The sequence below is a fragment of the Narcine bancroftii genome, chromosome 3 (assembly GCF_036971445.1).
Source record: "Narcine bancroftii isolate sNarBan1 chromosome 3, sNarBan1.hap1, whole genome shotgun sequence".
In the NCBI taxonomy this organism is placed as follows: Eukaryota; Metazoa; Chordata; class Chondrichthyes; order Torpediniformes; family Narcinidae; genus Narcine; species Narcine bancroftii.
Window position 1 is genome coordinate 100,106,977 of NC_091471.1, and position 144,179 is coordinate 100,251,155.

Genomic DNA, 144,179 nt, shown 5'->3' on the forward strand with positions numbered 1-144,179 from the left:
AACACACTTCTGAATTTCTAAATCCATATTTTTTCAATTTCTCAGGGGTCAAATATAACTGATGCAAAAAATTACAATTAACCATACTATATCTTACATTAAACAATTTAATCACTCCATCAAGACACATAATCTCCCAATCAACCTGTTCAATATCACAAATTAAATCACTTTCCCATTTAATCCTAGATTTATCTAAATTTATTTTATCCATAGTATCTTGCAACAATGTATACATCTCAGAAATAAAACCTTTATTTAGAGAATGAGAAATAAAAAAATCAAATTTTGTTAACCTAGGGATTTTCATTTCTCTTTTAAAATTATCTTTCACTAGTGCTCTAAGCTGATAATACACAAATAAAGAATTCACTAAAATTCCAAATTTCTCTCTAAGTTAATTAAAAGACAGAAAGTTGCCTTCTTCAAAACAATCCTGCAACAATTTTATTCCTTTAATCTGCCATTCCTTTAAAAATCTATTATTCACCAAAAAAAGCTATCAATTTATTTTGATATATTGGAGCCTGAACTGATATTTTACCTTTTGTACCTATCAAGGTGTTCCTTTTAATCGAAATCTCTAGCAAATGTTTTAAAATCGGTACATTATATCTTTGTAATAAAATAGAGTTCCACTTAAATATAAATTGATGCAGATAAGATTCTGAAATACTAGCCAATTCTACCTTAGCCCAAGTAGGAGGATATGAAACATTCAACATACAATTAATGAATCTTAATTGAGCTGCTTCATAATAATTTTGAAAATGATGCAACTGTAAACCTCCCAAAGCATATATCCAAGTCAATTTATATAATGCTACTTCAGCTAATTTCCTCTTCCATAAAAATTCTCGTACTGCTTTGTTTAAATCCTGAAAAAAAGATTTCGGAAGTAATCAAGGAATCGACCGAAAAAGGTACTGAATTTGCGGAAAAAACATTAATCTTAATATAATTTACTCAACCTATTAATGACAAAGGTAAATCTTCAATTTAATCAGATCAGCTTTAATCTTTCTCATTAATGGTAGGTAATTTAATTTATACAATGATTGAATATTTACATCAATCATTATACCCAAGTACTTAACTTTATCAGTCCAACAAAAATTAGTAATTTGTCTACACTGATCATAATTTGAATCAGTAATTGGTAATATTTTGCTTTTATCCAAATTCACCTTATATCCTGACAATACACCATATTGTTCTAAATATTCTTGGAAATAAATTAAAGATGGTTCCGGATTAATTAAATACATCAGGACATCATCTGCAAATAAATTAATCTCATATTCATCATCTGCTGTTCTTATACCTCTGATATTCTCATTCTGCCTTATGGCTTGAGCTAATAGTTCGATGAACAACGCAAATAGAGCTGGCGACAAAGTGCAACCTTGACAAGTTGAATGTGATCATTTAATTAACGAAGAGGTTTGACCATTTGTTGCCACCCTAGCAACTGGATTATTATACAGTGCCTTAACCCAACCAATATAAAAGGGTCCAAATTTAAAACTCTCCAACACTTTAAATAAAAAAATTCCATTCGACCCGATCAAATGCTTTTTCTGCATCAAGAGCAACTACCATTGACAGGTTGGGTTGCTGGCACGATGCATTGATCCACAAAATTACTCTAAGAATATTGTCAGGAGCAAACCTATTTTTTAATAAAACCAGTCTGATCTACATATACTAATTGAGGCAAATATTTAGCAAGTTTTTTGCCAATAATTTCGCTATTATTTTGTAATCTACATTCAATAAAGAAATTGGCCGATATGAAGCTACATTAAGAGGGTCTCTGTCTTTTTTTGGTATTACTGTTATTATTGCACTCAAACACCACTCTGGTAAAGCTTCTTCCTGGGTCACTTGCTGAAGAACATAAAGGAGACAAATCATCATTAAAAAAAAACTTTATAAAATTCAACAGTAAATCCATAATCTCCTGGAGACTTCCTATTAGGCATTTGTTGAATAACATCCTTAATCTCTAAATCAGTAAAAGGAGAGTCCAATTTCCTCACATCATCTTCCCCTAATATTGGCAAATTTAAATTGGATAAAAAAGACTCAAGAGAACTGTTATCTCAAACTCCTCAGAAGTAAATAATTTCTGACAAAATGATAAAAATTTATCATTTATTTCCTGAGTTTATAAGTAACTGAATGATCTTTTCTGACAGCATTAATAGTTCTTGAAGCTTGTTCTGTTTTCAATTGCCAGGCTAAAACTGTATGAACTCTGTCCCCTAGCTCATAATAATGTTGTTTAGATCTTTGAATCAAACATTTATATTGGTATGTTTGTAATATATTATATTGTAACTTTAATTTTGTTAAATCTAGTTTATTATCCTCCGTACAATACCTTTGAAATTCTTTTTCCAAATCAGCTATCTGTTCCTCCAACATCTGACTCTCTGCCAAAAATTTCTTCTTTTCTTTCGATGGATAACTAATAATTTGACCACATAAAAAAGCCTTTAAAGCATCCCATAAAGTAAAATTTCTCTGTACTGAGTTCCTATCAAGTTTAAGAAAGAAACAATTTGGTCCTTAATAAATTTTACAAATTCCGGCTTTTTCAATAACATTGCATTAAAACTCCAATGAATGAACACCTTCCGGCCCAACACAAGAAATAAGTAACAATGAATGATCAGAAACTTTTCTGCTCTTATATTCAGCTTGAGTAAAACGTGAATGAAAATGTACTGATGCCAAAAATAAATCTATCCTTGAAAATGAATCATGATGTGAAGAATAAAATGAAACTTCTTTCTCAGTAGGATTTAACCTTCTCCAAACCTCTATCAAATTCAAATCTTTCATCAGTGAAACCAATTGGACCGCAGTCTTTGATTTTTTCAAAGTTTTCGTAAATTTATCCAATAATGGGTCTAATACACAATTGAAATCTCCCCCAATCAAAATGTTCTCCTTAGCTTGACTCAGTGTTAAAAAAGCTTCAGACATAAATTGCTCATCATCAACATTAGGCACATACACATTTAACAAAGACCATGACTGCAAACAATTTGCAATTAATCATTAAAATTCAACCAGCTGTTTCCACCGAAAATTTAAAGTCAAACGGAATTTTCTTATGATTCAAAATCACCACTCCACGTGCTTTTGAATTGAAAGAAGATGAAATTACGTGACCAACCCAGTATCTCTTCAATTTTAAATGTTATTTTTCAGTTAAATGAGTTTCCTGCAAAAAAGCAACATCCACTTTCATCTTTTTTATATAAGCCAAAACATGTTTATGCTTGATTGCATTATTTAAACCTTGAATATTAAATGTTGCAAAATTCAAGCTTGACATTATTTTATCAATAAAAAACCCCTATTTCACTCAAACAATAAAAAAACCCTCAATAAAACAAAAATAAAGCTCCCCTTGCAAAAAAAATAGCCCCTAAATTAATCAAGTAATAAACAAAGTAAAAGTTATACAAATACAAAAAAATTGTATAACTAAAAACTACAAAAAAAGTAGTAACTCCCCAATTAACTGGGTGTGGAAAGAAACAAAAACCCCACAGGTAGCGGATGACTTCCAAAAGCTTCAGCGTAATCCACTGCCTGCCCCCCCCCCCCAATTGGACTTACAAAATTATAAATCTAAATCAATTCATATTCCCAGTGAATTCAATCCCAAAGCTTGTTATGGGTCATCAACTCTTTGACATTTCTGCCTTTCCATTCTTCTTATCAGATGTCTTCCTCTTAGGTGAAGAGTGCCTTTCAGTAGCCCTGTCTGGCAAAGAATTGGCAAAACTTAAAGCATCATGATCCCTCTCAAAAAACTGTGATTGGAAATTACCATAAAAGATCTTCAAAACTGCAGGATATCGAAAAGAAAATTTATAACCCTTCCTTCAAAGCTCATTTTTCACAGAATTAAATTCTTTATGCCTTTTAAAAATTTCCTGACTTAAATCTGGGAAAAAAAAACACCTTATTACCCTGCACCATCAACGGAGACTGATATCTACGTGCATTTTGCACTGCAACTCACAAAATAATTTCCCTGTCTTGATACCATAAACAAGGAATCAAAACTGCTTGTGGAGGTTGACCTGGATGTGGTTTACTTCTCAAAGCTCTATGTGCTCTATCTAATTCCAAACCATCCGGAAAAAAAAATTCAACTCCTAATGCTTCAGGGATCCATTTTAATTTTTTTACTGGATCTGATCCCTCAATTCTTTCTGGAATTCCCATTATTTTAACATTATTCCGACAACTTTTATTTTCCAAAGAGTCTATCTTCTTCAATAGGTCCTTCTTCTGAATTTCCCATCCAACAAAGGAGTCTCACTTTTTCTATTTTTTCTTTATTATGTTGCAATCTACAATCTTGAAAGGCACCTTCCATTTCCTTAAAATTATCTTGAACTGTATCCAGCATGTTCAAACATCTATTGACATCAGCTTTATCCACAGAAATATCTTTCTTGACAGAAGAAACATCCTCACAAATATTATTCATTTTTTCAGTCATGTTCATAAATCCATGATCAATCTGTGTAGACGTTTGTGTTGACATGTTACCCATTCGATGAGCTATAGATTCAAGAATGGTAAAAACAGTATCAAAAGTAGGTTCAATTTTGTCTCCTTGATGTCTACCTTCTTTTAATTCCACAGTAGTCAATGTTTCTTCTTCCATACTTTCATTTTGTAAAAGAGCTTTCCCGTCATGTTCTTTCTGTCTAGTCACCGATTTGCCAACTAGAGAAGGTCCCGGACCCTTGATGTACCGCGCATGCCCGGCAGCATCACGGCCCATGCATACTCATCTTCTGACGCGCTGCCTCGGGCCTCTGCGCCGCCGGGCACTGCAGGAGTATCGTGCATTGGGCCCGATGTCATGCACTTCAGTGGTTCTACAGCGTGCTCGATATCGCAGGCGCGCTGATCAAGGTAAGAAGAAAAGTCGGAAGCCCAGCGCCATCTTGCGAGGGCGCCGGGATAATACTCAAGCGATGCTTGGATGTCTGACCAGTTGACTCCATGGACTCCACTTGGTAAGTAGGCATCAATTCTTCAGTACTCTTGAACAAAAGTTTCTTTGGAATCTGAGCTTTTGACTTCTTTGTATTAGTAGCCATTATAGTCTTATAATATTCCGATAGCTTCAGAATAAATTTTAAAAACTTTTCTGAAATCTTAAATTTGGGTATTTATTCATCCAACTGTGGAGAGGTGGAATTACACTTCTTCTTTCTATGCCATCACGCACGCCCCCGAACAACTTCTGTTTTGATTCCTCACATTTGTTTTACAGATCAAAAGTGCAGCCAAAGTGCATTGGCCCCAGCTGCAGTATATCTGTCCTTTTTTGTTGGATATCAGAATCAGAATCAGAATTAGAATCAGAATTTATCATCATGAAATTTGGTGTTTTGCAGGAGAAGCATAGTGCAACCAGTGCAAACATACATATTATAACCATCTTCTGACATTACTGTAAAATTAAATAAGAGCAATAATAATGCACGAAAAGACAGGCAGTGTCTTTGGTTCATTGATTCAGGAATCAATGGCAACAGGGAAGAAGCTGTCCTTATGCCGTTGAATGCTCATCTTTAGGCTCCTGTGCCTTTCCTGGTGGTAGCAGAGTGAAGAGGGCATGATCTCGGTGGTGGTGGGTCTTTGAAGATCAAGGCTGCTTTTTTAAGACACCACCTCACATAGATGTCCTCGATGGAGTGGAGTCTGGTGCCTGTGATGTCGCAGGCCAAGTTAACAACCCTCTGGAATTTATTCTTGTCCTGAGAGTTGGTGCCTCCATAACAGGCAGTGATGCAACCAGCCTGAATGCTCTCTCCGGTGCACCTGTAGAGGTTTACAAGAGTTTTCGGTGACATAATGAACCGCCTTAAACACCTCACAAAGTATAGCCACTGGTGAGTGTACTTTGTGATTGCATCAATGTGGAGGCTCCAGAACAGATCCTTAGAGAGGTTGTCACCCAGAAATTTGAAGTTCTTGACCCTCTCTATTTCTGAGTCCTAGATGAGGACTGGATTATGTTCCTCTGACTTCCTCCTGAAGTCCACAATCATCTCTTTGGTTTTGCTGACATTGAGCACAAGGTTGTTGTTGTTACACCATTCCACAAACTAATCTATTTCCCTCCTATTCACTTCCTGATTGCTGTTTGTGATTTTTCCAACAACTGTGGTGTCATAAGCAAATTTGTAGATAGTATTAGAATTGTGCCTGGCCACACAGTCATGGGTGTATAACGAGTAGAGCAGTGTGCTAAGCACCCATCCTTGGGGTACACTTGAGTTGATGATCAGTGAGGAGGAGACATTGTTTCCAATTTGTACCTACTGTGGTCTTCCAATGAGAAAGTCAAGGATCCAGTTGCAGAGTTGAGTACAGAGGGTTAGAGTTTGTAACTTATTGACCAGCATTGTGGGAATAATTGTATTGAAAGCCAAGTTGTAGTCTATGAAGAGCAGCCGTATGTATGAATTGTTGTTTTTGAGGTGATTCAGAGCTGATTGGAGAGCCAGCGATATTGCATCTGCTGTGGATCAAATATGATGATAGGTGAATTGTAGTGGATCCAGATTTTTACTTAGATATGTGTTAATTCTGGCAATGACCAGCCTCTTGAAGCATTTCATCACTGTAGAGGTTAGTGCTACTAGGCAGTAGTAATTGAGGCAGCCCACACTACTCTTCTTGGGTACCAGGATGATTGATGGCATTTTGAAGCTGCCACAATGAGATGTTGAAAATCTCCATGAACAATCTAACTTGTTGGTTGGTGCAGATATTCAATACCCTGCCAGGTACGCTGTAGGAGCCTGATGCCTTGTGAGGGTTCATCCTCTTGAATGATGTTCTGACATCGTCCTCAGATACAGATATCACAGGGTCCTCGGCCTTTTCAGGGATACTAGTAGACACTGTTTGGTTCTTCTTCTCAAAGTGAGCATAGAAGATGTTCAGCACTTCGGGTAATGAATCATCACAGCCATCTAGAATATTCATCCTCACTTTGTAGGCTGTAATGGCCTGCGCTCCCTGCCATAGCTGGCGTGTATCTGTCTCTGTCTCTGGTTTCCTCTGGAATTGCCACCTTGCTTTGGAGATGGCCTTCCGCAGGTCATACCTGGAGTTCTTGTAAATATCACAATCCCTGGCCTTAAACACCCTTGTTCTCACCCTCAGCAGGTTGTGAATTCTCTGATTCATCCAAAGCTTCTGATTGGGGAACACCCGGTATTTATGCGTGAGCACACACTTGTCCAAGCAGGTCTTGATGAAGTCAGTGACACCTGTTGCATATTTGTTCAGGTTCTTGAATGTGTTCTAGTCCCCTGATTCAAAGCAGTCTTACAGATGCTCCTCGACCTCCCTCACCACACCTTCACCATCTTCACCACTGGTGCTATGGTCTTCAGTTTCTGCTTGTACACTGGGAGTAGGAGTACAGCCAAATGATCAGACTGGCTGAACTGCAGTCATGGTATGGCTCAGTGTGCATTTTACATGGTGGTGTAGCAATGGTCGAGTGTGTTGGTTTCCCTGTGATGTGTTGGTGGTAGTTTAATGTGTTCCAAATTAGTCCTTGTTCCAAACCTTCTCTGGTATTCCTCTCCAACACTTTCTGTGTTACATCAATGACTGCATTGCTGCTTTCTGCGCTGGTCTGAAACACATTAATTTTATCACCTTTGCTGCCAACTTCCAACCCATTATCAAATTCATTTGGACTATTTCTGACATTTTACTCACTTTTCTGGATCCCACAATCTCTACCTCAAGAGAAAGACTTGACACTGACATCTTCTATGAGCCCACTGACTCCCACCACCACCTAATATTCAATTGTACAAGCAGAACCCAATGAAACAGCATTCTCTGGTCCTTGGTGCAAAATACTGCAAACGCAAAGGCAGACATGTCACACATACAGACAAATGATACATATGGACAGTACATATATACAATTATTTTTTAAAAAGTTATAATTGTTAAATAAATATTCAAGTCTTGGAGGGTTTGAATGAGGAGTTCATCAGTTCAGTAAGCTCACTGCCCATGGGAAAAAGCAATTTCTAAGCCTGGTACTTCTGGGTCTGATACTTCTGTATCTCTTTCCCGACGGGAGTAGCTGGAAGATAAATGCAAAATCACAATTTAACAGGTCAACAGTATAGTTTATATAGCAAATATAAAGATAGAAAACCAATTTTTTGGGCTTGAGCCCTTCATCAGGGTATGTCAAAATATGGGCAGGTGCCCAAAACAAAATAGTGGGGGAGGAGTGGCAGGGAGGAGCAGAGTCATAAAGGCAGAAGTTAATAGATGGAAAGGGGTGGTGGGGATCCTTATTGATTTTTGTGAGCCCTCTTTAGAAAAAATATCCTAGTAAAGCACGACATTGTGGGTAGGGAGATCCCAGTGATCTTCTCTGCTACTCATGGTCCTATGGATTGACCTTCGATCTGATGCTCTACAGCAACTGTACCAACTGTGATTCAACCAGCAAGAACTTTTTCAATAGAGCTCCTGTAGAAAGTTTACAGGATGGTGGCTGGAAGCCTTGCCCACTTCAGTCATTGTTGCAACTTCCTGACAAGTGAGGAGATGAGTGTCAAGGATAGATCATTTTTTAAGTTGTCTCTCAGGAATTTGGTGCTCTCTACTCTCTCCACTACTGAGCAATTCATGAGTTAATGAAGGGTTGCCATCACTGGTCTTCAATCATCTCCTTAATCTTTTCTGCACTGAGACTCAAGTTGATATTCTCATACAATTTCACAAGATTTTCTACCCCTTCTCTGTAGTATGACTCATCATTGTTGCTGATGAGGCCAACTATTGTCATGTCGTCTGCAAACTTGATGAGTTGGTTGGAACTGGATCTGATGTTGCAGTCATGGGTCATTAACGTGAATAGGAACAGGCTGAGTACACAGCCCTGTGATGGCCAGTGCACAGCATGATGGTGCTCGATGCTCTGCTGCAAACCCAGACAGAATGTGGTCTTTCCATTAGGAAGTCCAGAATCCAATTACAGAGAGGGGTATTGAATCCCAATGAGGACAGCTTCTCCACAATCCTCGGGTATGATCTTATTAAATGCTGAGCTGAAGTCAATGAACAGCAGCCTGGTGTATGAGGTGTAATTCTCTAGGTGGGAGAGAGTGGAGTGGAGAAACAAGGCTATAATATCATCAGTGAAACAGTCCCACCTGTAGGCGAATTGAAATGTGTAAGTGCATTTTGATGTGTTTCATCACAAGATGCCCAAAGTATTTCATAATGGTGGAGGTCAGTGCCATGAGGTAGTAATCATTGAGGCTTGTTACTGTTGCCCTTTTTAGTACTGGGATAGTGGTGGCTGTTTGGAAACCCATGGGAATGATGAATTGCTACAGTGATGTGCACAGTCCTTCAGTATCTGACCAGGTATGTGTCCAGTCTCATTGCCTTGTGAGAGTTCTTCTTGGATAGAATTCTCACCTCAGCTGTGGCTATGCAAGGGGCCCATTCAAGGGGCCCACTTCTTTGGCATCTCTTCCCACCCTCACTTGTAAATATATCATGTCTTTTTCCCAGTTTCTCCATCTCTGCCACTCTGTTCTCAAGAAACCTTCCATTCAAGGATATCTGAAATCTCCTTTTTCAGAAAACATGGCTTTTCTTCTACAATGGTTCTCTTGCTTTTTCTCCATTCCTTGGACCTGTATCTACATTTCCACCCCCCCTTCACATCAACATTCCCCCCTCCAATATTTAACTCATCATTTTTTATCACTTCTACGAACTACAACAGGATCTCATCAACAGCCACATGTTCTCCCCATTCTTTCTGCCTTCAGCAGGGACCACTCTCTCTCTATGACTCCCTCGTTTGCTCATTCCTCTCCACCCAACCCTCCCTGACACCTGGCACTTCCCCCTATAACCATAGAAGGTGGATCAGTTGCTTTTATACTTCTTTCCTCACCAGGATCCAGGGACCTAAACAGCCCTTCCAGGTGAGGCAAAGAATCATATGTACCTCCTCCAACCTTTATGCATTTGGTGCTCCTGATGTGGCCTTCTTTACATTGGTGAGACCAGAAGCTAGCTATGTGATCAGTTTGCTGAGCACCAGTGCTCTGACTGCAATGGCTATTCTGAGCTCCTGGTTGCATGCAATATCAAATCCCCATCCCATTCCCACTGAACTGTTCATTATTGACTTCCTTCACAGATTGAAGTCCAATGCAAATTTTTAAAAAAATCTCATACCTCAAATTCTGTCAAGGTACTCTACAACCCAATGGCATGAACATTGACATTTCCAATTTCAGTCCACCCTCACTTCTCCTTCCAATCTACCTCCAGTCCTCTCATTTTTGTTCCTTTCCCATATCCTTCCTTCAGCCCCTGCATCAATCATTTTGATCATGCTCTTCCTGGTCCATCCACCCATTGCTCACACACTTTATCCAATGTTTTCTTGCCTCCATCTGGTTCCATCTGGCCTTCATCTCTTCCCACCTAGTTCCCACCTTTTAATTTTAAAGTTAAATTTTAGACATACAGCACGGAAATAGGCCACTTCGGCTCAGGAGTCTGTGCTACCCAATTTACACCCAATTAATCTACACCTCTGCTACATTTCAAACAGTCGGAGAAAACCAGAGCCCCTGTGGAAAACCCACCCACATTTGGGAAGAACGTACAAACTCCTTACAGACAGCACAGGAATTGAGCCCTTGTCCTGATCGGTGGCGCTAACCGCTACGCCGCTATGCCAGCTGTGCTTTATTAACTTCCTCACCTTGGGTGGGGTGGGGGGTTCCAGCATTGGTATTCTTTGTGTCCCTGTTTATCACCCTCCAGCAGCACTTCACCTACTATTTTCCACTCACTACCAGGTTCCATCACCCTCTTTTTGATTCCTGACTGCTTCTATCTGTTACTCACCTGTGTCTGTTATCTAAACTCACCCCAACTCTCACCATCTGGCTCCATCTGATCATCTTCCTCCACTCCTCCTTGGTTCAACTATCATATTCCAGCCCCTGCCTCATCCTGCCCCCTCTCTTTTTTTGTGTTATCTTCTTTCTCCACTCTCAGACCTGATGCACGATCTCTAACTGAAATGTTGACAATTCTTTTCCCCTCACAGATGTTCCTTGGTCCATTGAGTTCCCCCAACAGCTTACTTTTTGCTCCAGATTCAAGCATCTACAGACTGTTGCATCTCTGTTCCTTGCCCATATATCCGATGCCCAGATCAATGAAGTATCCTGTACACTTTCTACTGTGGCGGCCTGCAATTGCGGAGATCGGGCCGGCACATCGCACAGCAGACGCGGACAGAGATCATTAAAGCAAAGCCCAGGACAATGAACCGGCGGAGGTAGAAGCTTGGGCAGCATCAGACCAACAGCCCTAAAATGGTGTTGGTCAAGTTGCCCTCCTAAATCAGCAAGAACAGGCTGGGGAAGAAGGGAATTCATATGTATGGGTGTTTCCGCCCGCTATTGTTATTCATATGGTGACTCCGTTAATCAGCAAAAACGGCAGAAACTTGAACAGTATAAAAGGCCTAATAAAGGAGTGAGCTTAACCTGCCACACTGTGTGTGTGTGTGTGTGTGTGTGTGTGTGTGTGTGTGTGTGTGTGTGTGTGTGTGTGTGTGTGTGTGTGTGTGTGTGTGTGTGTGTGTGTGTGTGTGTGTGTGTGTGTGTTTCTTTGTAGTAGTGAGCTACAATTGGTGACCCTGATGGTTTAGAAGGAATCTAAACCTATCGATGGAGAATGAAGCAGCAGTCAGCAGTCGGCCTGAAACTCCCAACCTTCTGGACAGTTCGACCAGTGTGTGGTTCGACCAGGCGGAGCCTCGGTTCCAGATTTGGGGCACCACAGCAGTGACCACCCGGTACTACCATGTGGTCAGACTGCAGATAGAGTGGTCAACTTTATCCACAGGCCACCATTGGAATGCACTTACACTGCCTTTAAAGAGCTATTAACCGAGGTGTTCGGACTCGCACGGCGAGAGTGAGGAGCACCTTTGCTCCACCTAGATGGGCTTGGAGACAAATCCCCATTGGCACTCATCAATGAGATGCTGGCCCTCCTGGGAGATGAGCAGTCCAACATTATATTCGAGCAGGCATTCCAGGATCATATGCCTGAAGACATCCAACTGCTCCTGGTGGATGCACATTTCACTGACCCCTGGAAAGTTGCAGCACGGGCAGATATTCCGTGGAAACAGAAACAGAAGTGCTCGGCTACCATGGGGCTCATAAATAAGTCCTGCTATCAGACCAGAGCAGTCCCAAGCAAGGAACAGCAGACGAGAGGCAGGAGCGAGTCCAGCGACAGATGGTGCTTCTACCACCAGAAAAGGGGTACTGAGGGCCACCGATTCCAATCCCTCTGCAAATTCCAGGGAAATGACAAAGCCAGCTGTTGTTGATGGCCATGATAACTGGCCACCAATAGAGACTCCTGTGCGTCTGGGAATGTCTGTCCAGCAGACGCTTCCTGCTGGATATAGGAGCAGAGATCAATGTGATACCCCCAACAGAGTTGGACACTAGGTGCAGGCTAGCGGGATTCACGTTGAGGGCTGCCAACAACAGCAGTATGCAGGCCTATAGCACTTGTAAGGCCATGCTGCAGTTCGAGGGCAGTCACTTCTCATGGGAGTTCACGCTGGCCGCAGTGGAACAAACACTCCTCAGAGTGGGTTTCCTGTGAGCCCACAGGCTTCTAGTGGACCTTAAGGGTAAGCAACTCGACCACACCGAGGCCAACCAGACCATCGCACTGAGGGGTGTTAGGTTTCCGGCAATGCACCTGGACTCTGTCCACAGCTCGGAGGATGAGTTCTCTAAGGTGCTAGTGGGATTCCTGGCAATCCTTTCCCCTCAGTTCACAGCGGAGATGCCTCAACATGGCATCAGATATCACATCCTGACCAAGGGCCCACCTCTCCATGCAAGGGCAAGACGACTTTCCCCCGGAGAGCTCCGACTGGCCAAGGAGGAGTTTTGCAAGCTCAATTAGTTGGGTGTTATTCAATGGTTAGACAGCCCTTGGGCCTTGCTCCTACACTCAACTGGGGGCTGAAGACCATGTGGTGACTATCGCCAGCTCTATGAGACCACCTCCCCAGATCGTTAACCCATGTCACACATCCAGGATTTTGTGGCAAACCTGCACGGGGCAACAATATTCTCAAAAGTGGACCTCGTGCGAGGATATCACCAGATCACGGTACATCTTAATGACATCCCTAAGATGGCCATCATCACTCTATTTTGGCTGTTCGAGTTCCTGTGGATGCCATTTGGGCTTAAAAATGTGGCACAGACATTCCAGCGACTGATGGACGGAGTTGGCTGAGATCTGGAAGGCACTTTCATCTACCTCGATGATATCCTAGTGACAAGTAGAACCTGACAGGAACACCTTCAGCACCTCTGAAATCTCTGTAGTTGTCTGCAGGAGTTCGGCCTCACCATCAACCTGGCCACATGCCAGTTTGGCCTGAACATCATCGACTTTCTGGGCAACAAGATTATAAAGGACGGGGCCATAACACTGCCCAACAAGGTTGACCCCATCCACAACTTCCCAAAGCCCAGTACAACCAAAGGTCTGCAGGAGTTCGTTGGGATGATAAACTTTTACTGCAGGTTTATCCCAGCGGCTGCCTGAGTACTTGTAAATATGTCATGCATTTTTCCCAGCCATTTCCCTGCCATTTCCAGTATTTTCTTGAGAAAGGGCTTTCACGGACCACAAACCACTGACTTTCACCTTGGCTGAAATCTCCGATATCTGGTCAGCCCGCCAACAGAGACACTTGTCTTACATCTTGGAGTACACCATCAAAGTCCAGCACATCTCGGGCAAAGACAACGTGGTCAACGGACTGGACTTTCCAGCACTGGCAGAGGCACAGCAGCAGGATGACGAGCTCCCGCAGTTCAGGACCACTGTCACAGGCCTTTGGCTTCAGGACATTCCAGTCAGCGCAGGTACTACCACCCTCCTGTGCGACGAGGCCACCGGGCAGGTTCAACCTATTGTCCCAACAGCATGGAGGAAATGAGTTTTTGACTCCATCCATGGGCTGGAGCACCTATCCATTAGGACTATGGTCCGGCTGGTGGCAAGCAAGTACATGTAGCATGGATTGCAGAAACAAGTCTGGGGGGTGGGTCAAGGCGTGTACGCAGTGCCAAACAGCCAAAGTGCAGCGACACACCAAGGTCCTCCCACAGCCTTACAAGCCAATGGAACGCAGGTCTGACCACATTCACATGGACATAGTGGGACGCTTGCCAGTCTCTTAGGGTTTATGCTACCTGTTCACAGTGGTCGACCGCTTCACCCGATGGCCACAAGCAATCCCCCTGGCCGACACATCCACCAGGTCCTGTGCCAAAGCACTCCTCTCGTCCGCCTTGGTCAGAAGTGATGTGCTGTGGCAGTCTGGATTGCAAGATTTGGACTGCCACAGCACATCACTTCTGACCAAGGTGCACAGTTCACCTCCAGTTTGTGGACCAACATTGCCAACCTGTGGGGCGCTCAGCTATACCATACCACGGCATACCACCTGCAAGCCAACGGCCCCAACTGGATGGACGAGCTACCATGGGCACTACTGGGCATCCGAACAGCGCCGAAAGAGACCTCCATGCATCCTCCACTGAACTTGTCTACGGAGTCCCACTCATGGTTCCCGGGAATTTCATTCCACAGCCCAGAGGACAGCAGGAGGAGACAACCACCTTCCTGGACAGGCTGCGCGAAAAGGTCGGTAACCTGGCTTCGATCCCACCCTACAGACACAGACAAGCCAAGACCAACATCCCCAAAGAACTCAAGGACTGTGAGTACATGTTTGTACGCAGAGGACCCCACCATTCACCACTGCAGAAGTCATACGAAGGTCCCTTTAAAGTCAACCGGAACAATGGAGCCACCTTCAAGCTGGACATTGGTGATAAACCAAAGGCCTTCACTACAGATAGACTCAAGCCTGCCCACACAGACCGAACAGAACCCATGGAGACACCAACACTTCGACGCAGAGGCAGACCACAAAATAATTTGAGGACTATATCTACGGACACTATAGACTGTAACGGCGGTCCTTGTGGGATCATGTGGCAGCCCACAGTTGCGAAGATCAAGCCGGCACTTTGCGCGGCAGCAGACGTGGACAGAGATCGCTAAAGCAACTCCAGGTCAACGAACCAGCGGAGGTAGAAGTTGGCGCAGGATCAGACTAACAGCCCTAAAATGGTCAAGCTGCCCAGCTAACTCAGCAGAAACAGGCTGGGGAAGAAGGCCATTCATATGCATGGGTGTTCTTGCCCACTATTGTTATTCATATGGCTGACTGTCAATCAGCAAAAACAGCGGGAATTTCAACAGTATAAATGCAGCCTTTCTAGCCCTAATAAAGGAGTGAGCTTAACCTGCCACACGGTAGGGTTTTTCAGGTGCATTCTACGCTAAGAATGCGCCTGAAGAAGCAGAAGCAACCCTTTAAATTACCGTTCAGGTGGGAGCATATAAAGCGCAACACTAGCCACCTGGAGGACACAGCTGCACAGGATGCGGCCCTGAGCACACTCCGGTTCATGCCCAGTGTCAGCTGTGATCCCACCCACTGACGTGATGTCATTTTGAGCACGACAAGAAGGAACACAGGACAATGGCAGACCCTGTGCAGGAAGGAGACATAATGATGATGATTTCAGCATTTCTGAGTCTTCAGAATGAGATACGGCAGATCCTTGGAAAGGCTATTTGTGCTGTTGAAACTCTTCAATCGTCCTTGAGATCTGACAATTGCATGGGTCCAATCAGGAGAAGGTTCCTGCAAAGGTTGAGGGCAAGAAGACAGCAGTTAGTGGTTAAAAGGCACGTGGAGCGTAAGCATCACAGACGAAGGTGAATGCTGCTGGTCAGTCAATTAGCTATGGTGACACATCAGTCTCTCTGGAGGTTGAACCGACCGCAGGGTGCTGAGTTCTGGAGTAATGTCCTCACCAAATTTGATGATGCTGAGTGGAAGAGACACTTTTGATTGTCTCGTGGCACCTTTCACTTCATGCTGGAACTCATAGAATCTCATCTGAAGGCGCATAGACCAGACTTGCAGCGACCATTGGAGCCTGGACTTCGATTAGCTGTGGCCTTGTGGTGGTATGGCACCCCTTGTGAGTATCGATCCATCAGTACCATCTTTGGAATAGGCATCAGCACCGTGTGCATGGTGGTGCAGAAGATGACTGCTGCCTTGAGGAAGTTCCTTGGTAAACATTTCATCTCCCTGCCAAGTGGAACACGTCTCCAGGAGACCATTGATGGCTTCACCCAAAGGGGATTCCCAATGTGTGCTGGTGCCATTGATGGGTCACGCATTCCCATTATCACACCTAGCGTGGATGCTGCAGCCTACTACAGTCACAAAGGGTGGCACTCGGTGGTTCTGCAAGCGGTGGTTGACCACAGATTCTGGTGAGTTAAGTGTCTATTGATGTACATCATATCACATTTCCAATGATTATAACTTCACTGTGTGATTTCCACTGTGATTCCCAATCATGTTACAGCTTCTTAGGTGTGTTTGTGGGGTGGCTGGGCTGCACACACGATGCCCGAGTGCTTGCCAACTCTCTTCTGTACAGAAAAGCTGAGGACAAGGACCTCTTCCCACGTGACATGAGTGTTCACCCTTCAAAGCTCCATGTTTCAATATGTTACACTCGCTTGCTGTATCAACGTTCAGGTGCATGAATTAACTACATGTCTGCATCGTTGTGCCTGCAGGTGTCCAAGGATGTTGAGGGAGTGGAGGTTCCAGCGCATCTTGTGGGTGATGCGGCATATCCCCTATGAAGCTGGCTGATGAAGGGGTTCACACAGCACCGAGTAGTGGATCAGGATCAGCGAAGATTTAACAAGGCCCTTAATTCAGCAAAGATAGTAGTGGAACATGCATTTGGGCATCTAAAAGGCCGCTGGTGGTGCCTGTCCAAGCGTTTAGATATCTTTACCACCTTAGTCCCAGATGTTGTGTTTGCCTGCTGTGAACTGCACAATATATGTGAGATTAACAAGGAAGACTTCCCTTCAGAGTGGACATTGGTTGAAGCAGATGGTCCTCCACCCAATAGCACAGATTGTGCTGATCAGCTGGGCCATGGACACCAGGCCATCCATTCTGCCATCACGTCCATCCTGTAAGGGTATGTCCCTGCTATCCAGCTCCCCATTTTCCATGACTTGTACCCCCCTCCACCCTCCCCACCCAATGTGGTGACATGAGCCTGCTGCCTGGCATGTTATGTGCTCTTGCAAATGAGCAGGTGAATAAAAATGAAACTTGTGACTTGTGTGCTTGTCAAAAATTTAATAAAATTTTATAAAAAATGTTCTTTGAGAAATCACAAAGCTGCATAAATATCTGAGGTAGATATCGCAACGTTAACATTTCACATCATTCTTAAACTTGAAGTAAAGAATGGAAAGGACAAATAACAGTGCAAATCCACTCCACACGAACACAGCAGATCAAACACTAAAACAGTCAACACAACCACCCGGCATCATAGCATCTCATTGCTGAATGTTTCCATCCTTAAAGTGTCGCACTTAACATTGCACTTATGAGGGGCTTCATGAACAACAAAAGTGAACAGTGAGTTAGCAGCATTAAGGATGTTTATTCTGACACAAACCTCATTCCAGCAATGAAAGTGTTGGAGGGGGAAGATGAGGAACCTGTCCCGGACCCCAGCATCTCAGTCATGCCAAAGTGTCCACTACTGTGATGCACTGGTGTGGAATGAAATGGCATGCGCGATGGAGGGGCCAGGTACATGGGTTGAGGCTGACCATATGATTGTGGGAATAGGGATGGGGAGGTCTCCAATCGTGTGACCAATCTGTTGAAGATGACTGACTGCCTGTCCATTGCGGGACTCAGACCCCACAGGGAAGCTACAAATTCAGACATCGACTGGGCATGCTTCTCCACTTCGGAGTGGCGCGTTGCTTCCTCATCCTCCCTCTGGTCGGCGAGCATGACTCTCTCATGGTCCAGCGCCTCCTCTGCACACTGGCAGTCTCTCTTACTGTCCTCCCTGTCAAGTGCCAACATCATCACCTGCAGCTCCTTCGCGAGAACCTGCCCCTTCATCAGTCGCTGGCGCTTGCATCTGGGACCAGAGGCTGTGGGTGGAAACAGGAAAAGTGCATCAGCATTGGACTTAAATGCTTCTCCATAAACACAACCTCAATGCTACTGTACCTGTATTCTCTGTTGAGAGTGCCGCCTCGCCACTTCCAGGGACAGTGACCTCTGCACTTCCTCTCTCAGTGGCATCCAAATCCATGTCTACTGGGTCCTCCATTGCCACTGTGTGAACCCTGAGATCCCTCAGGGATGAGCTCTGGGGATTCAGGGGTCTCCAGAGCGCTGGCTACATTCGAGGTAGTAGCGGAGCAGCTAGGCCCCCAGAGAGTGTGGCACTGGTCAAAGTACTGCCATTCCTTGCGCCCATTGCTGCTCCTCCTGTCGTGGTCCAGGACTACGTGGAATTTATTCCTCATGCACTTCAGCTTCGTGATCACCTGGTTTTTACTACGCTTGTGCCCTTGTGCTGCGAGCACTCCAGACAGCCGCTCAAAAGTGGGACCATCCCTAACTGTCCCAGTTAGCTCCTTTTCCTGGGATTCCTGAGTCAGATGGTCTAGAAGCAGTCTTACCTCTTCTTCAGACCAGTTACTAGCCTTTCTTGGAGCCATTGTTCAAATGCATAATTTTCCTTCACTGCTAAACAAAACCACTGAATCTGCACTAGCCTGCCTGCACAGTGTGCTTCAAGATTCGTGCCAGGCGTCTCAGGCTGATGACATTACTGCCACGTCAGCAGCCTGACCCTTTAACATTCACTTTCAGCCAGCTGCATTCAGGTGACTGGGGGAGCCACTGAGCTGAGCTGATTATCCCTCTCGGAGGAGGGTTGCGTAGCTCCCATCAAGAGCGCCTCCTGCACATTCAGGTGACCTCAAAACAGCCGCATATTGCCTAAACATCGGCTTTACATGCGGGGCAATTGGCCACCTGAAAATGCCTTGTGTGTGTGTGTGTTTCTTTGTAGCGGTTGACTACACTACAGACATTAACATCTTGAGGTTATGCACTGATGTCCCTCTGTTCTTCAATGCTTCCCAAGGCCCACAATTCTTTGGGCATGTCTTACTGCTGTTAGTCCACCCAAAGTGGATATCCTTGCAATTATCAGGAGTATATTCCATCTGTCTTTGCTCTGCTCATTTTTTACCATCTTATCAATATCTTTAAATGTTTTAAAATTTTAGAACCAGCTTTTACTGTCTACAACCCCATGCTGCTCAAATGCACCAATTAACTGACAAACCCTGAACCATTTTTTTTGAGGTTGGGAAGAAACAGGAGCACCCAGGGGAAACCCATGCAAACATGGGGAGAACGTACAAACTCCTTACAGAAAACAGTGCCGGATATGAACATGGGTTGCTGGTGCTCTAGTAGTGTTGCGCGAATGGCTACATCGTGTCGCTCTTCTTGCAAACTAAGGAAAGCACACGGGTAGATTTTTGATGAGGCTAGTGGGAAAGTAAGAGTTGTTTGGTTACACAGTCTGTAGCCTGTGAGACAAAAAAAGAATACGAGATTAATGCAAAAGGAGTAGCATGAGGAAATTGACACTTTTGGCAGCCTGTCACCAATGGCATTACTAGGGTTTCTGTCACCCAGTGTGACATCTCATAGTGTCAACCCCTCCTCCACCATGGTCCTCTTCCCATGCCAGCCCATACAGAATCCTTAGTAATGTTTTTTGAACTAGTGTTACTTGTAAATTGTAATTCCTTTATATCACTGAATGCAATGGCAATAGTAGTAAGATAAACAACTAGCAAAATTAAAATTACACCTTTAAATTACAATATCATATGCCCAGCCTAAATGTATTTACATTTACATAGTTTCATGTGGTTAAAGTGAAAATTCAGTAAGAAAACAACAGAATGCTTGTGACTCCCGGGACCTTTATGATGCTTATGTGGGCTTGCCCTGCACCCAGAGCTCTCACAGTCAGATCTGCCACGGACTTGCCCGCAACTCCGTAAGCTGATTTGCCGTTGCATGAGCGAGCCACCACAATAGACAGTCATTTTGTTGTCTCCCAATGCGGTCCATACCCCCTAGTGACACCAGTGCCTGTCACTGTCCTTGGTTATTGATACTTTAACAGCCAGTCCAATGATTCCAAGCATTCTATTATCCAAGGATTAATCTTAAGTAGCTCTACTTGTTCCCAGATGTTAACTGCTACTGGTATTGGTCATGTGCTGATTTATCCTCCAAAGAAATGGAAGTTATTAGAGAATGTCGCACAATCTGCTTGGGGGCAAGCAGTGACACGTGGGCAATGTGGGCAAGCTATGACACATGGATGTGGAGTTGTGTTAAGTATTTGTGATTATGGTAGGGCACAAAATGAATGAAGATGTGAGGTCCCTCAACCAATGGGTAACACTTTTAATGCAGTTAGTAGAATATGATATTTGAAGATGTGTTCATTGGCCTTGACCATTGATATGATGTGGCTTAACTTGGGGCATGGCAACCAAATTTTGAGGTTTCTTGGTTCCTGAATATAACCTTTGTTGGACGCTATCGGTAGCCCCAATAATGACGCAGACAGAAGACTGAGGAGAACGATAGACTATATTGAGCTAGAGACTGCTGGCCTGGGTCCAGGCTAGGAAAATGAGCGAGAAGGAGAGGGGACTCGACCTTTATGGCCCGGGGTCACATGGGTAGGATCAAGGGAGGAGTTGTGGCAGGGAGACACCCAGAGGGCAGGCCAGCCTTATCATCACATTCACCCCTCCTTTTTAAAAAATAACCCACAGGTAACAGCAAAACCCGGAGGAATACAGTAACTTTTAACAATTATCAAACAAATTGGCGGATGCCCCCCACCGGTTAGAGGTTGAGCCATACAGGCAGCCTCCTCTGTCTGCTAGACCACCGGGGAAATGGCGTGTCAGTACCGCGCTCCTCAGGAGAGGGGGTCGATGGGGGAGTGTCCGCTGCAAGAACTGTGGGGGTTGGGGCACTGGCGGTGGACTCCTGGAGTACTGGGGGGTCATCCACATCTTCAGGAGGGTTAGGAGCCTGGATGTCAGACTCCAGGGCTGTGCTTGGATGTGGCACCATTGGGTCCGTGGCGTGGTCAGCAGCCTGCAAGGCAGTCTCGGAGTCACCGGCCCTTGTTAGGTCTTGTATGGCCTCATGGCCATCTGGGTACCTCACAAATGCGTACTGGGGGTTAGCATATATGAGGTGTACCCCTTCAACCAGTGGATCTGTCTTATGGTCTCTGATGTGCCTCCAAAGGAGAACCAGCCCTGGGGATGTCAGCCAGGGAGGGATGGAAGAAACATTCACCGACCTCCAAGGGAAAGCCAAAAGGTGTTCATGTGGTGCAGAGTAACGACCAGATAGCGTGGAGGGCTTCAGGCAAAACGTCCTGCCAGTGGGACACTGGCAAATCTTTGGACTTAAGGGCCAGGAGCACCGCCTTCCAGATGGTGCTGTTCTCCCTTTCCAACTGGCCATTACCTTTGGGATTATAGCTGGTGGTCCTGCTGGTGGCTATGCCTCTGGTCAGGAAGTACTGATGCAGCTCTTCAATTATGAACAAGGTCCCTCGGTCACTATAAATGTAGTCGGGGTACCCAAACAGAGCAAAGATACTGCTCAGGTCCTAATGACCATGATGAGTTCATATCCTGCCAGGGAATTGCAAAGGGGAACCTGGAAAATTCATCCACCACCATCAGGAAGTAGGTGTTCCTATTTGTGGTCGGGAGGGGGCCCTTGAAATCAACACTGAGCCGTTCGAAAGGGCGAGTGGCCTTGATGAGGTGTGCCTTTTCTGGCCAGTAGAACTGAGGCTTACACTCAGTGCAGATTTGGCAGCATTTGGTTGTGGACTGGACATCCTCGATGGAGAAGGGGAGGTTCCTTGACCTGATAAAGTGATACAACCTCATTACTCCAGGGTGGCACAAACTGTTATGCAGGACCTGGAGACGGATGAGATGTGCACTGGTGCACGTTCCTCGGGATAGGGCGTATGGGGGATCATTGAGCTTACCCATAGTTGTATGTGGATAACTCAATCCTCCTCCTCAGAATCTTGTTATTTTTGATTTTACGCTGTTGTTTGGCACTGAATATATAACATAACATAACAATTACAGCACGGAAACAGGCCATTAGGCCCTTCTAGTCCGCACCGAACCAAACACCCCTCTCTAGTCCCACCTCCCTGCACAATGCCCATAACCCTCCATCTTCTTCTCATCCATATACCTGTCCAACCTTTTCTTAAATAGTACAATTGACTCCGCCGCCACTATTTCTCCCGGAAGCTCATTCCACACGGCTACCACTCTCTGAGTAAAGAAGTTCCCCCTCATGTTACCTCTAAACCTCTTCCCCTTAATTCTTAACTCATGTCCTCTTGTTTTAATCTTTCCTCCTCTTAACGGAAATAGTCTATCCACATCCACTCTGTCTATCCCTTTCATAATCTTAAATACTTCCATCAAATCCCCTCTCAACCTTCTACGCTCCAAAGAATAAAGACCTAATCTGTCCAATCTCTCCCTATACTCTAGATGCTTAAACCCAGGTAACATTCTGGTAAACCTTCTCTGCACTCTCTCCACTCTGTTTATATCCTTCCTATAATTAGGCGACCAGAACTGCACACAGAACTCCAAATTAGGCCGCACAAACGTCTTATACAATCTCAACATCACCTCCCAACTCCTATATTTTGGAGCGCAGCAATTTCTCCATAACTGGAGAGTTCCAAAATCTTGCTCAATAAATTGTTGGGCGCTATCGGTAGCCCAATAATGATGCAGACAGAAGACTGAGGGGAACAATAGGCTTTATTGAGCAAGAGACTGCTGGCCCGGGTCCAGGGTCGGAAAATGAGCCGGGAAGGAGAGGGGACTCGACCTCTATGGCCAGGGGTCACATGGGTAGAATCAAGAGAGGAGCTAAGGCAGGGAGACCCCTGGAGAGCAAGCCAGCCAGTGGATACAGCCCTATCACCGCAACCTCCAGAAGTGTATCCAAGTGTTGGCAGTCAATCACTTCCATCATTGATGTTGCCATAATGCACCCCACCATTAAATAATAGAGACTAGTAAAAACTAATATAACTGGAAAAATCCATAAATGAAAATATAAGCATTGATGTAGTAAGGAAAGCTACATATTGGATAGCATTGGTTTAATATTAAAATGATTACCTCAAGTGGAGAGAACTAATTTATGTTAACCAGGCCAAACAGGCTTGGCTAAATCTCATATTGTGATTTCTGTATTAGTTTTGAAACACATTCCAAATTAACTCCCATTATAAAATTTTCAGTTAAAGCATCAGCTGCATATACTGTTCACTGCATTATCACATTTACTACATACAGTAAACAGTAAAGAATGATAGCATTTGCTCATTTCTTTATCTGTGAGGGAACATAAATTTCTCACCAACCTGGTCAAATTGCCAACACTGCCAACTTTACACTCTTTGAATCTGCTTCTTTCTTACCAGTACATTGTACTGAACTATATTGGCTTAATTTTACATAGTATGAGCTTTGCAAATTTGGAGAAAAATATTTGTAAATACCAACTCATTGCTATGATACTATCCAATCTGCTGCGAGATCATCACATTCTGATCTCATGTAAAAGGAAAACACAATACTGGTTTGACAATACTAGAAATAATTCCAAGAATCTGTCAGAAGGATAAAAAAAAAGAATAGCTCTTTCAAAACAACAGACATAGTCATGGTGAACATTGCCTCCTCCTCAATTGTAGGATGTTATCTACTGTTGGCTGACTTTTGGTCGATTATTATTCAGAGGGATCGTTTCATCATTAACAGTGGAAACAACACAAAACATTATTGCCGTCACTGAATGTATAAATTCAGACTTGGATTGTCATGTTTTCAAAGTTCTATGGTTGAACTATTGTTTTATTGTGATGTATCTTATTTATTTACAGTTGTTAGCCAGTTACCTGGCAACATTACTATTGATGATAAGGATTCAGTGGCTCTCCTGAAATCATTTCAAGTCTGATTTTTCTTCTGATTTTGGATTTCTTTAAAGAGTATTTCTGATTATAGCTGAAAGAAATATCAGTCATCAAGGTCCTACTTAATTTTTCACTGTGCATGAATCTTTCAGGAGGAAAGAAAAGAAGAAACCATGCAGGTAACAAAATGTTTTAGATTTACTAAAATCTAGTCAGAAGCATTGAAAAAGAACACTTTTCTTTGGTCTATCAACCTGGGCTTGAATTTCACTGAGGCTAGTATGCATTCTAAATTGAATGAATTTGGTTCCTCTGCCAGAGAGCAGGATGAGTGTAACATTGAATTGCTAAATAATTGAGAAATTTCAGATGTGTCATTACCAAGATTGCACAGAGCCCAAACTCTGTAAGTTCTCAGATGACACTACTGTTGCTCTAACAGCAACAAGACTGAATACAGAAAGGATATAGGAAGTCTAGTGGGTTAGTGTCAAGACAACAACTTCTTCCTCAATGTGAGCAAGACTAAGGAGCTAGTCATAAACTTCAGGAAGAGGAAAAGAGCTTGCTCTCCTGTCTGTGCTGCAGATAGTAAGCAGTTTTAAGTTCTTAGGATTAAATATCCCCAGTGTCCTATCCTGGACCAATCACATTGATCCAATAGCCAAGAAGATGAACCAAACCCTCTGCTTTCTCAGGCATATCCTTGGCATCCCTCAACAACTATTACAGATGCACTATCGAGAGTATTCTGTTGAGATGTATCACTGCGTGGAACAGGAGCTGCTGCATCCAAAACTATAAGGAATATCACACAAACTTATCTTCCCTCCATTGACTCCATCTACACCTCCGATGCCTGAGAAAAGCAGCCAATGGACCAATGGACTTATCCCTTCTGCCCGCACTCCCCTAGGTTTGAAGTCATGTGTCACCAGATTCAAAATGAGTTTATTTTCCATTTCTATCAGATTACTGAACAAACCTCACACTCACAACCTTACTCTATTCAAACTGATCTTTCACTATAACTATGCTCTATTTATTTATTCTGCTGTTCTTGTGTATGGATTAACTTGCTGAATAGCAAGCACAACCATCCTTTTCACTGTTCCCTGGTACACAAAACAATAAATGTAAATTGACTGGAGTTGCTTTTGTGGAGCAGGAAGAGGTCATTTTAACCTCCATTTATAACAAAATGGGACGGGGTAGAGTGAGCTGTTACAGTTGCCTGCTGCTCCTACCAAAGGTGCCACCATCTTCTGAGCAGACAAAGTAGTATCCAGTAGGGATTTTGAAGTATGCAGATCAGCATCTAATGACAGGCTCCTGATTAAAACGTGTTGGGCTGTGATGTGGCTTTTCTAGTTCGTCCATCCAGCATGAAGAGGTTGAGAAGAAAAAAGGGCAAAAAAAAACCCTCCAGATGGCATAAATCTGCAAGACAAACAGTAATTTTCAGCATTTTCTGATTTGAAGTATGTTTTTATGTGAAGTAGTTGGGAACAAAAATAGATGTTTATTCTTTAACTACTTTCCTCATGAACTCATGAGTAAGAGATCTGGTCTCAAAAATTAACTACGAGATTCTAGCTTTCCTCTTACCTGGACAATGAGGTTTTCCACTATGCTTTCCAAATGATCTTTATAAGTACTGAGACTCAACCAACTGTGCACGCCGTTGGTCTCCTCCCGCCCAACATTAAGCTTCTGCCCCTCAACATGCTGCTGCTTCTAACAGGGACTGATCGATTCTCTGTCATTGGCATTTCATTTTACCTGTATTTTAAGAACCCTTCAAAGCAGAGTAGAAATAGTTCATTTTAATCTCAATCGTTGATGGTATTGGGAATGTGTATTGAACTTTGATCTGCACCTAACCTGAGAAAGGTCACTTGAGCCAATATTATTTGATGTTGAGTGTGCTTGGTATGAAAAAATGGAATATATTTTTAAAACACATCAACATTTCAAATACTTGATCAGAAGTAGTCATTGAAAAGCCATTCTCTGGATAAATTATATTTCAGCAAGCAGTAAAGAAAATGCATAAATATATATCTTCTTACTTAGAATATCTTTTTTTCTCAATGCTTATGGATAACATTCAACATGTATACATATCTGCAATAATTTGTTAGTTCAGAAATGTTGGATAATTCTAAATTAAATATGAAGTTTGCATCCCTTTTCACAATTAATCAAAATCCTCTTAGGACATGATCTAGGATCTCCTCGAGCCAGGAGTATTTGCCAATGTGCAAAGAAATGTTTTGAAATAGACCTGTGTATTCAAAAATTCTAAACAGAATCATTCAGGATCAGTTTATAGAAGATGTATAGTCAAAACTTAAAAATTAACTCTGATCTGCATTAAAATTTACTAATTTCTTTATACTGTATTTATTCTGTGAGGATACATAAATTTCTCAAAAACATGGTCAAATTGCTAACATGGCCAACTTAACTCACTTGTACTGATTGTGTAAGCTTCTTTCTTTAGCAATGTACTGTACTGATCTCTATTGGCTTTGTTTTACATAATTTGAGGCAAATGTTTATAACTGCCAATGCATTGTCAAAATAGTTATATTAAATCTTTTGTTTCTTTGATTAAAGCTGATACTGTCCAATCTACTATGTGATCTCACAAAGAAAAGAAACCAACTTGTTTTGAAATGCCACTTATAAAATTGAAACAATCCCTAGGAAGTCAGAATGCAGTGAGAGAAAATTTCCCATGAAGAATTGGTAGATGATGACAATCATTTTGAGCTGTACAGGGTTGAATCAGTCTCTACATTAAAGCTGTAAGATAATAATTTCCAACGTGGGAATGATCTGTGGATTGGGGTGCTGGCTGAGTTCCTATCAGATTTAATGCTCTAGTTCTTCTCCCACCAGGCTGCCACATAAATTGTTAGAATAACAGGACATCAGGTATTGAGATATATTTGAGGATTGGTCTATTTATGAGGTAGTCCCACTTCGAGGATGAATTGCTTCAGCTTTTGGGGTCCTGAGGTGGCTCAAAGGGCCCATGTGGGGTCCATCAATTTTGTCATACAAGACGTCCTTGATGGGAGGGAAGCTGGGTAGTCTGGGTGGAGAAACACGATAATTGGAGTCTTCACGGAAGTGAGTTGGGTTGACGGTTCATTGGACATGCCGAGGGGCATGGTCTGGAAAGTCTCAGCATGTCTGCCCTCAAGGTCCAGTAGTAGGGAATGTGCCCGCTGAGGTTTGTCCACTGAACCCATTGTGAAGGACCAAATGAAGGTGGTGTCACCGAAATGTACAGGAATTCACCTCTTGCTAAAGGTTCTCATGGCGGTTTTGTTGGCAGCGCGCAGGCATGGGCCATGGTGCCTCATGTGCATAGTGGGTGTGACACTTAACTTGGTCCCCGTGTCAACGAGGAACCTGCGGCCTGAGATCCTGTCCCAGACAATGGAGAAGGCTATTTGGTGGACGGGAATTTGGCTTTGTCCTTGGCGGCAGCCACGTAACGTGGTTGACAAAGTCTATGGCTTCATGCTTGGAACAGTAGAGAACATCCACTCGCGCCGCAGCCTTGTGCGGGTTGCTGAAATCCACAACGGCCAACAGGAGTTTGATGTCTTTGGGCGTCTGCTTGAAGAGCACCTGCTCGAACATGAGGCATGGCTTGTGCCTTTCTACCAGTGTAAGCAGGGGTGTCCTGTCACCTAGGCCATCCAAGTGAAGGAGCCTGACGGCTATCTCATGTCATGAGAGGCCTTATGTGCTAATGAGGAGGTTTTTAAGAGCCACGTACTTACCATCCTCTGGCTGTGCCTGGATGAGGTCATCAACTCATGAGGCGGCTTCCTGTTCGAGCGAGCTAATGATGTAGAAGTATCTCGTTGAATCTGAGGTTATCTGTTTGATCTGGAACTGGGCCTCTGCTTTGCCAAACCAAGTGCAGGACCTGTTTGTCCAGAATGTTGGCAGCTTCAATGTGACGGCACCTATGGCTGCGGGTTCCATTATGTCGAGTCTTCAGGATGTGTAAACTCGTCAGGGTCACCACTGTAGCAGGTTGTGAGTGAGGGCAGCGAAAAGACTGAGGCAACACGCTGAGAACTCAAATATCACAACTGCTTTGATTTGAATTCCGCGCTGCAGTCTTTAAGCCCATCTCCAGTCTCGCCCCCTGGGTTCTGGCACTTGTGTCACGATGACGCGAGAGTGAATGTGCCCTTCTTGTCTGGACCAGAAGAGGTTGTCCCATGACACCATTTTTGCTGCGGTTGCCCCGCTGACTGTGCGTGACAGATGGGGTCAGTTCGCTGCTACAAAGATGTACGTTGCCATGAGCTAATGGTTTAGGAAGTAACATATTGGTGTGGATAGAAGATTAACTGACAAACAGGGAAGCGACAGAGCGCAGTGTGCCATAGGTTTAGTTCTAGGTAGGAGACAACACTTTACAATTTATATAAATGGTTTGGATCAATGCCACGAGGCTGTGCTTGCTAAGCTTCCTGATGAAATCAAAGTAGATGGGAAGTAAGTAGGAAGTGGACATATGGAGGCTGCAAAGAGATTTAGATAGGGGTAAGTGATTGGGAAAAGATCTGTCACATGGAATATAACCATATAACCATATAACCATTTACGGAGCGGAAACAGGCCATGTCGACCTTTCAAGTCTGCACCGGTTCACTAGAACAACTCCACTAGCTCAACCAAACTGCTTCCCTGCAGTTCTTCGGGGTCCGTATCCTGCCTGGTCTGTTTATGATGCTCGACCTTAGCAAATGCCCTCTGGCCTAGTATAGAATGGGACTATGTGAAATCATCTATTTTGCCATGATAAATTTAAAAAAATGTTATTTAAATGGTGAATGACTCAAAGATCTTCAACACAGAAGTATCAGGATGTCCTAATGTACAAGTTGTAAATGGCCAGTATGGAATAAAAATTCTTAGGAAAGCCAACAGAATGTCAGAATGTATTGCTCGGGAAAATGAATTTACAAGTCAGGAGATGGTTCATCAGCTACAGTAAAATTCTGATAATCTGGCACACTTTGCCCTTTGGTAATGTTGGACTAAAAGATTTTCCAGATTATTGGATGTTACTCCAATTAATATCCAAACACACATTTATTTCAGTTTTTATTTATTGACTGCTCAGCAATATAGTAAAATTTAACTATGAACCCAGTGAATTTAAAGTGAATGGGAAATATAAACTTACTCTGTATCCTCTGCCAAATCACAAACTGACCCACATTCCTGACCGAAGTTGCTAAACCTGGTTCTGGCCACTCATCAAGCTGTACTCCTGCTGCATAGTCTGAAGCCCTCTCTCAGTTGCCCTCCTGATCTCTGGCTGCACACTAGTATTCTATAGCTCAGAAAAGTCTAGTCATACTCTGGAACAATGGGTGAGCCACATGGCAAACCATCAGGATTTTTGATCAATCAAATGCTTGATTATTGGAGATTTGCCATATTAATAAAAGTAGTATCCAAAAATCTGGAAAATCTGCCAGCCACCAAAGTTTCAGAAGTGTTAGATTATTGGTGTCTAACTGAATTGGAGGCTGATGATAGACGAGAAAGTCTGCAGATTCTGGAGTCTAGTGCAGCACATAAAAGTGCTAGAGAAACTGCAGGTCAAGCAGCATTCATAGGAAGTAAAAGACAATCAATGTATTGGGCCTGAGCCCTTCATAGAGAATGCCATTCCTGAGGAAGGGCTCAGGCCTGATCTGTTGATTGCCCTTTACTCCCTATGGATGGTGTGTGACCTGATGAATTTCTCCAGCACTTTTGTGTAGGCACAAGTGATATCATCTCCAAGTACTATGTTCAGTATCAGGCTCCTCCTTTCAGGATGATAAGAAGTTGAAAGCATTTCAGAGAAGATTTACGAGACTGATACCTGGAATGAGAGGTAGTCTTCTGGGAAAAGTTTGAATAGATTTGGCTTGTTTCTACTGGAATTTGGAAATGAGAGAAGAGATGTGAGAGTAGAAAGGATATTTTCTTTGGTGGGAGAACATAGAACTAATTAAATAAATAATTGCATGTTTAAGTTAGAGAGGAGATTTTTTTTTCTCTCTATCAGAGGACTGTGAGTCTTTGGAACATTATTCCTTGAAGGACAAAGGAAGTAATGTCCTTGCATATTGTAAGACAGGCATAGAAATTATTTTGTTAAGCAAGGGGTGAAACATTACTGCCGTTAGGCGGGTCTGTGGAGCATATTCAATGGCTGAACAGGCTTGAGAGGTTGAGTGGCCTACTTCTGCTCATAATTCACATATTTGTTCTTGGCATTTATAAATGTTCTTTCTATATTGTCTTTTTGCAAAGATATTAAAAAAAATTCCAAGAACTTGTTGCTAAATTGAAGTACAAATCAGGATTTTCCTTTCCTCGAGGATCCCAATGAAGATACTGAATGGAATGATGTATTGCGAAGTTTTGGCATTATTCCTCCAAAGGAGCAACCAAGGGATGAAGTTGAAGAAATGGTTTTACGTTTGCAAGAGGAAGCGAAAGGTGATAATTTAATGATGCCTAACTGAGTATTTAAAGACACAACATTATTAGAATTGACAAGAACTATACTGTATACTGTAAATCTACTGCTAAAACAATGTAATTTATTTTCTTTAAACAAAATGCAGCATTAGTTACATCTCCAATAAAGCTATCAAGGAAAATGTATTTATGAAAAGTAAATGATAGTCTACTAAGAACATCATCATGGTGGTGAACTAAGTCCTTGGTTGTGATAGAATTCCATTCCCGAGAGATGTTTGTAACTCATCCTGCTTGTAAGCCAGAAATGAACAAAGCAGTGTATTGGAGAGGATGGGAGGAACAGCTGGAATGGGAGAGCGAGCAGGCCTCATCTATAGTGGTGAGACCAAATGCTTTGCTGTTCGCCTGTACTCTGTCATCAAAGGCCAGGTGGATCTCCTGGTTGATAGCCATTTTAATTCCACTCACCATACTGCCACAGGCTGGTATGTCCTCAACCTCATCCATTGCCAAATGTAAACTTGTATCTGCATATCTTGTATTTCTTTAATAAAATACTTGTGTTCAACAGAATTAAATAAATAAAATATTAACTATTCCACTGAAGCACTTAAAAACACATGAGCAAAGAGAAAATTGATCTGCTTTTAATTGTTATGGAATAACCAAACTCAGAGGAAAACGTTATGAAAATATATCCATGAATGCAGAATTCAATTCGGTCATAATTATACAACCTGTCTGCATCACCTGTCAATGGAAATCTTCCTGGATACTATGCCCTTAGTCTTTCCCAATTCAATTTCAATCAGAGCTTTTTGCACACTGATTTAAAGAGTCCTAAACCTAGACTGTCAACAAAATAATTAAAACCTTCTGTGAGCTGACCAGGACCGTTTTATATTAATATTTTCTCTATTTGTGATTCAAGTTCATCAGTAGTGAGCCATGGACAATCTGCAATGTACAGTATGTGATTAAGATCTTTAATTTCATAGCATTGTGAATGTTCAGAGCAATTGTTATAATAAGAATTACTTATTCATATCCAAATGGTTTTTTACATAACAGTGCAATACTTCCATGGCTGGTATGTTTCTTCCACATTCTATTCTTCAGGAAGCTTTTCTGGATCTGAATGACTTCCCAAAATCTGCATCTCATTTCCATCTATTGAAAACCAGAGAGGAAGCATTTTTTAAGATAATTGTTAGTGAGTCTTCAGAATAATTGATTATTGTTCATTATATCATAGGATTTTAACGAACTAAAATTTCAGTCTTTTTTTAAAAATGCATGAATGAATATAGTATGCTTCAAATCACAATGTTTTAAAGGGACTGTTGTTATATAGTCAATATAATGTGAACTATTTTGTAACTGCATAAGAATACACCCTCCTCCCAGTAGTAACTCTAGTGCACCACTGTGGGGTGCATGTATATGTATAGAGTTTGTGTGAACAGTTTCCTGAGATGGTGGAAGACATCAGTAAGTGAAGTATTTTTTGTTATTTGAATCTAAGGTATTTAAGAAGCCTTCCAAGTAACACAGAGACATAACATTATGGCAGTGGTATAAGAGAACCACTGCCATAATGCAGAGCAGGCGGCTCGGACTCCAGAGCTGTGCTTGGATGTGGCACCATTGAGTCTGTGGCATGGTCGGCAGCCGGCAAGGCAGTCATGGGGTCTCCGGCCCTTGCTAGGTCTCATATTGGCACAGTGTCCTCGTGACCGACTAGGTACCTCACAAATGCGTACTGGGGGTTGGCATATATGAGGTGTACCACTTCAACCAGTGGATCCATCTTATGGCCTCTGACGTGCCTCCAAAGAAGAACCGGCCCTGGGGATATCAGCCAGGGAGTGATGGAAGAAACATTTGCCGACCTCCTAGGGAAAGCAAAGAGGCATTCATGCAGGGTTGTGTCAGTAGCAGTGCAGAGTAACGACTGGATGGCAAGGAGGGCTTCAGGCAGAATGACCTGCCAGCGGTACACTGGTAAATGTTTGGACCTAAGGGCCAGAAACACCGCCTTCCAGAAGGTGCCATTCTCCCTTTCCACCTGGCCATTACCTCTAGGGTTATAGCTGGTGGTCCTGCTGATGGCTATGCCTCTGGTCAGGAAGTACTGATGCAGCTCCTCACTTATGAACGAGGTGCCTCGGTCACTATGAATATAGTCGGCGTACACGAACAAAGTGAAGATCCAGCTCAGGGCCTTGATGACTGTGGCTGAGGTCATATCCGGGCAGAGAATTGCAAAGGAGAACCTGGAAAATTCATCCACCACCATCAGGAAGTAGGCGTTCCTATTTGTGGTCAGGAGAGGGCCCTTGAAATCAACACTAAGTCATTCGAAAGGGCGGGTGGCCTTTTCTGGCAGGTAGAACTGAGGCTTACACTCGGCGCAGATTTGGAAGCATCTGGTTGTGGACCAGACATCCTCGACGGAGTAGGGGAGGTTCCTTGACCTGATAAAGTGATAGAAACTCGTGACTCTGGGGTGGCACAGACTGTTGTGCAGGATCTGGAGATGGTCAAGATGCGCTCCAGCGCACGTCCCTCGGGATAGGGCATCTGGATTGAGCTTACCCTGTCAATACAATATGTCATAATTGTAGGTGGATAACTCAATCCTCCACCTCAGAATCTTGTCATTTTTGATGTTACCCCGTTGTTTGGCACTGAACATGAAGGACACTGTCCTCTGATCAGTCAACAAGGTAAATCTTTTACCAGCTAGATAGTGTTGCCAGTGGCGCACCGCCTCAACGATCGCTTGCGCCTCCTTCTCGATGGAGGAGAGCCAGAGTTCAGGACTGTGAAGGGTGCAGGAAAAAAAATGCTACCGGCCTGCCTGCCTGGTTTAATGTAGCGGCCAGTGCGAAGTTTGGGGCTTCGCTTTCTACCTGGAAGGGAACGGACTCATCCACGGCATGCATCGTGGCCTTAGCGATGTCTCCTCAAATCTGATTGAAAGCAGCTTGGGTCCCTGGCGATAGTGGAAAAATGGTTCCCTGAATTAGGGGTAGGACCTGATCGGCGTAGTTGGGCACCAACTGTGCATAGTATGAGAACAGCCCTAGGCATCTTTTCAGCATTTTCAGGGTGTACTGGACAGTGTCCCAGAAGTGGTCACATGTGGTCAGGGTCGGGAGCAATGACACCATGTGCCTCGATGCATCCAAGAAGGGCCAGTGTTGAACACACACTTGTCCTTGTTGTACATCAAGTTAAATAACTTGGCCGTATGCAAGAACTTTGCAAGGTTTGCATCGTGGCCCTGCTGATTATGGCCACAGATGGAGACATTGTCGAGGTAGTGGAATGTTGCCATCAACCCGTGTTCCTCCACCATCCGGTCCATCACTCTCTGGAAGGCAGAAACACTGTTAGTAACACCAAAGGGCACCCTCAAGAAGTGGAAGAGTTTCATGTCAGCTTCGAATCAGGCATAGATTCGATCACTAGGATGGAGGGGGAGTTAGTGGTGAGCCGACTTGAGGTCAACAGACAAAGAAATCCTGTATTTGGTGACCTTATTGACCAAGTCGGCTAGATGGGGGAGCAGGTACGCATCCAGCTGGGTGAAGCGGTTGATGGTTTGACTATAGTCAATTACCATCCAGGGCTTGCCCACCCCTCTGTCCATGAGGACCTGTGCTCTCCAGGGATTGGTGCTCAGGGCTATGATCTCCTCCGCCAGGAGTCGCTGAACCTCAGCCCTGATAAATTGCATATCCTCCGAGCTATAGTGCCGAATTTTGGTGGCGATGGGTTTGCAATCTGGGGTGAGGTTCACGAACAGCAACAGAGGGGGCACCCTCAAGGTGGTGAGGCCACAGGGTGGTGAGGCCACAGGTTGTAGCTGGGGACCGAGTGCCAGGCTCACTGGACATCGCTGAGGATTGAGTGCCAATGCCGGTGGACGGTGACGGAGATTGGGAACTGGGGCCACAGGATGGTAACGGGGGCCGACTATCCAGTTGGGGATGATCACCCAAATGCTGAGGGCTGTGAATGGTCAATGGTGGTTGGGGGCTTCCAAACGCCATCGTCATGCTCCTAAACTGACTCTGAAAGTCAAGGCCTAGGAGGATCGACGCGCAGAGGTAGGGCATGATTAATAACACAAAGTCATTATAACATTAACCCCCCCACCATCAGCGATACTACACAATACCCCCAGATACTCATCTGTTGGTCCCTAGCCGCCATTAAAACCATCCTGGTCGTGGGTCAGACCAGGAGTGAGAATCTCTGGATCACATCGGGGTGTACGAAGCTTTCCGTACTGCCGCTATCAAAAAGACAGTTAATTTTATGTTCATTTACCTCAATCTGCATCATTGAGTTTGAGATCGGGTGAGGACCGGCTTGATTCAGTGTCACTGAAGCGAGGAGTGGCATTCCTTCATCATCGTTGTCGGTGGGGAGGCCTGCCCAAGATGGTGACCTCCATGTTGACCATGTAGCATCGGATGAAGAAAAAGTCAGAAGTGGAGTCAAGGCCATCAGAAGTGATGTCACTGGCGCGGTAGGCAGAGGGGCTGAGGTTGGGAGTGGTGGCCAGTAATATGGCACTCCCCTCACCGCACATGCGGTCAGCACCGGAAGTTCTTCAGGAACGCACGCTGCATTGCTTGCTGGCTGCGATCGGGACCTGCAGACCCTTTGGTAGTGGCCCCTCTTTCCTCAGCCCAAGCACATCGCTCCTTTCGCAGGGCAGAGGCACCTTGTGTGCTTGGCCTGCCCACAGAAGTTGCATCTCGACGATGCAGTCAGCGTGATTGCAGCCGTGGTCGGGTCGCTGATGCCTGACTCTGAGTCCCAGGCTGATGGCTCTCGTGGTGGAACATACATAGTTGGCCCACTTCTGCCTACGATAGACACTGCTTGGCGCTGGGCCAAGTCCAGAGTTCTGACCAGTTTGATAGCCTTTTTGAGAGGGAGCGGCCCTTCCTCAAGGAGTCTTTGCTGGATGTAGTCCGACCTCAAACCCGAAACACAGGCGTCTCTGATCAACTCTTCCAAGCACTGGTTCAGTGATATCATGCCCGGGCCCGTGAGATCCCCCAAACAGTCTTTTCCCAGTGTGACCAAGGACTGGACGAATTCTTTGGCAGACTCACCAGGCTGCTGTTTCCAGGATGCCAGCAGGTAACGGGAGTAAACTGAGTTCACCTTTGGTTTATAGAGTGCCCGCAGCTCAGCCATCGCCTCGGTGTAGGTCGCACAACCTAGGATGGTCAAATAGGCCTTCTGGCCAACTCATGCTTGAAGCATCTTGAGCTTCTTCTCATCCGAGTCGACCATCTCCGCAGTGACATCGAGGAAATTATTAAAACAGTTCACCCACTGCTCGAAGAGTACTGATGCACCCAGGACTTGGGGGTCTACTTCCAGCCATTCGGGGCGCTGCAATTTCTCCATAACCAAAGAGTTCAAAAATCAAGCTCAATAAATTGTTGGACACTATTAGTAGCCCCAATAATGGCGCAGACCGAAGACTGAGGGGAACGATAGGTTTTATTGAGCAAGAGACTGCTGGCCCGGGTCTAGGTTAAGAAAATGCGCAGGAAGGAGAGGGGACTGACCTTTATGGCCCGGGGTCACATGGAAAGGATTAAGGGAGGATCTAAGGCAGGGAGACACCCGAAGGGCGGGCCAGCCAGTGAATACAGCCATATCACCACAGTTTGTTTATCACCTTGAACCAGGTCTAATCATAGAATTAAACGGTTGTGGAGGTACACTCTCTCATGGTGAGCCAGCCCCGCGTGTAATGCCAAGTAACGGGGCAGCCATGGGAAGATGGTGCTGTCAGAGATTTCTCCCTGCCTCAAGTCTCCTGCCCAACGCGCGCCTGGAGCAGCGAATATGATGTCACAATGCACGAGGTGACTGAGTTCATGCTGCCCTTAAAAGGACGCGCACTGAATTTGAATAAAAACAGTCATTAACGACTTTCAATATGGTGGCTGAGTCTTTCTTGGCTGTGTCCAGCACTACACGCTATGAATTTCAAGGCTTAATGCAAGAGACTGATTCTTTCTCTTTTCTTTCTTTGGCTTGGCTTCGCGGATGAAGATTTATAGAGGGGGTAAATGTCCACGTCAGCTGCAGGCTCGATTGTGGCTGACAAGTCCAATGCGGGACAGGCAGACACTGTTGCAGCGGTTGCAGGGGAAAATTGGTTGGTTGGGGTTGGGTGTTGGGTTTTTCTTCCTTTGTCTTTTGTCAGTGAGGTGGGCTCTGCGGTCTTCTTCAAAGGAGGTTGCTGCCCGCCGAACTGTGAGGCGCCAAGATGCATGGTTTGAGGCGATATCAGCCCACTGGCGGTGGTCAATGTGGCAGGCACCAAGAGATTTCTTTAGGTAGTCCTTGTACCTCTTCTTTGGTGCACCTCTGTCACGGTGGCCAGTGGAGAGCTCGCCATATAACACGATCTTGGGAAGGCGATGGTCCTCCATTCTGGAGACGTGACCCACCCAGCGCAGCTGGATCTTCAGCAGCGTGGACTCGATGCTGTCGGCCTCTGCCATCTCGAGTACTTTGATGTTAGGGATGAAGGCGCTCCAATGAATGTTGAGGATGAAGCGGAGACAACGCTGGTGGAAGCGTTCTAGGAGCCGTAGGTGATGCCGGTAGAGGACCCATGATTCGGAGCCGAACAGGAGTGTGGGTATGACAACGGCTCTGTATACGTTTATCTTTGTGAGGTTTTTCAGTTGGTTGTTTTTCCAGACTCTTTTGTGTAGTCTTCCAAAGGCGCTATTTGCCTTGGCGAGTCTGTTGTCTATCTCGTTGTCGATCCTTGCATCTGATGAAATGGTGCAGTCGAGATAGGTAAACTGGTTGACTGTATTGAGTTTTGTGTGCCCGATGGAGATGTAGGGGGGCTGGTAGTCATGGTGGGGAGCTGGCTGATGGAGGGCCTCAGTTTTCTTCAGGCTGACTTCCAGGCCAAACATTTTGGCAGTTTGCGCAAATCAGGACGTCAAGCGCTGAAGAGCTGGCTCTGAATGGGCAACTAAAGCGGCATCGTCTGCAAAGAGTAGTTCACGGACAAGTTGCTCTTGTGTCTTGGTGTGAGCTTGCAGGCGTCTCAGATTGAAGAGACTGCCATCTGTGCGGTACCGGATGTAAACAGCGTCTTCATTGTTGAGGTCTTTCATGGCTTGGTTCGGCATCATGTTGAAGAAGATTGAAAAGTGGGTTGGTGCGAGAACACAGCCTTGCTTCACGCCATTGTTAATGGAGAAGGGTTCAGAGAGCTCATTGCTGTATCTGACCCGACCTTGTTGGTTTTCGTGCAGTTGGATAACCATGTTGAGGAACTTTGGGGGGCATCCGATGCGCTCTAGTATTTGCCAAAGCCCTTTCCTGCTCACAGTGTCGAAGGCTTTGGTGAGGTCAACAAAGGAGATGTAAAGTCCTTTGTTTTGTTCTCTGCACTTTTCTTGGAGCTGTCTGAGGGCAAAGACCATGTCAGTAGTTCCTCTGTTTGCGTGAAAGCCGCACTGTGATTCTGGGAGAATATTCTCGGCGACACTAGGTATTATTCTATTTAGGAGAATCCTAGCAAAGAAGCGAGCTGCCCACCAGGCTCACCTTACAAAGCCGTCCTGTCCAGACAAGAAACAAGCCTTCCGTCGTGCATGCAGCCATCTTCAGCGCAAACTCCGGGAGATCCAAAATGAGTGGTGGACTAGCCTCGCCAAGCAAACCCAGCTCAGCGCGGACATTGGCGACTTCAGGGGTTTCTACGAGGCTCTAAAGGCTGTGTTCGGCCCCTTACCCCAAGTCCAAAGCCCGCAGCGCAGCTCAGACGGCAAAGTCCTCCTCAGCGACAAGATCTCTATCCTCAACCGATGGTCAGAACACTTCCAATCTCTTTTCAGTGCCAACCGCTCAGTCCAAGATTCCGCCCTGCTCCTGCTCCCTCAACAGCCCCTAAGGCTAGAGCTGGATGAGGTCCTCACCCGGGAAGAGACATATAAGGCAATTGAACAACTGAAAAGTGGCAAAGCAGCAGGTATGGATGGAATCCCCCAAGAGGTCTGGAAGGCTGGCGGCAAAACTCTGCATGTCAAACTGCATGAGTTTTTCAAGCTTTGTTGGAACCAAGGAAAACTGCCTCAGGACCTTTGTGATGCCATCATCATCACCCTGTACAAAAACAAAGGCGAGAAATCAGACTGCTCAAACTACAGGAGAATCACGCTGCTCTCCATTGCAGAGACTGATTAAACTGTTGATAACTTCCTCATTAGACTAAAAATTGTTGCTGCAATATGCAGATTTAAGGATATAGAAGAAAGATGAATTGATCAACATGTTAAAGAGTGTCTATCCTCTTGAAGGATAGCTTGAAGCTGGCTGAGGCTATAGACACAGCTAGAGTCTTTGAAGCCACGAGGTCACAAATGCAATCCCTATCTCTGCAGACCTACCACAGCAAAGGGAAGGAAGGGTTGATGCAATAAAGAACACAATCAGATAAGTTCAAACCCCTAGGTCCTGCAGGACGTGTGGCAGACAACACCCTTTTGATGACCAAATCAAATGCCCCACATATGGTTCTGAATGTAGAGCCTGTGGTAAAGCAAACCTCTGGGGGAAGATGTGCAGGTCTGCTATGAAGAAAACAGTAATACCAGTGAAGAAAAAAGACAAGAAGAAGATCCACCACATTAAAGGAAACAACAGTGAAGACTCCGACAGCCAGATACTGGACATGGAATCCATACACCTTCACAAGATGTCGGGTGAGATGAAAGAAGGAAGCGAGTTACACACAAAGATCCAAATATAGAGAACAATCCAGAACAAGCCTACAATATTTAACCTAAAGGTGAAGTTGGATTCTGGATCACAAAGCAATGTCCTTTCACTCAGAGAACATAATAAAAGGGTATCCAAAAGACAGTGCATTGGAAACAGCAAATGTCACATTAATGACCTATGGTGGACCCATGATCAAGCAGCTAGGGAGAGCTAAGATCAATGGCTGCCATAAGGGAAAGGACATCCTCTGTACGTTCTATGTGGTAGGTGCAGACAAACCAGCAATTCTAGGTCTGGATAGCTGCCAGGAGTTGCATTTGATCTCTGTCAATTATGAGATCCAGATGGAGAAGATATCCAAAAGCATCAACAGACACACACAAAAAAAAAGAAGAAATGATTTCCACAGAAGTACCTGCCAGGCCATGTCACACAGTGGGAGCAAACTCGTTCACCGAGAATCAAGTGGTATTTAATAGTAGCCTGTTACTATTCTTAGTTTCCATTCTTCAAAAGGGTGAAAGACCTGAGAGCCACTATCACCTCAGAAATGAGAGCGCTCTTTGCTGAACAAGGAATACTGAACAAGTAATATGTGACAATGGAACACAGTTCAAATCACAAGAATTCAGAAAGCTGGCTGCAGAGTATGGGTTTGTTATCACTACATCATCCCCATAGGTCATGGGTTCATTGAAAGACAAGTGCAAACTGTGAAATGCATGCTAATTAAGTGTTGCAGAACAAAAGACCCATATCTTGCTCTTCTATCATTACGAGCAACACCTTTAAGGGCTGACATGAAGTACCTAGCAGAACTTCTAAATGGCAGGAGATAAAAAAAAACAACTCTGCCAAGCAAAATACACTCTCCAGAAGACCAGAAGGAAACCAGAAGAAAACTGGCTGACATGCAAGAAGAAGGACGCCAGCATTATAACAAACATGCAGAAACATTGGCAGGACTCTTCAGAGGGCAGCATATGCATATTTAAGAGCTGATGTTGAAAACATGGACCCCAGCAAAGGTCATTGGATAAGTCGAGACACCAAGATCAATCATTGTTGAACCAGACTCTGGAAATCAGTTGAGGATGAACAGAATTCACATCCAGCCTACACATGATGTGTTGAAGTAGAAAGCTTTAATACCAGCAAAGCCTGCAACACCAATATCAAGTGAGGTATCAAGTGAAGAGACCACAACCACTAATAATGAAACATCAACACAGCAGTTGTCAGCTGAAGCTCAACAAGCTACATCACCTACACATGTACCAGCAACACAGAGCCCAAAGGTTGCAGCCAAATCCACAAGATGGTGAAGGAACATACTGCTGCCAGTGTGATATCGATAAGGACTATTTAAAAATAGTTGTGTAAATAAACTAGTGTAAAAGTTCATTTACTTAATTTGCACTGGAAAGAAAGTGATTAAAAAAAACTATTTTTTTCTTTATCTTGAGAAGGAGGGATGTTATATAATCAGGATAATGTGAACTATTTTGTAACCACATAAGAATACACCCTTCTCACTGTAGTGCACCACTGTGGGGTGCATGTATATGTATAGAGTGTGTGTGAACAGTTTCCTGAGATGGTGGAAAACATCAGTAAGTAGACTCTCTTTTGTTATTTGAATCTTGGATTTAAGAAGTTGCCCACGGTAACAAAGACATAACAACCATTATTTAGGTTATTTTACTAAAAACAGCTCAAAAATTGTGCTCCACTATATGACAACCAACTTTGGCACAATATTTGATAATTTCCTGAATACTCTTAATTCATTGTACCAAATTGCAGTGGGAGGAAATGGTCAGAATTATTCTTCACATCATATTTCTCTTATTATAAAGACAAAAATTAACATCCTTACCATCTGATCATCTTTTGGATAATTTGATGCCCTTCACTCATACAGAAATACTATACAGTGTTATTAATAAATTAAATTCATCTTTGTGCAACAAATACACTAATTTGTATTATTTTTTTATGACAGACATTAAATCATTTAGAATGTGTTCAACAATAGTAATGGAAAATACACAAAATGATATATTCTGAAAGATAAAAAATAAGAAAACCTGAGAACATGACAGTAAAATTATCAATACACAATGTTTCTAAATCTTTATCAGAAATTTAAACAAAAACAGAATTGGCTGGAAATACTCAACAGGTGAGGTCGAATCTATGGAAAGAGAAATAGATTTAATATTTCGGAACAAAGACACTTTGTCAGTACAACCTTCAGTTTTTGGTTTAAATTTCGAGCATCTGCAATTTTGCTTGCCAATGAATTATTTTTTTGGAACACCATAATGCTGAAAACAAAAAAAAAGTGAGCACATCTGGTCATCAATTTTTTTTTTTAATGGCAGGTGAGGCTCTCCATTGGAAACATGGTTGGAACTGCTTTCACTCTGTTTCAGTAAATTTGTCAAAAGTATAATGGAACCACCACCCACACCACCAATGGTTTGTCATCTTATTCTGGCAACAGGAAGGAATCAGGACAATGTTCATGTTGTGGACCCATATGTTAGCAATGTACTGCTGACACTTAATGACAAAACAAAATAATTCAGTTATTATTCACTCTCATGTATTATTTCCAAACATTTGCATCTCATAGTTAAGCCTTATGAACGGATGAATCTTGCAGAGCTAAAGGAAGCAGAGGATGAGTTTGATGAGGAAGATGAACGTGCTATTGAAATGTACAGGTGAGCATGATGAATTCTAAACAGCTTTCGTACTAAAGGGATATCTTTTGCTTTACACATTCAGTATGGTCTATCTGTAGCTCAAGCCCTATTAACATACCCCACTTTTTCACACTTATCTTTCCTTCTGCAGTCTATGCATGTTTCAAAAGGATCTAATAGAATTTTGAAGGAATAGGGATAAGAATGCCAATATAAAATATGTAAGCATATATTCTCCATCTCCTTTAAATGTTTAGAAGAAACTTTACCAACTGGGAATCCATTATTAAAAATTCACACACCAATCATTATCCATCATTAGGCATCTGCCCAAATACACTGAGCCTTGCCCCATCGCCATTCCACTCACTGATCTTCCATTGTCTAAGCTCATAATCCAACAAACCCATGATGGAGACTATGATTTCCAGCCAATCCCTCTCCATCTACCTAAGCCCTGATCTGACCTGATTCTCCAAAGCTGGCACCACTACTTCAATTTCTAACTCCAGGCCCTATCTAAGCCAAATTGCCTCACCCTCCACCTGCTCGCCCTCCAGGATCCACAATTGGTCTCGAGTGACTTTAATTAACAAGCACATGCAATGCATTACACAAGTTTGTAGTGATGGGCTCAGAGCCAAACTGGCATCGCAGTAAAGACCATCTAACATAGTGATGTGTGCACAAGAATTGCTAGGCAAGCATGCTCAGAGAATTGTACATTGTGAACCTAGGGGTCACCTTAGTGGCATTTGTATGTGAAAGACCACCTACTGTGAAAATTGCTCGTGATTTACATGATTCCCTCAATTTTATGGCTCTAACTGGGGGTAAATATTTGCATTCCCTATCTGTACCACATATGAGGCACAGTTCAATTCTGGCAATGCATTAATAATAGGATGGGAAACATTTTAGAAGGTATTAAGGACTAATATATAAAACCTATTCACATGAATGTGTAAAAACAATCCAACAGGAAATAATTCCTACTGCTAGTAAAATATGGAAAATATACATGAAGAATTACAGAGATGATTATGCTGATATTGGAAATAGATTCCATGGGCTTAGGATTCTTGGGATTCCATCTGACGTTGGCTTCTACTTGACTCACGCAGAAGCGGTCCACACAATGAGCCTTGATGATACCCTTTGACTGCTGTTTCTTGCATGGACACATTACAGTGGGAACGTGTGATAGTACAGATCTATCACCAATGTATATAGTGTATATAGTTACAGTATCTAGACTGTGCTTACAGCGATTGGCTGAGAGCTTAGCCACGCCTACTGTCTGGGCCTTAAAGGGTTGTGTCCCTAGCCAGGTCCGATCATTCCGGACTGGTCGGCCACCTGTGAAGAGCTCCTGTCTTTTGCTAATAAAGGCCTTGGTTTGGATCAACAAGTCTGGTTCTTTCGACGAGCTCTACAGTACGTGCACTTAAAAGTACCAGCAACTTTCCCCTTTTGTGGGAATAACTACCTCACTCAAAGATGGGAGATCAGAAAGATATGGGAACTATACTTATTGCAATTCATAGACATGCAGTTGTGAGATCTGTCCTGAAATCAGCTCACATTTGTTTCTTAGATGCCAGAGAGTGGCAGAATGGCAAGCTGTACAGAGAAAAAGGAGATTTGGTGAGCTGGCTGAACTCCAAGGAAATGAGTATGTGAAACAAATTACTTATGCTGGAGAAGATATATGGGTCATACTTCACCTTTATAGACCTGGGTATGTCGTCATTTTATCTCCCATATATTTCAGTAATTTAAGAAGTATGACAAACTTATAAAGTTTCAACAAACAATAACGCTATAACTAATTCTACAAACCATAATGCCCCACATCATATATATTACTATTAAATGGTTTAGGAATATTTTTGTTCACTCAAGTAAGATCAAGAATAATGTTTTGGTGGCAAATATTTCAGAAGTCATGTTGAAGTTGCTGAATTTCAGATGCTGAAATTAGAACATAGAACATGACAGCTTCTGCCTACCAAAAAAAATCCCACTATTTTTAATAACCCTCTATTTTTCTTTCATTCATGTGCCTCTTAAATGCCCCTATTGATCCAGCATCCACCGTCATAGCTGGCAATGCATTCCAGGCACCCACAACTCTCTGTGTAAAAAACCTAACCCTGTTGTCTCCCCTAAACTTTCCTCCTTTTACTTTGTACAGTTGTGTTTGCTACTCCTGCCCTGCGAAAATGTTGGAACATGTTGCAAATATTTTGTTCTTTGGGCAGGGTCTACAGAGAAAGAAACAGAGTTAATATTTTAGGTCATTTACCTTTCATTAGTGCTTGGGAAAATTAGAGATTTTAATATGGAATGAAGTTGAGGGAAAAATAGATTTGCGTGGTAAGGAAAATAAGAGGTATTATAATGCAAGCTGAAAGAAAGTAGTGCTGGGAAACATAAAAAATGCATACACATTGACATGAGGACCTGTGAATAGTAGAAACAGAATTAATATCTGAAATAACCAAAAGTAAATTAGTGCTTGAAATTTGAAATAAAAATGCTGATCATCTCAATTGTTGAATTCAGTGTTGACTCCAGGGGGCATTTTCAGCCTAATTGGAAGGTGTGGTCATGTTCTTTGAGCTTATATAGGTGCTCTTCTACCTACAATGGAGTCATGTTCTGATGAACCCATCGTAAGTGGAAAAACTGTATACCACACCTACCGAACATCATAGTGTAGCTTACCTTAAATGAGCTCAGACCACTTACCATAGCCCACAGCTGGGCAAATTTATCCAAAACATATTAAATACATTACATATAATTAATATTACATATAATTAAATGTTGAATACATTTTATTCTACACTGAAATAAACAATTTTGACTTGTAAAATATGGCACCAGTGTACCTTCATAACTTTAAAATATTTTGTTGAGCCACCTGTAAGTGGAGGAGCATCTGTCCAATGTTTTCAGTTTCATTGAGATACAGCACTTTAGCAGGCCCTTCCAGCCCTGAGCCTATTTCCCCCCCCCAATAACACCCATGTAACTAATTAACCGACTAGCCTATATGTTTTTGGAACATGGGAGGAAACCAGAGCACCCAGAGGAAAACAACGCAGACAAAGGGAGAATGTCCTTACAGACATTACTTGATTTGAACCCGCATCTCTAGAGCTGTGATGGCATTGTGTTAACTGTTATGTTAACTGTGCTGCCAATTTGTATTTTATTGGAATCAATTAAAAGGCATGGGAGTGGGACAAGTAGAAAATGATACTTGGGGGTCTCCGTTGCAGAAATTCCATAAAGCAGACTTCCAGTTTGTTTTTTTTATCAGTAATGTACAGGATGCTACATCATGAAATGGAAAGATTTTTCATCCCCTGGGCCTCACTGGCAAGGCCAGCATTTATTGTCCATTCCAAATTGGCCATGAGAATTGGCCTTGAACTGCCACCATGAGGGCACTCCCACCATGCTTTTGGGAGAAAGTTCCATAATTTAGACTCAGTACCAATGAAAGACCTGTAATGCACTTGCAAATAAGGATTATTGCACATATGAGATAGGCATTGCCAAGTCAGTAGTCTAATTGTGAATTATACACTAGTCATCAGCCCATATCTTAAAATTGAGATACACACGTCAAGAAAAGACAAGGAAGAATCAGAGATAGATTCCATGAAGTAAAGCACAAAGGTCTGTGGACACGGTGGTTGAAGTAAAATTACATTTCTGGTTTGATCGCTTCATCAAGCCTTGATAAAAAGCTCAAAACCCAAAACACCGGTCATGTATCTTTATCTGTGCTATATAAAGTACACTCTGTGACCTGCTCAGTTTTGCCAGGATTGTGATTTTACTAGATTCCATGAACATGAGATGGGAACTATCTAATTCCAAAGAGTAGAGCTGAAGGAAGAAATAAATGAAATGTACACCATTCATTGGTGGAAAAAGAATTATCAAAGGAATATTTCTGAAGATTTAATTTTGATTCAAAAATATAAAATGAATGTGTGTATTGATTTTGTTCAATGTATTTTAAGTGGAATATGTGGTGAGATAATCAATGATTAACCTATTAGAATTAAATTTGTTGGATGCCAAAAATGACTATTGATTGGAACAGTGTGACCTCAGAAGTGGAACATGTTTTGAAATAGTATGTTAGAGATATTTATCCTTCAAAACAGTAATAGTTTTGCCAAAAGGTTATCCTGCCCTTAATTATTAAATACTTCAAAGTACAACAAACATTTTAACTGTCAATAAATACAGAAATATGCTTATTTTACTATTTTTCATACAAAATTTTGATTTGTTGATGTCAATCACGTAATTAATTTTGATATTTGCTATTTTTCTTACTCCATTTCCTATTTTTCGTCTGTTAATTATTCTATATTGTCCTACTTTAATGAAACTAACTACACAGTTCAAACATAGGAAATTAATTTTACTTTAACATATTATTTTAACATTTTATTTCACGGCTACTTGTTGAAAGCATAGAATCTATGCAAACCCCGTATGGTGAAATATCCAACTTGCTGACAGGAATCGTAACTGATACATCTCACACATCTTTCAGAGGACAAAATATTGCAGTCCATCAATGCTTATGTCCCACTATGAAGACTCAATCTTTAATGCAAGTAAATTAAAAATAATAAATTTAATTACAAGAAGAACAAGCTGCATGTTTTTCAAGATGGCGTCAGAGAGAAAATAGGTAATGAGCAGAGCTCATCAGAAGAAAGAAGGAAAAAGAGAGAAAAAAGAACTCCTTGAAAAAACATAAAGAAAACATTGAAGAAATAATTTTTTAAAAACCAAGAGAGAATGGGAAGAAAGAATAAAGCAAAGAATCAAGCTAGAGGAGAAAATTGGAACAGATCACCTCGTGTTGGAAGGGAAAAGGAGTTCGACCTCTGGCCCACGCAGACATTGGCAGCAACAGTGGTGGGAATGGAGGCTTTGACCATCCTGCAGGTCAAAAACTAACCAGGTAGGTTGAATGAGGTCAGCATGACAGAAACAGGAGTACAAGGGGGTCTGGAGAAGAACTCGAGTGTGGAGGAAGGAACACCATCGGGAACATCGTCGAGTGACCACAGAGTGGTGAGGGCCATGAGAGAGGAGGTGGGAGTGCTAACAGGTGACCACAAAGTATGGAAGGCTGCAACCGAGGAGACAGGAGCTCCATCGGACGACCACAGAGGGTGGAGGGTTGTGAGCGAGGAGGTGGGAGCACTGTCGGGTAATCACAGATGTAGGAGGGCCACGAGCGAGGAGGTGGGAGCATTGTTGGGTGACCATGGAGTGTGGAGGGCTGCGACCGAGGAGGTGGAAATGCTGATGGGTGACCACGAAGATGTGGCAGAGGCCAGTGGGCATCTCAACTGACTTGGGCCCGGAGGGGCAGTGAAGGTGGCAAGAACAACAAGGAAGAGGAATAAAAGGCACTCACCTGGTAGGGCAAATCCATGCAGGGGCCAGGAGGTGGAGGTGGTGATGGGCACGCGAGGCATCAGGGATGACAGACTGCAGGACCAGGGAGGAGTTGGGATGCCAAGGACAGCAGGGAAGGCAAGGGCAACATTAGTCCAAAGACTTCGGAGGAAAGAAGAGGAACAAAAGATAAAGGCAGGGAGGAAGAAAGTCAAAGGAAAAGGGAGGAAGAGGGCTCAGCGGCCTCTGCCAGAGACATTATGGATGAACGTTGGTTTTAAAAGACTGGTGGCAAGCCAGAATGCCATCAAAGAGAAACTAGATAATCTAACCAACAGGGTGGAAGTAACAGAAGAAAGAAAAGAAAGAATAGAAGAAAGTCTGGAAAAAAGGGAAGGAGAGATGGACATATGGGAGAATGAAAAAGAAAGAATATGGGAGAAAATTTCAACAGGAGAAATAATATTAAAATCGTGGGGGTGAAGGAGGGCACGGAGGAAAGAGACCTGGTGGGGTTCTTCAAAACGTGGATTCCTGAGGTGTTGGGCAGGGATAAAATTGGAAATGATCTGGAGATAGCGTGGGCCCATCAGTCTTTTGCCCCCCCAAATAGATTCAAATCAGCGACCCCAATCTGTCCTGGTTAGGTTCCTTTGCTACCAGGACAAAGAGAGTTTAAAGGGCTGTGGCAAGGGAAGCAAAGGAGAGAGGGGCTCTGGTGGAATATGGAGGAGTGAGAGCCTCTTTTACCTGGATGTAAGTGCAGCACTTGTAAGGTGCAGGAGGGAATTCAACCAGGTGAAAAAATATCTTAGGATAAAATAGGACTGAGTTTATCCTCCTTCACCTTGCAACACTGAAAATATTTTGGGCAGGAAGGTAGAAAAAGTTTTTTTACAGGCCCTCAGAAGACATTGCTTTATGTGGAAAACCTATTGCCCTTCCAGGGGTAAATTTAAATAAGGGGAACAGGAAAAGGGGGAATTGGGGGAAATATTGATTGTATATATTGTAAATGGTATGATTATGATGGGTATATTTCATTATGGTCAACTGTGTTATTGCCTAAAGGAGAATAGCTAAGTTAAAAGAAGAATTATTATGGGGAGCTCAAAGGGGAGAGACTAGGGTAAGTGTGAGATGCATGCATTGGGCATGCCCCAAAATGGCAGGGGAGTTGGCACCAATATTTCGGGCATTGGCGCCAAGAAAGGTAGGGGTTGATTGGGGGGAGAAGGGCAAGGGAAAGGATTAGTTGGGGTACTTTTTGTATTACTTTGAATTGTTTGTTCCAGTCTTTTTAGATCATTTAGGTTTTGTTTGGAGCAACATTGTCACGCCATAACTTTGGTGGGCAGTCAACTGCGTTAAAATGAAGGTGATGCCAAGGCTACAATATCTATTTCAGTTGTTACCCATTCCATTGCCCCAGGGTTTAAGAGGCTCAGTGGGTGTGTCAGAAAGTTCCTGTGGAATGGTAAAGTGGGCAGAATCTCCACAGAAACATTGACAGGATTACAAATTGGGGGGGGGGGGGGGGGCGGTTTAGAATTGTTAGATTTCAAAAAAAATTATTGGGCGGCCCAGGTGAGATTTATTGCCTCACTCTTTGAGGAAGGGGACCCTCCTTCCAGGGCACAAATTGGACTGCATGCAATAGGTGAAAAGATAACAGGACAGTTTATATATAAATTGGACACTAAATTAATTTCAAAGCTTGTACTTCTGACATGGCAAAGAATAAATCAATATATTGGATTGAAGATAGGGATATCTCTCAAAATGCCCTTGACCCAGAACAACCTAATACCCATGACTGTGGAAGATAAGATCCTGGACACCTGGTACCAGAAAGGGGTCAGGTGTATCGAGATTGTTGCAAGTGAGGGGCAGCTCATGTCATTTAAACAATTAAGGAATAAATATGATTTGTCTAATAGAACATTCTTCTGCTATCTGTAACTAAGATCTTCTTTGAGGGACAAATTGGGACCATCCATGACTCTGCTTATGTGCAGTGACATGGAAATTCTAATTCGAAGGGGGAATGTGAGTAAATTTATAACCATTTTATATTCCAAAGTGAGAGCCTGAAGCTGGGTTTTACAAAGGTTGAGGGAGAGGAGCTTGGGCACAAAATCCACGAGCGGTGCTGGTCAGATCTGTGTCTGGACAGTATGGCTGCTGTTATTTATGGCAGGTACAGGTTGGTGCAATACAACTTCCCACATCAACTGTACCTCACACCACAAAAATTACATAAATCTAAAATTGAAATCTCAGAAATGTTCTTTAGGTATGGTGTGGAGATTGGAACTTTTATCCACTCAACCTGGCTGTGCACAAAGGAGAGATCCTTCTGAGAGGACCTGGGGGACATTCTGAAAAAAATTACAAAGGTGAATTTTCCACAAGATCTGGAATTGTACCTTTTGGGAAACATTATGGACGTGTTTTAGACTGTCCAAATACCAAATTCATTTTGTGAAGGTCACCTTGTCCATAGCCAGGAAATGTTTAGTGGTCATGTGGAAGTCCAATTCCCTGCTAAGTATTACACAATGGACTAAGGAAATGCCGAGTTGCATTCCCATGGAGAAAATCACATATAATTTAAGGAGGAAATATGACACCATCATTACAGTATGGCAATCTTATCTGCAGTATATGGGTCTGTAGATATGATTATCCCCCTTCGGAACAAGGTTACTGAAACAATCCGCCCCAACATAGAAATAATTGGGATCAATGATATGTGATGTGGAGCAGGCAATGTGCTCTGTTAGTAATTTTTTCTTCTTATTCCTTACCTTTGATTATCCAGTAATCTTGGAGGTTTTTCTTCTCTCTCCTAGGTTTTACTAGGTCATTGACTCCAATGGTAGTTAGGTTTTTATCTTATCTGTATAACTTATATGACTATTCTTAGTTGTACTGGGGCAAGGGGGTGGGAAAGGAGTGGGGCATGGGATAAAAATGGACTCTGGATGTTATACTGGTGTTGGAAGAGATTGCATTGTATGTTTGAATTTACATGAGTCTGTGAAATCAACAATATTCAAACAAAAAAAGAACCAGCTGCTTAGAGCAGGAAAAGGATACTCTTATACTGAGAACAGATGTACTAAAACGTACTTCTTATACATATAACCTCATGCATTTTAAGCAGGAGGATGAGAGTTTATTGAAACACACATTAGTACAATGAACAGATACACTGCGATTCTTGCTTGCTGCAGACACATAGGTTTGTAAGTTACACCAACAACAAGAGTATAAATTCATTTACCAGAATATGCCAGGACAGGAAAAGAGATAATAAATATATAAGGATAGGAACAGCTGTTATTGGGCAAGCCTGCAACTGACATTTGGGAATCATTTAAGGACCAACAAATTGAGGTGCAGGGCTGGCATGTACCAGTAAGGATGAAGGACAGGAATGGGAAAGAAAACAGGACCTTGAATGAACAGGTCATGAATTTAGTCATAAAGTAAAAGGAAGCACATGTAAGGCTCAGGAAGCTACAATCAGAGAGAACCCTTGAGGAATATAAAGGTTGCATGAAGGAGGTCAAGCAAGGCATTAGGAAGGCTAAAAGGAATCGTGAAATGCCTTTAATGAGCAGAGAGAATATTTAACATCACATGTGAGTGGGGAAAAAAAATTGAGAACCACTGCTCTTGTAAGTTACAGAGCTTTACCACTTGAACATGTAAAGGGAAAGCCATGTTTGACGAAATTTGTTGAGTTTTTAGAGGAGGTGACAAAAAAAGTGGATGAAGGTAGGATGGTTGATGTGATCTATTTGGATTTTAGTAAGACTTCTGATAAGGTTCTGCATGGAAGGTTAATAAGGAAGGTTCAGTCACTAGAGATTAATAGAGAGATAGTGACATGGATTCAGAGATGGCTGGAAGATAGACAGCAGAAAGTCATGGTAGACAACTGTCTGTCAGGTTGGAAGCCTGTGACAAGTGGGGTGCCTCAGGGATTAGTGCTGGGTCCTTTGTTGTTTATCATTTATATTAATGATTTGGAAGAGGGTATGGTTAACTGGGTAAGCAAATATGCAGATGATATGAAAATAGGGGGAGCAGTGAATAGTGAGGAAGGTTTTCTTGGATTACAGAAGGATTTGGTTTGTTTGGAAGAGTGGGCTGAAAGATGGCAGATGGAATTTAATGTCGACAAGTACAAGGTGCTGCATTTCTGAAAAAAATAACCAAAATAGGACTAATGCAGTTAAGGGGAGGGGATTGAGGTACAAAGTGGAACAGAGGGACCTGGGGTTATGGTACACAGTTCATTGAAGGTGGATTCCCATGTAGAAAGGGAGGTTAAGAAGGCATATGGTTCAATACATATCCATTTACTGTTACCTTCGCCAATGGTCCATTGGATTAAATGTTTTAATCCAATTAATATATTTTTCTGGTAGATTAAATCTCTGTAGTACTTTGAACAAATAATTTCATTCTACCTTATCAAAGGCTTTTTCTGCATATAAAGCTACAGCCACTGTTGGCTTCTTATTTCCTTGAACTGCATGAATTAGATTAATACATTTACAGACATTATCCGCTGTTCGTCTTTTCTTAATAAATCCAGTTTGATCTTGTTTTACGATTTTTGGTACACAGTCGGCCAATCTGTTTGCTAATAATTTTGCTATTATCTTATAATTTGAATTAAGTAGAGATATTGGTCTATATGATGCTGGTGTTAGTGGATCCGTCCCCATCTTTGGTATTACTGTAATTATTGCTGTCTTACATGAATCTGCCAAGTTTTGTGTTTCTTCTATCTGGTTCATTACTTCCAGGAGAGGAGGAATTGAAAACTCTTTAAATGTTTTATAGAATTCTATTGGGAATCCATCCTCTCCAGGTGTTTTATTGTTCAGCAGCTTTTTAAATATATCCTGTACTCCCTCTATTTCAAATGGATTTATCAGTTTGTTTTGTTCCTCATCTTGCAATTTCGGCAGTTCAATTTTAACTAAAAACTCTTCTATTTTATCATCTTTCCCCTCATTCTCAGTTTGGTATAATTGTTCATAAAATTCCTTAAAGTTCTCATTGGAATATAATCCATTGGATTATTTGTAATTTGTTTGTCCTTTTTCCTTGATGCCAATAGAGTTCTTTTAGCTTGTTCTGTTTTAAGTTTCCAGGCTAATATTTTGTGTGTTTTTTCTCCTAGCTCATAATACTTTTGCTTTATTTTCATTATGTTCTTCTCCACCTTAATCATTTGTAATGTTTCATATTTAATTTTTTTGACCACCAACTCTCTTCTTTTTGTTATATTGTCCCTTGTTGCTAGTTCTTTTTCTGTACTTGCTATCTCCCTTTCCAACTGTTCTATTTCCTGATTGTAGTCCTTTTTCATCTTAGTTACATAATTTATTATCTGCCCTCTAATGAAAGCTTTCATTGCATCCCATAATATAAATTTGTCTTACACTGATTCGGTATTTATTTCAAAAGACATTTTAATTTGGCATTCAATAAATTCTCTAAATTCCTGCCTTTTAAGTAGCATGGAGTTTAACCTCCATAAAGCTCACCAGTATTGCATCATTTACTCAATGTATGGAAGAAGATTCACTTATAAAGGAAAAAAAAACAAATTACCAAATACCAAAATTGTTATTGATGCAAAATCAGCTAATCCCCTTTACAATAGTTAATCTTTCATTTAGAGAATGGGAAAGAAAAGGAATTAAAAGAATAGAAAATTGTTTTTTGGGAAATAATTTATTAACATTTGAACAAATGAAGTACAAATATGGAAAAACTCATGTACAATGTTTGCATACTGAAAGCCTACTTAAAGGATAAATTGGGAAACAGACTGAGATTACCGGAAGGAAGCAGCTTTGAATATGTGATAATAAAAATATTTATAATGAACATGTACATCAAGCTGCAAGAGATGGAAAATGATGAAATAAGCTATAAATCCAAACAAAAGTGGGAAAAAGATTTAAACATAAAGATAAAAAAAGAAACATGGGAAAAGTTTGGAACTATGAAGAATATAATAAACACAAGGTTACGCATGAAACAGTATAATTGGTTACACAGGTTATATATCACGCCCCAAAAGTTTTAAAAAATGCGATCCAAGATTATCAAATAGATGTTTTTGCTGTAAGAAGGAAATGGGAACAACAGTACATGCTATTTGGGCATGTGAGAAAATGAAAAAGTTTTGGGAAGATCTAAATCAGGTATTAAATAAAATCACAAAAACAACATACCAAAAATCCAGAGATCTTTCTTCTAAATAATATAAGTAAGGAATTAGGCCTCAAACTGGATGAAGTGCAAAAAAGATTTATTATGATAATCTCAGCTGTAGCAAAAAAATGTATAATGTCAACTTGGAAATCAGAAGAGAGCCTGAGAGTACAGCAATGGCACATGGAAATGAATAAATGTATTCCATTGGAAAAAATAACATATAATTTAAAAAATAAAGTCACATTATTTGAACAAATTTGGAACCGTACATGGCACATAACAGAGAGGGCTTGCCTTGGACCTCCACCCCCTAAAATGATAAGAAGACAAAATGACTTGATCCAGTGTGTAAAAGTAGATGACACATTTTTCTTGTTCATTTTCATTGTGTGATGACATTGTTTAATGGTTTTATTATACTGTATATGTTGAACATTTAATGGGTTTGGAGGGGGGTGGGAAGGGGGAGGGAAGGTAGGGGGGAATAAAGGGGAGAAAATGCCACTGTGTATATTTAAGAGGGAAATGTTTGTATGTTTTTTGATTGATATGGTTCACAGTGTGAAAACAAATTACGAAGGCATATGGTATGGTTGCCTTCATAAATCATAGTATTGAGTATAGGAGCTGGGAGGTGATGCTGCGGCTGTTTAAGGCATTGGTGATGCCAAGTTTGGAGTATTGTGTCCATTTCTGGTCTCCAAATTATAGAAAGGATATAGATAAGGTGGAGAGGGTGCAGAGAAGATTTACAAGGATGTTGCCTGGCTTACAGCATCTGGATTACGGAGAAAGAATAAGGACACTGGGACTTTATTCATTGGTACATAGATGGCTGAGAGGGGATTTGATAGAGATATTTAAAATTATGCAGGGAATAGATAGACTGGATGTAAATAGACTCTTTTCCCTGAGGGCATGGGAGGTTAGAACAAGAGGGCATATGTTAAGGGTAAGGGGGCAAAACTTTAGGAGAAATATTAGAGGATGCTTTTTCAATCAGAGAGTGGTGGCAGAATGGAATGATTTCCAAAAGAGATAGTTGCGGCAGGGTCCCTTCTGTCATTTAAGAGTAGGTTGAATGTGTACATGGATGTGAGGGGGTTGGTGGGTTATGGGCAGAGAGTGGGAGGGGGGAGCTGGTGGAGTTGTTCAAGTGAACTGGCGTGGACTCGAAGGGCCGACATGGACTTTTTCCACATTGTAAATGGTTATATGGTTATATGTCACCCACTGAGCTCCTGATGACGTGTAGTCTAGGCACCACACTCCTCTTCTTTGCAGACCCAAACAAGAACAAATGGAAACAAAAGCATCTGCAAAGGAGACAAATGTTAGGAGCCCACAGGATCCCAAAACCCAGCAGCAATAGAAATTCATCAAGACAAATGGTTACTTAAACAAAAGTTGCTTTTAATTATCTTTAAACATGAAAAAGGGATTAAACTTTAAATAATTACTATAAACAACCTAACTTAATCCCCTTCTAATTCTAAGTGCACGTATATGTAATGTGTGTATAAGTTCAGAAAAGTTCTTTAATTCACAGTGCAATCTCACTTCTCACTCCTTCAAGTTCACTGGTATCAGGCAATTCTTTTACTGTGCACAGAATTGAACATTTATGAATTTCACTAGGCTTTGGTGCATGGTACCCCTCAGGAAGGTTCTTGTCGGTTTTCAGAGAGAGATTTGTTGCTCATTGGACACTTCAGTTTATCCCTTCCAATCATTCACTTCAGTGTCTTGCTGAAGAAATTTGCCCCATCAGGGTTTCCAGATGATAACCTCCTTCTTTCAGGTTACACAGAGTTCCTTTTGTTTCCTTTATTTCAAGTGAAACATTATGCAGCCAGCCATCTCCTCTTGTTTGGTTCACAAGGCTGTTGACCAGACTGAACTAAAAACTCACAACCCATCTTCAAAATGGGTTTATTCTACAAGCCTGCCAGCGTGTTATGTTCCAGTCCCAACTGTTGCTGCTGAACTGTAGAACTGAATTCTCTCTCTCTCTCTCTCTCTCTCTCTCTCTCTCACTAAGAGAAAACCATGTGATCCTCTTAGAACAGCCAACTGCATTCAGATAGACTGGGACTCCGGACCTAATCTTCAGAATTTGTTCATCTGTTGCTTTCCAAAGAATCCATTACCCCACAGCATATCCAATTAACACCTACTTGTGAAGTCCTTATAGGCACTCTTCATAGTTTTTCAAAGGTACCTGGAGCTTGAACTGTCTGGTTGAACAGAGCTCTGGCATTTTAAATGAGATCTGTTTTGAAGTGTTTGTATGTGACCTAAACTAAAAATCGTGCCACAATTTATCTCCTTTAAAACAATATAAAATACAACATAATCTGTCACACTTCCCCCCTACAAAGGGGGAAACCAACTTTAAAATCACTAAAATGATAACATGTTATCGCAATGTAACCCAATGTTGAGAGTATATCAATTTTAACATCTTGACAAACAATCTGCTATCACATTATTTGTACCTCTGATATGATTAATTTGCAGATTATATTCTAGTAATATTAAACTCCAGTTTAACAATCTTCTGTTTTTTTCTTTATTTTATTCAAAAACACCAGAGGATTATGGTCAGTAAGTATCACAATTGGTTCATGAGCAGAACCAAGATATACATCAAAATTCTGCAAAGCAAATATTATAGACAACAGTTCTTTTTCAATAGTGGAATAGTTCCTTTGATTAACTTGATTTTTTTTTTGGAAAGTAGGCAACTGATGGCAAATTTCATTATGTTTTGTAATAAAATTGCACCTGCTTCCCCCTCACTGGCATCTACTGCTAAAAAAAATTGTCTGTCAAAATCAGGAGATTTTAAAAGAGGGTAATGGCATAGCATCTCCATTAAATTTTCTAAAAATCTGACAAAATTTAGTCCACACAAATTTCTCTCCTTCAAAAGATTTGTTAAAGGAAGTGAAACTTCAGCAAAATTTCTGGAGAAAACAAATCAAAGATCCTACACTGTCAGAATAGAGGATGGTCAAATACTGAGAAGGAATTGAAAGAGCCTGCTGAAAATGCAAGAGACACCATGTTACACTCCTGAAAATGGGGAGAAATAATCATAAAAGTGATCGGGTGATGTTTTCTCAGTGGGAGCGTTCACTTGAATCCAATGATCAAATATATACACAATTTCCAAACAGCATACCAGTTCAGTTACAGTAAAATATATACCCTCTGTAAATTGCAAGGATATACAGTATTTCCCTAAGACATTATTCTCATTTTCTCTACTGATTCTGTGAAATAATATGTAACTATGGCTCAGTAAACTCTCACAAAAATTGTAGAAGTTCTTAAATACACAACATAACAAAAACTTTCAAATACATTTACTTATGTGTACATTTGACGTAGCCACATGGCGGAATCACTCGACACAGCTATGGATGGCACTCTTCTAACACGCCGGGGCTTTGCTCACACACACACACACACACACACACACACACACACACACACACACACACACACACACACACACACACACACACACACACACCTGGTCATACTCGGCAAAACTGTACTTTAACTAACTCAAAATGTTAAATCAACATTCCCTTGACACTCAAAACATCTTAATGCATTATCGCAACCACTCTACCAGTGTGGAATACCTGCAACATTCCTGAAAATGGGGAGAAATAATCACAAGAGTGATCGGGTGATGTTTCCTCAGTGGGAGTGTTTACTCGAATGAAGGACATACCGCAATTCCACCTGGGTAATGTGGGCGGAGGCACTATAATACTATTATGGTTCCATTCTTACGAATAGAGAATTTAATAAAGAATGAATGAATTAAAATATTTTGGCATTTTAATGAGTTTCTATTATTTTAGGCACCTTTTGAACACATCTTATAAACATCTTTCAAGTACATTCCTTTTAAGCACATTTTTACCCTTATCACAGCATTTTCACCTTATGACAGATCATGAATTTACTATCTTTTAAACGTCACACAAAGCTAGGACAAAAGTTTCCCCTGGACTGTTAACAGAGATACAAGAGCTGAAGGCAAGTGTATCTTCCTTAAAAGGACTCAGTTCAGAGATAGCCCAAATTAAAAGGACCCTACGGTAGACTAAGTCTCAGCCACAGTGCTATGCCCCATTTGCAGGTAGGCCAGATAGAGACCTCCAGCCATGTTTCACCACAGCAGTACTACAACAGGTACAGTCAGCCTCAAATACCTACTCCAATGCAGTCCCAGTATGAACCTAATCAGTATTCCAGCACGCTGTCCATGCTCCACGAAGATGTTTTGTCTGCCACAGACAGGAGTGAATGAACGCTGCATGCAGTGCTGCTGATGTGGAAGTGGAGAACATTTGCAAGTTGGTTGCAAAATCAGAGTAATTAGACCATCTAGGGAAGCTCCTTTAAAAGGGAAATGGTTATCACCATGCCTTGACTAGCAAAGACCAGAAATGAACAAATTGTGACAGTATAGGCTCACCTGATGAACTGAAACCATGCTCATCCTGTAAAGAGATACTTTATTATTCCGAAACATGTCAAAACCAAAACTGGGCTGAACAGAAAAGAAAATGCACTCATTTGTTGAATGCCAGTGAAAAGTTGTTCTGTACAGAGAAAAATGCTCACACGCCACCCCTTCTAGCTCGAGTGGACCATCCCCACAAATTCACCTTGCTAATTGACAGGCACTGTTTTGTTGAACTTTGCCTGAATTGGCCACTAACTGCAAGCTCTAAGGGACACAGGTCCTAAGGTGGTGATAATCGATGAAAGATGGAAAGAGGAACACCTGCCAACCACAAGGCTGAGGGATGTTTCAGAGATCATTTACTCACCTGATGGTTTAACATTGACTGCCGCCAACGGAACTGAAATGGATTGAAATGACTTTGCGGCTATCTGCTGGAACTGACCAAGCAGAAGAATTGATCATTCCAGTGCTTGTAATGAAAGGATGGCACCTGTCTCATCCCATGATAGGTTTCAATGTTATTGAACACATCCTGACAATGACTGAAAAGACTAAACAGTATAGCACTGTGAAGGAAGCCTTCTCAGATCTCAAAAGGAATAAGGTGAGAGCTTTTATACAGGCTGTGAGAGCTGAGCAGGTAGATGAGTATACAGTGGAAACAATGAAAAAGGAGATCGTAGTTCCAAAGCACAGTGGCATTCAAATTAACTGTCAGGTAGCTGCACAGCCCTTTAAGGAGCTGTCATTATTACCCAACAACAATGATGCTTCGAATTACTTGGATCATCTGCTTGCTCTATGAACCCGTGCGTTTGTTTTTGATGCTGGTGGTGTTTTTATAGTCGCTGCTTTTTTCAAATTTTCTGGCGTTTTAGCTACAATGTTGTGGTAATTAGTATTTGAGAACCTATATTGATAATATTTTTGAAAATGAGGTAGTAATTAAAAGAAACTAAGTCAGTGAAATATATTTAGGCTGTGCGTATGACATTGTAATTTAAAGGTGTAATTTCTCTCACGACTATTGCCATTAGATTCAGCAATATACAGGAATTACGATTTACGAGTAACATTAGAACCAATTCTGTATGGACTGATATGGGAGGAGGTCCATGGGTGGGGGAGGGGTGAGGGGCGGGTTTACCACACTGGATGACACCAACACTACTTAGTGATTCCACTGAATCAGTGCACACAAGTTGAGCAGTGTATTTGCAACCCTTTGTGAGACCAAAGATAAAACAAAAATACACTGTCTCTGTCAAATCCAATAATTAAGTTAGAAGTTCAGCAGCTCTTGCCTTCCATCATGACTTCCGTCATAGACCACAAACATTACTCCATCCTTCTTGAAAACCTGCAATGATTTGAATAATAGTAGAGAAATGCTATATTTTTATTAATGTCTTTTCACACATCTAGACTTCTTACATAAACAATGCTTGGTTTTAGACCCAGATATCACTCAAAATAACAGTATGAAAATAATATGTATCATGTAAAAAAAAACAGAAATATGGGAGGAAAATGACCCTCCAAATTGTTACTCTGGACAAGAGGTGTTTTCTGCTCTTCTTCCACTAACTTCATGAAAATGCATTTCCTCCCCACAATTTCTGTGAGTTTACTGGATGTGTAGATTAAATATTCAATGTACTCATTACACTAAGATAATTAGCAGTGCATGTATGCTTTGTCTAATTGTTATTGACTGCAAATGAACATATTTCCAAGAAAAGATTAGATAGAAGTTTGTATTCTCACATCTTCAAGATGTGGACTGCCACTAAAATGCCTTTCATTCCTTTTTTTACTTTTCTATTTCTCCCTCAATTTAATCTTTAATTCCATCCCTTCACATGTTTACTGACCTCATGAGTTTATGGAGTTAATTTCTGTTTAGTTCATAATTCTTAAACCTCTTTGATTCAGAGATAAACAAAGATTCTGTTGTTCTGTTGTCGATATCAAACTTATTGTGGAACTTCATGAGCATACTTTTTTGAACGAAAAGTTGCAGGAATGTAATGTTACAAGTAATGTTGATCCAGCAAATTGCTATAAGATATTTGTCTTCTACTGTTCACAGAAAATAGATATGTAGTTATGGTAACTCAGCTTCCAATTCCAGCAAAAAAAATTTGAACTTCAAAAATGAAATTTGCTTTACCTTGTAATTCTAAACACAATACTGTAGATCAGTAGTTCTCAACCTGTGATTAGTAAGGGATTACTTAAGGTGTTATGTGGGTGGAAAGAAAAAGTTTGAAAACCACTGTTTTAATCATACCAAATTGACTCATTATGTGCACGGTTTCGTAACTCCAAAGGAAACAGGTCAATGACAATTTTTATCAAGCAAAATAATTCAGTTACAATTGGGCTAAGAGCAGTGATTCTCAACCTTCCCTTCCCACTCACATGCCACCTTAAGCCATCCCACAGAGCATCCACCGCTGGCATAGGGATTAATTAAAGTGGTGTGTGAGTGGAAAGGTAGAGAACCACTGCTGTAGATGGAAATGTAGAATTTGAATTTGAAAATACTGATAGGTTCCAGGACCTTTTATGATAAGAAAATTATAATTTATTACTGGTAACTTCAATTTTGCTGCCTGAGGTGTATTTACACGTTAGCTCATTGCAGAACTCTTGTCATTTTTGGTTTTCTGAATTATATTATAGTAATCCAATGTTTTCAATTGTAGACATGTTTAAGATTGGCTTATTTCTTTATACTTGGTTAATCTTTTATAAAATGCAATAACATTTAATTTGTTATGCAAATATTAAGGCAAACAGAGCTGGATAACATTTATTTGTCACTATTATTACTGCAGCATACCAATGTGCATTTTACTCAATCATCTTTTGGATCAGCTGGCTAAGAAATATCCAGATGTAAAATTCATGAAGGCTATTGCAAACATCTGTATTCCTAACTACCCAGACAAATGTTTGCCAACAATATTTGTGTATTTTGAGGGTCAAATGAAGGCAAAGTTCATTGGATTGGAATGTGGAACTCAAGATATGAAGTCAGAAGGTAAAGAGAGCTAATCTTGAGCAGTAGTTTAAACATTTCTGTACCTTCTACTTAATTAAAGAATGTAAGGTAAGATCAATCTACTGGAGGAGTTCAGCAAATCAAGCAGTATCAGTGGAAGAGAAAGAATGGAAAAATGTTCCAGGCCAGAACCCTTCATCATAAATCAGAAATCTCTCCTTTACACTCTCAGTCCTGATGAATGGTTCCAGCCCACAACTCTGACCAATCTTTTTACCTTGCTAATGATACTTATCTGCTGAGTTCCTCCAGCAGATTATGTTTTACAGATTCCAGCATCTGCAGTCTCCTATGTGTCTCCTTTTACCTTCAACAGCATTTCTTTTCCTCGTCCTTTGTTTGTCTCCCTACTTCTCCTGAAACAATAATTCCTTGTTAAGAATATTGTTTCACTGATAGTAATAATTTTCTAGTTGATTTTTTAATGCAGAAACATCCATTGTAAGTGTTGATAAAACTGTTTAATCCTCTATATTATGCATGCACACATGTAAACGCTTATGCATTCAACTACACATTCCCACCTGTACCTTATTCAAGTGCATACTTTTTATGTAAAACAATGAAGAGCTTTGCCCATACCTTGCTGTCAAATAGGACCATAATTTTTCACAAGTGAAGAATCATAGAAACTTTGAGAATGTAATTGTGACTGGGTTAGCTCTTTGAACAAGCAGTCATCTCACTTTCTCAGTCTTCGTTTTAATGTCAGAAATATCCCATCAACATCTGTCCAACTTTTTAAGATTATATACGGAGTCAATTTCAAAATCTTTTCAGGGATTTTCGATCTCAACTTTTCTCTGAGTAAAAATAAAGTTTTCCTTATCTTTCCTCTAGATCTTTTGCCACTCATTTTAAATCAATGATTTCTTCTGACTGAAACACTCATTCACCAGGGAAGTGCTATTCGCTTTATAATGACCAACTCATGTTCTTTCATTCTTTATTTGGTTACCTCTAAATCTTTGTTTCAAGAAGATCCACCTTATTTTTCCTAACCACTCCTAACTGGAATTTTCAATTCTTGATAATACTTGTAAAAGCCCTCTCTCTAGCCCTTTTAAGGCCTTTCTTAAATCTTTTAAAATCATGTCATTTCCAATATATTTCTTTCAAAGTACATTACTTTACAGTGTAACACTTTCTGATGGACTTCTGTTACTCTCTCTAAATGGCTAATGTGATTCTGGAGGCCTTATCACAAATTGTATCTTCCATTCTTTAATCATCTGAAAACTTTGCATTGCTTTTTCCTTCACATGTATCTTTTACCACTAAAATAAGCAATGAAATTAAAATTAACCCTAAGGAAACACCAGTGTATATTCATTTGAAAATTCCTGAAGTACTGAAATTTGTTGATTTATGGATGTGTTATTACACTACGATGGTGGGAAATGAATTAAAGTTGTAAATTTTACATTTTGAATAAGAGTGTAGTGAATTGTAGATTTTCCAAACAAATATTAGTATTTCTGTTCTTAAAGAAATAAGTCTTAAGTCAACTAACCCCTAGAGATATTTCCCTTATCCTATCAAACAACACTGGCAGTTGGGTGCTATTTCTCATGTGTGGATCTTTATGGTGCTTGTAGTCAGAAACCTAAAGGAGGCCAATCCCATGAGAACTCACCGCATGCCACAGTACCTTACTATTGCCTTCTGAGGCATATGACTTGAAGGAATTTTGAGGGGTAGCAAAGAAGCAGAAAAGCTCACATCCTGAAAGAAGACAACATGTGCCATTCCCCTTGCAGCACAGAAACTTGATGAGCTAGGATTTATCTGCAAGAAGACAGATGACAGAAAATGAGAGATGGCTTGACAGCCTCTATTTGTTCCATCAAGGTAGACATCTGCTTCTCCAATGTTGATATGATTCACTTTGACTTGAAACACAAGCTAAAGTGGAAACAGCCATTTTTTGAATGTCTAGCAAAACTGTAGACTGTGAAAACAGACTGCTTTTTCACATGAAGCCTGCAGAATTCCTGAAATGGCTCCGCTCTCCAAAATAAACTACTGATAGATTGGAAATTGATTCTTCCACAAAGTCTACCATGGAAGGGAAATTACACAATACATCACTGTTTACTCGTGTAAGAACTTTGCCTTTCCTTGCAGCACCCCTGAGGTTTACACCACTGGCTATTCAACAAATGAGTTTGAAAAGGACTTTTGGATTCCTCAAAATGCCTCCTAGACTGTCCTTAATACCAGTACCTGCTTCCTCTCACAAATCCTATAGTGTATGTACTGTTTCATGCAGATACCTCTATATCCCAAGGGCAGTCACGGCACCAGTCTCTCAGCTGCTCAAGAGGAACAATGAAGTGTGCAGCTGTGGTTGTAAAAGAGTCGATGAGCAATAAAGAGGCAGAAATAATCAATAATGTGAGGAATGAGATGCTGCATATATTAAAATGTGAATGAGACTATTATTTTGTGAAGACTTGAATTTGTTGGTGCTCCTAGATTCTGGAATCTACAGTATGTTGCTTGTATTATCCACACCCACTCTCTGCTATTGCAGTTTGCTCTGCCAAATATTATTGCTGTATCAGCTCATAACTTTGTAACTATATCTGTTGTAACCTTGCTTGAAAAAAACCTAGCTGCACAATTCACTTGAAAAAGCCTGCATCTCAGTTTTAGGTAATGTGCTTTATCTTTAAACACTGGTGGGGCCTACTGTAAGTTTTGTGCCTCAATGAGAAGGTCGTCTCTTGAGCTGACACTGCTCGGTGAGCAGTGAAAAGAAGGCACGACCAGCAAATATACCTGATAATCCAATTCACCTCTTGCCACCTCATCAGGAAAGCTTGTGGGATGAATAGGTGTTAAGATAAGCTCCTGTAATCCACATAATGATGTTCAGGATTGTAGGTGAGTGTGGTGGTGTGGTGTAATCAATGACCATTCCCAGACATGAAGCAGGTAGTCAAAGGCTTTATTGATCAGAAGATCCAGACATGCCTCTACATGCTGCTGGCTCACGTCCAAGGCAGGTATGAGGGAGGAGATTAGAGATCTCGGCCTTTATTAGGAGATCTTATCTTTGGCTTGGCTTCGCGGACGAAGATTTATGGAGGGGGTAAAAGTCCACGTCAGCTGCAGGCTCGTTTGTGGCTGACAAGTCCGATGCGGGACAGGCAGACACGGTTGCAGCGGTTGCAGGGGAAAATTGGTTGGTTGGGGTTGGGTGTTGGGTTTTTCCTCCTTTGCCTTTTGTCAGTGAGGTGGGCTCTGCGGTCTTCTTCAAAGGAGGTTGCTGCCCGCCAAACTGTGAGGCGCCAAGATGCACGGTTTGAGGTGATATCAGACCACTGGCGGTGGTCAATGTGGCAGGCACCAAGAGATTTCTTTAGGCAGTCCTTGTACCTTTTCTTTGGTGCACCTCTGTCACGGTGGCCAGTGGAGAGCTCGCCATATAACACGATCTTGGGAAGGCGATGGTCCTCCATTCTGGAGACATGACCCACCCAGCGCAGCTGGATCTTCAGCAGCGTGGACTCGATGCTGTCGACCTCTGCCATCTCGAGTACTTCGACGTTAGGGATGAAAGCGCTCCAATGGATGTTGAGGATGGAGCGGAGACAACGCTGGTGGAAGCGTTCTAGGAGCCGTAGGTGATGCCGGTAGAGGACCCATGATTCGGAGCCGAACAGGAGTGTGGGTATGACAATGGCTCTGTATACGCTTATCTTTGTGAGGTTTTTCAGTTGGTTGTTTTTCTAGACTCTTTTGTGTAGTCTTCCAAAGGCGCTATTTGCCTTGGTGAGTCTGTTGTCTATCTCATTGTCGATCCTTGCATCTGATGAAATTGTGCAGCCGAGATAGGTAAACTGGTTGACTGTTTTGAGTTTTGTGTGCCCGATGGAGATGTGGGGGGGCTGGTAGTCCCCTTATGGGGAAGGGCTAATGGTACAGGTCAGGCTAGCCTGCCGAGCCCAGTGAGGACATGCCCAGACATGCCCGCAGTATCGTGTTCCACCACATTCACTCCTCCTTTTTTTGAATGAAGCCTGGCAGGGTGATGCAGTGCAATGTCCATCGGCACAGTTCTTGTAGTCCATACAGTTCAAAAGGTACAGCCACTCCAGCCATTTTATTCAGCGCTGAGATCTCTGATGTACTGCTGGCTGTATCGTTGGTTCCAGCAGAATGGTGGCTTGTTTGACCGGTTGGGTGTTGAAAGGCTGAACAGTATCTATGTGTACTGGGTCAGTAGGGAGTGGGGAAATTTTTTGTAACAGTGTGGGGGGGGGGGGTGGGGGGAGAAGGAAACACTCCAGTTGGAAGGGGAAAACACTCGGGGGACTGTGTCGGAAGTGGGATCACTACTTAATTGGTCAGGGTGATTCCTGTGGCCAAATCGTCACTGCCTGGGGGTATCAGGTGCACCTCCTATGCCGGGCCCCCCACTTGCACCTGGTCCCAGATACTGGGGATTCGTCTGCAGGAGGAGCACTTCCTCAACCAGTGGGTCTGCCTTATGCATTCTCTTCCGGAGAAGCACTGGCCCTGGGGTCGTCAGGTAGACTGGCAGCGTGGTTCTCGAAGCCGACGTCCAAGGGAAGGAGAACAATTTTTTATGGGATGTTCCATTAGTTGGTGTGCAAAGTAGGGACCTGGTGGCATGCAGTGCTTCTGGAAGGATCTCTTGCCACTGGAATACGGGCATTCCTTTCAACTTGAGGGCCAAAAGGACTGCCTTCCAGATTGTACCATTCTCCCTCTCCACCTGCTTGTTCCCGTGAGAGTTGTACCTGGTGGTTCTGCTTGTAACTATGCCCCTGGAAATTAAGTATTGCCGCAACTCCTCACTCATGAAGGTGGATCCCTGATTGCGATGAACATAACTGGGGTATCCGAACAGAATGAATACTGTGCTGAGTACGTTAATGACCGTGGATGTGGTCATGTCAGGGCAGATGATGGCAAATGGGAAACGTGAGTACTCATCCATGATGCTCAGGAAGTAGATGTTCCAATTCGTGGACGGGAGCGCCCCCTTGAAGTGCATGCTGAGACGTTCGAAGGGGTGAGTGGCCTTGATGAGTTAGGCTCTCTCTGGTCTGTAAAATTGCGGCTCGCATTCCACACAGAATGGGCAATTGCGAGTGAGCTCCCTGACTTCCTCCACTGAGTAGGGGAGGTTACAGGCTCTCACAAAATGGTAGAGCCTTGTGAATCCAGATGGTGGATGCTATCAAGGAGGGCATGGAGGTGTTCAACTTGCATCCTGGCGCAGGTTCCCCTGGACAGGGCATCGGGTGGCTCATTGAGCTTGCCCGGCTGATACAAGATCTCATAATTATAGGTAGACAGCTCAAATCTCCACCTCATTATCTTGTAATTTTTGATTTTACTCTGCTGTTTATTGTTAAACATAAAAGCAACGGTACTCTGGACAATCAGCAGGGTGAATGGTCTGCGGCCAATGGCGCAAGTCCTCCACTATAGCTTGTGCCTTTTTCTCAATGGTGGAGTGACTGCATTTGGGGCCTTGGAGGGTGTAATGTGACAGAGAGCACTCAAGACCAGAGAGAGTACAACACACTTTTATTCAATAAGAATGGCACACATGGTCTGTGGACTGAACTGGGGTTTTGGTGGGGATCCACAATTTACGTCGAGATATGCAGAAGGCAGAGTCAGGAGCCAGTCCTTAGAGCATTGCTCCAGTCGTGAGTTCCCAGTTCACTACATTCACCCCTTCATTTTGAATGAAGCCTGCGGGTGAAAACAGAGAACATTGGATAGTCAAATTTTTTTTTACAATATTTACAAGTTCAACCTGTGAGGAGGTCTGGAAATGTGGGCAGAGCGCCGCAGTGTCAGATGGCCTTGGACTTCCTGACCCTCCTGTGGTTCCAGGACCTTGGGGTGTGGGTGATCTGGCTCTGATTGAGGGGGTGGCTGGAGCCACTTCCTGCGACAGCTCATCTGAGCCCCTTGGCTTTTCTCCGGAAACCATGCCTAGGTCAGAATCCTGGCCCCCTTGAGATGATGAACTCTCAGTTCTGGCAGGTTCCAGGTCCCTGATCGAGACAGTGTCCTCCCTTCAATCTGGATATGCCACGTAGGCATAAGTGGGGTTGGCATGGAGTAGGTGCACCTTCTCAACCAGGAGATCGGATTTGTTCCTCATCACATGCTTTCAGAGCAGCACTGGACCTGGTGCTGTAAGCCATGCAGGGAGGGTTGTCCCTGACATTGACTTTCTTTCGAAAGAAAACGTTAGCACGTGAGGAGTCACATTGCTCGCAGTGCCAAGTAGTGAACTAATGGAGTGGAGCGCCAAGGGTAGGACTTCCTGTCAGCATGGGTCTGGAAGTCCTTTGGACCAGAGGACAAATTTTATGGCCTTCCAAGCTGTAGTGTTCTCTTTCTCAACCTGTCCATTCCCCCGGGGGTTGTAACTAATCATCCTGCTGGATACAATGCCTTTCAACAGCAGAAACTGTTGTAGCTCTTCGTTCATAAATGATGAGCCCCAGTTGCTATGGATATAGCCAGGATATCCGAACAGGGCAAAAATAGGGTCTAGGGCCTTAGTGACGGACGGCACGGATTTGTCTGGGCAGGGAATAGCGAACAGGAAATGAGAGTACATGTCAATGACAGTGAGAAAGTACACATTCCCATTCGAGGAGGGGAGGGGTCTCTTGAAATTAATACTGAGACATTCAAAGGGCCTGGATAGACAGCAAATGGCAACAGAATTTTAACACCTTTCATTCTGAACTGTAATATGTGGAAGAGGATCAGAATACTCTAGGGTCACTTTTTAAAGTGACACAAGAAGTCAAAACCCAGCAAAACTGGAGCACATAAATTCTTAAGTACATTGTAGTGCAAATATAAGCTCTCATCACTGGAAGGAGAACAAACGCTTTTATTAGCTTATAATTATGGGTAGGGTTTCACAGTAGTCTTTGGAAGGGTTCTGGGTTTAGGCAGGAAACCAGAGTTATATGTGAGCAGATGGTAGTGGAGCCAGCCACCAGCACAGCACACTACCAGTTCACTGCATTCACCCTTTCCTGCAGAATTTAGGGTCTGTGAATGATGACTGAGAATGTGGGTTCAGAAAAAGGAAGTTGAAAAATTTACAGTTATTTACAAATTTACAGATTTAAGCGGTCTGGGGGTCTGGAGATCCTGGTGGAACGCCTTAGCACTGGAGGGCCTTGGACTGCTTGGGTCTCCTGGTCCCCTCGTGAGGGAGGAGAGGCAGGCTGGGTCTCTGGGTTATCAGTGGAGGAGGATGCACTTTCCTCCTGAACCGAATCCCCTGAGGCCCTGACTGGGGGTGGCGAGAATGAGCTCCGTGGCTCGCAGGGCAACATGAGGCAATGGTTCCCTCTGTTCCAGTGGGTGCCAGGTCCCTGATGGAGACAGTGTCCTCTCTGCCATATGGGTACTCCACATATATGTATGTGGGATTGGCATGGAGCAGTTTCGTCCTTTCCACCAGGGGGTCGGTCTTGCTTCTCCTCACGTGCTTTCTGAGGACTGGGCTAGGAGTGGTGTGCCAGTTTGGGAGTGTAGTTCCAGAAGCCAACCTTCTTTTAAAATTCAATAAGACCTCGTGAGGAGTAGCATTGGCCATGGTACATAGTAACGACCAGATGGAATGGAACACCGTAGGGAGAACTTCTGGCCAGTGTGAGCCTGGAGGGCCTTTTGACTTCAGGGCCAGTTTTACAGCCTTCCAGACCATGGTGTTCGCCTTTACAACCTGCCCATTCCCCCAGGGGTTGTAGCTAGTAGTCCTGCTGGATGCGATGCCCCTCGGCAGTAGGTACTGACGTAGCTCGTCACTCATAAAGGTTGAGCCCTGGTGACTACCAAGGATTAACATTCACCATGAATGTCCTTACAATTTCCTGTACTATTTCCCTCACATTTTCCTCCACAACATAACTGTCAGGAAACTGAAAATCTGTGCCAACCAACTAGCCGGAGTGTTCACAGATATTTTCAACATCTCATTGCTGCAGTCAGAGGTTCCCACCTGCTTCAAAAGGGCATCAATCATCCCAGTGCCCAAGAAGAGTAGTGGGAGCTGCCTCAATGACTATTGCCCAGCAGCACTAACATCTAATGTGATGAAATGCTTTAAGAGGTTATTCATGGCTAGAATTAGCATGTATCTAAGCAAAGGACTGGACCCATTGCAATTCACCTAACATCACAATTGTTCTACAGCAGACACACTATCACTAGCTCTCCACTCAGCTCTGGATCACCTCGAAAACTGCAACTCGTACTTAAGCTTCTCTTCATAGATTACAGCTCAGCCTTCATCTCCATTATTCCCTCAGTGCTGGTTAACCCTGGGCTTCTGCACCCATCTCCACATCTGGATCCTTAACTTCCTCATTAGAAAACCACAGTCAGTATAAATTGGAAATGCCTACTCCCCACGATCAACACAGACACCTCAAGAATGTATGATTAGCCCATTGCTCTACTCACTATACACCCATGACTGGGTGGCCAGGCCCAATTCCAATACTATATTCAGATTTGCCAACGACACCACAGTTGTCGGCAGAATCACAAACAGCAATGAGGAAGTGTACAGGAGGGAGATAGATCAACTTGTTGAGTGGTGTCACACTAACAATCTTGCACTCAACATTAGCAAAACCAAGGAGATGATTGTGGACTTCAGGAGAAAGTGAAGAGAACGCAAACCAGTCCTCATCGAGAGCTCAATAATGGAGAAGGTCAAGAACTTAAAATTCCTGGGTGTCAACATCTGAGGATCTGTCCTGGAGTCACCATGTTGATGCAATCATGAAGAAGGCTTGCAAGCAGATATACCTTGTGAGATGTTTGAGGAGATTTGGTACATCACCGAAGACTCTCGAAAATTTCTACATGTGTACCATGGAGAACATTTTGGCTTGTTGTATCATTGTCTGGTATAGAGTGCCAATGCTTAAGACAAGAAAAACTCCAGAGGGTTGTTAACTCGGCCTGCAACATCATGGACACCAGACTTCACTCCATTGAGGACATCTACTGTATAAGAGGCAGTATCTTATGAAAGCAGCCTCTATCCGCAATGACCTCCACCACCCAGACCATGCCTTCTTCACTCTGCTACCATCGTAAAAATTATATACGAGTCTGAAGGTGAGCACTCAAATAGACTTCTTCTTCCCCACTCCCATCAGATTCCTGAATGATCAATGAATCAAAGACGGTGTGTTACTTTGGCTTCTCGTGCACTATTTTCATTTATTTATTTTATGGTGGTTTATGTGAGTGTTTGCTCTATGATTCTGCTGCAAAACAAATTTTGTGACTTGTTCATGACAATAAATTCAGATTCTGAATTCTCCATTCCCTTCTCAAAAAGGTTACTGGTACCTCATCTTTCAGTTCTCCAGCTTTCACTTTCAGCAGATTCTCCATTTCCAATCCATTATTCTCCATTGTTTGTTTCACCTCCAGACGAGATTGGATTATTTTTTCCTCATTGTCATTTTAGAATCTCAATGGGATCATTTTTATTTCCATCATCCTCAATGTTAATAGCATCAACAACATTGCACTCAGTCACTGAGATAGTACGGATTCTATCACCGATGTATATATTGTACTATAGGATGGCTGTGATTGGCTGAGAGCGTAGCCACGCCTACTGGCAGGTCTTAAAGGGTTGCTCCTAGCCAGACCCAGATTATTCTGGACTAGTCAACCTACATGTGATATGCTCCAATCTTTTAGTTAATAAAAGCCTTGGTTTGGATCAATAAGTCTTTGATTCTTTTGACGTGCACTACAATTTTATTAACCAAAACGTTTTCTAGGGATGGAGCGTATGCTATGACCGGAATGCCTCAACATTGACCCGCAGTCAGCTACTGCCCCAAATTACTTCAAGCACTGGGTGAGGTGTTTCAAAGCTTACCGTGGAGGAAGACGGCCATCGACTGCTAGTATTGATGTCTATGGTGTCCCCGAGGGTCTATGAGAACATCCAGGACGCAGCCACCTACACAGTAGCCATGAAGGTGCTGAAAGGACTCTACGAGCGACCTGTGAACAGGGTTTATGCCTGGTACAAGCAGGTGACCAGGAGGCAACTGTCCGGTGAGTCCTGTAGAGCTTACCTCCAAGCACTAAGGGTACTGGGCAGAGCCTGTGCCTGCACAGACAGAACTGCTGCTGAGATCACTGACGATCTCATTCAGGATGCTTATGTGGCCGGGGTCCGATCGAATGAGGTGAAGCAGTGCCTGCTAGAGCAAGGGGGACAAAACCTAGAGGACGCAACCCGGATCGCAGAGACGATGGAGGCTGCAGTCTTAAGTATGGATGCTAACTCTCAAGTCTGGACCCCACGCTATGAAGTGAGTAGGATGCCTCTCCTTAACTCTACTAACCCACAGCCCACTGATGGCCTGTCTGCCACCGCTACCCTGCCTGATTCGACCTGAAGTGCTACTTCTGTGGGAGGGATAAGCACAGCAGGATCCAGTGTCCTGTAAGGAAAGCCAGGTGCCAGAAGTGCCTTAAAAATGCCACTTTGCTGTAGTCTGTGGCTCCAAAATGGCCACCATCAAACATAGTTCCTCGTGTGAGGCCCAACCACCATCCCCTCATTCAAACCTCTCTTCATCAGAGCTCTCGTCCAATGAGAGCGAGGGCTCGATCGCGCGGCAGCACCTGAAGTCATGGGCAGGCACTGAGCGCAGAAGGGACACTCCACCCTCACCGCGATGACGTTGGCCTGCTTGGACCACCAACAAAGAGCAACGGCTGCCCAGGCCCCGGCCTCGACTCAAGTGACCTCAGTGACGGTCGCCTCAGCCATGATTCTGGCCCAGACTTCAGCGACCACTGCCGCTGACCTGGTAACTGCTGCCAGCGCCACAGACCAGGTAACCGCCATGGCTACCACTGCTGCCACTGATGCTGCTGACCAGGTACCCGCCGCCGCTACTGCTGATGACTGGCCGACCGACCTTCCCACCGCTGACTGCAAGCAGCGACCCCCAGCACTTACCGTTGGCAGCCCAATGGCCCCAGCCGGCTGCAAACAGCAGCCCAAGCCACTCGCCACCAACAGCCCCAGCCCGACTGCTCCAGTGACGTCACCACGCACACATAGTGCACTTCAGGCCCAATGCTGAGTGATGTCATCACGCAAGACTCCACTATCCCCAGCACAGGTCGCTGCATCAGTGACCCTGGACCAAGACTGCCCCATCCCCTCACAAAAGCGGTGGAACAGATTAAAGTGCACGGACACCATACTAACTGCTTATTTGACTCGGGGTCAACTGAGAGTTTTATCCATCCAGACCTAGCCAACTGTTGTGGACTGGTCATTCTCCCCACTGACCAAAAGACTTCATTGGTGACTAGATCACACTTGACTGGAGTAAAGGGGTATTGCGTGGTGACCCTAAAGTCCAGAGCATCACATTTATCGATTTTAAAATGTTGGTCCTCCCTCAACTGTGCCACCCATATTGCTGGGACTGGATTTTCAGTGCCAGTTCCGAACTGTTTCCCTGCTGGGGAAACTGGGGCCCCACGCACCACTCTCTGTCTGTAACCACACCACCCCGGAGGCTTCCTGCCAGCGACAGCCTACACCACCCGCCCCCATGCCCCACATGTAGCCTCTCCACTCTCCGGGTTACTCCTCCAGTACTCTTCGCAAACCTCACCTGTGGCTGGAAACCAGTGGACACCAAAACCCAGCAGTATAGTTACGAGGACAGGAAATTTATCACAAGCGAGGTGCACAGACTGCTGGACAAGGGCATTATCGAACCTAGCTCAAGTCCCTGGAGGCCCCAGGTGGTGGCTGTTAAAAATGGGGAGAAGCTGCAGATGGTGGTTGACTACAGCCAGACAATCAATCGCTTTTCGCTTCTGGATGAGTACCCCCTCCCACGGATCATGGATGTGGTGAATCAGATTGCCCAATACCGTATGTTCTCCACCATTGACCACCATTCGGCCTATCACCAGCTCCCGATCCGCCAAGAAGACCAGCCTTTCATGGCCTTCTAAGCAAATTCCTCAGGGTACACTTTGGGGTCATGAATGGCTTCGCGGTTTTCCAGCGGGAAATGGACCAAATGGTCGAAGAGAACGGGTCAACAGCTACTTCCCATATCTGGACAACGTCACCATCTTTGGCCATGACACGGAGGATCATGATGACAACCTTGAGAAATATTTTCCAGACTGTGATTCGGCTGAACTTAACCTACAATTTCGACAAATGCGTCTTCTGGACCACTCGGCTAGTGTGGTGGAGAACAGGGTGGTAATGCCAGACCCTGACCGCATGTGTCCCCTCATGGACCTGCCACACCCCGCCCCCCACACCCAAATGGCACTCAGCTGCTGCCTGGGCTTCTTTTCGTACTACGGCCAATGGGTTCCACACTACGCCGACAAGGCACAACCACTTATCAAGACCAGCTCCTTCCCGCTGTCAACCAAAGCCAGAGCTGCCTTTGATTGCATCAAATCAGACATCATCGCTGCAACGCTGCATGCCATCGACGAGTCCATTCTGTTCCAAGTAGAGAGCAATGCATCTGATTTTGCATTGGCGGCCCCTTTGAACCAGGCCGGCTGGCTGGTAGCCTTCTTCTCCAGGACCCTCCAGGGCCCTGAGAGCCAACACTCTTCTGTCGAGAAGGAGGCCCAGGCCATAGTTGAAGCAGTACGTCATTGGAGGCACTACCTCACTGACAGGCGCTTTACACACCTGACCGACCAACGTGCAAACTCCTTCATGTTTAGCAATACCCAGCGAGGTACGATCAAGAATTACAAGATCTCTAGGTGGAAAAATCAAACTCTCCACCTTCAATTATGACATACTGGTAAGCTCAACGACCCGCCAGATGCACTCTCCAGGGGGATGCACCAACATACAACTGGACAGGTTTCAGAGACTCCACGAGGAGCTCTGTCATCTGGGGGTCACTAGGTTTGTGCACTTTGTTAAGGCCCTCAACAGTTGAGGAGATTCGCTCCATGACCCGAGCCTGCCCGGTGTGCACTGAGTGCAAGCCCCACTTCTTCCACCTGGAGAACACCCACGTCATCAAAGCCACCCAGCCATTTGAATATCTAAGTGTGGACTTCAAGGGGCCCCTACTGACGACCAACCATAACACCTACATTCTTACAGTGATCGCCGAGTACTCTAGCTTCCCATTTGCTCTGCCCTGCTCAGACATGACTGCCTCCTCAGTCATAGAGGACTTGCATAGCATCTTTGCCATCTTTGGGTACCCCAGTTACATCCACAGTGACCGGGGATCCTAGTTTATGAGTGCAGAGCTACGGCAGTACCCCCTGGAGCACGGTATTGCTTCGAGCAGGACCACCAGCTATAACCCACATGGTAATGGGCAGGTCGAAAGAGAGAATACCTCCGTCTGGAAAGCGGTCACGTTTGCCCTCCAGTCTAAAGGCCTCCCCACCACTCTCTGGCAGGACGTACTCACTAGTGCCCTACACTCCATCTATTCCCTCTTATCCACTGTGACACATGACTCTTTCATGAGGAAATATGAATTGGGAACAACCAACACCAGTGTGGCTCACTGTTCCCGGACCTGTCCTCCTGCGACACCATGTCCGCTACACAAAGAACGACCCTTTGGTTGACCGAGTGACGCTGCTCCATGCGAACCCGCATTACACATACATTGAGTACCCGGATGGGAGGGAGGACACGGTTTTGGTAAGAGACCTAGCCCAAGCCGGATGGGACCCGGCATTGCTCCCAACCCAACCTCCTCCAAATCCTTCTCCCCAGGTCACGTGCTTGAACAGAGGGATCAGCACCACCCCACCAGTGGCAGTGGCAACAACTCAGGCCAGCCTGTCGACAATCCCATTGGGGAATTCAGCGAGACAGGGCACGCACCCAAGGAGCCCACCAGCGACACGACTCCAGCGGCCCCAATCCCAGCACCACAGCGGTCACGCCGGGGTCACGCCGGACAATCAGGCCCCCCAACCTTTACAGCTCCTAACCTCCCACCAGTCTCTCTCTCTGCTCCCCCTTTTTTTATTTTTACAGCCCGCCATTCACCCCGGGGTCAGTTCTCAAAGAAGGGGTGAATGTGATAGTACAGATTCTATCACCGATGTATATATGTGTATATTGAAGTATAGGATGGCTGTAATTGGCTGAGAGCATAGCCACGCCTACTGGCAGGTCTTAAAGGGTTGCTCCTAGCCAGACCCAGATCATTCTGGACTGGTCGACCTACATGTGATACGCTCCAGTGTTTTGGTTAATAAAAGCCTTGGTTTGGATCAACAAGTCTTTGATTCTTTCAGTGTGCACTACTGTCCCAAAACTAAGGAGCTGATTGCAGACTTCAGGAAGGGAAAACCAGAGGTATTTAATCCAGTGATCATTGGGGGAATCACAGGTGGAGAGGGTGAGCAAACTTAAGTTTTTGGGAGTCACTATTTAGGAGGATCTTTCCTGGACCCAACACACCAATTGCATCATGAAGGACGCACATCATTTCCTCTACTTCCCCAGGAGTTTGCGGAGGTTAGATAAGACATCAGAAACCATGGCAAATTTCTACAGATGTGTGGTAAAAAGTATGCTGATCAGCTGCATCATGGTCTGGTATGGGGACACCAATATGCCTGAACATAAAGCCCTTCAAAATGTAGTGGGCACAGCCCAGGACAGCTTAGGCAAAACCTTCCACACTATCAGGGAACACTGCTGTCGGAGGGCAGCAGCAATCATCAATGATCCACACAATCCACACAACCTTGGTACATTGAAAACACATCCTGATAATTAGAATTAAATCCATTTAATTTATGTAGAGTATAATTGATGAAGAAAATTATATTGAACCATTTGATATTTAGCATTTTAAATGTATTTGTAACACTCTCTTGATACAATTTGGACCATATTTCCTCCTGAATTTGTATATTCAAATCTTTCTCCCATCATAATTTTGATTTATATAAATCTTTCTTCCTTTTAGTTCTGTGCAATTTTATATACATATTAATAAATTTCTTAATAATCAATATATCTGTTATATATCTGTCTTCAAATTCATTTTGTTCCAGGAGACTCAAATCTGTTCCTAATTTCATTTTTAAATATGATTTTAATTGATAATATGCAAAAATTGTATTATTTTGTATATTATAGAATTATCTTTTAATTGCTCAAAAGTTTTTAAAAATCCCAAAAAACAATCTTTTATCCTCTGTATACCTTTACTTACCACTTTTACTTTTGCTGATCATGCAACACTTTTATTTAATTTACGAAAGTATGTGGAATCCCAAAAGCATTGTGTTTTAAACAAAAAATCCCATTCCAATCTATCAAATGCTTTCTCTGCATCTAACTCAACTGCTACTGCTGGTATCTTTCTATTTTGTGTGACATTTATCAAACTTAAAATTTTAACTATTTTATCTGCTGCTCTTCTATTTTTAATAAAACCAGTTTGATCCATGTTTATTAATTTTGGTAAAAATTTAACTAACCAATTAGCCAATAATTTTGGTACAATTTTATAATCCATATTCAATAATGATAGAGGTCTGTATGGAAAAGGTTTTAAATAATCTTTCCCTTTCTTTGGAATGACTTATTAATGCTGTTTTAAAAGATTCTGGTAGTTCATGCACTTCTTCCATTTGGTTTAATACCTCCATTAATACAGGTACTAATAACCCCTTAAATTCTTTATAAAATTCTGGTGGAAAACCATCTTTATTATTCTCTAATGACATCAAAGTCTCATAGATTTCTACTTCAGAAAAAGTATTAGATAATTCTAATTTTTCATCTTCATCTAACACAGGTAATTTTACTTGTTGCAAATATCTCTTCTATTTTATTATCATCTTTCAAAGAATCTGATTAATAAAGTTTGGCATAAAATTCCTTAAAATTATCATTTATTTTCTGCATTTTATAGAAAATTTGATCAGTACTTTTATTAGTGGCAATTATTGCCCTAGAAACTTGCTCTGCCTTTAATTGCCATGCTAGTACTTTATGAGCCCTTTAACCTAATTTGTAATATTTTGTCACAATCTCATTATATTGCTCTCCATTCTGTAAGTTTGTATTGTATTAAATCATAATTTTGTTCATTCTAACAATATTCATTTCTCTTCATTTTTTTGCACTTGTATTTTTCCAACTGATCTACCTCTTTCATGTATTCCTTCTTTACCTTTGATCTCTTAAATATGCCTTAATAAAATCCCATATCGTAAACTTACTCATTGCTGAGTAACTTCAAAAAGAAAAAAAATTATCTGTGGTCTCATAAAGTCACAAAGTTCTTTTTTCTTCAGTAAATGTTGTATTTAACCTCCACCTATAACCTATCTTTTGTTCTTCTTCCAACAAAATTGACAGAATTAAAGGTGAATGATCCAATAGAACTCTCGCTTGATACTCAGCCTTTTGTATTCTATATTGAAATTGTGCAGAAATTAAAAACATATCCATTTATGTCAAAAAGAGTTAAAAATATTTCATCTTAACCCCATGACTTTCATTAAATCTATTGCTATTTTAGCTACTTTATTTTTCATCATTTTATCTCCAAATCTATCTAATTTAGGGTCTAAAGTAAAATTAAAATCTCCCCCTAATATGATTTTTCCCTTAGTATTTGATAATTGCATAAAAACATCTTGTACAAATTTACCACCATTTACATTAGGTGCATATACATTCATTAAGGTCCAATATATCTGATAATTTACCATAACATAACTTCCTGCAACATCTACAATTGTGTCTAATATTTTCACTGCTATATTTTTATTTATCAATATTGCTGTTCCTCTAGCTTTTGAATTAAATGAAGATGCTATTACAGTTCCTACCCAATCTATTTTTAATTTTCCATGTTCTTTTTCTGTCAAATGTGTTTCTTGTAAAATCTATTTTTGCCTTTTTCACATAAACTAATATTTTTTTCAGCTTCATTTGATTCTGTATCCCATTAATATTAATACTAATAAAACTCAATTTTCCAGCCATCGGATCACTAAATCTACTAACCATCCAACTTTCCACTCCCATCTCTCTCATTATTAAAACACTAAGATTACATTTCATAATATTTTTGACATATTTAGGTGTATTGAGAAAAAGAAAAGAAAAACAGAAGAAAATAGAACCCCCCCCCCACTAATGGCGAACATTATTAATGATATGTCCTTAAAACCCTGATCTATACAAATTGTGGTCAAAACCACACCAGCACTCATGACTCCATAGAAGTTAGTCCTTCACTCCCAACTCGCCAATTACTGTACTGTCCCTTATTGTATTAGAGCTATACAGTCTTTGCCAATTACAATTTTTTATTAATTCATAGATCCATTTGTTTCCCTTATTTCAGGAGAAATACTCTAGCCAGCCATTTCCTCTTGTAACAACAACAAGGGTTTTGAATAGGCTGAACTTATAACTCACAACCCATCTTCAAAATGGTGTTTTTTAACAAGCTTGCCATTTTGCAGCCTCAACTGCTACTGTAGAACTGACTTCCCTCTCTCTCTCTTTCTCTCTGAGAGAAGAATCCTGTTTATTTTTTCTCTCTCTCTGCTTGTAAAATCCAAATGACCTCTCCCAAGGTTCATCTACAAGTATGACCCAGAAGTCCAGAATTATTACCATTTTATTTCACTCCCCTTTCCCTGCTCTAGCTCCTGTTACTCTACAAGTTCCAATAAAAGTTAAAGCAACAGCACTTCAAATTTTGATTAAATACTCTGCATTCTTCTGGACACAACATTCTTTTTAAACTTTATTTATTTGATCAAAATACAGATAATAAGTACCAATAAACTAAGCATGAACGATATATTTTATATATATAAAAAAAAGAAAAAAAGAAAAAGGGAAAAAAAGAAAAAAAAGGAAACCCCCCCCAGCCAACTCTCCTGAGAGCCAAAAAGAGAAAGAAAATTAAAGAAAAATTAAGCATACATATTAAGATCTAATCAATGTAAATCAAAATGTAAATATTCTGAATATAACAACCACTTATTAATAAAAAAACTATAGTTATCACGCGAAACATATGTGAATTTTTCCATTAGTAAACAATATCTCATCTCATTATGCCATCTATTAATATCAATCATATTCGTATCTTTCCACATACTAGCAATACATTTTTTCGCTACAGATAATGCTAAATATACAAAAGCAAGTTGAAATTTATCTAATCCCAGATCTTTCAGAGGTTGCAAGCTACCCAATAAAAATACTGTCGATCGAAAGGTATTTTAATCTTATACAGGTATTCCAGAAACAATTGTACTTTCTTCCAAAAAGATTGTATATATATATATATACATGACCAAACCACATGAAAAAAAGTTCCAACAGCGTTACCACATCTAAAACACAAATCTGATTCATGAAAACCATATTTTTTTAACTTTTCAGGTGTTAAGTATAATTGATGTAAAAAATTATAATTAATCATTGCATAACATGCATTTATCAGTCTAGTTACACTATCATAATAAATATCTGACCAATCATCCTCGGAAAAAATAAAAACAATCTCCCTTTAGATTTATCCCAGCCCTTTTTATCCATACCATCCTGTAATATTTGATTCATAACTAAAATATAACCCTTCTCTGGTACCTTTATAAGAAAAGTCTCAAATTTAGTCATTTCAGATAAAGTCGTATCTCTACCAAGCACATGCTTTACCCCAAAGATCAAATTTGATAATAAAGAAACAAAGAATTCTTATCAATACCATAACTGTCCCTCATCTGATCAAAAGATAAAAATTTACCTTCTTTAAAATAATCTCCAAAATTTTCCACACCTTTAAATCTCCAATGTAATAAACTTTGATTATGTATTGAGAAAGAAATAAGTTGATTATTATACAACGGAGTCAAGGCCGACAATTCACCACTAGAATCTATCATTTTCTTTTTCTTTGTCCATAACTTCATTAATTGTTTTAGTATAGACACATTATGTTGCCACAATGCATTTACACTTAATCGGACTGTTTAAACTTTGAACATTAAAAGTAGCAAACCTCAACTTTGACATATCTACTAATATTACTAAGAACTAATAATATCGATATATAAAAACTCAGATCAACGTAAATAGGCCCTCCAATAGGAGAAAAAGAAACCACAAATTAAAGACTAAATAAAATGAAAATGTAAAAAATAGAAAAAAAGATAGAGTAAAAAAATACCCAAAAAAACCTACCAAAAGGTAGTAATCCCTAAACCAAACTTGGGTGTGGATCACGCACTAGTAGCTGATGACTAATAGAACATAGAGCAAATCTCTCCCTCCCCAGCCAAACAAAGAATACCAACAAGATATCATAATGAGATAAAAATAAAGTAAGAATAAGAAAGTTCTTCTATTCATCCAAGAGATTCCAAACTCAGCGACCCCATTTCAAGAGAAGTTAGATTCTTTCCATTCCCATTTCTCCCATTTCTACCATTTCTTCCATTTCCAGAACAACCAGATTTTTCTTTAGGAGACAATGGGTGGACTACTTCTTTGTCCTCTTACATCTGGCAATGAATCAGCAAAAATCATTGCTTCACACTCATTCTCAAAAAACCAAGATTGAAAGTTTCCACAAAACACCTTCAACACTGCCGGATAGTGAAAAGTAGACTTATAGCCTTTATGCCACAAAACTTCTCTAACTGGATTAAATCGATGCCGACGCTGAATAACCTCTTGACTCAAATCGGGATAGAAAAAAACTCTACTATTCTGAATCATTAACGGAGCTTGTTATTGTCTCGCATTTTGCACTGCTAGATGAAGTATTGTTTCTCTGTCCAAATAATTCAAACATCGAATTATCATGGGTCTCGGTGATTGACCAGGAAGAGGTCTTCTTCTTAAGGCTCTATGAGCTCTTTCCAATACCAAGCCTCCAGAGAAAAAAATCTTGCCCCAATATTTGTGGGATCCATTCTGTAAAAAAATGAAGAGGATCTTGTTCTTCCATACCTTCCGGCAAACCAACAATCTTCACATTATTCCTTCTGCTTTGAATCTCCAAATAGTCTACTTTCCTCTCTAACTCCTTCTCACATTCTCGCAATTCTTTAACGGATTTTTTCACCTCCATCACTTTTTCTGTATTAGAGGCCACTTGCTGTTTACATTCCAAAAAAGCAAACTGAATTTTTAAAAAATCTTCAGAAAATGCTTCCACACGTGCATTAACTGTAGTGAATTCTGACCTCATACTATCTTTCATTTGAGACAACTCTTGCATTATCGGCTGAGTGACAGTATTTAACAGATTAAATTGTAATTGAGAAAGACTCAACCCTGCTTTCTTTAACGTAGTGATAGAACCAGGTAACTGCAGCTCCTGCTGCAGCTCAACAGCAGGCATTTTAACAGTCTTACTGCGAATCTGAACTCCCAGCGACGGCACCCCCAACCTCTTCAGGAGATTGATGCTTGTCTCCCCCCACAACTCGCTGTTGTTTCAAGAACTCATGGATAATACCGAGCTCTTCAGGTTGGAGTACTGCCTGAGTGGTTTCAAACAATGGAGTCATTTTCCTGCGTGCTCCCTCTGTTAGAGTTAGCAGATTGCCAGAATCAGGACCCACTTCTTGGGAACACGCACCTTCCTCCTGAGAATGAGTAATTCCAGCGATATCCTTCTCCTGGTGAGTAGTAGTGATTTTTTTTTTCAGCTCCCACAGCCAATCTAGGCATGGAAGAAATTAAACCTGAAGCTGTAGCAGGCTGTTTAGGCCCTAAATCTTCAGCACTCCGAAAATGTAGTTTCTTCTGCACTTGAGGTTTAATCTTTTTAGCATAAATGGCCATAACAGTTCCTTAATACTTTAAACTAAGTTTTTTAAAAGTTTAAACTTGAAAACAAAGAGTTAAAAACGGGTTGTTAAAAGTCTGGCCAGAGAGGTCGAGATTACACGTCTAGACTCTACGCCATCTTGCCACGACCCTCTGGACACAACATTCTTGAACAATTTTAGTTCATAATCATATGCGATATTTTTTTAAAAAGCAAGTGTTGATAATAATTCTACTGTTTGTTTAATTTATTCTACCCTTCTCCCCTTTCACATATCTTGTTTGTTCTTCTCTATCCGAACAATCCTTTACACTCTTTCCTCTTGTTCTGGCTTCAAACTGTTATAGTCTATTTGCAGCAAAAGGAAACTTGATGCTTTTAAATGATATGACCAAGAATGTACTCTAGCCCCACATTCTGTGGTTCCTTTCTAATATCTGTAATTGCAATACTGCCAGTATCAAAGATACTCCAAGAATAAACTTAATTTAATTAATCTATATATCACTGAAGATATTCAGACAATTGTGAATGTACAAAAATACTTTATAAACTATTATTTTCATTCAATAAGATTGCATTTCTATTTAGAGCTTGTTCCACATACGAACTACCCTCTCAATGAAAAAGTTGTCCCACGGGTCCTTCTTAAATCTTTCCCCTCTCACCATCAATCTATACCCTGTTATTCTAAAATCATTTAGTCTTGGAAAAATATTGTGACTCATTCACTTTATCCATGGCCCTCATGATTTTATATGCATCTAGAAGGTAACCTCTCAGCCTCCTCTGTTCTACGGAATAAAGACCCAGCCAATCTATCCCATCCACAGAACTCAAGCCCTCAAATCTGGGCAACATGCTGAGGAGTCTCTTCTCTGCCCCTTCCAATTTAATGACCCCCATTAAACTTAATGAAATTCTTGTGAGGTAAGTTAATGCTACATTATAATAACATAAGAAATAGGATCAAGAGTAGGCCATCTGGCCCATCAAGCTTTTTCTGCCATTTAATGTGATCATGGATGATCTGAAGATAGGCTCATCTCCATCTACCTGTCTTTTCACCATATCCCTTAATTCCCTTACTATGTAAAAATCTATCCATCCTTGTCTTGAATATATTCACTGAGGTAGCCTCCATTGCTTCAACAAGCAGTGAATTCCATAGATTCACCACCCTCTGAAGAGTTCCTCTTCATCTCTATCCTAAATCTACTCCCCTGGATCTTGATACTATGTCTCCTGGTTCTAGTCTCCCCCACCAATGGGAACAATTTACCTATATCCATCTTATCTGTATCTTTCATTATTTTATACATTTCTGTAAGATCTCTTCTCATTCTTCTAAATTCAAGTGAGTACAGCTCCAGATGACTCATCTCTCTTCATAGGCTAACCCCCTCATCTCTAGAATCAACCTGGTGAACCTCCTCAGCACCACCTCAAAAGCCAGTACAGGGTACATTCTTCCTCAATTAAGGAGACCAGAACTGCTCACAGTACTCCAGATGTGGCCTCATTAGTACCTTGTACAGTTGCAGCATAACCTCCCTGTTCCTAAATTTAATCTCTCTAGCAATGAAGGCCAACATTCCATGCCTCCTTGATAGCCTGCTACACCTGCAAACCAACCATTTTTCAATTCATGCACAAGCACTCCCAAGTCCTGCATGGCAGCATGCTACAACCACTTTCCATTTGAATAATAATCTGATCTTTCATTTTTCCTTTCAAAGTGGATAACCTTAAATGTATCAACATTGTACTGCATCGACCAGATGTTTGACCACTCATTTAATCTATCTGTATCTCTCTGCAGACTCTCCATATCCTCTGCACAATTTGCTTTTCCACTTAATTTAATGTCATTGTCAAACTTAAAAGCATCATGCCTCTTAAAAATGGAAAAGAAATAATGCAACAACATCCCTTAGAAATGGTTTTCATATCCCAGTTTGGAAATTACATACACATCAATAAAACTATATTTCATTCCAAAGTAGGAAAAATCTTGGGCTTGAGATAAACTTTAAAAGTATTGTATAATCTTGTTTAGGATTTATCTATTTAATGGGATGATGTCATATTCCAATCCCACATAAAATACCATAAGTCATAGCTAATTAATAATAAAAATAATAAATAAGGCAGCTAATTTTTTTTTTACAGAGTTGGAATGGAAGCTAGCAAACACAGGAGCAATAAAGATGAACTTAGAAGCAAACCCCAAAATGAAGACTGATGACATGACAAGATCATCTATAAAAAAATGTTCTGTTCAATACGCTGATGAAAGTGACCATGAAGATGCCTGATATTGACAGAAAATATCACCAGATCATTAGTATTGATTAAATATTACATTACATATATGTATTTAGCACATTTCTATTTTGGCTTACATCCACATTTAGTTTTGCTAGCTGGTTTTGCTAAGTCTAACATACCAGATTTCAAAATCCTTGACTCAACAGAACTGATGGATTCTACTAATTATAGACAGGAATGCTGTAGAATCCCTTAAGCCTTCTCGACAATTTGGGATCTGTACTCCAACTTTGTTTTTGTTTCATATCTCTTGGCATCTTTACCAACATCTTGACATAATCCCTCATCACAATAAGGGTACCTCCAACAATACAGCACTTCCCCAGTAATGCATGGGGGCTGTCAATGGAGATTATGTGATGAATTCCCTGGGATGAGACCAATGTAGCACCATGAGGTTAACACTCAAGAATATATAAATGGCATGAAGAGGGTGTGGGTGGAGGTGGGGAGGGGGGGGAGGGTGGGGGGAACAGGAGGAATGTAGTCTGTCTTTTGCTTTCCATATTCCAAAATTGTCAATGACTCCTGGCAAATTTGAATTAGCAGATTAAATTGATGGAGTTTGCAACATTTGCATTTATCCACTTAAATTTTGATTAATAGTGCAGGATTTTCTTAAAATACTTTAAAATTTGATTCATTATGGAAATACCAGAAATGTAATTAAATCTAATTAATAATTTAATTTTTTTAAATGTGGACATACAGCACAGTAACAGGCCATTTTGGCCCATGAGTCCGTGCCACCCAATTTACACCCAATTAACCTACACCCCTGGTACATTTTGAATGGTGGGAGGAAACCAGAGCCCCCCGGGTAAAAGCCACGCAGACTTGGGGAGAATGTACAAACTGGCACTCGAACCTCGGTCCTGGTCACTGACGCTGTAAAGACGTTGTGCTAACCGCTTCGCCAACTGTGCCGCCTGTACTCTTAGATTGAAACAATTATGTAAAATTAAGGTGGGAAATTGTTTGGTTTAGTAATGATTGATATGCAGTGAGAGTGCAGTGCTGTGGTTGATCTGTGTTAACCTGCTGGAATGGCTCAGAAGAGGAATTCAGCTAGTAACGAGATGGGAACTTGTGGTGGAAAGGAAAGGTAATTTTCTTGGTCTTTTTGAAGTTAATGTGGAGGAACTCATGCTCAAGTAATTATTGACTGAGGCTACACAGTCAGACAATAGAGAAGCAGCTGAGGAAAGTAATGAACCTAACGATCTTTAGCATTGCTGAAAAAATGATCCTGTACCAATAGAGTGTTAACATCGTGGTCAAAAAGGCTACTTTTATGGTACTTTCCTATATAGGCCAATGTACATGGTCAAGCTAGAGTTGGAGCACAGCTAGAGTAGTCTGCATTGTTCCAGTCACAGTATCTAGTTCCAACAACACTAGATTGCAGATTTTTTTAAAAATCTGTTGTCAGAACTTACTTCAGAGGAGTAATTTTGCATTACGGGCAATCCAAAAAAAAAATTAATGAGGTTAATTCCTGGGAATTATCACCAGAGATTGAAAAAAATTAGATCTATATTCTTTGGATGAAACATATACAATTCATAGGGTGCATGGCAGGGTAGATCTCAAAATGTTTCTACGTGCAAAAATTAACAAACATGGGGCCAAAATTGGTAGGGCACAAAAGATTCCTGCAGTGAATGGTGAATTTCTGAAATTCTCTATATCAGAGAATTGTGCAGACCAGATCATTGGGGATTTATAAGAGGGAGTAGATAAATTGTTGAATGATCAAGGAACTGGAGGCTACAGAGAGAGTGGCACAGAATGCCTAATGTGGCCTCAGCTGAATGTTGAGGAAGGTTTGAAAGGCCAGGTGGCTTATATCTGACCCTGTTTCTTAATGATATTGAGCTGGGATTATTTCTTGGAAATAGGACTGGAGGAGGAATTAACTGAGATGTACATTGAAAAACCTAGAGTTAAATCCAATGAAATTAAAAACCTGGAGGCATAGTCTTATCTAATTTGTGAAAGGGTTACAAGGAAGAAGGGGGATAACTTTTCATGTGGAGTGAGATCTGGGGCAGGCTAATCAGCCAGAAGTTGTGATACACACTGGTATCAATGATGTAAGTGGAGAAAAAGATGTAAATTAAAAAGTGGAATCTCCATGCTGGCAATCTCCAGAATTGCATAGGTCAACAAGTTAGAGGGATATAGAGAGCTACGATCCGGGAGTGGATCAATGGGTCAAGGTGGAAAAAAGTTTGGCATGTACTAGATAGGCTGATGGGCCTGTTTCTGTGCTGTAGTGTTCTATGGCTTTTTGGTCCTCGTTAGAATCCTAAACTGGTGCAAGGCCAATTTCAACATGGTCAGGCTGGAGTTAGCAATAATTGACTGGAACCAAATGTTAAAGACTAAAATTATGATTGCCAAATGGGAGCAGATTAACAGTGTGATAAGGAAGGTCCAGGATAAATGTTCTCAGATAGGTAAAAGGCAGGAATGGCAAGATACAACCAGAGAACATTACACCACAGAAACAGGCCCCTTTGGCCCTTCTACTCTGTGCCAAAATATCATTGTGCTGAAATATCATTCTGCCTAGTCCCACTGACCTGCACCCAATACATAGCCCTCCATAACCCTCCCATCCATGTACTTGTCAAAATTCTTCTTATATGTTAAAGTTGAGCTCGCATTCACCACTTCAGCTGGCCACTCATTCCATACTCCCACCACTCTCTGTGTGAAGAATTTCCCTCGTGTCCTCTGGTTTGTTAGTGGAAAAGCCTACCTCCATTTATTCTATCTATACCACGCTGTATTTTATGGAAGGGTTCGTGGAGTGCAGCAGAAAGCAAGCTCCAAGACTCAAATCAATTGAACTATAAAACAGTGCAACGGCTCTCCAGTTCACGCACACACACTGACTCGCACCCAACTGTCAGATCTGTCAGGGAAGGAAAGGGCTCAGTGCAGTGGGAGTCAAGAAGGGAGGATTCCCTGAGTGTTAGACCCCAAGGGAAAATATGCCATTACATCAGGGCTACCCTGATTTCAGACCCTCCCACATCAGGGAATACGGAGGACTGTGGCTCTGCTCCAGTATCTCTGTGGACTTGGATACCCTGGCTAGCCTTAGGAAGCACAATACCCTGTTAGTGACCACAGTCTGGGCAGGGAGCAGGAGCATCACCACATGGAGGAAAAGAGAGAGAGAAGAGAGAAAGAGAGAGAGAGCCCACTCAGACATAATGTCCCACTCTGCTGAGCAGGGACCAATGATAGTGCTTGAATTTCCCACTCTGCAGAGCAGGAGCCAATTACCGCAGCCAGCCAGTGTCAGTGCGTGCTCAGGCTTGTGGACAGGCATGCACCTGATTCACTGGTAACTGGATAGTGAGGTGTGGCTTTCGATAAAAGGAGATCGCTGATTGGCCAGCGGTACACACTGATAATTTTAAATATCTCTATGAAATCTCCCATCATTCCAGAGAAAACAGTCCAAACCTTTTTAATCTTTCCCTGTAAGTCAGTTCCTGAAGTCCGGGCAACATCCTAGTAAATCCCATCTCCTGTACTCAATACTTTGATTTATGAAGGCCAATGCACCTAAAGCTCTCTTTCTAACCCTGCTACCTGTAAAACATAGAACACCACAGTACAGGCCCTTTGGCCCTTGAAATTGTGCCAACTCATATATTCCTTAAAAAAAGTACTAAACCCTCTATTTTTCTTCCACCCATGTGCCTGTCAAATAGTCTCTTAAAAGCCCCTAATGTTCCAGCCTCCATCACCATCCCTGGCAAAGCATTCCAGGCAACTATGTAAAAAAAATCCAACCCTGATGTCTCCCTTAAACTTCCCTCCCTTCACTTTGTTCATATGTCCTCTGCTGTTTGCTAATCCTACCTTGGGAAAAAGGTGCTGCTGTCCATCTTATCTATGCCACTCATAATCTTGTCGACCTCTATTAAGTCTCCTCTCATCCTTAAATGCTCCAAAGAGATAAATCCCAGCTCTACTAACCTTGTCTTATAAGACTTATTTCCATCTAGGTAAATCTATTCTGCACCCTCTCCATAGCTTCCACATCCTTTCTATAATGGGGTTACCAGAACTGAACACAATACTCTAATTGTGGTCTCACCAGAGCTTTGTAGAGTTGCAACATGCCCTCTCTATTCTTGAACACACACACCCTATTTATGAAGCCCTACATCCCACAGGCCTTCTTAACTATCCTTTCAACCTGCACAGTGACCTTGAGGAATGAATGGATTTGGACCCCCAAGGTCTCTCTGTTCATCCATACTCTTGTAACTGACCATTAACCCTGGACTCAGCCTTCTGGTTTTTCCTTCCAACATGCATCACCTCATATTTATCCAGATTGAACACCATCTTCCACTTTTCCACCTAACTCTGCATCCTGCCTATATCCTTTTCTAACCTACAATGACCTTCAGCATCATCCACAACTCATTCAATATCTGTATCATCCACAAACGTATTGACCCATTCTTTCGCCTCTTCATCTAGGTCATTTATAAACATCACAAAGAGCAGGGGTCCCAGAACAGATCCTTGCATAACTCCACTAATCACTGTCCTTCAGGCAGAATACTTTCCTTCCACTGCTACTCTGTTTTCTACATGCAAGCCAATTTTTTACCCACACAGCCAAGGTTCCATCGATGCCTCATGACTTTCTGAATGAGTCTCTTGAAGGAAGCTTGTTAAATGCCTTACTAAGATTGATATGGACTACATCTACTGCCCTGCCCTCATCAATTTCCTTTGTAACCTCCTGAAAAATTCAAATAGGCTTTTGAGGCACAACCTTCCCTTCCCAAAGCCATGCTAACTATTCTTGAGTAGACTACTTATCTAAATGCTTATAGATCTTATCCTTAAAAATTCCCTCTAATAGTTGCACACCACTGATGTAAGACTTGCTGGTCTATAATTCCCAGGATTCTCCCGATTTCCTTTTTTAAAAATGTGTATCACATTTGCCATTCTCCAGTCCTCTGACAGTCCTGTGGCCAAAGAGGATTCTAAGATCAAAGCCAATGCCCCAGCTATCTCTTCCCTTACTTCCCACAGCAACCTGGGTTAAATTGCATCAGCCCAGAGGCTTATCAATCTTAATATTTTTAACAAGATGCAACACTTCCTCTTCCTTAATCTCAATGTTCAGCACACAAGCCTATTCTTTTCCAACCTCACCCTGATCCAGGTCTTTTTCTCTTGTCATTACTGAAGCAAAGTATTCATTTAAGAGTTCCCCCACCTCCTCTGGTTCCAGGCACATTTTGCCTCCTTTATCCTTTAATGGCCCCATCTTCATTCTCATCATCCTTCTGTTTTTCACATACACATAGAATACCTTGGTGATGCCAAAATCAGGGAACTATGTATCTGTATTCCCAGATATCTCTGTTCTACCACGCACCTCCATGCTCCATCATTTACCATTGTCCTTTCTTAGTTTGTCCTTCCAAAATACAACACTTCATACTTATCTGCATTAAACTCCATCTTCCATTTTTCAGGCCATTTTCCAGCTGGTCCAGATCCCTATGTAAGCTCTGAAAACCTTCTTCTCTGTCCATTACACCTCCAATCTTTGTATCATCTGCAAACTTGCTGATCCAATTCACCACATTATCATCTCGATGACAAACAACAGTGGTCGCAGCATTGATCCCTGAGGCCCACCACTAGATCTTCTCCTGTCCAGGCATTTGTGGAATCCAGTTCACTACTTCACCATGAATATCTTCCATGTGGGATCTTTCTAAAGTCCATGTAGACAACATCCACAGCCTTTCCTTTGTCAACTTTCCTGGAAACCTCCTAAAAAAATCTATAAGATTGGTTAAAGACATCCTACTGTGATGGTATATTTTGGGAGATAAATTGGGAAAAGTAGAAAAGGTTACATACATACACACATTTTAAAACAGATTTCATTTAAAACATTGGAAAATTCATATCCACAGTACTTTGAAGAGGAACTGTGAGGAATGCTATGCAGATTTCACAAGTATGTGCCAATTGAAATGATGTCATGAAATGAATGGACTATTGGCTTGGAAGAACAGCCTGAGCCAGCTTGTCTGTTTTGGACCTTTTTGCAAGTATTTTGACCTCTCTGCAAAGTGCTCACTCAGAAGTCATTGAGAGGTTCTTGTTTACCTAAAACAACAGATGAACCAAAAAAGACGAATTCCTATTGTTTGCTGGAGAAGGTCAAGGGTTTTCACAAGTGACAGAGAGAGAAGGACATGCTGCCTGGCAGTTTGTCTCTCAGAGTGAAAGTGAGAGCGAGAGCAAGAGCGAAGGGAGTCTTGGACTGTGTGTGACACAGAAAGCTGTACCAAGTCAGGAGAAGCTTGTTGGAACTGAAACAGAAGCTCCAGAGTGGCGGATGGCTGGAAGTACTATCTGTCTGATGCTTCTCTTGGAATAAGGGAAAAAGAAAGAAACTCTTTGATAGCCTGAAAGAAAGAGGTTATCATCTGGAGAACTCAGATGGGGCAAGTTTCATCGACAAGATTTTGAGGTGACTAATGGTGGTACCTCAGTTGTGGAAATCCTGGAACAACACATCTCTCTCTGCAAACCTTCTTGAGTGGTAATCATTGATATTTTGAGCACCAAAGCCTGGTGAACCTGATACATATTAAATTTTGTGCACAGTATAAGAATTGCCTGCAAACAGTGAACATGGAAGAAGAAGTGAGTTTGAACTGTGAACCAAAGAACTTTTCCTAAATTTACACACACATTACATACATGTGTGCTTAGAAGGGGGTTAAGTTAGGTTAGTTAAGTTAATAGTGATAAGTTAAAGTTTGATCCTGTTTTCATGTTTAAAGATAATTAAAAAGAACTTTTGTTTAAGTAACTATTTGTCATGGTGAATATCCATTGCTACTGGTTTTTGGGGTCCTTTGGTCTCGTAACACTACCATGTATAAAGCCGTGTTGACTATCCCTAACTCAACTCTCATGATCCATTGCTGAGTGTGGATGCCAACATCTTGTGCATGATCCTCTGTAGTTTTGCAGATGTTAAAAAAAACTTTGCCAGCCCCTTTAACAGGCTGTTTAAAACCTGTTCAAGTCTATCAGCATTTCAACTCTGCATGCCAAACTGCATGAGTTTTTCAAGCTTTGTTGGGACCAAGGTAAACTGCCTCAGGATCTTCGTGATGCCACCATCATCACCCTGTACAAAAACAAAGGCAAGAAATCAGACTGCTCAAACTACAGGGGAATCACGTTGCTCTCAATTGCAGGCAAAATCTTCGCTAGGATTCTACTAAATAGAATAATACCTAGTGTCGCCGAGAATATTCTCCCAGAATCACAGTGCGGCTTTCGCGCAAACAGAGGAACTACTGACATGGTCTTTGCCCTCAGACAGCTCCAAGAAAAATGCAGAGAACAAAACAAAGGACTCTACATCACCTTTGTTGACCTCACCAAAGCCTTCGACACCGTGAGCAGGAAAGGGCTTTGGCAAATACTAGAGCGCATCGGATGTCCCCCAAAGTTCCTCAACATGATTATCCAACTGCACGAAAACCAACAAGGTCGGGTCAGATACAGCAATGAGCTCTCTGAACCCTTCTCCATCAACAATGGCGTGAAGCAAGGCTGTGTTCTGGCACCAACCCTCTTTTCAATCTTCTTCAGCATGATGCTGAACCAAGCCATGAAAGACCCCAACAATGAAGACGCTGTTTACATCCGGTACCGCACGGATGGCAGTCTCTTCAATTTGAGGCGCCTGCAAGCTCACACCAAGACACAAGAGCAACTTGTCCGTGAACTACTCTTTGCAGACGATGCCGCTTTAGTTGCCCATTCAGAGCCAGCTCTTCAGCGTTTGACGTCCTGCTTTGCGGAAACTGCCAAAATGTTTGGCCTGGAAGTCAGCCTGAAGAAAACTGAGGTCCTCCATCAGCCAGCTCCCCACCATGATTACCAGCCCCCCCACATCTCCATCGGGCACACAAAACTCAAAACGGTCAACCAGTTTACTTATCTCGGCTGCACCATTTCATCAGATGCAAGGATCGACAATGAGATAGACAACAGACTCGCCAAGGCAAATAGCGCCTTTGGAAGACTACACAAAAGAGTCTGGAAAAACAACCAACTGAAAAACCTCACAAAGATAAGCGTATACAGAGCCGTTGTCATACCCACACTCCTGTTCGGCTCCGAATCATGGGTCCTCTACCGGCACCACCTACGGCTCCTAGAACGCTTCCACCAGCATTGTCTCCGCTCCATCCTCAACATCCATTGGAGCGCTTACATCCCTAACGTCGAAGTACTCGAGATGGCAGAGGTCGACAGCATCGAGTCCACGCTGCTGAAGATCCAGCTGCGCTGGATGGGTCACGTCTCCAGAATGGAGGACCATCGCCTTCCCAAGATCGTGTTATATGGCGAGCTCTCCACTGGCCACCGTGACAGAGGTGCACCAAAGAAAAGGTACAAGGAATGCCTAAAGAAATCTCTTGGTGCCTGCCACATTGACCACCGCCAGTGGGCTGATAACGCCTCAAACCGTGCATCTTGGCGCCTCACAGTTTGGCGGGCAGCAACCTCCTTTGAAGAAGACCGCAAAGCCTACCTCACTGACAAAAGGCAAAGGAGGAAAAACCCAACACCCAACCCCAACCAACCAATTTTCCCCTGCAACCGCTGCATTCGTGTCTGCCTGTCCCGCATCGGACTTGTCAGCCACAAACGAGCCTGCAGCTGACGTGGACTTTTTACCCCCTCCATAAATCTTCGTCCGCGAAGCCAAGCCAAAGAAGAAAAGAAAAGGATCCCACAGAGAGGCACTTAAATGAATCTTTTGATAATGTGTTTACTGTGGAGCAGGATAAGCAGGAGTGTGAGATGTAGGAGATAACTAAAGGCACCCTAGGGCATGCCTGTATCAGTAATGAAGAGATGTTAGCAGACTTAAATTGTACCATGGTGAATAAATCAGGTCCAGACCAGGTGCATCACAGAACATTGTGAAAAGGCAGGAAGAAATATCTTGGGGCATAGTATAGACATGTTTATTTCATTGCTGAGGACAGAAAAAGTTTCAGGCCGACTGCAGGATGGCAAATGCAGTACTTTTATTTAAAAATACTGTAAGATTAATCTTGGACAAGAGCAGATGTCATCTCACTGGCTCTACACAAAGCCCTGGAACACCTGGACAGCAAAGATGCATTCATCAGGTTGCTTTTCATCAACTACAGTTCAGCATTCACCACCATCGTTCCCTCAAAACTGATCCACAAGCTCCAAAACCTGGGACTCAACATCCCATTGTGTAATTGGATCATGGATTTCCTCACCTCCAGACCACCATCAGTGAGGATTGGTAAGAACACCTCCTCCATAATTTCCATCAATACCAGAGCACCACAGGGCAGTGTTCTTAACCCCCGCTCTACAAACTTTGACTGTGTGGCTCGGTATGACAATAACATCATCTACAAATTTGCTGCCGGTACACAGTAGTGGATTGTATAAAAAAGGCAATGAGATAGGATACAGGAGGGAGATTGAAAACTTGGCTGAATGGTGCACTAACAACTACTTTGCACTCAATGTCACAAAAACCAAGGAGCTGATCGTGGATTTTAGGAAAGGTAATCCAGAGGTGTACAATCTACTGATCTTTGGGGTATAGGGTGAGCAAATTTATGTTCTTTGGAGTCACTATCTTGGAGGATCTCTCCTGGACCCTACACACTAATGTCATTGTGAAGAAATATTTGTTAACTCCCTACATAAAGTCACTGTTGTACTTTCCAATTCCCCAGCACCAGTTTACCATCACCTTCCCAATGGTAAAGAGGGACAGGCCAAATATGCCATTAAAGCCCTTTGTTCAAGTTTATTTATAATCTGATTGTACAGTACAAGTACAACCTGACGAAATGGCATTTTCAACAGTGCAAACTCAAATGCAGACTAACGATTCTACAACTTCTATGCCTGTGGACTCAGTTGTTGCCGTTCAGGCATGAATATGTCTCCATACATTCTGTCATTGGTTCCTGTCGAACTATGAAGGTTTTTGCAGTTTCATTGTGCCAGGTGGGCACTTTATCTTTCCATTGACTCAACACTCCCTCTAGTGGTTTTCCCATTGTAACCTCAAAGCAATGTCACTAACTACCATATCAAAATTATACATGGCTTTTGTTATTGCTTTACTGACAACATCTTGCTTATTTTCTGAACCTTTCTGATTTGTGTTTTTCATACAAATCATAAATTGGTTTCAGATCAGTCAAAATCCCAAGAAAAACCAACAAAAATAAACAATACTGAAAATCCACAAACAGGTTATAAAAAGCTTCTTTCTTTTTAAAATATTTTTATTGAGTTTAACACAAAGATTTTTCAGAGCCATGCAATATGTAAAGAGGTCCTTTGGCTCAGAGATGATGCCAAAATCAAAGGTACATCTGCATTGATGTGATTACACCATTTTGTGTTTTATTTTGGAGACCAGGAGAGACGGAATGACATGTGGTGATTGCGGTGCCAGCAGATAAGAGGGTGGTACTATTTGTTGGAAAAGGTGCAAAAAGGTTAACTAATGTGTCATTTTGTCCAATTGCAATAACCAGTGATTGAGCCAAAAGATCAATATTGTTTCTTTCTTATATCACTTTTCCCATACTACCAATAACTGGCATTATCACTCATCTACACACTGGGGTACCTTGCAGAGGAAAATTAACCTGCCAACCAGGTCATCGTTGGGATGTAGGAGGAAACCACTGCAATTATTGGGAGTTAATGCAAACTTCATGTAGACAGCACCCAAAGTCAGAAATAGACCTGGGTCATAAGAGTTGAGGCAGCAGCTGGAATAGCAGTTCTACTATGCCACTCTACTTATCAGAAGTACAATGATGTTTTCACTGTGATGCAAGAAATATTATTGTGCGTAGCTGTGGTCTCCGGTAAGTAGCACATATATCATTTAGAATGATTGTGGTTGTGGCGCCAGCTGATAAGATGACAGTGAAGGGAATAAAGGTGTAAATAGGGTGATTCTTTTGCAATTTTGTTTGTCTACTCAGTCATGGTGAACAGTTATCAAGCTGAAACTTTAACTCAGTTTCTCTCTTCAGAATGCTGCTTGACCTGTACAGTAAGTCATAGAACAGTATAGCACAGGTCATGATATTACACTGACTTATATAAACCTACTCCACATCAATCTAATCCCTCCCTTCCGCAAACCCCATAACCCTCTTTTTCTTTCATTCATGTGCCTATCCAACAGATAGTTAAATTTCCCTATTATATGTCTCCACCATCTCCCCGCTCCCCCCAAAATGCATTCCCAGCACCCACTACTGTGTAATAAAATACCTTTGATGCCCCACCTAAATTTCCTCTGTTCCACTTAAACAAATGTCTATTGGCCATCGCTACCCTAGGATAAAAGGTTCTGGCTGGCTGCCCACCCTATAATAATGCTACACAAAAATGTTTTTGCTTCCTGAACACGTTTAGGTATATTTTATGGATTTTGGGCTGCTGATCATGAAAATCACCTTAAAAGTTTCCTATCATACACTGTTTTTAGATATAACTTATTTTTGTGTTTTCCCATCATATTTTAAATCTACAAGTACATTGCCTACAAAGCAAGCTGTTTTGGTCGGTCCAAGCATGCCTGGGCATGCACTCAGTTCAGATGCTATACAAATGTTGTCTTAGGCCTGAGCATGTTTAGGTTACATGCAGACAGGTTATAAAAGCAGCTCACATATACAGATGCTGTGTATTACATTGACATGGATTGAATGCATGTTCTTCAGGAAAAGCATAGTGAGTGTACTTATCAATAGTATTTATCGTCTTCAGGCAGATTCAATACAGCAGAAATGTTTCTTCAATGTCGCAACATCTGTGATACATTCTGTTACATATGTAGTGAGAATATGCTTAAGCTCAAAGATGCAGCATGTCTGGACTCTTTAATAAAGTCCATGACCTCGACTTCGGATGTAAAGTTGGTGACAAATACAAGTTCTGGGCTCCTCACATTTGTTGTGCAGTCAACCTGAGAGCTTAGTTCAGAGGTACTTGGAAGTAAATTTTATCAAAGTTGATTTAATTGATCCAGCTTCCAAGTTGATCCAACTTCCCACATAATACAGTAAATCTGAAATTATCTTTGTGTTCATCTTGAAGTTGTTTATCATAATCCCCTTTTTTTCAGGAAGCAAACCTTTTGAAAAAATTTGTTGACAAGTGTAACCTTATACTGTACTCTTCTATGAAGTTGCCTCTCATCCTCTGTCACTCCAAAGAAAAAAACCTTAGCTTGCTCAACCTTCCTTCATAAGATAGATTCTCCAATCCAGACACCAAACATTCTGGTAAATCTGACCACTACCCTCTCTAAAGCTTCTCTGTCCTTCCTACCAAAGCGACGAAAACATTTTATTTTTAACTTTGGAAAGGTTTTACGATCCAGCAACCAGGCAAGACTTAATCTTATAGTTTTGGTGTTCGGGGGTAGAGTTCCTGGCTGGATGCAGTGCCCAAGAAGTTGCCTGAAGTAAAACATGAATGCCTGCAGACACCATGCTTTAACTAAAAACACAATGCTGGAGAAACTCAGCATGTCAGACAGTGTACTAGTGCTTCTCTACTTATCATGGCTCAACTGGCAGTTTTTCAAAGTTACGATGGTACACTGGCGCTATATTTTATGATTAAAATTGTGTTTTTATGGCATTCAACATGATAAAATAGGCTTTATTTGTGATAAATTTGCCCAGCTGTAGGCTAAGGTAAGTGGTCTGAGCACATTTAAGGTAGACCAGGCTATGCTGTTCAGTAGGTTCTATTTTGATTTACAATTTATCCATTTACGATGGGCTTATCGGAATGAAATCTCTAACTCGAGGAGCGCCTGTACTTTATCGAGCAAAGAAAGATACATAACCAAGCGTTTCAGGCTTTAGTTCTTCATCAAATAGTTGCCCACACCAAATCCCACAAACGTCTGCAAAAATATTGACAGTGCAAGAAATGCGCAAGTTGATCGCCACACGCTGCACAATTCTCAGCACTCGGCTTTTTAGCATCATTCACGAGTGACAAATATATACGGTTATCTCTCAACCATATTTAGCACAGGGAATTCTGCTTCCCCTACGCCAACATTTCTTTGGCTTGGCTTCGCGGACAAAGATTTATGGAGGGGTATGTCCACGTCTGCTGCAGACTCGTTGGTGACTGACAAGTCCGATGCGGGACAGGCAGGCACGGTTGCAGAGGTTGCAAGGGAAAATTGGTTGTTTGGGGTTGGGTGTTGGGTTTTTCCTCCTTTATCTTTTATCAGTGAGGTGGGCTCTGCGGTCTTCTTCAAAGGAGGTTGCTGTCCGCCAACATAATGCAATCTCAACTCTCACTTCAAACTACTGACTCTGGTGCCCTTGATGCCAAGCCTCTACCACGCCAGCCAACCCCTTCGCCCCTGGTCGAGCGCCACGCCTAGTCTGCATGACAACAGGCCATTTCATGTTGGGAGCAGATGGAAAAATGAAAACTTATCTTTCAGAGAACAGCTCTAAAATGCTGCTCAGCATCCCATTCACATCCAGAGGCACCGCCTAGCGCCACCCATCCTAAATATGCGGCAGAACAAAGGCCGTCTTCCCTACCCACAATCCCCCATGCAGCTGAACCCATTCTATAGTTCCCAGAACAGTTCCAGCTGCATGGGGGATTGTGGGTAGGGAAGACGCCCATTGCTCTGCCACATTTTGAGCCGCAGAGAGCAACCCCAAAGCCCGAAGTGGACCGGTGTGGCTGTCCCAGCCCACACAGACTGTTCCCGTTGCCCCAATGGTTCCCACTGCTCTGTTGACCCCCGCTTCCCCTGACTTGGGGAGAGGGAGAGAGAGAGAGAGAGAGAGGTGGGGGGGGAGAGAAGGGGGGAAGAGAGCGAGAGGGGGGGGGAAGAGAGCGAGAGGGGGGGGGAAGAGAGCGAGAGGGGGGGGGAAGAGAGCGAGAGGGGGGGGAAGAGAGCGAGAGGGGGGGGAAGAGAGCGAGAGGGGGGGGGGAAGAGAGCGAGGGGGGGGGAAGAGAGCGAGAGGGGGGGGAAGAGAGCGAGAGGGGGGGGAAGAGAGCGAGAGGGGGGGAAGAGAGCGAGAGGGGGGGAAGAGAGCGAGAGGGGGGGGAAGAGAGCGAGAGGGGGGGAAGAGAGCGAGAGGGGGGGAAGAGAGCGAGAGGGGGGGAAGAGAGCGAGGGGGGGGAAGAGAGCGAGAGGGGGGAAGAGAGCGAGAGGGGGGAAGAGAGCGAGAGGGGGGAAGAGAGCGAGAGGGGGGAAGAGAGCGAGAGGGGGAAGAGAGCGAGAGGGGGAAGAGAGCGAGAGGTGGGAAGAGAGCGAGAGGGGGGAAGAGAGCGAGAGGGGGGGAAGAGAGCGGTGGGGGGAAGAGAGCGAGGGGGGGAAGAGAGCCAGAGGGGGGGAAGAGAGCCAGAGGGGGGGAAGAGAGAGGGGGGAAGAGAGAGGGGGGAAGAGTGAGGGGGGAAGAGAGAGGGGGGAAGATAGAGGGGGAAGAGAGAGGGCGGAAGAGAGAGGGGGTGAAGAGAGAGAGGGGGAAGAGAGAGAGGGGGGAGAAAAAGAACGGGAGAGAGAAAGAACGGGAGAGAGAAAGAACGGGAGAGAGAAAGAACAGGAGAGAGAAAGAACGGGAGAGAGAAAGAACGGGAGAGAGAGAAAGAACGAGAGAGAGAGAAAGAACGAGAGAGAGAGAGAAAGAACGGGAGAGAGAAAGAACGGGAGAGAGAGAGAACGGGAGAGAGAGAGAAAGAGAAAGGGAGAGAGAGAAAGAGAAAGGGAGAGAGAGAAAGAGAAAGGGAGAGAGAAAAAAGGAGAGAAAGGGAGAAAGAGAAAGGAAGTAAGATAAATGGAGAAAGAGAACGGGAGAAAGAGAAAGGGAGAGAGGCAGCCCGCCCCGAAACAGCTGCTTAGCGCGGCTGTACATTCAGATTGAATGTCAGGCTATCTGAAACAGCCGAACAAAAAGAACTGGGTCAGTGGAACTCTCCCAAAACGCAAGGCTCGCCACAACCCACAGGAGGCGCTGCGGCGAGGGCCAGTCAAGGAAGGAATCTTACTGAAAGCGTCGGACATCGGCTCGGCTGAAGGGTAACGTGCAGTGATAAAATATTCCAGATAACTCTGGGATGCAAGAAGAAAATATTAAATGGCTGGAAACACCCATCTCTTAACATTATTTCATACAATTGCCGAATTTTGCAATAAAAATGGTGCTTTCGTTCACCAGCCTTTAAAATCCGTTTTAAATTTCTATCCCGGGTCATTATCTGTTGCTTTTTATATCGGGACGGTGTGTGTTGATCCGGGATGCTGCTGCCACCGTCCATCACGGCCAGCTGACGTGGCCGTCAGGTTGGGTTGTAGCCGGTGCGCCGGGCAAACGTGGCTGTCGCGGGCCGTTCGGCAGGGCGGCGGCCCCGGGAACGGGCTCGTGCCCCGGGGAGAGGGGAGGTCTGAAGGCAAACACTTTGACGGTAAATGCGGGTTGCTCGCCGGCCTCTCCTGGAGCGATCTCTCCCTTTTTAAATAGGCGTGTGTATTGGGGATAAACCCGTGGGCGCTGGAAATCCGGTGAATCTGGAAAATGCAGGGTTTCTTTGGGGGAGGCTCGTCGCACCTGAATTCCCCGGCCAAGGGCTCCAGCTCCAAGTGTTTGACCTGCGGAGTTTTTCCAGCCTTGTGGGTTTTTTACATCAGCCAACGTTGTCTGCAGTTGTTCGTGTTTTACTCCAGAATATTATTGGCTTCTCTGCGTCTGTGATATGGTTTTTATAGATTTATTGGCAGACATGGCATCACAGACAACTCTAAGATTTGTTTCCCCTGCGGACGCGGCAGAAATACCATCTTAATTAATGATATGATCCATGATAAGCCATATTTAAACCCATGTTTAACTAATTAATCTACATTAAGATTTTTTTTAAAATTCTCTGATTAATCTAACCCTTCCCTCTTATCAAGGTTAACTTGTAGAATTGCAAAGCTATGAATCGAGTAGCGACTTTCAGACAGAGAGCTTCTGGAGCATCTAGACTTCTTAAATCTTCCAATCATGATAGCATTCCATGAATGGGCCCCACATTTAGTCCAATTGAAACTTTATATCCTTAATGTTGTATCTAATTTTCTCCACGATTAAATAGGACATAACATCATGTACCCACGAGACGTTTTCACACCACAGCAGTGCAAAATAAGCTGTACGCAGCGTAAACGAAGAACTGTCAACCGATAATGAATGTAAACACTGCAATTAGAGAGACCAAAAAGAAAAATCAATTACGTGCACAAGTTAGAGTCTTTAAATGAGTCCCTAATTGAGTTTGTTGTTGAGGAGTTGGTGGAGGGGTTCCTGAACCTGGTGGTGCCAGTCTTGTGCCTTTCCTGAGGGCAGCAGAGAGCGGGTGCTGGCTGGTGAGGGTCTTTGATGATTGCTGCTGCTCTCCGACTGCAGCATTTTCTGCAGATGTACTCCAGAGTGGGAAGGCTTTTGCCTGTGATGTCCTGGGCTGTGTCCACTACCTTTTGGGGGGCTTTATGCTCAGGGGTGTTCCCGTACCAGACCCTGATGCAGCGGGGCAGCACACTTTTCACCACGTGTCTGTAGAAATTTGCGGTGTTTCTGATGTCATACCAAACCTCTGCAAACTCCTGAGGATGCTGTTGGTGTGTTGGGTCCAGGAAAGATCCTCTGAGATAATGATTCCCAAGAACTTAATTTTGCTCACCCTCTCCTCTACTGATCCCGAATGATCACGGGATTGTAAACCTCTGCCTTTCCTTTCCTGAAGTCAACATCGGGGCCCATTCATGGAATGCTATCATGATTGGAAGATTTAAGAAGTCTAGATGCTCCAGAGGCTCTCTGTCTAGTGTCTGAAAGTCGCTATTCGATTCATATCTTTACAATTCTACAAGTTAACCTTGATAAGAGGAACCTTGATGAGAGGGAGGGGTTAGATTAATAAGAGAATTTTTTTTAAATCTTAATTTAGATTAATTAGTTAAACATGGGTTTAAATATGGCTTATCATGGATCATATCATTAATTAAGATAGAATTGTTAGGAATTAAAGTACCTTTAAAGAAATTGCTCGAGACAAAAATTGAGAACAAAGAACATTTATTACTACAACAATGCAAAGTTGGGTGCTTCCCCTTACCCTGGGAATACACACACATACTGGGGCTCACCCAACTTTTATACAGTCAATTTCAGTATCAGAATGCCCTCCCCCTTACATTCTTCTGCCCCCCTGGATGGGTTTGGCATAGGTAATCCTTCCTGCCTACGTGCAGTTTCAGTACACTTGGAGGACCAGGGGGTATCCTGTGGGTGCCCCATCATGTCATTGTCCTTATTCACACCTTCCTGATTCTCTGGGCTACAGTCTCTTGATATGCAGAGTTGACTCATTCTATCTAGGGTTGGCTAATTTCATATGTATAAATCTGTGTATGGTTAGCTAATTAGAAATGTATGACTTGGTACTTCTGTCCAGGGCTAGGAGACCCTTATCTGATCCAGACTACCTCAACTTCCTACATTCTATTGTACCTTACCATTCCTTATCTTAGTCCTATGGTCTTGTCACAAAGACTAGAAGATTCTTATGTTAATCGTGCTGACTCTGCTTTCCTGCATCCTAAGCCCCAAGCTTATCCTGTTTGAACTGGTTACAGCCATTTTACTGATGAACTTTAGTTTCTTCCATGTTCATAATTTTAGGTCAATTTTCCCATCTCTCACAATCCTCACTTTTCTTTTAGATCAGTAATACTGATCTTTCACCATGATCAGTGTTACTGATCTTTGGTTACTAGTGTCAGTGTGACTGATCCCCCCCCTCCTCACTTTTCTTTTAGATCAGTAATACTGATCTTTCAAGTGTAAGGTGTAGTTTTACCCAGCTGGTCAATAACCGAATTGTAATGTCTGTGTAAAGTCTTTAGGTAGGGGAGCACCATGAAGGTCAGAGTAGCGAGTCCAGCTGCTTATTAGGGTTGCGAGTATCAGGCTCCAGTTCTCAGTAAAGAGTCTAGTCCATCCCACACGTTGAAACATTGAAGCAGTGTCTTTGAACCACCCGACTTTTGTAAGCGTTGTCCTGACGAAGTCTGTGAGAGACGCTGCCTTCAGCAGCGAACGAGTAGCAGTCTGTGAGAAGCGCTGCCTTCAGCAGCGAACGAGTAGGAGTCTGTGAGAAGCGCTGCCTTCAGCAGCGAACGAGTAGGAGTCTGTGAGAAGCGCTGCCTTCAGCAGCGAACGAGTAGGAGTCTGTGAGAAGCGCTGCCTTCAGCAGCGAACGAGTAGCAGTAGTCAGGCGGTTCCGTTGAATTGTGGCTAGTATCTGATGTCCTCTTCAGCCCCGAACCCTAGGGCCACCGATCTCCGAAGGCTGTTTGGAGCCTGATATTAAAGTGTCAAGCAGCTCACGTTGTTGGTAACTGGTGCTCCCCTTCACGGGGTGATGAAAAGTGACCAAGCTGGGGGGGGATTGTTTCTTGTGATTTAACTGTGTGTTGCAGCTTGTCTGCTAACATTAGCATATGTATCATTGAACTTGTGAGGTGCAGCCTGTCTGTGTACATTAGCATATGTGTCAACTCTCTCTCTCTCTGCTACATGTACAATCCTGACTACCATTCTGTCTGTCTTTGTCCCACCATGTCCTTTGTGCTATCGCCTCAAAACTCTTGTCTCTAATACCTGTGTAGGCTAAGAAACAAATTAGATGTACTCCACTAAAGCTGTTCAGTTCCCCTGGTCTGTATTGGAATCCCTTGTATCCCACTATGACTATACATTAAATCTATGCCCTGTCTACATTCTAAAGGAGCCCAATTGTAACCTCTGCTGCCCCTATTCCAGGGGGGGACTTAAAACATTAACGAACAATATTCCAAAAAATGAGTAAACAACAATGAAAGTAAGACCCATTGTAAGCAGCAAAAAAAAAAACAACAATAACTGAATAAACCACAATAAATGTAAAGCTCATTGAAAACAGCAATAAAATACAACAATAACTGAATAAACCACCATAACTGTAAAGCTTATTGAAAACAGCAATAAAATACAACAATAACTGAATAAACCACCATAACTGTAAAGCTCATTGAAAGCAGCAATAAAATACAACAATAACTGAATAAACCACCATAACTGTAAAGCTCATTGAAAACAGCAATAAAATACAACAATAACTGAATAAACCACCATAACTGTAAAGCTCATTGAAAACATCAATAAAATACAACAATAACTGAATAAACCATTAAAAAAACGAGTAACATTACGGCACTTTGTCATGGCGCAGTGTAAGTTTCAGGTCTGATGGATGAGGAACTGCACGCCAGGTTGGGGTTTGAATCTGTGTGTCGTGGTGTTGTGGTTCAGAAGCTGGTTTAACTCTTTGAATGTGGGTCCAGCCTTTCTCTCTTGTTCTTACTGCGGTGTCTGTAATTAAAAGTACACAGAAGGGACCATCCCAGGCAGGTTTTAGTTGATCTTCTTGCCATGCTTTTACATAAACCCAATCACCAGGTTTAATAGAATGTATAGGAAAGTCTAAGGGTGGTGTTTGGGCTAAGAGTCCTTTTTGCTTTAAATCTTGGATGGAAGTAGAAAGTCCTCGTAAAAATTTAGAAATGTATTGGTCATTAGCTTCAGGAATGGGAGAATCAGTGTGGAACCCCATAAATGGGAGTCTAAACATCATCTCATACGGTGAGACTGCAAGGTCTTTACGAGGTGCTGTCCGAATTCTAATCAGGGCTAACGGTAATGATTTAATCCAGGACAGACCAGTCTCTTCATGAAGTCGAGTGAGTTGGAGTTTCAATGTTTGATTCATACGTTCGACTCGCCCCGAACTTTGGGGATGCCATGGGGTATGTAGTTGCCATTCTATTCCTAAGTTCTTGCAGACACCCTGTAGAATCTTAGAGGTGAAATGCGTACCTCTATCTGAATCAATGGTCTGCATCATACCGTATCGTGGAATGACACATTCAATAAGTATTCGGATGACAGTGTTGGCACGATCATTCGGGGTAGGAAAAGCTTCAACCCATCTTGTGAAATGATCGACCATGACAAGGAGAAATTTGTAAATGCCAATCTTAGGAAGTTCAGTAAAGTCTATTTGTATGCGCTGGAACGGGCGAACGGCAATGTCGCGACCGCCAGGTATTACTTGGCGCATCGATTTCTTATTAACCCTTTGACAAATGGGACAAGATCGAGTAGCAGATTTAGTAATATTGTATATGCCAGGGCAGTGAAGGGAACGTGTAAAAGCATCAATAAGGGACTGGGTTCCCCAATGTGTTTGTTGATGTAACTGATCTATGATTTGGCGGGCTATGGCTTTGTTAATAACTTGCCGTCCGTCTACTGTCCACCACAACCCGTCGGCAGTCTGGCAAAATCCCTTATCTCTCATTGCGACCTCTTCTTCCCGTGTAAAGATGGGATTCTTTTTAATCTCTATTGGCGTGGGTAGTAGCTGGTATAAATGAATCTTTTCTGCTAATGCCGCCTGTTTGGCAGCTGCATCAGCCTGCCTGTTTCCTCTAGCTTCAGGACTGTTACCAGTCTGATGTCCACGCACATGTACAATGGCAATATCGGACGGGAGTGCTAAAGCCTCCAAGGATTGGGTAATTAACTGTTCATGAGCTAACTTTTGTCCTTTGCCAGTTATCATCCCTCTTTCCTTCCATATCTTACCGAAGGTATGGACTACCCCAAAAGCATATTTAGAATCAGTGTAGATCGTTCCTACCTTGTTCTCTAGTTCGTGGAGTGCTCTACAGAGGGCATATAACTCACAGGATTGTGCTGACCAATGGCCAGGGAGGCGACCAGCTTCGATCACCAGTTCCTGTTTACCGTCCACTACACTATACCCGCTATAGCGGGTTCCTGCAATACAACGTGAAGAACCATCAATAAACAATTTTTCCCCTTCAGTTAAAGGGACATCGGTTAGGTCTTCCCTAATTTTTGTTTGTAAGTCGATAACCTCTGAGCACGAATGTTCTAAATTGTCCAAAGGCTGGTCATTAGCTGGGGAGATGAGGAAGGCTGCTGGGTTGAGAGTTTTGGTTGTAATTAAGGTCAAATCATTGCTGTCCATTAGTATCGTTTCGTATTTTAAGATTCTCGAATCCGTGAGCCACCTTCCAGCCCGCTGTAATAGAATATTGCGGACTGTATGAGGGGTATGCACTGTCATAGGGGCACCGAAAGTAATCTTTCGTCCTTCTTCCACCAAAATTGCAGTGGCTGCGACGGCTTGTATACATTCTGGCCAGCCGCGACAAACGGGGTCTAAAAGCTTTGACAGGAAAGCCACTGGTTGTCTATAGCCAGCCTTGCTCTGTGTGAGCACGCCGGTGGCTGTTCCAGCTTTGGTATTAGTGTACAAATCAAAGGTTTTGTTTAGGTCGGGCAGCGCTAAAACTGGGGCACTCGTTAGGCACCGTTTAACAAAGTTGAATTTTTCAATCTCTTCATCCGTCCAGTCAAGGGTTTCGGGTCTTATACTGGAAATCTTATCATAAAGAAATTTGACCAGAATCGAATAATTCTCTATCCATATTCTACAGAATCCCACTAACCCGAGGAATTTCCTGAGTTCTTGAGCATTTTTGGGAGGGGGGATCTGTATAATACCAGTTATTCTTTCTGGGCTAATTTTCCTGGTTCCTTGACTAACTAGATGACCTAAGTATTTGACCTCGGTTTGCACAAATTGTAATTTAGACTCACTGACTCTCAGACCTTTCTTCTCCAGAAAGTTTAAAAGTGCTACTGTAAAATCTTTAGCTAATTCCTGTGTTCTTGCAGTAATTAGCAAGTCATCCACATACTGTATGAGTTGGCAATTTTCTATCTTAGGAGCTTCATCTAATACCCGCTCTAAGACTTGACCAAATAAATTGGGCGATTCGGTAAAGCCTTGGGGAAGGACTGTCCACCGGTATTGGTTTTTACGGCCAGTAAAGGGGTTCTCCCATTCAAAGGCGAACATGTCTCTGCTTTCTGTGGCCAATGGACAAGTCCAGAATGCATCCTTTAAATCAATGACACTAAACCATTGATTATGGGGGTCAATTTTACTCATGATGGTATACGGGTTGGGTACAACCGGGTGACGGGCAAGAATGAATTTGTTAAGCTCCCTCATGTCCTGTACTAGGCGGTAAGTGCCGTCTGGCTTTTGAACAGGTAAAATCGGGGTATTAAAGGGAGACATACAGGGTTCGAGTATACCGTCTTGAATCAACTGGTCAATTACGGGCTGTAAGCCTTTCCGGCCAGCCATCGGAATTGGGTACTGTTTCTGTCTAACAATTCGTTGAGGATCTTTTAGCGTGACTTGTAGCGGAGGAATATCAAGGATTCCTCTATTTCCATTCCCTGCCCATACTCTTGGATTTATTAGTTTGCGATCTTCTTCGTTTAAAACATAGAATTGTACTCCAATGCCTGATTGTAGAGGTCGAGTACCGATAGCCAATTGGTCCTGTAGATCCCTTCCTAGCAAGCATACTCCGGCTTGGGGAAGTAATAGAAGATCCTCAATTATGATCTTATCTCCCATTTGAATACTGACTTCTCGCAATACCGGGACTGGAAAGTCTCGACCTCCTACCCCAGAAACTGTAACTGTCCCTTCTATTTTCACCCCCTTAGGTTGGTATAGAACGCTAGATCGGGCAGCTCCAGAATCGACCAGAAATGTCATCTTATCCCTGTGGGGTCCTATGCATAAATTAACTAACGGTTCTCCTTGCAGCCCCACGGTATGTATTAATTGAGAACCGTGACCCCCCTATTCGTGATCAGCTTCCATCAAGCCATAGGAACGTGTGTCCATTGCTCGCAGTGGGCATTCCTTTTTAAAGTGCCCTTCCTTTTTACAATGAAAACAAATGAGGGGTCCCGTTTCCCAATCTTTCCCAAAATTTCTAGGGGGCATACGTCGTCCCCGGAATCCTCCTCTACTCCTCCACCTGCTGGGGTCTCCACCTCCCCACCCTTGGCTCCCCTCTTTTTCGTGGTGGTCAGCTACTATTCCTTTAACTGTCTGTAATAGAATTTTAGCTTTCCCTTTTTGTTTATCCTCTGCCCTCTGTACAAATGCTCTCTGAGCAATCTGCAGTAACTGGGTAATTCCTTGCTCATGCCAATTTTCTGTCTTTTGTAACTTTCTTCGGATGTCTGGGGCTGAGTTGGTAACGAAACCCGTTAGAACCAATTGCTCCCCTGCTGGGGATTCTATGTCGAGACCCCCGTATTGTTGAATTGCCGTGCGCAATCTATTGAGAAATGCAGAGGGGGTCTCCTCAGGACCTTGGGGAACCTCAAAGGCTTTTTTGAAGTTCTGTCCTTTGGGGACAGAATCCTTGATTCCTCTGATCAAATTTATCCTATATTCCTCCATCAGTGTGCGGCCAGCACTGGTATTTTTGTCCCAATTAGGTTTTGTGAGAGGGAATTTGGCTTCTCCAGGGATCGCCTCATGTCCCCCTTAGTGTTCCTTATCCCATGCTTTAATGCCTGCCTGTCGGATCATTCCCCGCTCATCTAAGGTAAACAAAATTTTAAAAATGGCTGTTAATTCCTCCCAAGTATACAAATTTGGTCCCAAAAATTGGTCTAACTGTTCGGCACATCCCTGGGGATCTTCTATCAGGGAGATTAATTCTTTCTTAAAATTACGTACTTCAGTGCTGGTCAGGGGCACATTTACGAACCCAAGACCTTCTCCTACGGGAACCTCCCGTAGGGGTCGCATCCAGCTAATTTCTGGTTTCTTTGATTTGTGTTCCTGTTCCCTGAGGAATACATCGCAGGGTTCTGCCACTTCTTCCTGAGGGGTCTCACGCTGTTCTGAGTAACAATGTTCTACCTCTACTGTTAACGGAGGTGGTAATCGAGCGCTTTGTGAGCGAGTCACCATACCACTCCGGTTCTCCTCTCTCTTCTCTAGTGGTAGGGGAGGAGGAGGGGGAGGTGCAGAAGGGTAGGTAATAGGAGGGGAAGGAAAGATAGGAGCTGGCATAGGAGGAACATAGGGTGGAGGGAGGGAATGTAACACATCCCAACCCTGTGGTTCAGGGACAAGAGGTTCCTCCTCTCTCTTATTCCTGAATTCTTTCTCATTCAAAACCAGCTGTTCAATGGATCCCTTGAGCCAGCAGGCTGCATATTCCCTGCTCTCAACATTGTCTGGCTGGTTTTGATAGAGCCATAAGTTCAAAGCTTCACACATCCATTCATCCTCGGATCCGAATTTTGGCCAGTACACGGAGCTCCCTTTAACCGGGTATTTAACCCATTCATTACAACAATACCTGACCATCGTCAGTTTGTCTTTACCGCGGGTCTTTCCTGTGCCCCACTCAGATAACATCAACCCAAGCGGGCTGTACGTAGCTATCTGGTGGTCACGTCCTGTGTCAGGACTCTCATCTCTACTGCCCGCTATTCCCATGCTTAGGAACAAGTAAAATACTCTTACCGAGTTCTGGCAGTACTGCTCTAGCGCGCGTCCTTCCGCCGATTGTTCTCAATGCCTCTTCTCGGATATCACTCGCTTCTTCCACTGACCAGCCACCCGTCGCCCGTGAGTCCAGCTGAATCAGCCGGGGTGCACCTACTCTCGTCGTCGGGGCACTCTGTCAGTGGAGGGAGTGTGATCCCGGACAAGCCCCCATTTGTTAGGAATTAAAGTACCTTTAAAGAAATTGCTCGAGACAAAAATTGAGAACAAAGAACATTTATTACTACAACAATGCAAAGTTGGGTGCTTCCCCTTACCCTGGGAATACACACACATACTGGGGCTCACCCAACTTTTATACAGTCAATTTCAGTATCAGAATGCCCTCCCCCTTACATTCTTCTGCCCCCCTGGATGGGTTTGGCATAGGTAATCCTTCCTGCCTACGTGCAGTTTCAGTACACTTGGAGGACCAGGGGGTATCCTGTGGGTGCCCCATCATGTCATTGTCCTTATTCACACCTTCCTGATTCTCTGGGCTACAGTCTCTTGATATGCAGAGTTGACTCATTCTATCTAGGGTTGGCTAATTTCATATGTATAAATCTGTGTATGGTTAGCTAATTAGAAATGTATGACTTGGTACTTCTGTCCAGGGCTAGGAGACCCTTATCTGATCCAGACTACCTCAACTTCCTACATTCTATTGTACCTTACCATTCCTTATCTTAGTCCTATGGTCTTGTCACAAAGACTAGAAGATTCTTATGTTAATCGTGCTGACTCTGCTTTCCTGCATCCTAAGCCCCAAGCTTATCCTGTTTGAACTGGTTACAGCCATTTTACTGATGAACTTTAGTTTCTTCCATGTTCATAATTTTAGGTCAATTTTCCCATCTCTCACAGAATTCACTCTTAAATGGATTGTTTAATTTTGTCTTATCTATTTTCTATCCAGAATTATATGGGATATATTATGAGAATGGGATAAACTGTTAAATGCCATATTAATAGAATTTGATGTCTTAAAGAAACAAGTCAAATAAACAATAATGAATAGGTTTTTGATTTACATTATATGTTTAATTTGTGACTATGTATATGATATGACCTGTTGTTTGTTTTATTAGATGACTTTGTATGTCAGATTTATATATTAAACTCAATAAAAATATTTTAAAAAGAAAAGATGTAGGTTTGCACAAACAAAGGTTTTGCAGTAGGAGTAAATGCATCAACTTGTGGAAAAATAGCCAAAAGTATGTGTAAAGGTTTTTTTTAATAGATGACCAATTTTATTTTTAATGAACCATACTGGGTAGACTCGTGTCACAAAGCTTTTGGACTATTAATTACAAGAGAATATATTCCATGAAATTTTAGAAATAAAAAAAACCTGGCACCCTGTAAAAGGTGATCATGGTTAATGGATAGAAAGAGTACAATAAGATTACAGTGATTTCCATATGGTAATGTGACTAACTTGGGCAGAGTTCTGCAGATACTTGGGTATAATGTAGTACACAAAAGTGCTGGAGAAACTGAGCAAGTCACACAGCATAAATGCATAGTAAAAGGCAGTCTCGAACTTGATTCCTTTGTTAGGAATATTGAAAACCAGGCAGATTCCTGAATCCACATATAATCTCTTGCCTGCCAGCGTGTGCATCTCCCTCTCCCCTCAGCTTTTATTCAAGTGACTACCTGATTTTTGATATACCTGACAGAGGGCCCAGGCCCAAAATGTCGACGGCCGCCTTTACTTCTTTGTAACCTGCTCAGAATATCCAGCACGTTTGTGCATTAGACAGAGTTCTGTGCAATTTGTTCAAGCACGATCATTTAAATTTCTCCATGGCAACTGGAGAATTTAAATTAAAGTCATTCAATATGGATTAATTTTTTTTAAATGATCACAAAATTAGAGTTGAATGGAAAAAATCCATATGATGGATATCTTCCTGTTTCTTTTTAAAATATTTTTATTGAGTTCAATATATAAATTTGTGTACAGTCATCTTGAATACATATAAAGAAAATCAGAAAGAATAATATAAACAATGTTAGCCAGTTGCCTATTCATATGAAAAGCAAAGCAATTAACATATTCTTAATGTACATAATTAAACCCATTTACCAAATTATTTGGGTTAAAAAAAGATAAAAGGAAAACAGAAAACCTGTAAAACTAAAACTAATCTACCTACTCCTTCTAATCAAGGTGTTAGTTATACAAAAGGAAGCTTGGAATCAGATAGCAACCTCTAGGCATCCGTCAGCAAACTCCTGGACTCTTCAGAGTTCTTAATTCTTCCAATCATAATAGTGTTCCAAGAATGGGCTCAACATCTTTACAAATTGGAATTTTCTATCTTTAATATTGTATCTAATTTTCTCATGTAACCACGGTGAAGAATCATCCTTCCATTTCAGTAAAATTGCTCATCTGGCCATCAGCATAGAAAAAGCTCAAACTTTTCCATGAGTTGCCGACAGAGCTCTATCTGGAAAATCAAACAAAGCAATTAAAGGACAAGGCTCTATTTTGATTTTAAAAATTATGGATAAAGTTTGGAAAATATCTTTCCAAAAACTTTTTAAATTTGGGCATTCCCAAAATATGTGGATTAGTGAAGCTTCAAAAATTTTGCATTTCATACATAGTCGATCAATATCTGCATAAAAATGAGATCGATTAGATGTGTTTTCTATGAACCAACTTAAATTGCAACAGACAATGCCTTGTACAAAATGAAGCATCATTAATCAAGCTAAAAAATCCATTGAATTCACATCTTCCTTGGTGGAGATATGTTGACTCTAGACCTACTAATGTGGTTGACTTTTACTGCTTTCTCAGGTCAATTAGGGATGGCAAATTCTGGAATTTTCTATGACATTTTCATGAAAAAATAATTTTTTAAATGACTTTCTCTTGGCCACAAAGGCCTTAAACAGTGTATGTCTGAAAAACTATTTAAAATATGTTTGAGATTATTCAGTACATTGAAGCACATTTAGTTTATTAGTTCTCTTTCTCTTCTTCCACAAATAACTTGTTCTTTTTTGATTTAAGACTTTTTGGACAATTTAACAAATCAAGATTCTTACATGCTTGTTCGTGTGAAATCTTGAATGGATTCATGTAAATTGTGATGGTCATTTGTGCATCATGAGGAAAACTTTTATCCTATAATAATGTGTGACAGAGTATATAGATATGCTTTTGGGAGATAAATTGGGAAAGGTTTGTTAGAGTAGGAAACAAACAAGCACTTTAAAACAGATCTTATTTCTTATTTGAAATACTGGAGTTCTGATAATGCTAGACATATCGGCTCCACAGCTTTTGTAAGAGCTTTGCAGAGTGCCCAAGAGACTTCACTAATGGATTGTTGTTTACAAAAGGCAACAGATGAAAGATCTTGTCAAAGCTGCAGACAGTCTGAAGGAGAACTTGCTGTTCTCAGAGGGTCATGTGGTTTTGCAAGGAGAGAGAGTCAAACAGGCTTTCTCTAAGAGGGAGAGAGAGAGAGACGCATATACACACACACACACACACACACACACACACACACACACACACACACACACACACACACACACACACACACACACACACACACAGATCGCTTCTACGGTATTACAGCCGCAGAAGCAACTGGGACTGGAACAGGACAAGCTGGTAAGCTTGTGGAAAGCCCCATTTGGAAGACAGCCTGGTCAAAGCCCTTGTGGTTCACGCAAGAGGCGAGGATTGGCTGTCTAATGTTTCACTTCCAATAAGAGAAACAAAAGGGACTCTGTGGTGACCTGAAAGAAAGAGGTTATCATCTGGAGAGACCTGAAGGGGCAAGTTTCATCAACAAGACACTGAAGTGGCTGATGGAATTACATCAGTTGAGGATGTCCTGGAACAACAAACCTCTCTCTGAAAACTGACAAGAACCTTCCTGAGCAGTAACCATTTACTTTTCAAGCACCAAAGCCTGGTGAACTTATAAATGTTAAATTCTGTGCAGAGCAGAAGAATTGCCTGCAACCAATGAACTTGGAGGAATGAGAAGTGAGATTGGACTGTGAACCAAAGAATTTTTCTGAACTTACACACACATTACATACACGTGTGCTTAGAATTAGAAGAGGGTTAAGTGAAGTTAAGTAAGTCAATAGTGATAAAGTTTGATCTATTTTCATGTTTAAAGATAATTAAAAGCAACCTTTTTTAAGTAACCATTTGTCTTGGTGAATATCTATTGCTGCTGGGTTTTGGGGTCCTCTGGGCTCGTAACAGATGTAACTGTAAAAGCCATATAACCATATAATCATATAACCACTTACAGTACAGAACAGGCCAGTTCGGCCCTACTAGTCCATGCCATAGCAAATCCCCATCCTCCTAGTCCCACTGACCAGCACCCGGTCCATACCCCTCTAGTCCCCTCCTATCCATGTAATGATCCAGTCTTTCCTTAAATGTAACCAATGATCCCGCCTCGACCACGTCTGCTGGAAGCTCATTCCACATCCCCACCACCCTCTGCATAAAGAAATTTCCCCTCATGTTCCCCTTATAATTTTCCCCCTTCAATCTTAAACCACGTCCTCTAGTTTGAATCTCCCCCTTTCTTAATTGAAAAAGCCTATCCACGTTTACTCTGTCTGTCCCTTTTAAAATCTTAAACACCTCTATCAAGTCCCCTCTCAATCTTCTACGCTCCAGAGAAAAAAGCCCCAGTCTGCACAACCTTTCCCTGTAACTCAGACCCTGAAATCCTGTCAACATTCTCATGAACTTTCTCTGCACTCTCTCTATTTTGTTTATATCTTTCCTATAATTTGGTGACCAAAACTGTACACAGTACTTGATTATTGATTCTCTTTATTGTTTTTATGCTGATAAACCAGCCAATGAAACATGATTAGCATTGACCGGAATATAAAATAGAATACAATACAATTAATACATACAATTTAAAAAGAAAACACACTTAATAAACCATATGCAATAAGACCACAATATTCTAAAATAAATTGTTTAAAAGCAATTACTGATTCTGAAATATATGCAGAACCGCTCAATGCCGTGAATTGATATTTAACATTATCACGGCTTCATGTCTGATAGTAGGAGAGTAAATAGTTCATGGTTAGAATGTGTTGTGTCTTTAATGATATTCCTTGCCCTGTCCAAACATTGTCCCTTATAGATAGATTCAGTGGTAGGTTGATTGCAAATTTTTGTACTTTAGAAAGTTAGTAGATTCAGTAATTATCATTTACATTTAGACCTTTCTTTTATATTTTCATTAGCTTGGATTTCAGAATCAGAATTTATTGTCTTGAACAAGTCACAAAATTCAATGTTTGGCAGCAACATCGTAGTGCAAACATTCATATTATAACTACTTTTACAACAATGCATTTTTTTTAAAAATAGTGCACAAAAAGAAAGGCAGTGTCTTTGGTTCATTCATTATTCAGGAATCTGATGGTAGTGGGGAAGAAGTGTCCTTGTGCCTCTGAGTGCACGCTTATAGCTCCTGTACCTTTTTCCTGATGGTAGCAGAGTGAAGAGGGCATGGCCTGAGTGGTGGGGGTCTTTGAGCATAGAGACTGCTTTTTTAAGACACTACCTCATGCAGATGTCCTTGATAGAGTGAAGGCTGGTACCTGTGATGTCACAGGCTGCGTTAACAACCCTTTGGAGTTTTTTCTTGTCCTGTGAATTGACGCCTCCATTATCAGGCACTGATGCAACCAGCCTGAATGCTCTCCACAGTACACCTGTAGAAGTTTTTGAGAGTCTTTGGTGACATACCAAATCTCCTCAAGTATCTCACAAAGTATAGATGCTGATGAGTCTTCATGATTGCACTGGCATTGAGGCTCCTGGACAGATTCTCGGAGATGTTGACACCCAGGAATTTGAAGTTCTTGACCCTCTCCGCTACTGAGCCCTCGATGAGGACTGGGTCGTATTTGGCCTTTCAGCTGCAATTCAACCAATTGTTTCCTTTTTCAATACAATATTTGTTCCTCATTGCCTAGATTTACAATAACAAATGGTGCTTGTGGCGGATCAAGTTTATAGTTTTATGCAGACTTATTTTGCATCTTAACACGTAGTACAAAGAAGCTGATTATTTTGTAAGCAATTTTGTCTCCATTAACCGCCACTGAGGCATGTAGTCAAATTTAGAAAAATGAATTTCATTTACAAAAAATCAAAATGTTGTGGACGGTGAAGGTTTTCAAAGCAGAGGGATCTGGACCAGCTGGAAAAATGGGATGAAAAATGGCAGATGAAATATAGTGCAGATAAGTGTGTGGTGTTGTATTTTGGAACGACAAACCAAAAAAAGACATACACGGCGAATGGTAGGACACTGAGGAGTGTGGTAAAGTTGTACAAGGCATTGGTGAGGCCAAATTTGGAGTACTGTGTGTAGTTTTCATCACTTAACTACAGAAAATATATCAATAAGATAGAAAGAAGCAGAGAAGATTTACTAGGATATTGCCAGGAATTGAGTTGCAGGGAAAAGTTAAACAGGTTAGGATTTTATTCCATGGAGCATAGAGGAGATTTGATAGAGGTATTTAAAATTATGAGGGGGATGGGCTTTTTTCACTGAGGGTAGGTGAGATGCACACCAGATGACAAGGTTTAAGAGTGAAAGGGGAAAAGTTTAGGGGGAACATAAGGGGGATCTTTTTCACACAGAGTGGTGGGAGTGTGGAACGAGCTGCCAGCTGAAGTCATGAATGCAGGCTCAATTTAAAATTTAAGAGGAATTTGGACAGGCATGTGGATGGGAGAGGTATGGAGGGCTAAGGACTGGGTGCTGGTCAGTGGGTCTAGGTAAAAAAAAATGTTCGGCCCAGACTAGAAGGGCCGAAGAAGCATGTTTCTGTGCTGCAGTGTTAGATGTTTCTATGATACTCAGGGAAAAAAGTGCCAGAAACCAGAATAATAAAAACAATTATCATTTGAATCAATGAGTCTTTATATCTGTAAGATACATTTCAATGTCAAAACTATGTAAAAAAAAAAACAGTAAGACTTGGCTTGATAAATTAGGCATGTTATTTTGTGCTTGTATTTGCTTTGTCAATGTAAAACAACTTTATACTTCTGTGTATGTGAATGTTGACACTTCCAGTGAGATACAGGTGTACCCTGCTTTATGAAACTAGTGTTCCTATAAAACATTTTGTCAGCTGAAATAGCATAAAGTGAAGACCCATTCACTACCATTTGAAGGCTATTTTCATAAAAGTGAAAACCCATTCAAATCCTTTTGTAAAAATGAACACAGGTTTCTTCGTAAAAGCAAATTTTCATAAAACGAGTATTCATAAAATAGGGTATACCTGTAATGGTAAGTTTGTTCTGTAATAATATAATATATACCTGGTCTGTTTGATAGAGTAATCAAGGTTCTTTGTTTATCACAGGCAAAGCCCCTTAATTCTTCCTCCATTTCATCGGCTATTACTTTGGTGCTGCCTCAGGCATCCATGAGGAGCTCATCAACTGCATCCACTTTGCTGCCAACTTCCACCCTGACCTCAAATTCACTTGGTCCATTTCTAGCAACACTCTCCCTTTCCTCAATCTCTCTATGTCTTCATCTTGGGAGATAAACTCTCGACTGACATCAATTCTCCTCTCTCCTTTTATATCCAATTACACCTTTTGTTGGTCAGGGAAGTCATGATGCAACTGTACAAGGTACTGATGAGGCTGCACCTGGAATACTGTGTACATTTCTGGTTTCCATACTTGAGGAAGGACATACTGGCCTTGGAGGCTGTCCAGAGGAGGTTCACTGAATTGATCCCGGAGATGAGGAGGTTGACCTACAAGGAGAGACTAAATTGTCTGGGATTGTACTCACTCAAATTCAGATGAGAGGAGATCTTATAGAAACATATAAAATTATGAAAGGGATAGATAAGATGAAGGCAGGTAAATTGTTTTCACTGATAGGTGAGACCAGAACTAGGGGACACAGCCTCAAGATTCAGGGGAGTAGATTTAAAACTGAGATGAGGAAAAACTGTTTTTCCCAGAAAGTAATGAATCTGTGGAATTCTATACCCAGGGAAGCAGTTGAGGCTACTTCATTAAACATATTTAAGGTTCAGTTAGATTTTTACATAAATAAAGGAATTAAGGGATATGGGGAAAAGGCAGGTAGGTGGAGTTGAGTCAATGATCTTATTGAAAGGCAGAGCAGGCTCGATGGGCCGGATGGTCTACTCCTGCTCCTATTTCTCATGTTCTTATGTTATACCACGGTCAGTCTTCCATCTTTCTTCTGATGCCTTCCTCTTCTTTGCTTGTTCCTTGAAGAAGGGCTCAGGCCTGAAACATTGATAATATATCTCTTTCTCCTCTGGACACTGCAAGACCAGCTGAGTTCCTCCAGCATTTCTGTGTGTGTTTTTATACAATCACAGCGTCAGTGGACTTACATGTTTCACTCATTGTTTATTGCTACACTTTTGTATCCTTTCCTTTGTCTTGATGGATTTAGGTTTGGCCTTCGAATTATGCTTATTTCAGATGGGATCCAGCCTCTTGCACGTTTAATAATGAAAATATTTGATTTTGCTGACCAATGTGCTCCTTAATCCCAGTGACAACTGGGATTACCAATTTCTTTCTTTTTAATTCAACATTAGTTTGCCCAAGTGGTAACCCCTTAGTGGTTCGGTTCATGAATTCTTCATAGCAATCATAAATTAGTCAGAGTGCCATTTTCATTAGTGTTCAAAAGCAGTGGGTTAAATTAATTATGCTGCAGAAGTCCAGAAATGTATCTTTTTGTTGTGAAGTGTATCTTTTGAGTTTGGATTAATCAGAGTAAAATTTTTATAAAATTACAATTATTTGAATTTGGTGCTTGCTTTTGAGACGCAGCAGGTTGAGTGGCATTCGTGGAGATAACTGGACAGTTGATGTTTTCGATTGGGACCCTGTTTCAAGTCCATTTTACACTCCGTCTTTCTTCAGGTTGCTGCATGGCTCAGTGCATATTTATTTCTATGTATATTCCTTTTTTATTCCTGAATGAAGCTATTAAATGTGTTGCCCCCGAAAAATAAATGCAATCAAATGTGATGTATTTAGCTTTTGACTTGCACTTCTTTTAAACATGTTGTAGCATTCATTATTTCTAATGTTTGCTATCAAAGAAAATTGGAAGCATTGTCATTGGAGATGAGGAAACCGTAACTGAGTTCTTTGGGGAAATGGGGTTAGAGAATGTTGATTTTGAATGAATGAGGTTATTGCAGTTCCTGATTCTGCCTCTTCCAAGAGATCCTGGACAACATGTTGTTCTATATAATTTCCTCAACATTTTTATTTTGGGTGAGGTTTGACCAAACATGTACTGTATTTGACTTGTAATAAGTTAAAAATCACAAAGCATTTAAAACAAATGAATTACTAGCATAGTTTATGTTTAACACTAACCAAGGCATTCTGGTAGTATTTTTTTCCAAAATTTGAGCGTTATGGAGATCTTTATCCAGCTACATTTGCAGAAAATAACCAGTTAAAACTTGTTTGAATAAACAGAACATGTTTGAAATATTAGTTTGCTTTTTGAAATGATGTTCTCTACCAGAAGGTATTGGACCATCTTCATTTGTGACAATAGCTGTTCACTGCTTTCCAGATACAGAAATTTCTTTACCAGGCACTAATTTGTGGAATATGTCCAAAATATTGATGCAATGTAAAAAAAAATGTCAGGGATCCAAAAAAAAAGAGCAAGGGTTGTGAAAAAATTCTTGAAACTTCTATTTGAGTTTATCACTTCTCAGATTACATAATTCAACCTGTTGCATTTGATATGCTGTAAAAATGTATCTATTTTCTAGCAGAGGTTGTGTTCAAATTAGAAAAGTATACAAAGCTGATGATTCTTCTTGGCCAGAAGATACTGAGGTTAACTTTACTGCATTTCACAATTGGTGTGACTGAAAAGCACATTGCAGTGGGAATGGAAAGAAAGTGAGAGTGAGGAATTCAAAAATTAGAATTTGGTGATGGCAAGAAGGTGTGTCCTGACTATAAAAGCTGATACTTTACACAAATAATGTAGATGCCAGGGTGCAGTAATATAAATTTTGATAATTTTATCAATGACCTGATTTAACAGAAATGTAGTGGTGAATCCTAGCACTGCTGAACTAATTAATGTGTATCAGTAAATTCGTTGAATTTAATTTATTAAGCTAATTATTTTAAAATTTAATTCTAATAGACTATATTTGAAAAGAGTATTTGAAAAAAGTAGTTTCAAAAAGTTAACGTAATTGTTCATTTATCACTAATTAACTATAATATGTTCCTTTGCGATTGGTTGTTTTTGCAGCTGTAATGTAAGCTGTAAGGCAGAGGAGGAAAAACCCAACCCCAACCAATCAATTTTCCCTTGCAACCGCTGCAACCGTGCCTGCTTGTCCCGCATCGGACTTGTCCGTCACCAACGAGCCTGCAGCAGACGTGGACATACCCTTCCATAAATCTTCGTCCGCGATGCCAAGCCAAAGAAGAAAGAAAGAAAGAATGCACAATAGTACTGCTGCAAGGCAATGAAATTCATGCCATGTTCATGACAATAAATTCTGATTCTGGTGTACAAACAGCAACTTTGCATCAAAACCAAGGAGCTGATTGCAGACTTCAGGAAGGGAAAACCAGAGGTATATGATCCACTAATCATTGGGGATCAGAGGTGGAGAGGGTGAGCAAATTTGAATTCCTGGGAGTTACTATCTCGGAGAAGCCTTCCTGCACCAACACACTAATGTCATCGTGAAGAAAGCACATCAGCCCCTCTACTTCCTCATGAGATTGCAGAGGTTTGATATGACATTAGAAACCTAGGAAATGTCTACAGATGTGTAGTAAAAAGTGTGTTGACTGGCTGCATCATGGCCTGGTATGGGGACACCAATATCTCTGAGCAGAAAGCCTAGTGAAAGATAGTGGCCATGGGCCAGTACATTACAGGGAAAACTCTCACTACCATTGAGAAAATCTACCAGGAAAGCTGCCATCAAGATCGGCAGCAATCATCAAGGATCCACACCACCCAGGAAATGCTCTGTTCTCACTGCTGCCATTAGGAAAGAGGTAGAGATGCCACAAAACGTGAACCACGAGGCTCAGAGTCAGTTTCCACCCCTCCACCATCAGATTCCTGAACAGCAAACTCAGTCGATTAATTTAATTTGCACACTGTCACCTCGAATTTAAGCAACAACCAAAAAATTGTGGAAAATACAAAAGTTTAAAATTGTTGCCCTTTTCCATTAACTTGCCAATCATGCAACACAATTTCAAGCAACAGAAAATTCATTTATCTACCAATTTTCATAGGTGCCAGATTCCAGGAGTTTTACTGTATTCATTACTGAATATTTTTTTCTTATGTTGCAGTCAATTAGTTTACATTTCATTCTTCATTTACTTTTATCTCTTATGCATATATATCTTTTTCTTGACTACAGTTTTTTGCACTACCGATAAGTAAAAATTCTGTCTGGCCCACAGGAAAAAGAGTCTCTGGGTTGTATGTGATGCCATGTATGTACACTGACAATAAATTTGAACTTTGAGAGTTGGGAGTTTCTACACCAGAAAGACTTGTAGCTCATGAAGGTGAATAGTTAGTATCTTTTCATGGATGCTAATAATGTTTACAATTTGATTAACACATAAAGCACAATGTGCCTTTATTTTGTTTCTTTCTTTTCATTGTTTCTAAAAGATATTTATTCATAATGAGCTGAAGCAGATTTTAAAACACCTTGCTAAATTATTCTAATTGCAAACAGCAAGATTGGAAATCTAACTCAAAATATCTTCATGCATCAGAACAAAATATAATTGAAACCTATGCAATACATAAACATGCTGGAGAAACTCAGCAGGTCATGCAGCATCCAAGGGAAATAAAGGGTAACTAACATTTACCCTTTACTTCCTACAGATGCTGCATGACCTGCTGAGTTTCTTCAGCACGTTTGCGTGTTGCACTCCACCCAGCATCTGCAGACTTTCTTGTTTAGCAGAAATGAAACCTATGTGTCAGCAATGAGGTGAGAGGAATAAGAAGAGTTGTGAGAAATTTCAAAAATCAAATTAATTTAAGATTCATTTCATTTTATTAACATTTATTTTGAAGGTGTGTTCGAAAAGATTATAGCCATTATTAAGGAAGAGTTGGCATGACTTGTAGCTCTCCAGTTTTTTTTTCACTTGGCATTACAAACATGTTGAAATCAATATAATTACAGCTTACAAGGCACTTGAATGTATGCTTATTTTTGAACATAACTTCCTATTAAAAATATTTTCAATGCTTTAGGGTGTCGAGGAACAAGTCTGAGAAGAGAAGACGAGATCAGTTCAATGCACTGATCAAAGAACTTTGCTCCATGCTCCCAGGCAATAGTAGAAAAATTGATAAATCAACGGTACTACAGAAAACAATAGATTTTTTACGGAAGCACAAAGATCTTTGTTTTTTTTTAATATCTTTTCATTTTAAGATATTGTGTGTTATATACTATGACCATATATTAATAGGCTGCAATTAAAACATGCTTTCTGTTGTAGAGATGGTAGCACAATTTAATGCCAGTGAAATGCACCAAAACTGGAAACTGCATTCCTTGCTAATGAAGAATTTACTCAGTTGATGTTGGAGGCATGTGGTATTACCAGGCACAATGTGAATTTTCTTCTCTTGCAAACAATCTTCTTAAATCCAGTGTTATTAAAATGAATGCAGCCTAAAAGGTTCGGGTGGCAGGTTGCAGGAGGTGGCAACTTGAGCACGGGAGGCGTCGTGAGGAGGAGGAGCAAGTTGGAATAAACAATTAGGTACGCCTATGAATTCTTGTTCTTACTGGGGCTCAGGCCTATTTGGTTCGGGCGGCAGGTCGGATGAGTCGGCGACTGGAGCTTGGGCGGCGTTGTGAGGTGGAGGAGCGAGTTGGGAGTAACGGGGTTAATTGATCAAGGGCTAATAAAAGGAGGGTAAGGCAAAAGAGCAGCCAGCGAGGTGCGGCCCAGTGAGTGAGTGGCCTGGTGAAGGATTGGGGCTTCAAGGCTTTGGCTCGAGAGGCTTCGTCAAGCAGAGGCTTCAGTCAAGCATACCTGGATTAAGGTAAGACTGTATATTTGTTACATAAAATATATAGCTTTTTTTTCTCTTTTTGTAAGGTGAGGGGGGAGAGAGAAGGGATGGGTGTGAAAGCAGTTTGCTGCTCTCAGTGTCAAATATGGGAAGTCCTGGTGTCTTCTAGCCTCCCAGACATCTGCACTAGGTGTGCTGAACTGCAGTGTCTCAGGGACCTAGTCAGGGAACTGTAGCTGCAGCTCGATGACCTCTCTCTGGTCAGGGAGAGTGAGGCCGTCCATGACAGGTGGTCTCACCAGGGCTATGGGAGGAAAGTCAGTGGGCTACAGTTAGGAGAGGGATAGGGAAGAGTCAGGTTCAAGAGAGGGCCCCTGAGCCTGTAGTCCTCAACAATTGGTACTCCTCCTTGAGTACTGTTGTGGGGGACAGTCAGGCTGGGGAAGGCAGCAGTGGCTGTACCTCTGGCACAAGGTCAGGCTCTGTAACCCGGAAGGGTAGAGAAAGGAAGAAAAGGGCAATAGTTATAGGGGATTCGATGGTCAGGAAGAATGATAGGGGATGCTGTGGATACGATAAAGGAAACCGGGTGGTCGTTTGCCTCGCTGGTGCTAGGATCCGGTATGTAATTTCTCGTGTCCATGACATCCTAAAGAGGGAAGGTAATGAACCAGAGGTCGTAGTACATGTTGGTACCAACAACATAGGGAGGAAGGAGGAAGTGGTCCTGCAGAATGTATATAGGGAGTTGTGAAATCGGAACAAAATGATTTGATAGACAGTTCATCCTGATTAAGTGGTTAATTGTTTTCTATGAATTGTGATCTAATTAGTGTGAAGGTGATAGATGTAACTTTGGGTTCTTTTATTGGATGTTTTAATACTTGCATTGGCATAAAGTCAAAAATTTTAAAGCAACGATCTATTTTTAATGGAATGTCTTGTACCATTGTAACAAATCTTATTGAACTGAATTATGCTTGTTGTCATTTACTAAATACAATGTACAGATGCACAATCTTGCTCTGCAATTTTCTATTTTTAAAAATTTTTTTAATTTTTTATTTTTCACACCATAAACCACATTAACCATGGTACACACTTTTCTCTGCAATTTTCTATTGTTGTAAAAAAACCCAATGGAAAAAAAAAGATAATATTAACAGTTGGTCATAGAGCTTGCGATCAATCTCCATCATTATCTAACTCATAATCACCCAAAATTATTTTTCATGCTATTGAAATATTTGAAATACTTGTTTTACTTTTGGAGATAAGGATTTAGAGAAGTGTTTGGCATGAAACTGAAAAAATCTGTCTCTAACATAATTCTCCTTTCATTTGATCCCAAACTCTCATTCAACTTGTCATATGCTTTCTCTTCTCAATTGACGAGATATTGAGGCCCTGGTCAGGAAAAAGGAGGATTTAAGCAGTCCAGATCATGTGTATGTGCAGGAGTACCCTTGAGAGGGAAATCAGAAGGGCAAAAAAAGGATGGAGATAGTGAACAGGATAAAGGAAAGTCTGCAGATGTATTCGGAGTAAATGAACATAAGAAGTAGGAGCAGGAATAGGCCCATCAAGCCTATTCTGCCTTCCAATGAGATCATGGCTGATCTAATGATAGGCTCATCTGCATCTACTAGTCTTTCCCCCACATCCCTAATTCCTCTACTGGGTAACAATATATTCAACCTTATCTTAAATATATTTACTTATGTAGCGTCCACTGCTTCATTGGAAATTCCATAGATTCATCACCCTGGGAAAAGCAGTTTCTCCTTTTCCCCATCCTATGTTGCCTAGTTCTAGTCTCTCCCACCAATGGAAACAACTTGCCTATCTCTAAATTCCAGTGAGTCCAGTTCCACATGCATCAATCTCTCCTTATAGGCTAACCCCCGATCTTTGGCATCAACCTGGTGAACCTCCTCTGCACTGCCTCCAAAACCAGTATATCCTTCCTCAACTAAGGAGACCAGAACTGCATGCATTATTCCAGATGCGGCCTCATTAGTACTTTGCACAGTTGCAGCATAACTTTCCTGCTCTAAATTTAATCCTTCTAGCAAAGAAGGCCAGCATTCCATTTGCCTTCTTGATAACCTGCTACACCTGCAAACCAACCTTTCATGATTCATGCACAAGAACTCCCAAGTCCTTCTGCTTGACAGCATGCTGCAATACTTGCCATTTAAATAATCATCTGATCTTCTAATTTTCCTACCTAAATAGATAACCTCACATTTACCAACATTATACACCATCTGCCAGACCCTTTCCCCTTCACTTAACCTATCTATATCTCTCTGCAGTCTCTCCATATCCTCTGCACAATTTGCTTTTCCATTCAATTTTGTGTCATTAGAAAATTTGGATACACTACACTCTGTCCCCTCTTCCAGATTGTTGCTTTTTGATCCCGTTTGTCCAGGTCCTGGGTGGTGCTCTTTTCTTCAGCAAATATACTGTAACGAATGGAGTATTCAGACACTTTAGTTTCCACAGTACTCCTTTATTATACACATATTATACACAAGCTTGGTGGGAGGTCCATCACTCCCTGTAGGGGATCCAGGAGCTCTCCGGACATACAAATGCATAGGTTTAAATTCTCCAACACCATCTGACATTTACCAGTCTCAAAACAGTCACCTGCTTGGTAACAAGCATTATGCTATCAACTTTAAGTCATTAAGTCAGTTTGTTATTGCCGAGCAACCCACTTTCTCGAGCCCCTCGTTGTCCTTGGTCAGAGTTAATGGAATTTCAAATTGCTTTCTTGCTGGGTTACACACATCCTAGTCCCTTCACAGTCCTTGGGTCTTTGCAACTGTCCAAACATAAATATTTATGTATTAATATTTTGATTAATGTGTTAATGTATTTGATGTATTAATAAACACCAATCTAGACCAGAAAGAATCTTACATTTACTTTATCCCCTTTGAGACTTTCACAGTCTCATCCATGGCATAAACATCAAAAGATCCCCTTGGTCAGAGAGAAGTCACTATTATAGTTTTACAGGGAAATTAATGATTTAGCAACATCTGAACTGAAAATGCTAAAAAGATTCTGGATCTAATGGTGTTGGGTCAACTATAATCCCAAACATGGGCATTATTTCCTTTCTCTTGTCTGTTATAGCCATGCCTAAGTCTATAGCTACACTGGACACCGCCATCTTGGGCCAGCTGTGCCCCGACAGCACATCGACGGGATGACGTGGTCAACATGGCCGCATACCCAATCACCCACCCGATGCACCCCACGCCCGATAAGGAAGCCGCTGGCCGCTATTCACCTCATCCATTGGGGAGCAGTGACTTTGACTCCGCGATGGTCCACCACCTTAAAAAGGGACATTCCCCATGGACTCGGGTGCTCAATGATAGCATTGCTGTCAATAGGAAGGTAACAAAATGCCTGTTCAATAGCGGTAGTACTGAGAACTTCATGCACCCAAATGTGGCCAGGGCACTAAAGCTCAAAATCTCTCCCATGAACTTTTCCATCACTTTCGCAGCCCAGGACCGCTCCATCACGGCCCTCGGGCACTACTCAGTGGACTTGACAATGGGAGGGGGGAACATACCAAGGGTTCAGACTCCTGGTTATGCCCCAGCTCTGTGCCCCAGTCCTCTTAGGGCTGGTTTTCCAGTGCCACCTACAAAGCCTTAACCTTGCTTTTGGCGGGGTCCCTCCCCCTGCTCAAACTCCACAGCACACAGCCCAGCAACTGCCCCCAATCCACCTGCAGCCTCTCCACACTACAGGTAACCCCTCCCATCTTCTTCAACTAACCTACGTCATATTGCAAGCCCATAGCTGCCAAGAACAGGTACTATTGTGTGGATGACAGGGCCTTCATTAAGGCAGAAGTGAGGCGGCTTCTGGCGGAAGGTATCATAGAGCCTAGCACCAGTCCCTGGAGAGCCCAAGTCCTAGTGGTAAAATGGGGTAGCAAATGAGATAACCCACTATAAGGTTTTCTCGACAATTGTCCAAAAGTAGGCCTACCACCAGCTCCCTATCTATACCCAGGATAAGCCATATACTGCCTTCGAGGCAGATGGGCGTCTCTACCAATTAATGCCAGGTCCCATTTGGAGTCATTAATGGGGACTCTGTTTTCCAGCAGGAGATGGACTGCAAGGTAGACCGAAACAACCTAAGAGTGACATTCCCGTACTTTGACAATGTCACCATCTGCGGCCATGACCAGCAGGAACACGATGATAACCTGGAGAGATTTCTCCGGATGGCTGAGGAGCTGAACCTCACTTAAAACAAAGAGAGGTGCGTGCTCAGCACCACCCACCTTGCCATCCTAGGGTACATCATGGAACATGGTGTCATTGGCTCTGATCCAGAACGCATGCGCCCACTAATGGAAGTGCCTCTCCCCCTCATGCACAAGGCCATCCGCAGGTGCCTTGGGCTTTTCTCCTATTATTCATAGTGGGTCCCCCATTTCTCGGACAAAGTCCACCCACTGGCCCAAGCCACCACCTTTCCTCTACCCGCCCCCCCCCCACCCCAAGGTGTAAGCAGCTTTCGCTAACATCAGGCAGGACATCGCCGATGCCACGATGCATGCCATGGATGAGGACACCCCATTCCAGGTGGAGGGCGATGCTCCTGATGTTACCCTCGCAGCAACCCTCAACCAAGGAGGGCAACCCGTGGCCTTCTTCTCCAGGACCCTCCACAGTTCTGAGCTCGAACACGCTGCAATTGAAAAGGAGGCCCAAGCGATCGTGGTAGCAGTCTGCCATTGGCGTCACTACCTGGCAGGCAGGAGATTCACTCTCCTCACCGACTAGCACACAGTGGCTTTCATGTTCAGCATCACCCATAAGGGCAAGATCAAGAACGATAAGATCTTGCTCTGGAGAGACGAGCTGGCCACGTTCAACTATGACCTCCAGTACAGACCAATGCCCTGACCCGGGCCTGCACCACGGTGCAGTCTAACCAACTGCAGGCACTGCACGACACCCTTTGTCACCCAGGCATTACACGCCCGTACCATTTCATTAAGTCAAGCATATGATAAAATTTTGGTAGGGGGTGATTTTAATTGCTGTTTAGATCCATTATTAGATAAACCTCCAAAATCAATTATTAGAACAAAAATGGCTGAGCCGTTAATGACATTAATAAAAGATATGAATCTAGTAGAGATTTGGGGGAAATTGAATCCTAAGGAGAAAGATTTTTCATTTTACTCATCTTGGCATGATTCTTATTCTAGAATAGATTTATTTTTAGTGTCAGCACAATTACGAGGGTGAGTTTTTAAAGCTGAGTATAAGAGTAAGATTTTGTCTAATCATTCTTTGTTGTTAATTACCTGTACTGGTTCAGAGAGAGTGGAGAATGCATATCATTGGAGATTTAATCAATCCTGAATTTATTAAATTTATGAGGGATCAAATACAATTGTTTTTGAAAATAATTGTAAATTCAGATGGTAGTAACTTTGTCTTATGGGATGCTTTGAAAGCTTATTTGCGGGGACAGATTATTAGTTACACAGCTAAAATTTAAAAAAAAAACAACATGTGGTTGAGACTAATAAATTGGAGGAAACAGATTTTGGAAAAAGACTTGCAGCGGGACTCTACGGAAGTTAAGAAATCTTGTTTAACTAAATTGAAATTGCAATTATAAATTTGAGAAGTTATTGCAGAGAACTAAACAGCATTATCATGAGTTGGGTGAAAGAGCCCACAAAGTGTTAGCATGGGAGTTAAAAACAGAGCAAGCTTCTAGAACAATAAATACTATTAGACATGATTCGATAATTGCTTATAAGCCTCAGGAAATTAATGTGGATGGTAAAATTTAAGTGATCTGATCGGATTAAATATTTAGGTATTATAATAGATAGTAATTATAGTCATTTATATGAATTGAATTATTTACCTTTGTTGTCTAAAATTAAATATGATTTAAATCAGTGGAAAGATTTACCTATAACATTAATAGGATGTGTTAAGTGTGTGAAAATGAATATCTTTCCCCTTATTTAATATCTTTTCCTTGTAGAATACCTCAAATTTTTTTTAAAGATTTGAATGCTTTGGTGAAGAAATTTTTGTGGAAAGGTAAAAAGGTAAGGGTGTCATTGCAGAAACTGACTGAAGTATGCTTTAGGAGAATTGCAACTTCCTCATTTTCAGAATTATGAATCGGCACAGTTGAAATTTATTAATAGGATGTTTGAAGTAGATAAACCTATGGGCTAACATTGAATTATCCCAGATTGATGAGAAGAGGATGGATCATTTTATTTATAAATTGAATTCTCAGCTTTTACAGAGTTATAATTTACCAGTGTTGAAACATTTAATGGAATTATGGACTAAGAAGAATGGAATTATAGATACTGAAGGTAAAATCTCGGCTAAAACGCCCTCATTTTAAAATAAGCTTTTTCCTTTTACATTAAATAATCAACTTTTGAAATTGTGGGAACAGAAAGGAATTAGCTAGGCTGGATATTTTATTTTGTTTCAAAGAATGAAAGAGAAATATGAAATATCTTCGAAAATTTTATTTTTTATTAGGTTAGAACTTTATTGTTGGATAATTTTGGATGCATGTTACGGTTACCTCAATGGTCTAAATTTGAAAGTTTATTTACTGAAGATGGTAAGAAAGGATTTATATCTGAGATGTATGCTTTACTACAGAATAAAATGCTTAAGATGGATATTTATAAATCTAAATTAAAATGGGGAAGAGATTTGTCCATTTCTCAGGATGATTGGATGATAATATGTGAAAATAGTATGACCAAAATTGTAAATGTAAGATATAGATAGGTTCATTATAATTTTATTCATCAGTCATATTTAATCACTGAGAAGTTAAGGAAATATAAGTTTATCTCTTCTGATTTTAAGTTTTAGGAGCCATAAACAAGTTCGTTCTTTTTTTATATTCTACTTGGTCATATGAAACAGTGAAACCTTTTTGGAAACGAATTAAGGAATTTTTAGAAGTTTTATTTAAATTTAAAATTTTGCTTGACCCTATGGTATTTTTAGTGGGTTATATTAAGCGCATCCTGTTTTGCGGAAACTGCCAAAATGTTTGGCCTGGAAGTCAGCCTGAAGAAAACTGAGGTCCTCCATCAGCCAGCTTCCCACCATGACTACCAGCCCCCCCACATCTCCATCGGGCACACAGAACTCAAAAGAGTCAACAAGTTTACCTACCTCGGCTGCACCATTTCATCTGATGCAAGGATCGACAAAGAGATAGACAACAGACTCGCCAAGGCAAATAGCGCCTTTGGAAGACTACACAAAAGAGTCTGGAAAAACAATTACCTGAAGAAACACACAAAGATCAGCATGTACAGAGCCATTGTCATACCCACGCTCCTGTTTGGCTCTGAATCATGGGTCCTCTACTGGCATCACCTACGGCTCCTAGAACGTTTCCATCAGCGCTGTCTCCGCTCCATCCTCAACATTCATTGGAATGACTTCATCACCAACATCGAAGTACTCGAGCTGGCAGAATCCGCAAGCATCGAATCCACGCTGCTGAAGACCCAACTGCGCTGGGTGGGTCACGTCTCCAGAATGGAGGACCATCGCCTTCCCAAGATCGTGTTATATGGTGAGCTCTCCACTGGCCACTGGGACAGAGGTGCAACAAAGAAGAGGTACAAGGACTGCTTAAAGAAATCTTTTGGTGCCTGCCACATTGACCACCGCCAGTGGGCTGATATCGCCTCAAACCATACATCTTGGCGCCTCACAGTTCGGCGGGCAGCAACCTCCTTTGAAGAAGACTGCAGAGCCCACCTCACTGACAAAAGACAAAGGAGGAAAAACCCAACACCCAACCCCAACCAACCAATTTTCCCTTGCAACTGCTGCAACCGTGCCTGCCTGTCCTGCATCGGACTTGTCAGTCACCAACGAGCCTGCAGCAGACGTGGACATACCCCTCCATAAATCTTCATCCGCGAAGCCAAGCCAAAGAAAGAAAATTAAGAAATTGAGTTTGGAATTGAAATTAGTTAAGTCTCAAATTGCTTTTTTGAAATTGTCTTTAGCTGTGGCAAGAAAATGTTTGGCAGTTATTGGAATAATGAGACTGATTTGAGTATTTAATGATGACATTTGGAAATTAGGTCTAGTATTCCATTTGAAAAGTTAACTTTGTGGCGGCGGCCACTTCTAACTGAAGGATCGCATAACCAGATGGGTTGAATTCAGTGAGCAAAACTGATTTATTGCAGGCTGCCTGGCTGACCTTATGCTCCCAGCCCGGACCTGACTGAGAAACCATGCTGCGGAGCCCCGTCGTCACCGGGGTGTCACATGGGTCCCCAAGCGCAGGCTTCTGAGCCCGGTGCCGAGGTCGGGAGGAAACCCCCGATGGTGCCATTTTGGCCGGCTGCCCCATTGTGTGCATAACAAGCAGGACCAGTTCGTCTGCCTAATGGTGTACCACCACACAGCCCCCCCCCCCCCCCAGAACCAATGTCCTTTTTTGCTGGGCAGCCTCTCTTCTTGGGTTGGGCCACAACTACTGGCTCAGTGGGGTCGAGGTGGGTTGGCTTTAACCTGTCCACTGTAAACAGTTCCCTCTTACCACCGATGTCCAGTGTGAAAGTGGATCCTGAATGCTGGATGACTTTGTACGGCCCTTCATATGGTCTTTGTAGAGGTGCTGTGGATGGGCCCCACCTGATAAAATGTACTCTGTGGAGTACAGCTCACTGGGGACGCAGTGGTGGGGGTGTGAAGGAGTCCAAATGGGCCCAGAGGCAGGGTCATAAACTGTGCGGTGACTGCTGGGGGTTGTGAGGTGCGTTGATGAACTCACCGGGTAGGGCTAACAGTGCACCGTAGACCAGCTCAGCTGATTATGCCAGTAGGTCTTCTTTGGGTGTCGAGCGGATGCCCAGGTGCACCCAAGGCAGCTCGTCCACCCAGTTGGGGCTGGTGAGGCGGGCCATAAGTGCCGACTTAAGGTGGCGGTGCAATCACTTGACTAGCCCATTGGCCTGTGGGTGATAGGCTGTGGTTTGGTGTAGCTTGATCCCCAGCCTGTTGGTGAGCTGTTCCCAGAGCGCAGAGATGAACTGGGCGCCCCGATCACTGATGAGACTTGGGATGCAGAATCGGGTAACCCAATCATTCAAAAGCACTCGGGAGCAGGAGTCGTGGAGGCATCTGGCATTGGGATTGCCTCGGGCCAACGAGTGGTCCGGTCTACCACTGTGAAAAGGTAAAGGTTACCTCGGGAAATGGGCAAGGGTCAGACATGTCCACATGTATGTGGCTGAACCATTCCCTGACGTGTTAGAAATCTTGTACGGGTGCTCTGGTGTGCTTGTGTACCTTGGAAAGCTGGCAATGGGTGCAGATTCTGGCCCAGTCCGCAATATGCTTCGGAAGCCCGTGCCAGATGAAACGTTCTGCCACCATACGGACCGTGGACATGATGCAAGGATGGGAAAGGTCATGGATATGGTGGAAGACTTGCCTGCTCCACTGCTGGGGAACCATTGGTCGCGGGGTGCCCATGGAGATATCGCACAGGACTGTGCCCTCACCATGAGGAGTCGGGAGGTCCTGGAACTGCAAGCCAGTGATGGCAGTCCTGAAGTCCCACGTTTCCTCGTCGGACTTCTGGTCCCGGGTGAGCTGGTTGAAGTTGAGGCCAGGCGTCAGTGCGCAAATGGCTGGTCGCGAGAGTACATCAGCGACCACGTTGTATTTCCCTGCCTTGTGTCGAATGTCAGTGGTGAACTCCGACACAAAGAAGAGGTGACGCTGTTGGCGGGCCGACCAATGATCTCTTGCCATAGCGAGCGCCTGAGTGAGGGGTTTGTGGTCAGTAAAAATGATGAAAGGCCTCCTCTCCAAGAAATAGTGGAAATGACGCACTGCCATGTACTTGCCCAGCAACTCATGATCGAAAGCGCTATACTTGCAGTCTGGCGGGTGAAGAAGTTGGCTAAAGAATGCCAGTGGTTTCCACTGTCCATTCACCTGCTGCTCCAGGATGGCGTCTATGGCTGTGGCAGAGGCATCGACGGAGAGTGCCAAATGCAGGTCGGTGTGAGGGTGGACGAACAGGGTAGCCTTCGAGAGCATCTTTTGTGGCTTCGAATGCCCTGCTGGCCTCTGGAGTCCAGGCGAATGTCTTGATGACAGCGAAGAGCGGCTGCATGATGCGTGCAGTGCCTGGAATGAAGCAGTTATAGAAATTGACCATACCCGCGAACTCCTGTAGCCCCTTGAGGTTGTCCAGGTGTGGGAACTCCCTGATTGCAGCGACCTTTGTAGCGGTAGGTGTGGCTCCTTTGGCCGTGATAGTATGGCCCAGGAACTGCATGGACTCTTTCCCGAACTGGAACTTGGCCAGATTGATCGTTAGGCCGAAGTCGGCCAGTGAGAAGAAGAGGATGTGCGGGTGAGACTTGTGTTGTGTCCGATCTCTGCTGGTGACAAGGTTGTCGTCCAGGTAAATGAATATGAAATTCAAATCCCTGCCCACTGTGTCCATAAGGCACTGGAAGGTCTGGGCAGCGTTCTGGAGTCTGAACGGCATGCGTATGAACTCTAACAAGCCGAAGGGGGTGCTGATGGCTGTTTTGGTTATGTCCTCGGGGTGCACTGGGATTTGGTGTTACCTGTGTACCAGGTCGACTTGGAGAATACCCTCTTGCCATGCAAGTTGGCCATAAAGTACTGGATGTGAGGGATTGGGTTACGGTCAGGTACCGTCACGTCATTAAGCCATTGATAATCTCCACAGGGGCGCCAGCTGCCGGAGGCTTTTGGGACCAGGAGGAGTGGTGAGGCCCAAGGACTGTCGGAGCATAGAATGATCCCCAGCTCTTGCAGATGCGAGAACTCTTCCTTTGCTATCTGGAGCTTGTCCGGTGGGAGCCGTCATTCCTTGGCATGGACTGGCAGGCCTTGGGTGGGGATGTAATGAAACACCCCATGGTGTGGTGAGGCGGCAGAGAACTGTGGCTTGAGGAGGGACGGGAACTCGTTCAGGATACGCTGAAATTCCTCCTTGGGCAATCTGACTGTAGCCATCTGTGGCTGCTCTGTGCGGGAGGCGTTGAGGTGAACGGATTGGAAAGTACAGGCATCTACCAGTCGCCTACCTTGAATGTCGACCAGGAGTCCATGGGTGAGGAGGAAGTCGTCACCCAGGATGGCGGTTGGAAGGGACGAAACTGAGAACTTCCGCTGGCCGATCTGGAAGTGGACGGTCTTGCCTCCATACGTCCAGATCTCCGTCGAATTGGCTGCATGGAGGGGAGGTCCTCTAGGCCAGTTCTGGGACTCAATGGCTGTAGCCAGGATGATGCTGATCTGGGCCCCAGTGTCAACGAGGAAGCATCGGCCGCTGACTGAATCCCGCAGGTAGAGAAGGTTGTGTTCTTTGCCAACCACCGCAGCTATTAACAGCACCCAGCCTGCTCGTTTCCCTGGAACGAGCAGGGCTGAAGACACTTCCGAGCCTTGGCTCCCCAGCGCTGGTGGAAGAAGCAGAGACCTGAAGTGGATAACTTGCTTCGGGCTATGATCTTTGAAGCCCCTGCAGGGGCCGGGTGTTCCACCTCAGCGCTAGAGGAAGGCTTGGCATGGTCATGCCCGTGACCCGTAACCTGCTGGACTGCTGAGCCCTCTGGGAATCATTTGAGCTATAGCTCCTGAGCCTTTTGAGCGACCTTCCTAGGGTCGACAAAGGTCTCCTGCGACAGTAACGGCTAATGTCTTCAGGCAGATGGACGAGGAAGATGCACTCGAACAGTGGGCAGTTGGTGTGATCACCCATGAGCGTGAGCATCTCATCCATCAACTCGATTGGAGTTCTGTCCCCTAAGGCATCGAGGCACAGCATCTGAGCGGCACGTTGGCGCCTGGAGAGACCAATGCAGCTGGTGACCACCCGCTTGATGGTCCCGTACTTATCTTCCATAGGTGGGTGCTGAATGAGGTGGTGGTCTGGTCGAATCTGATGAAATCTGGCGGAGGTGAAACTGAGCCTCTCCGTGGCTGAATCAGGTCTCTGGCTCCTGAACCCAGAAGTCAGGAAGCTTGATGGCTATAGCGTTGTTCGTAGGGTCGTTCATGTTGGGTTCAAAGACGTTTGAACTTGTAGGAGTCACCAATTGTGGCAGCAGCTACACTGCTAACTGAAGGATCGCACAGCCAGACGGGTTGAGTTCAGTGAGCAAAACTGATTTTTTGCAGGCTGCCTAGCTGGTCTTATACTCCCATCCCGGACCTAGCTGAGAACCTCGCTGAAGAGCCCCGATGTCACCAATGCATCATGTGGGTCACCAAGCGCGGGCTTCTGAGCCCGGTGCCGAGATTAGGAGGAAACTCCTGATGGCGCCATTTTGACCGGCTGCCCCGCCGTGTGCATGACAAGCAGGGATGTTTCACCTGCCTAATGGCATACTGCCACAATTTATAATTTATGTAATAATTATTCTTTCTTTGTTTAAGTTTGCAGCCCAAATATGACATATATGAGATTGAATTTGTAATAATTTTTTCCCACAATGATGGTGTTGCACTAAACCATAGCAATAGTTGAAGGTTGTTATGTAAATTGATCTCTTTTTTTTTACTTTATCTCTTTCTTTCTTTTGGGGTAGTTTAGAGGGGTTTGGGAGGGGTGAGTGGGTTAGGGTTGGCAGGGTGGGGGCTTACATGGGGTAAAATATTATGTACTTATATTTTTATTGTATGATTTATTATGATTAATATTTTTTAATAAAATTGCCCAAGGGACTTCACTAATGGATTGTCATTTTGAAAAGCAACATTTGATAGAACTCGTCGGAGCCACAGGCTGACTGAGTAAAGTTTGCTGCTCTAATAGGGACATGTGGTTTTGCAAGCAGAGAGGTAAAAAAAGCATGTTTTTCTCTATGTGTGGCAGCAGCAGCTTGGACTGGAACAGGATAAGCTGGCAAGCTTGTGGAAAAACCCCATTTTGAAGATGAGTTGTGAGTGCTTCATTCAGCCTGGTCAAAGCCCTTATGGTTCATATAAGAGTCAAGGACTGGCTGTCTAATGTTTCACCTGAAATAAGAGAAACAAAAAGGCACTCTGTGGTGACCTGAATGAAAGAGGTTATCATCTGAAGAACCCTGATGGGGCACGTTTCTTCGGCAAGACACTGACGTGGCTGATTAAAAGGGATCAGTTTGTGTCCAGGAACAACAAATCTCTATCTGAAAACAGACAAGAACCTTTCTGAGCAGTAACCATTTACCTTTCAAGCAGCAAAGCCTGGTGAAATTCAAAAATGTTAAATTCTGCACGCAGCATAAGAATGGCCTGCAACCAGTGAGATTGGACTGTGAATCAAAGAACTTTTCTAAACTTACATACACATTACATACACGTGCGTTTAGAATTAGAAGGGGGTTAAGTTAGGTTAAATTAGTTAATAGTGATAAATTAAAGTTTGATCCTGTTTTCATGTTTAAATATAATTTTGTTTAAGTAACTATTTGTCTTGCTGCTGGGTTTTGGGTCACCTGGGCTCATAACATTTTGTGGGCTCATACATTTTGTTGGCTCATAACATTTTGTGGGCTCATAACATTTTGTGGACTCATCCTTTTGGATTGAAATTTGGATTTTTGGTTCTTAAACTTTTGGAGTTATTGTAATTTATTAGTTAACTGGTTTTTCTAAGCTAATTTAAAGCTTGTGTGTGTGGGGAAAAACAGCAGCAATGAATGTTAGTATATTTTTGTCACAGCCATCACCTACAGCGCTGCAGAGTAAAAGAAAAGAGGAATTGATGGTTATTTATAAGGCATTAAATTTGACTGAAGTCAAGCATTGGATGAGAAAAACACAAATACAGAGAATTATAGTGAAATATTATATAGGTGAGGGAAAATTTGTTGAGAAAGACTTAGATAATTTTCTGGAGGATAGATCTTTTGAATTGCAATTGAAGTTGGAGAAACTCCGGGTGGAAGAGGAAAGAGAGAAATGGAGGATGTTGGAAGAAAGAGAGATATGTAACTTTTGAGTTGCAGAGACAAGAATATGTGGCAGATCAAGGTGAAAAATCAAGAGAAAAAGCTGAAAAACAAAGAGAGGAGGCTTAAAAAAAAGAGGATATATGAGGCAGAGGTAACTGAAAAATAGAGGGATGATGAAAGACAAAGAAAATATGACTTGGAAAAGATTGAAAGGGACAAACTGTTTCAATTAGAGAAGTTAAACATTGAGATGGAGGGAAGTAAGAATTGAGGCTGTAACTCCTGGGGAAAGGTTTTTGGCAAGGAAAGAGGTAAATCTAGTTCCTCCTTTTGATGAGGGAGATAAAGTTACATATTTTCAGCTTTTTGAAAAGGTTGCTGAGAGCTTGAGATGACCAAAAGAAAAATGGCCTCATGCTCGAAAGTGCATTGAAGGGAAAGCCACAAATTGCATATTCTAGTTTGACTACAGAGCAAGTGGCAAATTATGATACTGTTAATCAAGCAGTATTGAAAGCTTATGAGTTGGTTCCAGAAGCATATAGACAAAAATTTAGGAGTTTGGTGAAAACATGGAATCAATCTTGTATGGAATTTGCTCTGGGAAATTCTGTACATTTTGACCGTTGGTGCATCTCAAAAGGAATAAATAATGATTTTGACAGATTGAGAGAATTGATATTAATTGAGGAAATTAAAAGGTGTGTTCCAAATGAGATTAAATTATACCTGGATGGGAGTGATGTGGGGACGTGGCAGCAAACGGCAAGATTAGTAAATGAATTTCCCCTGATTTACAAAATACATTTCAGAACAGAAAGCCTGTTCAGAGAGTTAATGTGGATCAGATAAGTGAGCCTGTTCAGAAGGTTAATATGGAGCAGACTAGTAAGACCGAAATTAAGTCTGGGAAGAATGTTAAGAGAAAGGATGAAGGGAAGGTGGGAAAGGACAGAACTTCTGGATTTGTATGTCACTTTTTAAGAAACCTGGTCAAATTGTCTAGTGTTGGAAAAGAGACGAGAAAAGGAGGTTTAACCATAAGCATGTATTCAGACAGTTGAATACAGTTGAATATAAGGAGAGCAGATTTTCCAAACCTTGTAAGGGTGGCATGGATGTTTTCAAACCCTTTGTGTCAATGGACTTGGTTTCAGTAAAGGAGGGAGAATCACAGGTTCCAGTTAAAATTCTTAGAGATACTGAGGCTGCTAGGTCACTGTTGTTGGAAAGTGTTTTAACTCTTGATTAAAAGACTGATACAGATGACCTTGATTAAAGGTGTTGGAGGTGAGATAGAATCAATATCTCTTCACAACATAGTGCTGAATTCAGAATTAGTTAAAGGACCTGTTGTAGTAGGAGTAATTTCAAAGTTATCCATGTAACAAGTCTCATTTTTATTAGGGAATGATTTAGCAGAGGATAAAGTTGGGTCAGTTTTGAGATTAACAAATCAGCCTAGTAAGGATGATGTTAAGGAGGATTGTGAGATATATCCTGCATGTGTATCTTTGTCTAAGAAAATGATGAGAGCTGAGGAACACCCAGTTGATAAATACTTGCCCAGTGCTTCTGAAGTAATCTTGAAAGAGCAGGTTAATTGCGAGAGTGAGGATTTCTCTTTGTCAAGGAAAGAGTTAATTCAGCAACAGAAAATAAATACAGATCTTGTTGACTTCAGGGACAAAGCAGTAACTGAACAGGAGAGTAAAGAAATGACTTGTGGATATGACTGGAAGGGTGAATTGTTAATGAAACCTTAGAGGAAAAGGGTAGTGGGGAACAATCTGTATCAGAGGTGTTAGTTGTTGATAGGGTTGAGGAAGTGATGGATCATAAGATTATGGAAACAGAATCTTGTGAGGGTAACCTTAAAGAAACCATGGTTACTCAGCAATTTTATAAAATATGGAGGAACGGTTATGCCATCTTAAGTCACAAGAACAGAAGCAGTTGAAAGAATTAATTTTGAAATATACGAATTTGTTTCCTAATGTGCCAAAAAGGACATCAGTGATTTATCATGATGTGGACGTGAGAGAAGCAATTTCCATAAAACAACACCCATATAGAATAAACATTCAGAAGAGTAAAATCATAGATCATGAGGTGCAATATATGTTGAAAAATGATATTATTAGACCTTCAAACTTAGATTGTTAGGTTCTATATATATTACAGGAAGGTTAATTCAGTAACTAAAACAGATGCTTATTCTATTCAGAAAATTGATGACTGTATTGATAAAATTGGGAAAGATAAATATCTTACTAAGTTGGATTTGTTGAAGGGTTACTGGTGTGTGCCTCTAACTGAGAGAGGAAAGAATATTTCAGCTTTTCTAACTCCATCCAGTTTATGAGTATAATGTGTTAACTTGTGGTATGAAAAATGCCCCTGCAACATTCCAAAGGATGATTAATTCAGTAATCCAAGGGTTAACTCATACAGATACTTACATTGATGACTTGGTCACAAAAAGTGATGCACGGGAAGAACATCTGAGAGAATTGGAAAAATTGTTTGCAAGATTATCCAAAGCAAACTTGAGTGTTAATTTAGAAAGCAGTGAGAAGGTTTTTAGGAATGGCAGGATATTATAGGAAATTTTGTAGAAATCTTGCTGAGGTTGCTCTTCCTTTAACTAATCTAAAGGGGAGAAATTTGTGTGGACTAAAGTTTGTCAGGCACCTTTGGAAAATTTAAAGGAGATGCTGTGCCATTACCCTGTGTTAAAATCTCCTGATTTTAGCAGTGGTTGCCAGTGAGGGGGTAGAAGGTGCAGATTTATTGCAAAAACATAATGAAATTGACCATCCAGTTGCCTACTTTTCAAAAAAATTCAATGTTCATCAAAGGAACAATCCCACTATTGGCACTGCAGAATTTTGATGCATATCTTGGAACCTCTCATGAACCAATTGTGATCATTACTGACCACAATTCTCTGGTGTTTTTGAATAAAATGAAAAATAAAAACAGAAGATTATTAAACTGGAGTTAGTTTAATATTGCAAGGATATAATCTGCAAATTAATCATATCAGAAGTACAAATAATGTGATAGCAGATTGTTTGCCAAGATGTTAAAATTGATCATGTATATAAATATATGCTCTCAACATTGGGTTACATTGTTATAATATGTTATATGTTGTGTATTGTTATCACTTTAGTGATTTTTAAAGTCAGTTTAGTTCTAACTGAATTTTAACTCGAGGGTCAAAATTATTTTGTAGGGGAAAGTGTGACAGAATATGTTGTGTTTTATATTGTATATAGATATGATTTTGGGAGATAAAGTGTGGCAGGTTTTTTTAGGGTAGGTCACGTACACACATTTCAAAACAGATCTCATTTAAAATACTGGAGCTCTGCTCAAGCTAGACAGGCCAGCTCTGAGAGCCTTTGCAAAAACTTTGAAGAGTGCCCAAGGGACTTCACTAATGGATTGTGTTGTGTATGCAATCACACAATTAAGACTTGGAGATGTGATGCTTTCTCATCCTTTACTTCTATTAGAATGACCTGGCTACTGACACACATGGATATATATATTTGGAAGGGTGACATCATGATGTTGGCGTCATGATGTCCAGCAGAGGGCGAGCTTATGCTGAACACACTTTTTTCCCCGTGTGGTAAATGCTGACTGGGCCCCTTCGAGCTAATAAGATTACATCAGGCCCAGGACTACAAATGAGAATTAGAATACATCTCATGAGTAATTATAATACAAAAGGGGAAATATTTAATAATAATCAGGGCACATAGTCCTTAAAGTATTCAGGTGGTCTTCTTTCTCTTTTGGACAGCATCAGCATGGTTTGTTGTGCCGGTCTTTGCTCGGGACCTGTAGATAATCAGATCGCCGGTAATCGGCGGTGAAAACCATCCTCACTATCCACAACTACCCCTCTTTTTGTATAATTTGCATATTTACTCACCCAATTTACCACTCCATCATCCAAATTGTTAATGTAAATGACGAACAAGGGACCCAACACTGATCCCTGAGGCATACCGCTCATCACTGGCCTCCATCCTGATAGATAGTTATCCACCATGACTCTCTGGTGCCTATCTTATAGCCACCACTGAACCCATCTGACTATCTCAACATTAATCCCTAGTGCCTGAACCTTCCTCACCAACCTTCCATTTGGAACCTTATCGAAAGTCTTACTGAAATCCAGATAGACCACATATACTGCTCTACCCTCATCAACTGTAATTCCGATTTGTTGGCTGGGTATGGGGCCTTATGAACTGCTTCTGTTCCTGCTAGATTCATTAGCACCCCCTCGTTGTCAATTATAAACCCAAGGTATGTTACTGAGGGGCGCATGAAGATGCATTTGTCTTTACGTAATCGATTATTAGTCTGTTGTAGTCTGGTTTGTAAACGTTCACTGTTGTTTTAGCTCATGATGATGACACCATGTAGACCATGTAGTAAAATGTCCATTGTTGCTTGAAAAATTCCAGGTGCTTCTGAAATTCTGTAAGGCCTGTACGAGTATAGGTTAATAGTCCCAGGTGGGTATTGATTTTCACATATTCTCTTGATTTTTTTGTCCAATTCTACCTGTTGATATGCTTGTGACAAATCTAGTTTGGTGAATTTTTGCACTCCGTTTAGTGCTCGGAACAATTCTTCTGCCTTGGACTTTGGGTGTTCAAGCATTTTGAGTGATTTTGTAATCGCTATAAATGTGAATTTCACCGTTTGCTTTTCGTATGGGTATGATGAGCACTGCCCAATCACTGTATTGTATTGGTTCTAATATGCCTTGATGTTTTAGTCTGTTTAATTCAGCCTCAATTTTTCCTTTCATAGCAAATGGGACTGTTCTGTCTTTGAAGAATTTTGATTCTGCATTATCATTTAATTTCAGTTTGGCTTGAACACCTTTGACTTTCCCCAGTTCTTGTTGGAAAACTATTGTGTGGTTGTTGAGGATTTGGTTGAGTTCTGGCTGGTGGTGTCCGTGTGGTTTACATTTAGTATTGAACTGATTTCCAGCTAGTCTAGGGGGAATGTGTTGTAGCCAGTTTTGTCCGAAGAGTGCAAGGTTTGTACCCATCGGTTAAAGCTAACATGTTACTCATGAGGGTGGAAAGAGCCCTGCCCCCCAAACCATCCTTGTGCAACAGTTGGGCTGCATGCTCTCACTTCAAGAGCCCATATGTGCTGGTTAACAGCTCTTTTAGAGCCACATATTTCCCTTGCTCCAGAGGCTGCCAGAGGAAATCGACGATCCTTGTGGCTGTGTCCTGATCAAGTGAGCTGACCATGTGGTAGTACCTCATGGCATCGGCTGTGATCTGTTGCAGCTGGAACTGGGCCTCGGCCTACTTGAACCACACCAGTGGCTACAAAGGCCAGAACGTCAGCAGTTTCAGCAAAACTGTGTGGAGTGTTGCTTGTTCTTCCATCGTTGGGTTCAAAATGCTGTTTGGACTGGTTGGAGACTCTAATGTAAGAAACACATATGAGTTAGGTACAGTTGATACTTCTTTATTGAATTGTTTGCCCAGCCTTATATAGGCCTGCTGGGCCTAGTTGTCTTGCCGTTTCCAGCAGAAGTGACATCATGGGCTTTCCGGCTGCCGATTGGGTCAGCGTTCCCACTAGTACTCATCGCTTCCCACCACGTGGCCTGCGGCCTGGTGAGAAAGGCCACTTAGTTGGTGTGGTCCTTGTGGGATCGCCGCATTCAACAGCTATCTTGTGTGCTGAGATGCCTATTGGGTAGCGGGCCACCAAAGATTTATCATTAATCTATTAATCTATTAATATTGGTAGAATTTAACAGAATTGCAGTCGACAAGAAAATGAGAGGATAGGAGCTAAAATTGGCATGAGTTAACAGATGGTATGATCCAACAATTTGGTTTGGATCTCAAATATTCTCAAATGATAGGTGGTAGGAGGAAAAAAATCCTTATTTACTGAAGACGTGATAGCTGATGCAGATTTCAGATTTATTTTTCAGAGTACATAAAAGTCATCACATAGAACCCTGAGATTCTCTTTCCTGCAGGTGAGGCAGCATTACTACTTATTGGTAGTGCAAAAATAAACTATACATAACTTTCAAATGTAAATGAATAAAATGTAAACTAATTGTTCAATATACTGAGGAAAAATATCAATAACTGCACAAGTTAGAGTCTTTAAATGAGTTCCTGATTGAATTTGTTGTTGAGAAGTTTGATGGTGGAGGGGTAGCAACTGTTCCTGAGCAGCTGCTACCGTGGCACCTAAACCTCTCCTGATGGTAGCAGCAAGAACAGAGTGTGCTGGAGATGTGGATCTTTGATGATTGCTACTACTCTCTGACAGCAGCATTCACTATAGATGTTCTTGATGGTGGAGAGAGTTTTGACTGTGATGTCCAGGGCTGTGCCCACTCTCCTTTGCAGGGCTTTACGCTCCGGGATATTGGTGTCCCCATACCGGACTGTGATGCAGCTGGTCAGCACACTACACGTCTGTAGAACTTTTCCAGTGTTTCAGACGTCATCCCAAGCCTCCACAATCTCCTGAGGAAGTAAAGGCACTGATGTGCTTTCTTCATGATGTCTTTAGTGTGTTGGGTCTTGCAAAGATCCTCTGAGATAGTGACTCCCAAGAAGTGTCTCCACCTCTGATCCCCAATGATTACAGGATCGTGCACCTCTGGTTTCCCCTTCCTGAAATCAACAATCAGCTCCTTGGTTTTGGGGACATTGAGTGTGAGTGGACCATTCAGCCAAATTATCAATGTCCCTCCTGGATGCTGATTCATCACCCCTTTTTATAGAACTGACTACTCTCAGCACATTTGTAGATGGTACTGTTGTCATACCATACCATACAGTCATAAGCGTAGCAAGTATAGCAGGGGCTAAGAATGCAGCCCTATGGTACTCTGGTCCTGATGGAGATTGTGGAGGGGATATTCTTATCAATCCTCACTGATTGTGGTCTGGAGGTGAGGAAATCCATGATCCAACTACACAGTGGGGTATGGAGTCCCAGGTTTTTGGATCAGTTTTGAGTGGATGATGGTGATGAATGTCGAACTCTAGTTGACAAAGAACATCTTGATGAATGTATCTTTGCTGTCCAGGTGTTCCAGGGCTTTGTGTAGAGGCGGCGAGATGGCATAACCTGCTGCTATGATAGGCGAATTTGAAAGGATCCATGTCATCACTCAGACAGGCACTGATATGCTTCAACACCAGCCTTTCAAAACATTTTTTCACTATTGATGTGAGTGCCACTGGTTGATAGTCATTTAGGCAGGTTATCACACTCTGCTTGGGTATTGCTATGATAGGTGCCCGTTTGAAACAGATAGGTACCATGCTCTGTCGGACTGAGATGTTGAAGATATCTGTGAATACATTGACAAGTTGGTCAGCACAGCTTTTTAATACTCAGCTAGGTACTCCTTCCAGACTGGATGTTTTCCTCGGATTCACTCTCCTTAAGGTACCCTGCTCATCATCTTCAGATATGAATAGGAGAGAATCATCAGGGGTTATGAGAGTGCGCAGTGATGGTTCTTTGTTATTCACCCAAGAGCTGGTTTTCCATAGGTCATTCCTGCTCCTTCTA

The 144,179-nt window shown here is 42.3% G+C and overlaps 2 protein-coding genes across 5 annotated transcripts; one reads left to right on the top strand and one right to left on the bottom strand.

Moving 5' to 3' along the window:
* Positions 1–17,418: 17,418 nt before the first annotated feature.
* LOC138757400 (uncharacterized) lies at positions 17,419–24,124 on the bottom strand. 3 transcript variants are annotated; one of them, XM_069924642.1, is made up of 4 exons: positions 23,966–24,124; positions 22,254–22,328; positions 19,570–19,731; positions 17,419–18,270 (listed from the first exon to the last, which is right to left on the bottom strand). In XM_069924642.1, exons 2-4 carry the CDS (start codon positions 22,255–22,257, stop codon positions 17,762–17,764), a joined length of 675 nt encoding a protein of 224 aa, XP_069780743.1. In that variant the 5' UTR covers positions 22,258–22,328; positions 23,966–24,124; the 3' UTR covers positions 17,419–17,761. The 3 variants fall into 3 exon arrangements, with proteins under 3 accessions (XP_069780743.1, XP_069780745.1, XP_069780744.1); XM_069924644.1 differs by lacking the exon at positions 22,254–22,328 and having other exon boundaries at positions 18,350–19,731; XM_069924643.1 differs by lacking the exon at positions 22,254–22,328 and having other exon boundaries at positions 18,350–19,731; positions 23,670–24,124.
* Positions 24,125–24,201: 77 nt separating this feature from the next.
* Positions 24,202–84,787, top strand: LOC138757399 (phosducin-like protein 2). 2 transcript variants are annotated; one of them, XM_069924640.1, is made up of 6 exons: positions 24,202–24,403; positions 30,644–30,764; positions 42,187–42,277; positions 43,857–44,000; positions 61,298–61,503; positions 84,585–84,787. In XM_069924640.1, the coding sequence occupies exons 1-6, from the start codon at positions 24,398–24,400 to the stop codon at positions 84,728–84,730; spliced, it is 714 nt and encodes a 237-aa protein (XP_069780741.1). In that variant the 5' UTR covers positions 24,202–24,397; the 3' UTR covers positions 84,731–84,787. The 2 variants fall into 2 exon arrangements, with proteins under 2 accessions (XP_069780741.1, XP_069780742.1); XM_069924641.1 differs by lacking the exon at positions 30,644–30,764.
* Positions 84,788–144,179: the final 59,392 nt, after the last annotated feature.

Excerpts from the sequence above, each read along its gene's own strand:
- LOC138757400 (XM_069924642.1), bottom strand. Across the intron at positions 18,271-19,569 it reads CATATCCGGCACTGTTTTCT|CCTCTGGTCCCAGATGCAAG; the intron begins GTAAGGAGTTTG and ends TTCCACCCACAG.
- LOC138757399 (XM_069924640.1), top strand. Across the intron at positions 44,001-61,297 it reads CTTCACCTTTATAGACCTGG|CATACCAATGTGCATTTTAC; the intron begins GTATGTCGTCAT and ends TTATTACTGCAG. Across the intron at positions 61,504-84,584 it reads TCAAGATATGAAGTCAGAAG|AGTTGGAATGGAAGCTAGCA; the intron begins GTAAAGAGAGCT and ends TTTTTTTTACAG.